At 35.3% G+C, this 144,179-nt stretch overlaps 3 protein-coding genes across 4 annotated transcripts in view; 2 read left to right on the forward strand and 1 right to left on the reverse strand.

Moving 5' to 3' along the window:
* Positions 1 to 21,827: 21,827 nt before the first annotated feature.
* LOC121410811 (U1 small nuclear ribonucleoprotein A-like) lies at positions 21,828 to 49,367 on the forward strand. 2 transcript variants are annotated; one of them, XM_041603123.1, is made up of 10 exons: positions 21,828 to 21,930; positions 26,933 to 26,986; positions 30,837 to 30,899; positions 32,400 to 32,544; positions 33,080 to 33,134; positions 38,088 to 38,205; positions 41,108 to 41,307; positions 42,535 to 42,604; positions 43,561 to 43,668; positions 45,635 to 49,367. In XM_041603123.1, exons 1-10 carry the CDS (start codon positions 21,844 to 21,846, stop codon positions 45,701 to 45,703), a joined length of 969 nt encoding a protein of 322 aa, XP_041459057.1. In that variant the 5' UTR covers positions 21,828 to 21,843; the 3' UTR covers positions 45,704 to 49,367. The 2 variants fall into 2 exon arrangements, with proteins under 2 accessions (XP_041459057.1, XP_041459056.1); XM_041603122.1 differs by having other exon boundaries at positions 43,561 to 43,663.
* On the reverse strand, positions 48,903 to 95,137 carry LOC121410810. Its single transcript, XM_041603121.1, has 42 exons — positions 94,743 to 95,137; positions 92,868 to 93,035; positions 91,715 to 91,885; positions 90,863 to 91,033; positions 89,004 to 89,168; positions 88,144 to 88,308; positions 87,147 to 87,311; positions 86,537 to 86,701; positions 85,256 to 85,420; positions 83,890 to 84,054; positions 82,818 to 83,654; positions 78,691 to 82,596; positions 77,681 to 78,118; positions 77,164 to 77,291; positions 76,672 to 76,939; positions 76,175 to 76,324; positions 75,810 to 75,965; positions 71,480 to 75,241; positions 70,076 to 70,636; positions 69,589 to 69,716; positions 69,020 to 69,287; positions 68,730 to 68,879; positions 68,122 to 68,277; positions 63,758 to 67,447; positions 62,125 to 62,400; positions 61,715 to 61,842; positions 61,335 to 61,572; positions 60,840 to 60,989; positions 59,303 to 60,487; positions 58,900 to 59,027; positions 58,436 to 58,706; positions 57,864 to 58,013; positions 57,323 to 57,553; positions 56,795 to 56,922; positions 55,997 to 56,228; positions 55,114 to 55,263; positions 54,413 to 54,562; positions 53,468 to 53,537; positions 53,137 to 53,183; positions 52,549 to 52,877; positions 51,962 to 52,075; positions 48,903 to 51,416 (listed from the first exon to the last, which is right to left on the reverse strand). The coding sequence occupies exons 1-42, from the start codon at positions 94,837 to 94,839 to the stop codon at positions 51,135 to 51,137; spliced, it is 20,454 nt and encodes a 6,817-aa protein (XP_041459055.1). The 5' UTR covers positions 94,840 to 95,137; the 3' UTR covers positions 48,903 to 51,134.
* Positions 95,138 to 131,590: 36,453 nt separating this feature from the next.
* LOC121410812 overlaps positions 131,591 to 144,179 on the forward strand; it is a 15,014-nt gene continuing 2,425 nt past the window's right edge. Inside the window, exons 1-5 of the mRNA XM_041603124.1 lie at positions 131,591 to 131,658; positions 132,719 to 132,917; positions 134,061 to 134,164; positions 135,122 to 135,278; positions 137,738 to 137,784. Coding sequence (XP_041459058.1) covers positions 134,065 to 134,164; positions 135,122 to 135,278; positions 137,738 to 137,784 — 304 coding nt within the window. The 5' untranslated portion in view covers positions 131,591 to 131,658; positions 132,719 to 132,917; positions 134,061 to 134,064. The remainder of the gene's footprint in view (positions 131,659 to 132,718; positions 132,918 to 134,060; positions 134,165 to 135,121; positions 135,279 to 137,737; positions 137,785 to 144,179) is intronic.

A 144,179-nucleotide genomic window follows, 5' to 3' on the forward strand; every position in this document is an offset into this window, starting at 1 on the left:
GATGATGATGACATATCTTGCAAGCAGAAGATTTTTGTTTATGATGAATGTTACATGGATAGAGGTGTACAACATAAGAGGGTATATACAGATGAAACATACATTGTTTGAAATGGTTTTGGGTCAATTTGAGAATGTATTTTTGACAATGAATGAATGCTGTATCAAATTACATAATTATCATCAACTCAAACTTGTTATGAAATAGCTCTCTACCTTTTCTTATTATGTACACAGCAAAAACTGTGGTGTTAACCAGTGTACATAGAGGACCACACCAGTTATTTTACACCGATGTTAAATTGGTGATTTTAGTTTTACACCTATAGGTGTTATTACAACACATGGTTGTTTCATTTCATTTTAACACCTCGGGGTGTGGTCCTCTATTAGCACCAATTGGTGTCAGTTTTAACACCACAGTTTTTACAGTGTATATTTAATTTCTCCAGCCAACTTTTTATACCATGTTCATCTTGTGTTATCCACCCTTTTCAAAATAATCAATGTTATCAATTTAATGTAGGTCTCAATTATTACCTAAGAAAACTTTTTTCAAATCATCCCTGTCTATTATTTTTCAAATATTCTTTCAATTCCTACTTCTTTTTGTACACCATTTCTTTTTGTGTGTCCCTTTTTCCTATATATTTCTGTAAGTTTTACTGGTATTTGCATATCCATTTTCAAATTTTACTCCTAATTCTAATTGCTAATATTTGTGGCTGATATTTGTCTCAATGAATACCATTTTTACATCCACTACTATGCTTTTGTAACTTCATAAGTCTGTGTATCTTGAATGAACATTCAGCCATTATGTTATGGTTTTAAGATGAAAGATATTGAGATGCTAATGGCTATAAGATGAATAGACATCAGACAGAGAGATGGTTATGGGGATAAGATGACTGGCTATTATGCAGTCTGGCTTATCGGATGACCATCGAGCCAGGTGTTGAAAGCATGCCGGCATACCGTGGGAATCAATGAACATTAGACATCGCTCTCATACCTCACGCTGCGGTATGCATGAAACTCCATGCATAACTCTTAGGGGTAGGCAGGGAGAATGGGAGGGGAGGAGGCAAGAGCCTGAATTGCATGCTGTCTCAATGAGGAACCATAGCATGATCCAGGAAACAAGAATTAACACATCACTTCAAATTGTCTCATTTATATAGGTACTCATTATGAAGTGCTTCAATACTCTTCGGACACCATTTTCCTGTTGCATATAACTTTTACATAGAAACTTTGCAATTATTGTTAAAACCAAAGTAATGGGATTAGCAGCAAATCAAAATAAAGGTTTCCAATGTAGGTACCATACTGTCAAAGTCACCACAATACATTAAAGCTTTCATGCAACATGCCTTTAAGAGGTTGATGTAATGGGCAGACTTGTCTCAGTGCTGTCTTTTTAAATTGCAAATCAGATGAGGATGAATATGTTGTGAATTTTTCCTACACTCCTACACTAGTGCATATTTATAAAGTTTATCATCATAAAGTGTATTTTTATAAAGTGTATTTTTATAGTGTACATGACGTTGAATTCCAAAGTGCAGTGACGTAAAGGGGGAATAGAGAATTGATGATTATGTATTCATATATGAGATCATGTAACTGACTTCATTGATTCCCAAGGCTATATAACTGTAATGCAGTAATCCTTGTACCAGGCCATAATTTCATTAGCTTAATGATGCTTAAAGAGCATGAAAGGCTGTTGGCATGAGATAAAATCTTACATAGTATACATAGATGAACTTCATCAGATGTGAAGAAACAATCTCTTCATTCATATCACACACCTTCAAGTTTAAGTCTCTGTATTCTCTGCCATCGTCCTTGAGATGTTACGATAATGAAAGATAGAAGATTCAAGGACTCTTGGAAGGCCATATTGTCCCCCCATGACCATTACTGGAGGAGATGACTTCCCCTTCTGGGTCATTCAGTGCTCGCATACCTGCATCAGTGGAGCCGTTTGACTGCGTTGATAACATCGTATAATCTTCCTCATCTTAGTGGGCAAACACTCGTAACCTTATCATCACCGTAGTAACGTCCCATCACTGCAAACATGCTTTCACCTTGACGGCAGGATGGAGGATGGAGGAAAGATCATGGTGAAGAAGGAGGAGGAGGTGGTGGTAGTGAAAGTCCAATCAGAGGTCAATCCTATCTCTGAATAAGCATGTAATCACAGAACTTCATCCAGGCTCTCCCCCTCCTCTCTACGTTCCAAGTCAAATCAAGTTGTCAGTTGGCACATTCGATTTGTCTGATGGTGTTTCATCCCGTCGTGTGGGATAGTGTCCCTTATCTAATCTCAAGGTGTTGGGACACTTGAAGGTGTGCAGTATGTGCATGAGTCTACTTTGCAGATTTATCAGTAAACCTATCTACAAAGAAAGGCAAAATTAAAGTATAGTGCAACCAAAATTGTGTTAACATTCCAAAATGTATCATACGCACCAATGTCTATTTACCTTGTTGTGTATAGAATTGCTGACCCATGTCCAAAGATCAGGGATAATCTAATTCCCTTTGCCATCTTGAAAGTTGGTTTGTGATGTGTGCTCTCCTGAATTCTGTCAGATTTGCATTGCTTGGCTTTGCAGATTACAAGTACAATTGTTCTTACTTGACAGGTACACAAATCTTTAAAATTCAAAAAGCCTTTGCTTAAACTGATGAAAAGCTGCCTACAGGTCACATAGATTCCATTTTTTGTTGTATAAGGCTTCGTGTCTCTGCTTTGAACCATCAAGTGTGCAGACAGCCAAGCAAGATCATATTAACCTATACTTGCTTTAACCACCATTTACATGGAAGGTTCCTGTGTGATGTCAGTTTGTTTCCACGCATGAAACCAAAGAGGGCTGCTTTTATCATTTTGTCCAGAGTCTACTCACCCTCTCGTTAGTTTTCACACATAATTTTATTGTACATCATCATTTATAATTTTATAATTAGTACCAAATACATTTATATGAAATCCTATTGTACTTGTGAAACTTAATTATTTGAATGAAACAGTTTAGCTGCATGTTTCTTCCATTGTTACAGACATCAATATGAAAACACATGAAGTTTTGATTTCATATAACTCTTGAATTAAAGATTTATCGAATCTTGAAATAATAATTTACTTCCTTTAGCCATACATAAGTGCAAAGGGCAGTCACTTTGAATGATAAAACTTGCATTTACCCTAAAAGGCAAATCCAAGGATCTCTTAAGTGCATTTGCAATTCAGTTAGAATAAAAAGAACACTTGACTTCAGATTAACCCAAGTGAAGTGGGCCATTTTTACCTTCATGTGAGAGCTGTAATTTACCCTTGACTCAATCTAGGTTGGTATTTGGTTCATTTTTGCAAAAGGGCTGGAGATTGGGGGTAGATAGATAATGTACCATTGTTTTTCTAGTGAATGGAAAGGTATTAAAGTGAAAGCATTGTGGCAGATGTATATGATGTGGAAAGACAAACACATAATTCATATTGTAGTATGTATAGATAAAAAAACAGGTTTGTGAAGCTATTTTTCTGGTGGGTTGGCACATGAAAAACATGGAAGCATGATTTAGTTTGATTACTTTTGAATTGGTTCTTAACAGAATATAGAAAATATGAGAGATAACCACACCCTGAGAATGTTTCACATCTGATAATTGAATGAAATCAATAAGGGCCTGTGTGGTATATTGTTTTTCATCAAAGATGAGTGTCCTCTGATAAAAAAAATGTTTATGTAATATTACCAAATGGTATGTTCATATCTGCAGTAGATGGTTTATTGATGAATGTCATGAAATACCTTTATTTTATATCCAAGAAAAGGGTATGCTCTATAACAAAAAATGTAATACTACATATGATTTGTTCTATGTTCATATCTGTAGTAGATTGTATATTCAGGACTGCATGAAATATGATTATTCATGTATATGAAATGTGATTTTTATATAAGGACAAGTGCATTTTCTCTCTAAAAAAAGTAAAAGCTATATGATAAAAAGGTGAGAATATTCTGCATGTCCATATCTGCAGTAAATGGTTTATTGATGAATGCCATTAAATGAGTTTAGGAAATGTGTTATACTATACATGATGAATAAACTTTATCTCGTTAGATGGGTATGTATATTGCATTTGAAACATTCCACACACCACTCCCGCTTAAATGTAACATTCTTCTCTGTTTTGTAGTGTGTTTCAATCTTCATTAGATAATAGGTACTTACATGTATAGGTGATAATCACTTCAGATATGAATGGGCCTATAATATATGTTGTTTAATGAATACATGCCAGTCTAGTAGTAATATGTAATTGTCATGATTCATGAAATTATTAGAATGTTGGCATAATCAATTATTTAGCTATGCTATATGACTACTAATCATGCAAATTGAACATCCCATTCAATTGTTGGTTGTAAATGCTTTTTGTACATAAGAAAATTTTAGTAATTTTTTTAGAGCTTCAAATGTTTGATGTTTATAGTACATCTAAATCTACTTTAGATCATCATGTAAAGATGTCAAAGAAAGATTTATAAAGTGCTAAGGATCATTTTAAGATATTTAATGTTTATTCTTAAAATAGCTCTCAGTTGCAATGATTCTGAGCTGTATGTATGATAACTTTTTATCTTCATTAGATAACATACTGAATAACTGTCATATATTTCCATGCTGTTTTCTCTTAGAGCTATAATATGGAGCATATTGTGTATTACATATACCTCCGGCAACTTTATTTTTAATGACTATAGTCTTCTAATTTGTTTTTTTTCATGAGAAGACTGTTCATGGGAGGACTAATAATGCATTTCAACTTCTTAATAAATACAAAGTCTGGCTTCATGAAAAATGTCAATCCATTTCAGGTTGTAAATTTGCTTAAAGTATTTACATATTTCTGAAGTTACTGTGGAATTAGTAATTCATAGTAACTTCAGAAAAATGAAAGGGATACGAACAATAGGAAGTCAAGATATTGTGTGGGGTAATAACTCAGAGGTTAGTGCAAGTTGATACACTTTCAAACAAAACATCACATCCTCAGTACAATTTGTGTCATTTTTATTTCATTGTAATACTTTGCTGTAGAATTAGTGAAAAAGATGCCATAGTTTGCAACGTAATTTGGTGCTGTGTTTTGTGGGTAATTAGGCCTACTTTTATTATTTTTTACATGGTTAAATCCCTTTGAAGCAGCTACATGCATTAGCTTGAAGAAATCTTTGTACATATTGACACATTCTATACCTACCCATTGGCCTTTCCATCAGTGTGGAATCGGATATTATTGACACTGAGATATCTTGACAAGAGGTTTAATTCAGCAGTATCAGTGTGCAGTGATAATCAAACTTGTCAGTATAGCTACAACACTCAGTTCATTCACATACATGTAGCAACCTCAAATCTATATTGTGCATTAATATTCATGAATATTAGAGGGGAAAATGAACTGTAGGTAAAACACATTCAACAGCTATTGATGAAAATGAGCATTGACAATAAATCAGTCTCTGAATTCTTCACTTAAAATTTCATATTGCAGAAAGATGAGATAAAAATATATTAGATGATCAATACACATTTGTGAGAAAAAAATACTTTTGGAATACAAACACATTTTCTTCATTACATGGTGTTTTTATTCAGTGACTGCTGTCATTAGTAATGATATATCATTGACATTTGAGAGAGCCAGACATTGGCACAAATCATTCATTTTACCACACCAGTCAGAAACACATGTGATCAAACTGATATAAACTTGCACTTTTTTGTATTTTGAATAAATAAATTTGTACTAGTGAAATTTCATGAGGATATAATATACTCATTTACATTTTCATGATGAATAAAAACCTCTTTGAAAAAAAGAAACCGTTTAGAATATCTTTTAGCTGGGAGGGGTGTTCAACCCATAATATAAATAGATGAAAAATAAATATACTTTTGTTCTACCCAAAAATATCTAATCGGTTTGGTGGTGCATGATCGTTAAAAAAAGATGATTGGAATAGAAAGGAATCTGACGTTGTTTGAAATCATCAATCTTGGTTGAGTTACTAATCAGTAAAGCTAGGACACCCACTCCTCCTAAAGTCACATGATCTTTGTGTGCTGTTGATTAAGTTCAGCTCACTCTGACCGATCGAAAAGAAACACCAGGCTTGTGAAAGGAGAGTGGGATGGCTGACTGATCAAGGGGACTGGCTTGCTAATTGATGAGTTTATTAATGGATGTCAACTGTAGAATGGATAGTTTCTGAATCTATATGACAATAGCTGATATGATAGGAGGTGTGGAAATGATAGCAGTATTTGGAGGAACCATGAGTAGGATAGTTTTATTTTGATTGTTTCTAAGTCTTCCACTGAATCATAGTGCACTTACTATAACGCATGAAATTGATGTATAAAGCAGTAAAATATAAATACACTTATTAAGTAAGGTATTTTCCCCCAGAGACAACCCTAGATTGAATTACCTACATAGTAAATCTTCAACCACAATTGATCCCATTCCTCAGTGATGAATAAACACCACTAGTTGCTTCTCGATATTAGTTGGGCAAAACCAATGGTCATTTTGCTTATATTTTTTTTTTTTTTCTTTCACCCTTAACAGGTGCATTTATTTTCCAACAAAAATCTCACATTCGGTTACAAAGCCATATAACATTCTACAAATACAGTTTCAACGTTTCAGGCAAATTGTACATTTTTCGTTTTCCCTTTTTCACAAGAGCATTATTGTTATCAATTCGTATTTTTAGTTCCTTCAAAAAAATAAACCACAATCTTTTCTTCCTTTGATCTGTTCCCTTTTCGTTCCTCAGAATCAACATTTTGTATATGCTCCAGAAAGCAATAGACATGATATCATCAATACTTTTTTCTTGATAATTTTTCAACAAAGTATTAATGTCAAAGCAAAGTTCTACGTTATAAACATTCTTAACCATCATAAACAGATTATCGAAAAAAGGAATGTTCATTTTGCATTTCAACAAAACATGAAGTAAGTCTTCTGTGCAATTACAAGCTTCACACTTGTCAGAATTGCTAAGCTGCCATAAAAACAACATCCTTCTAGTAGGGATCAAGTTATACAGAATTTTGAAATTAAACTGTTTCAATTTGTTTTCTTTTGTATTTTCTAGATTTCTTTGAAAGATATTTTTCCAATTTATGTAATCATCAGTTAAGTTTGTCCAGTATGATGGACCAACACTACTTCTTTCATATGTTAATAGGATATGATAAAACAATTTACTGGAACAAAACTTCATTTCTTTTTCTTTTTGACGCACTGGTATTTTTGGAATTTCTAACAAACTAGTTTCCTTTATATTATTCATCCAAACTTTCGGTACTGCCTTTTGTAATTTGGAATAATCAAATAGGACTCTCGCCTATTTTGCTTATATTTAATTAATGTCTAAGTAGCTTGTCAATAGATTAAAAGGTGAGTGTGCACTATTATCAGAAGTGACAATAAGTGTAAGATAGAACTCCACCTGGGTAATATTTTTTTTCAAAGAAATAAAACAAGGTCAAGAAAATGAGAAGTAAATGGTATTTCTGTCTTCAGATATATTTTATTTGTTACTTTGAACAAGGGAAGGAGACATTTAGCATTTTAATATTTAGCCTACTTTCTGGAAAAAGAGGAAAACAAAACGGTGAAAAAGATGTTCCCGCCCACCACATATAAACAGATTTTATTCAGTATGTTCTTTAAGCGCATCAGCACATATTGTGCAGTAAGTCATACATGTCCCTTCACATATTTTGCATGTTGAGTAAAAACCATTGCCAGTACAAATAGCAAAAGTCAACCATGTATTTTCTGCTAGACTGAGCATGTTATGAACCAGCTTCTAAAAATGTAAATTTTTGTGTTGACTTGCTGATTTTTTTCTTCACCTCTGTGTTGGCATTAAATCACAAGAGAGATGACAGACTTCTGATGTGTGAAATTTTCCTGGAGACCTGTTCTGTAGTTTGCACTTAATTACCATCCCTGACCTCAAGATGTATTTTGTTCATCCCAAGAGAAATATTGGAAATTTGCTTTCTGAAACCTGTCATTCCTTTACGCTTTTATCTGTCACTAGTCCTCTATTAATATCATTTTGAAAAGAGAGCTCTTAATTTCTTACTTCCATTATTACATTTGTATTGTACATCTTGTTCCTATGTTTTTTATTTTAGAGTAACTGATTTAAGGTTCTTTAAGGCAAGTATTTACAGGGTTGAATAGGGATGTGAAATAATATTTGCCAGTGTACTTGATGTCTTATTTCCAATCCAGCTCTTAATCTGATGAGTTCTCTTAAATTTAAGAATGTAACCATAATGATATAATGTCTGCCCGAATCTAACATTATGTGATGAGAAATTAAGTTGATTACAGTAGAAAAAGCTGCAGATTTTTCTATTGCAATTTGTGAGCTCAAATCCCACTGTTTTTACATATTTTCTCAATAAAAAAGAATAGGCGGTCACTTGGAACATAATACATTGGTTGAAGTTGTGAATTTAGATAGTTTCCTTACCTTTCGTTTCAATGCAAAATCATTTCCATTTGACCTTTATAATATCTAGTGTATACACCCAAGTTTAATGGCTTTTAAATAAATAATGTTGCAGTGTATGACTCATTTACCCCTTCACCATTACTTCAATAAATTATAATTTCAATTTATGATGTGAGCTAATTGATACTGTATGCAAAACTTAACAACTTTTACGTATATGCGATAGCTATGTAATCTTTTTTTGTACGAGGTGGAGAATGAAACAAATTCTGTGAGCAAATGCACTTCTTAACCTAAACATGGATATTACATGAATGTTATTTCAATGTCAGTTGCTTTCCAATAGCATTGCTGGAAGTCAATATGAGTATAAGGATTAGTGAAATTTCATTGTGTGCTTCTGACTCTTGAGGTGAACACAAACAGGCTGTTCTTCACACATTTTATCAAAGATGTTTTTTATTCTGAGTAAATAACTAGCTTGGCAGTTACTTTGATTTCAGATGACCCTAATTGCCCACACGATCATCGCTTCAATCCTGTCCAAGATTGCAGAAGGGATCATTAAGTGGGAAAGGAAGATGATTCTCCCGCATAATGGTAATCTCCTGAGGATTCTAAGGGAACGTATGCTATATAATCTTGCAAAGAAAACCAGTTTTGATAGAGAATTAGTGGGCTGACCTTATTCTGCTCCTGGCCGAAAAGAGAGTTTTTTGTTACCGTGGATGTAGGACATGGAGCGGAGAGTCCCTTTGGACAATCTCCAAAGAGAGTTGCAGAAAGGGATGTGTGGTGAATAAGAAACACTGCTTTCAAGTTGTCCCACTTTTTTTCCATGTTGAACATGTAGACTTACCATCCTCATTGCTTGTCATGTAAAGGACATAGTGGTTTTAGATATGGAGAAAGCTTTAGTTACAATTTTGAAAACCTTCCCCTATAGTTTATCAGTAGGTGTGGCAGTGAAGATTGAGGTCCCTTTGTTCTCCTCCTACCCCTTGGTCATATTATAGTTTAGCTAGACCAATAATATCCTGTATCTTTAGATATTTTCAAACATAAATGATTTGACTTAAATTTGAAGAATGCAAGCATCTGCCATTGTGTAAACTCTTTGGCTGTTAAACCCAAGACATGCTTGGTATTGTAGCATTTCACAATATTAATATCATTCAATTGTTTTATGTGCTGCTGCATATGAAAAAGGAATTCAGCTTGAATCAACCCACCAGTATCATTTTTATAATCAGAACTAAATGTTACATGCGAAATTTTGTGAGTGGAAACCTTATGATTGCAGACATGAATAAACTACCATAACAAGCACAAACAACAGCTTTTACCTATCCCTCCTTACTTTGGTCCAAGCTCCTTTTCTCTATACAATGCCACCAACCCCCATCCTTGCCAGACCCTATATCCCTGCTACAATATATCACATACGATATTAAATGACAGCACGCGGCACACATTAAGCAGTAGGTGTGATCCATCACCCTTTAGATTCAGGATGTCAGATCACCTGCTGACTCTCCCACCGTCATTGAGGAGCACCGGAAAAGCCCCAAAGATGCACTCTCTTCTCCCCCACCTGACCTTGTGTGCTCTGACACTTGTAATAGGAACTCTTTCATCTACTAAATACATGCAGGAAAGGAGAAGAAAAAGGGCTTTAATTATATTTCCCGATTTGTGTGTTTGAAATATAGTTGTCCCAAAGTGCACATGATTTCCAGAGAAGGCACTCAATTAATGCATTGCGTCAAGGGAACGTGTTCAGTGATATTTCTTTTTTTTTTAAATATGGCCTTGTGGATATGAAAGCTTTCAGGAAAAGATCCATCTCTTTTATAGATGTTTTTACGAGAACCAGATGAATTATTAAGCTGAGGAGAAATAAGGCATATTTTTTAATGTCATCAATTTTATGATGTTTTGAGCTGGTAATAAAAGTAAGAAGTTGAATATAATTATATTTTGTATGATTTATACTCATTAAATTATGGTGTGTCTTTCTGTTCGCATGGCAAATATCCAACTTTCAGAGAGATGATCAAATGAGTTATATATATAAAAAGGATATGTGAACTTCTGGCAGTTGGAACATCATCAATGCCATTTTTTAAAAGAGTAATTTGAGTATATATCCAACTAGAAATCCAAAGAATCTTTCACTTTCTCAGTGAAAACGGAAATCTGTCTATCAGAATCATAATTTTCATCAAATTGGTTGAAAAGTATTTTGGTAGTGACGTGACAGTCGATGTAGGTGTACATGCATGCATGATTCACACCTTACATAGTTTAGATCATAAATACATATCAAGCTTTGGGTTTGACTGTGAAAGGCTAACAGCTTTTCAATTTCACAGGAATTCAGAGCATGAAAAGAGAAAAATCATGAGCCTACCAATCGATCCAAAAGAAAAACAGATGTTTGTATCCCCTATCTTGGAGAGCGAGCTGCATTTAATGAAACACCATGGAATCAATGATACTGATATAACCATTGTTTTGAGGTATCAGTATTTGCATTTGACACCCTTCTGCTTTTGTCATGTAGTTGATGAAATCGGCTTGGCATCGGGTTTGTCACCAGCTTACTGGTGTTAACAGACTGATTATCACAGCTTCACCAGATGTCTTTCTCACCCATTAACCAGTAGGATGAAGCATCTCTCCTATACATGATTGGAAGAAACTTCATCTAAAACTCACTCTAGGCCTTTGTACTTTATATCCGTTCTTCCTTTGGCATGATATTTCTTGTCGCGTTGTTGATGTCTCAATTGCACCCATCTCTACTGCTTTGCACTCCTGTGGTTATTTGTCAGTTTCTTGCTCTCTTTCTCCCTCTTTAATCTTGTTCTTTCCCTCCCATCTTCAGATATGACTTTCTCTGCCTCCCACTGCTCTCTATCACTCACACCTCAGGCTTTTCTATTTTCTCTCCTCTTTTCTTATTCTTATTTCTGATTTCTCCTTACCCCCTTTCCTTTTTTCTGTGTTCTGGAGGATATCTTATCAGGTTACATCACTTTTCCAAGTATATTCCCTTAATTCATGTTTTTAATAGATCGTTGTATCACTTCTTCCACTCGTCATGACCCTTTCTCATATATCTTTTTTGTTTAACCTGTTTGCTACTGACTTGTCCTTTTTCCTCTTATCAATTCTGATCAGTAAGGAGTAAAAAAACATTATTAATTAAGTTTCTCTTTTTATTTTTGTATCAATGAATAAAGTTCAATTTCCTAACACTATTTTCATTTTTATGTAATCATGGGATAAAAACAAAACAAAATAATAACAATGTGGGGATTCAGGAGCTCTTTATGATTAACAACAATAGCAAAAAAAAAAAGCCTTCAGAATCCAACGATATCAATAGTCTCAAATATCATGCTATCATAAGCATGATTTTTAGGATTCATTATTGTTTTAATATTGAAATATAATTATAACAGATTACTTTTAAACTTCAATTGCTTACACTGCTTCTCAGTTTGATACTGAAACACAAATATTTATTTCTAAATTTCTTTTTGCTTCCACTTTTCACCTCGCAATTATGTCTTACCAAAACACTGATTATAAGAAAATAAATAATTCTTACTACTTTTACTGTTTTTTGTAACAAGAATCTTCATACAAGCAAGAAACAAGGTAGCTCAACTATGATCTTTAATTACTTTCTCTGCTAAATTTTTGATTACGAGAATTAAGTTATATCCAAGCACAATACTTTCCTACATCCTGTTGACCCTAACAAGAAATGAGATGAATATTGATACTCTTGGGTTAGTGCAAATTGCACATTATTTTTATCTTTACAGATTACACTAATCAGCTTAGACTTTTATGGTAGCAAAGAATAGCCCCCCTCCTAAGTATGTAGAACAGCAAGATCTTTGACCTTCTTTACTTTAAAATGAATAAAGGATCAGGAAATAAAAAAGTAAATAAGACAGCAGCTTTGGGGTAAGAGGATCAAACCATTGAAAGTGTGCAAGAAAGGTCTTGTATTTGAGCTTTTAAGGCTTGGGAAAGTGAACAGACTGACATAAAACCATGATGCATACAAGCTTCTCTATATTCTCTGTAACTTAGTCATACTATTAATAACAGTTATGCTGTCTTGAGATAAATGATGTTTATCCTGAGTGTCACAAGTTTTGAAGTCTAAATGATGGTGATACAATTATGTAAACATTATTGAAATTATTTTGAATTCAGTTTAAAACTGTAAAAGAGGGGTTAAATGCTGTTGCCAGTTTGCTTTACATGTAAACTACCATCCATGCAAATAAATGAAGTTTAAAATTTAATATCTTGAGCTGGATGTAAAAACAAAATTGGGATGAAAAGAGTAGCATGAACAATCTTTCATGGTCATTTCAATTCATTCTTGGTTACATGATATGCATATTTCATTTTTGTACTTTTGATAAGGTAAATAAAAACTTTAGGTTTAAAATTTGGACTGGAGGAACAATAACTTGAAATTTGAATGATTGATTGTGCAAGACGGGTCGATGGAAGCGTCATAAGTTGACAGTACCTGTTTGATGTTTATTCTCAAGGACCAAACAGATCTATATAAGCTCAATCTACACATTGTTCTAAAACTTTGTACATCACAACCGTTATTGATTTGTCCTTTTGTGGATTGTGTGTGCCCATCATGAGACAATGTATGAATCATTGCAATAGGCAAGAATTAAAAGTATGTTTTTGAGATGTAATTGGTCTGAGTTCCTCGCTGAATCTTGCAAGCGGGGAAACTGCGTATGTGGATTAATAAGAGTTCGATCTATGCAAGTACGACTGGTCAGTCAACCATGGTATTGATTAGTTTATATCTTATCAACTGTAGGCCCCCACTGGTCCTCTTTGGTTGCTATTGTTCCCTTTTGTCTCCAAGTTTGACCAAACGTCTCTAAGTTATTGAATTTTCCCCTTTGTGAAGCTGAGAAGCCTTTCTACTTCGGATTAAGGTTGCAATACAAAACTCGTGTCATTAAAAATGAAGTGTGTAGCTAACTAGTTTCAAGTGCTTGTATGCTGAAGTTATACTTGTTGCTATTGAGAATTGTCTTGAACAGTTACCCATAATTCCATGGGAAGTGCAGAGTTACTTCAGAAAAATGATGAATGAAAGCAAACCATATTTCATTTTGAAAATTGAATGTATCTTTCAGAAATTTATAGATTATGATAGTTATAAAGAATGTGAAAATCAGGGGAAACAAAAGATAAGAAGTGAGGGATAGATTAAGATGGGAAAGGAAAGAGAAAGGAGGAAGAGTGTATGTGTATATGAAGTGTGAAGAGTGGAATTTGGAAGAGAAAATAAGTGGATATTATGAAAGAAAAATGGCAGAAAGGGAAAAGGAAGACATGTAAGCAGAGGTAAAAAGAAGAGGAAATGGGAGGGATTTGCAAAGAAATAGTTCAAATACAGCATCAGAAGGCATAAACACAGCTGAAGCAACTTTGTGTTTGGCAAGACCAATCATCAGACCCTGACCAGCTCAAAGATTCAATTCATCCCATTGAAAGAAGAAAAACACTGCTGAAGCTGACAATTTACTAAACTCATGGGAAAAAATTCCCTGAAATAATCAGAGGAAATAATATAAAGGTACATTTGCACACTTCCTGTAGGAAACTTGGCCTAACCTATGCACATTGTAGGTCCCACTCCCTAAATTATTCCTTTTACCCTGGGGGAGAAACCTACATATAAAATCTGATTCATGGTTTGTTGGTTAACGATAAGCCAGAGTTAAACGCCGCTCCTCCATCTTTGGCCAACCTTTCATGCCTCATTTGAATTGAACTGGTGTGATGTGGAGTACTGTTGTGTCAGTTGGTGGGGTCAAACCAGGGGGAGAGTTGAGGTATTCACTCTCTACATATCTACTTTAGATAGTATACACAATGTAGAGAGGTTTGGGGAGTTTGAGGTTCAAAGTGTCATTTATTATGGAGAAGGAATTCAAGCAGAAGAAAACCAAAAGAATAGATGTTAAGTACAAAACTTTACTTTGGGGTTTTAAGATGAAAATCATATCCAAGAAGAGATGAATGGTTACTGGAATAATATCAGAATACTCTTGCATGTGTTTATGAAAACTGGTTTTAAGAACCAATTATGTGAAAGATTATGCTTGGAGAAAACTAACAAATGAATTGATTGTAAGGGAATTAATTGATTTTGAATTTGTTCAGCCTGCTAACAAAGTGTATTGATTAAGATAAGGATATTCTGCATTTTTAAGACTTTCATTCTATGTTTTGGGTGTTTTTTCTTTCTATTCAACCTACCAGTTCTCCCTGAAAACAATACCTCCAAGAGTCATTTCCCTATAGCTAAAAAGAGTGATGAGGGGCACGCATCTTCCATTAATGGAACAAAAACCATCCAGATGATTTCCAGCTGTTGTCATGGCAATGGGGAAGTCAAAAAAATAACCAAGGGCTTTGTTTCCCTTCTAGCCAATTTCATTTTGTAGCCTGCTATCTCTAATTCCCCTTCGGATTTAAGGTTTGAGGATGGTTTGGAGAGTATTGGAGTAAGTAGGTTGATGGCATGGTGCGATTTATCACGATTATGATCAATAGACTTTATACTACTAGTATTCATTGTTATATGAGAGATGTTAACAGTAATAGGTTTGTATCAGGTGACAAGAGGTATCTCTAATACTTAAATCAATGTGATCTCATGTTAATTTTAGATAATACAATTTAGTTTCTTTTGATCAATTTATTGTCATTCAGTAAGATGCGTGATTTAATGTAATGTTAAGGCTATGTTGGAATGAAATGTTTCATGATATCAGTGACCGAAGTTCATCTTCATCTATTGCAAAAAAAATTTACAGAATGAAATGTCCAGAATGGCATTGAAAATTATTGAATATCACTAGCTTATTTTCCATCTCTTGGTTTCTTTAAACTCCTAGTAATTAATTATCAACAGTGATTTAAAATGCCTCTAAAAATAGTTTTGGTTTGAAATGAGCCATATTTTTTTAAGTTCAAAATTAAACTCCAATCTTAGAGTTTTTATGATAAAATAGAAATCTGGAATGCTTCCATGACTCCCATATCCATGGAAATTGCACCTTGTCAATCTTCCGCTACGTGACTAGTACACGAGACCCCTAAGTAGCATGAAAGCAGTAAAATTAAATATTTAGGAAAATCCTTCAAGATGGTGGATATCCTGGCACCGATAGCCACAGATGAGAATACAAGAGAATAGGGTAGGTTCACCGGAGAGTACCTTGCTAGATGTATTATTCATGGTACCTCTTCTAATGCATGATTGTCATTTGATGATGGCACACATTTCTTCTCTTAAAGCTTGGTAAAGGACAGTTTATTCAGTGGTTGGTCACTGTCTTACTTTTAGCCTGACTTCCAGGCTAAGTTTATTTCCCACTCTATTTTTCTCCATTGTGATTTATTCAAAATATTTTCTAAAAATTTGCTCAATTTATTCATGTTGTTAGTCTGACTGCTGTTGGAGATTGCTATATCTTTAATATCTTTTAAGATGACATTAAACAGGCTGCATAGTCTTGTTTGATTTGGTCAATATGTTCCCAGTTGTTCTGTGTTTGTAGTGGCCATTTTCAAGGCATTGACCACATTTCGCATATATGAATACACATGCAGTGGTCCACTAGTGAAAACCTATTCCTTATAGAAAAGAATATGGGTACAAAGTAGATTGTCCTCTTCTGTAGATGCTATGATGTCTCTTTCCTTTTTTTAGCTTTTACTTTTTTTCTTTTGATTGATATCTAGAACTTACATGTATTTGAAAATGATAATGATTATGAATTATTTGTTTTAATATCAAATGTAGCTATTCAGTTAGTAGTCAGCTTTGTAATATATTGAAAACCCCCTAGTCATGTTAGTTAAGCCTGTATAAGTCTAGTTTAATTTTAAACCACAGATCCTATGTTTATTAAATTTACAGAAGATTAATTGTTATTAAACAGGCTGCATAGTCTTGTTTGATTTGGTCAATATGTTCCCAGTTATTCTGTGTTTTTAGTGGTCATTTTCAAACCCCTAGTCATGTTAGTTTAGCCTGTATAAGTCTAGTTTAATTTTAAACTATGGATCCTATATTTTTAATTAATGTATTATTATTATATCATTTCATTGTTATTGTTATTATGCAAATGCATAGTGATATGTATTTTCAATAACCCCTATAAAATCAACTTTGGATTAAGAAAGTTTAATACAAGTGCCTGTTTCAATGTGACTATAAATTTCAGTGTTATCAGTTGATGCAATTGAAAATGATTATACAATAAATCATAACTTTATGAAACTATACTTTCAGAATCTAATAAGCGTAAACATACAGTGTAAACAAAGTGTTGACAATTTTGCTACAGTATAGTGAAACTACATATTTATTCCATGATATAAAGTTGATATTGAAATTGGGGGCCATGAAGTGCTAATGTATTGCAAAATATATTGAAATACATTGATGATCAACAGTGAATAGGGTTGTTTGAATTATAGGTCATTTGACCTTCTTTTATTACTCAAAAGTGTCAAGTATGCCTTAGAGGTCATATTTGCAAGTTGTCTAGTGGCATAGTGACGTTTGTCTAGATATCAATATAGGTCATCACATGTATTGTAACTTCTTACTTTCTCTATGTTAGACTTTTCTTTCTGTTTCTAGCTTCCCTCCAAGAATATATCATTTGTTCATTTGTGACTATTTCATGACTGACAATCACATCAGCCTATAATTTCTTTGGAACAAATTTGCCAAGATGATACATAAGCAGCTTTGGAGATATATCTTGATTATGTATTCAAAATTGTAGTAAGAAGAGCATTCGCTCACACAGTTTTGCAGACAAAATTTGCAATGTTGTATCTCGTGGGGGTGGGGCCTTATGAATAATTCATAAGTCTGCTGCCTGAAAGGGTCAGGTGAATAATTGATGTGGTCAGTGAATGGCAAGGGGGGACCAAAGGAAAGCGTAGTCATCCGCACGAACCCCTTTCAAAGAGGTTCTCAGCAATTTTAGGTGAAAATCAATTTTTGTGTGTCTATGTTCTGCCTTTGTAGTATACTCTCTGTGATTGTTAGGTATGGCCCTGTGAACATAGCAGGTGGATTCAGGAGACTGCATGGTCTATACAATCACATAAGAAATCCTTTTCTCTTTTTGGTTTGTATTGATGAATGTGGTTTTCTGTTCATGAAGCTATCAACATCCTTGTTCAAATTACCTTGATCAGGTAGAGTTCATCAGCGGTTATTTGAGCTTATCAAGTTCACTCCTCAGCAATGCTAATGGCTGTTAGAGTAAATGATTAGGTATTGTCTGCAATATTGACTGGGGTCACAAAATAATACATTAAGTGATTCTGTGTAGGAACCTGTCCATTCATATGACCATTAACTGTTTTGAAATGTTTGCAGATAAGTCAGAAGGAAAGGCCAGAGTTATGGATGTTAATATTGTTTCCAGTGAAATTCCTTGCTTGGTCTTAAATTGTAATGAAGTTGTTACTTGAGTGACTTTGTCGAAAGAATGGTTAATGGGGAAAATATTGGGCCTACATCATTATCACAAATGACAAATTGTATCTAAAAGGAAATTGTAAGTTCAATTTGACAGAGTCCATCTTCTGCTAGATTACTTTCAAATCTATACACATTTCTTAAAGTATGGCAATATATGACAGATTGCATTGATGATTGTGGTAATTCTAATTCTACATTTTTAAAATAATTTTCAATTTTTGTAGTACATGCAAATAAAAAAAATATGTAAACATATGAATGCATATCTAATAACATTTGTTACATTCATATAGATGTATACAAGAAAAAATATCCAGAGTTTATCAGAGAACATTGTGCAATGCTCTTCATACAACCGCTGTATTTGTATGAAAAACATTTCATCAACTTCTCATTTTCATAAAGATCATTTGGGCTATCTGAAGGTGTGAATTATAGAAAAAGCACAACCTCTAAAAACAAGCATTTCCAAAATAACATCCCATAAAATCAATCTTTCAAAATGTCATGCCTTGCGATGTTTACCTTAAGTGTCTGGTATGACACTATTTTGATGCATTATTCAAAGGCAAGCGGTATAAGGCAGCATGCGGTGCGGGGAAGCTACAAGCCTTCCTTTCTCCCAGGAGATGGATGGATGATACTCCATTGCTATGGATACATATTTGCATTTAAGCAAAGAGATGGGGAGAAAAAGAGGATAATTTGTATGCATATAGATTACATGTGGTCAAAATTGTTTATTTTTTATATTGAAGTCTCATATCATATATTACTTTTCCATAATTTGATGCCTTGGTTAAAAAATGTATTATATTGTTGCTGCTGATAAAGATGATGACTATTACTCCTATTTTAATCCATATGGTCTATTTGCAAATGGAACATAAAAGTATTTTCTTTGAATCAATGATAAGGAAGTAATATTACATGTTTATATTGAGGGAATGTATAATTAAACAACATTGTCTGATTTAAAAAAAAATCATGAAAGGTATATATGTACAGCAATACAGCTTGTATACATAGTACATACTCAACTGATCCACATCTTGGCAAAGGATAGATGAAAAAAACCTAAATAATTAATTTTATTTGAAGGTCCAGTGTTGCTGTACACCAGCAGGTGTCAGATTGTTATGGAAACTCGTCTTAATTACCAGTTAATGATAAGATACTTCACAATGAGTATCGCCTCCAATGCAGCCTTTTACATTTATTATTGATATCTCGAGTTACTGGTCTGTGCATTTTGATTCAGCATGGCTTATAGAAAGCAGACAGATATCTTGGAAGATATAGGAGTGATGATGGGGTTTATTGATTACAACAACTACCAGATCAGATGTAACTTATGTTATTTGCCAACATCATGTATCATTCATGACACCCCACAAATAGATTTACATGGTTAAGGAATATGAAGACGTTTCCCATTCTCTTCTTCGTCTTGTCTACAAAAGAGTGGATAGATCGGTGCTCCTTGGGTAAATCTATTTTCCATATATCGACTGGGTAATTTGAATACCTCTAGGCTTTTATGTTGGCAAAGAAATCAATATTATGGAACAGGGGTGGAGAGGGTGTAGTATATATTTTTGAAGGGAGATGAATCAATCCTGAATGAATGGTGCTTTCAAAGGAGTCCTATATAGCCAAGCCTAAATTAAACTTTATCACAAGATGATGTTTTTGAGAGGCAAGAGTGGGTTAGTGCTTTGATGAATTCCCTTCTGAATTTTAAGCAACTGATAAAGGGTCTTAATTGAGTTAGAAGCAGTATATGTATATAATTTTTGTTATACATACATGTATGAAGGAATATTTTGTTTAGAGATGAGAAAGAGAGTGACAGAGGGAAGGGAGGGGGCATAAATAGTTTCAAATTAATTATATTTAAATAATATGCAGCATTCTCAATAGGGAGAGATATGTCTTTTCCTTTTTTTATATCTGTTATTTATTCTTCAAATATTCATCAAGTTTACATTCATCTTACTTCATTAGGCATCTGTCATGCATTATACCAAGGGTACTATAAAAACAAATCAATAATGATTATCATATCTTACATAAATTACCGAAATCAAATTAACAAAAGTAAAACTTATTAATATCACAAATCTATGTTGTCACATTTGATCTTATTAAAGAACCAAGTCATCCACTACAAGAAACGTGACTCAACATTAATGCTCAAAAAGAAATGAAAGCGAAGATTGTAAGACATGTCATATTACATTCAAGTAGCAAACTGATTTTAGTGTTTGACACAGAAGGATCAAATGAACTTGATATTGTGAAGATAAAATATTTGAAGCTGGAGTAGTATAGTGCTCTGTTTATCACCATTTTGGATCAGATATCAAAACTAGAATTATATCTAAACAGAAAGAGAGACAGAGAGAATCATACAGCATATTATAAATCCTATAAAAAGAAGAAATTTAGTAGATCTGCATTGTGTTCGTGTGTAATGCAATTTTCATGGGTTTGATGAGTGCAAATCAATTACCTTTATCTCATAAAGATTGTATGCTGAACCTGTATTGGTCAATATGTACTTTAAAAAAGGGCTTTCAAGTTCTCTTTGAAATTAGTCCCTCTCTTGATAAATTCCTGCTTTTTATTACAAGATGAATTCAAAAAAATGTTTGATAACATTTAGCCTTAATTAATGCAAATCATTTTAATATTTCAGCTGGTATTAAATTAATGGAATGACCACAGAAGATATAAAATGAGCTTTGCAAAAATACACTGCATTAATTTATATATGTTTTACTCTTGTTTCAACTGCTACAAAACATTTCTTTATTCACTACACAAAATGAAAAGATATCACTGTACTTATTTAAACATGGTCATTGCCATTCAGCCATACAGCAGTAATACAATATCTGTATGCATGGACGCTTGCTTGGTCCACGAGAAAGGAAAAAAGATCAACTCAAAGTGCCCTATATCATTTGATGTAGAAAATGTAATGAAATTGGAAGTGTATATGTGGAATTATATACACTCGAGGGAGAATTGAGAAATCAAATTAGTGGAAGTGTGATTTCTTTACAAATTAATAATTCAATACTCTGGGATAGTCATCTACAGATGATAAAAACAGATAGAACACAATTTTTTTAGGGGGGGGGGTAGGGGGGAGTTGAAATAGCTTTGATCCTTTTGATTTTTTCTTTATCCACACAAGGCAAGAAAATCAACAGCCTTTGCTAATGTCTTGTGATTGTCTTTGTTTTTTATACTCCTAAGAAATGATATATTAAAAATAATATTTAGAAAGGTATATTCTTATTGTCCCCTTCTTTATATTTTATTACATTCCCTCCTCTTCTCCACAAGCTATTAACAAAATAATTATTTATCCTTACTCTTTTTATTAAATTAAGCAGCATCTCCCCTGCATGTCTCTCCATTTGTTTTGTTTTTAAAATTTTCATTTTCTGTCTTCTGTTCTCACCCCTTTTTGACCTTCAAATTGTTATTCCCAAGTCAGGAATTTTAGATCCTATTGCCTGGTTAACATCATTATTATGAATATTATAGTGGACTGTGCTGTTTATATTTCTTATGTATTTGTCGATATTTCAACGTTTTATCCTAAGTGCCGTATAAATTTTTTTGGGGGGTCATATTTGTAAAATTTGACTTTTTTATTTTATGTTGCAGGTGCGAACCCTATTTGTTAGCGGCCTACCTATGGATGCCAAGCCTAGGGAACTCTACCTCTTGTTTCGAGCCTATCAGGTAATTATATATGCTCTAATTCATTCTAAAGCTTACTGCATATATGTTCAATTCTAATCGACTTGTTATCCAGATTGGACACCATATATATTTGGGAGGGGGGGGGGGCTGAACCATTTTTTCCTCTATGTTATTTATGTTGTTTATTTGACATATTTATTTGACATATACCTTGTCTTGAAAGGAACCACCCTTATTTCATAAGAAAAACAATATGTTACATTACATTTTTCACTTACAAGCTAAGGAATTAATATCTTCCTTAGATTTCATGTAGAGAGGTATGAAAAAAAACATTAAATATATGACCATGCACTTCATGCATCTTTTAAGGCTACCAAATTGAAAGAGGGAAAGCAGCAACTTTAGACAGGTGGCCCTAATAGACAGGTTCTTTTACAACATATATTCCTTGTAAATGGGAGACAATTTTGGTATCCATTAAAGTTTTGATTATAGACTGGTGGCTGCTGGGACAGGTTGACTGTAAACATATTTGTTTAAAATACAGTTTCCTGGTATGTAGCAACAATATTTGATCAGATATTTTGCAAGTGATTAAAAAACATGCTATTTATCATGTTGCTTGACTATAAGATTTATATGACATACAACATTGTTACTAGCACCACCACTCTACTACTACTGCTCTTAATTCTACTACTACTACTACTACTACTACTACTACTACTACTACTACTACTACTACTACTACTACTACTACTACTACTACTACTACTACTACTACTACTACTACTACTACTACTACTACTACTACTATTTCTACTACTACAACTGTACTTCTGCAAATTTTATTACCACAAATACTTTTAATTCTGATATTACATTTAAAATCCCCCAAAATATGTATAAAGCAAGCAGTAGGCCTACATATTTTAACACCTGTGGTAACTGCATAAATCAGAAACCAATCCTTTATAAGCAAGTTATGTCATTTCCTCATTAAGACACTACCGAATACAGAATAGGGGCGCTTTTTGGAATGTTCCCTCCTTTTCTCGTCACTCTGGAAAATTTCTCAGACATTTGGAAGCATATGTATGCAGCTCGCGAGGTAAGGAAGTAATTCAAATCTAGGTTTAATCTATTTGCTGACTGAATTTTTACTTGTGCAAACATGGGGCCCCTGTCTCATCTGAGAACAACCAGTGATGTAATGTGCTGAAACGGTTCTACAATGATAGATATGGGCTTTGAATGCACCTAAAGCTTTGCATGCCACTAAGCTTTGCAGCGCATTCCTGACAATCCTATATGGATGCGTGTTGCTCCAATGCGATGAGAACCTACAATTTTGCTTGAGTGTGATGCATGAAAGACCAAAGTGTTGATACTTTTATCCAGATTAGAAGAAGGCAGTTCTTTGCTGGCATCCCTAATGGCCAAGATGCATTAGGAGATAAAAGAGGGAGAAAACACTCTATTTTGATGTGGATCCCGTGCAACTGGACCGCATCTCTTCTCTATAGCTCCCTCGTCCATTCGCCAGATCAATCGAGAACGTTGTATTGTTGCCATTATGACAAAAGAAAGAGAAGAATAGATATGGAACTAAAGCATAAATGAAGAAAAATAAAAACATAAAGTGTATTAGAAAATGGTGAGTCAAGAGAGAGATATTGAAAGGGAACAACAATCTATATTCAGAAGCTTGAAGAACCTTAGAGGTGAATATCAAATGAAACCAATGATTTAAGATGGAGCATCATTAATGTATTTCTTATAAATTTTATGCTCTTTATAATATGAAAGAACTCATACTTTAATAACTCTATCTTTACACATTATAACACTTTGAAAGAAATTTTCTTGTTTTTCCATCTCTATAATTTTTATATTATGAAACTCATAAATGTAAATTTTTCCACTTCTTTAAGTTTTATATTATGAAACACTCCTAAATCTAATTGTACATGAAACCAATCATTGATAGTACGTCACAATGGAAATGCCATAAAAAGACAGGTTTCATTCTTTTTTCCTATAAATATTTTATTTCAAAATTAATCTGTAATGACTTTGAAAAAGTGCAGACAACTCTACCAATATTTGTAGAAGGCATAGTGTAGAGAAAACTAAAATAGATATGAGTTAGAGGGGAATAGAAAAGTATTTTGACCGTTCTTGCCACAAACAACTCATGCAAGAGAGTGATGATTATGCAAACACTTTTGTGATTGATTGAACATTTCCAACACTGCAAGGGTAAAGCTACTAGATTGCAAGTAATTCACTTGTAACCATGGTAACAATGTGTCTTGGGAGATCTGGGGTTGATGCAATCAACCAAGTTGAAGAAAACAAGACTCCTTAAGCATCATTTCTTCACTAATACCTTCAGTGTCATAGTGAAAGAAAGAGTAAAAGTCAATTTCATTAAAACCTCCCATTTGATGGTGCCCCAAGTAAAAATATTCCAATGATTGAAAAATAAAGAGTGGATTAATCTACTGAAAACATGAGTCTGCATTTCTTTTACAAAATGCATTTATTTACTCCTCATGATGATAGAGCTCACTTACATTTCATTAAATATATTGATAGTTGATAGTAGAATGTTAAATTCAAATGTTGTATTTTTGAGCTTTTTAGTGTTAAAATTTTCATAGAGTTCTTAGATGAAGTGTCTATGTGTTGACTGAATACTCAACCTCAAGTACAACTTACAAGGCGGAGTTGTTTATTTAAAAGTCATTTTGATTTTTAACTTTGCTGGAGACACAACATGGTATAGTGTTTCAAAGCATTCCTCATCGTTGTGAGATTTTCTTTTCTTTGTTATTGGTACACATTCATCAGTCATTGGCAAGAACTCCATAGATAAAATGGCAAAGACCCCTGGGAAGGGTTTTAGGTTTGAGATACGAGGTAGATCGGATTCCTCCCCAACAGCGTTTTCTCTTCAACTTCAGGAAATGAGCAAAACTAGGGAGTCGTTTTGGGTCATCAGTAGTTTTAAAAACCGGAAGAATGGGGCAGGGGGAGGAAGAGATCGATGCACCAAAATAGATTCTTTGTTTCAGTCTATTTCTTCACTGCATCACATTAAAAAGGGTTTATTCAAATAAAAAAAATCATTTGATAGAAAATTCTGCTATACTTAATTTAATCATGGACCTATCCATGATTTAATAAGGTATTACATTTGCTGTTGATATAATTTCAAAAGTAATTTTGAAAATCAAATTCCTGCTAAATTTTTGTGTATTTTGATATCATAGAAAATTGTGGATCATATTGTAGAAGTTTGTATTGTTTAATGTAGTTTGTTGTTGACAAGATGGAACAGCACAAATCTCCAGTGCATTCACACCTTCTCTATAGCAAATGATGGTGTAATGTTATGCCAATCACACTCTTATGTATGATAGCATGCTGCTTGGTTGTGATGAGGGTTAACAACATGCATCTGGTCCCAGCACATAAACATTTGGGAGAATACATACATGTGAGCAGAGATTAGTACCTCTAACTGATTTAGACAGACAGGGAAAGGATGCAGTAGCATTTACATTTTTTTTTCTCTAAACAGTCAATGCTTTCAGTATATGAGTCTGCGATAAAGTATTAATTTTTCAGTTTTTTTCTACAAACTAGTATTCAAGGTAATTTAAACAAATATAAAGCATCAAGGCCACGTTTTGTGGGCCTTGGCCTGTGTCTCGGGTCGAGTCACATGTACAAAATTAATGGGGAAATCTTTTTGATTGGCCTCTTGACTTGAACCCATGGACTAGACTCATCCCTACTTCCTTGTAAATGAAAACATTAGGGCCTTCCAAAAACTTCCTAAATGAGAACCCTTTGATTTATCCACCAAAATGTTCAGTTCTCAAGTATACCTCCGTTGCGCCATTGTGGCTAAAGTCAGTTGAGCTAGTTCATAGTCCCTTGAACACGAGACTAGTATTGACAGGATGATATGAAGTAATCCTTGCGATGATTGTGATATGGAAGCTTGCAATCATCTCTTATCTGTTGACAGTTTTGTGTCTTTGTATGACGATTGGTGGTGTAGGTATCCAATGTTAGGTTTGGTTTACAATGTCGATAACCTGTTTTGAGCTCGACCTGAACTTTGACAAGGGTAAAAGGATGATATGATATTTCAAACCAAAATAATACCTCCTAGTGCATTATTTGTAAATTTACGATTGACCTGTTACCAAATATCAGGAAGAAGTTAAAAGCTTTACCATCGATTGTGCTTTTAAATGAGGAAAATATCACAAAAAAATAACTCTTAATACTAGTACATGTATTCCCTTTTAAAGCAGGGCAGTGGCAAGCCTTGTGTCTTGAATATCAAACATTCTGTACAAGATATTTAAAGGAATACCTGAAAAATATTTTAATCAGTTGCTGTTATGGTAAATAGAATTTATCATATACATTATTTATCAATTAAACCATAATGATAGAATAAGTTGATAGAGAGCTCAGGCTATAGACACACTTTTCAGTATCTTTTGCCAAACTTCTTTATCATTTGTATCCAGAAATATGAATGACTCTTTACAATTATTTTGAAGTTACATCCTGTTGCATCTTCAAAAGATATTACCTGATAATGATGATGATTAGAAACCCTTGTGAAATAATCAAGTGGTTTATTTTAATACAAGTAAAATCAATTTGCTATGTCTGAGTGTTCTTGAAAAAAAAGCCTCATATCATGGTAAAAGCATTATAGATGAATAATTGCTTTATCTATTTTCATATTTTTCAACTTAATAGGTATATTTTCCCAAGACAATATCAAAGATAGTAAATTGTACTAGGTTTTGTTAGGTTCTGTTTCCTGATTTTATGTGAATAGACAGTTTTCAGTAATTCCCATTAAAAAAAGCAAACTTTCATGTACAAATATGGCAGATTGTCAATTTTCTGTGGTATTTAGCCATGTATATCATTAAAACAAATTATATTACCTTTGTACTTGAATTAATAATACTTTATTTCTTTTTTGTTTCCATTGCAGGGTTATGAAGGTTCATTATTGAAAGTAACCAGTAAACCTGGAAAGAATCAATCGGTAAGACACATTACCCCTTCTTATATTGGAAGTTTTATCATAGAAAATAAGGGGAAAAATATATGTTAGAACATCTGTTTGTAGGTTACTTTTATTTTACTCATGTTCTTAATCACTCTGCAAAACTACCCACAATAACCTTCTTGGTCTTTTCCACAACTTAAAAAAAGTTTGTTCTCTTGTACATTAAAAACAAGAATTTTGGGCCAGGGTCAGTTGACCATGTTTCCTACATTTGGTAATTTGATGTCAGAAGTTGGAGCAGTGTCTTTCCTGCATGATTTTCTTAGGCATCATTTCATTGCTATTCTTTGCCTTTCATTGTACTCAAACCAATGGGCTACATTCACCAAAGGCCTTTGCAGGAATTTTGCTAGAAAACTATTATGTGGCTTTCCCATCACCTGTGATGTCTCTTTTTTATGATTTAATATGAGGATAAGCAGTGAAATATGCTTGAAAGATTCCTGGATAGAAGAAGCTCAGACTTTTGTTTTAGTGCCTTATTTGCAATATATTGGGGCATGTTTGCATTAAATGTTTGATACTTTTTAATTGTTTAACTGAAGTGGCTACCCTGGGTAAATAAAACATTATTATTTATTATTATTTATTTGTCTATAACATTTGTCTATACATTATGTATTCTAGGATAAAAAAACCCCAAAAACAAAACTATCAAATCAAATACCTTCCCCAAACACTTACTTGTGCCCTATTAAGTTGTTATTGAAATGTTTATTCAGAGATGGATGCCTCTCTGAATTGAATTTTCCTAATAAGTGTTGATAGGCCAAAATGTGTTTCATACTGCCACATCATATTTGCACATCATTAGCGCCCTTATACCACGCTTCCACCATATGACATCACTCTCGGCTCATGCATACTCTGTCAGGGCACAGATTCTTTCCTATGAAAAACACATGCACCCTATTTAGAAGAGATTATCCTGACCATCCATAAAATCCCAAATGGACTAGATGTTAAAGGGCTGTATAGGAAAACATGTTGCTGTGAAGAAGGTGCATCTGTACTTTAGCCCCTTCACCGGGACTGATGGGATACCGAACATACCAACAGGGGGTAGTAAGTAGTCGTAATGTGAGTGACACAATTATTAGCCGACGTGCCTCGGATTCTTCGCAGACTGGGACAGTGTGTTTATCAAAGCTCTTCTTGTCTTGAGGGACGTCCATGGTCAGGGTTTGTAAAAGCGCTTTCCTTGCTATTTGCTTTTAGTACAGCAGATACAATCTTAATCATTCAGAGCTTTTATGTAATTTTCAGATATATAAAAAAAAAATTCAATAAATCACACTAAAAGGCATTTAACATATATTGGTGCATGAGAAGTTAAAAACATCTCGGGACAATATAAGTGGCATTGAGATTTGGTCTCGTATTAAAACTTACTTAGAAGATGTGAGTATTGCCTTACATCAGTGTTCTCAGTAATTTAAGTATGCTGGAGCAGCAAAAAATAGAATCATTAAAGGAAGAAAAAAGCAACATATCAAACATGAAATTAAAACCTTATTTGCTGCAAGCATGTCCAGTCTGTTCCACAGCATGGTATTTGAAATGGAATGTACTTATCACAAGTAAAATACAATTAAAGAAAAAGTCCAATTAATTTATGTTTGTGAACATGATGAGGATTTATTTTTGTATTGAAAAGGTCAAGTGAAGGTCATTTCACTTGCCATATGGGGTGCTGTTAGAAATATTTTGCTTTCAGACTAATGAGAAAATGAAATGTGAGTCGAGCAAACATACAGTGAAAGTACAACTGGAGAAGTGTCTATCTTTGTATGCTTGGAGCACTGGATGGGTGAGTGATGAGACTAGTGATCAAGTCTCATTCCCTTGACTACCATCCTACATCACTCATCTAGGCACTGAGAAGGGATTGACTTCTTCAGATGTGGGTTGGTCAGTCACCTTTTGAAAGTTATGGTCATTGATATTGGAAATATGACCAATAAAATAATTTCTGGTTGATATTGTTTTGAATTTGGCTACATGTATCGAGGTAAAAAATATAAACAAGTTTTTATTTAACTTTAAAAGCGTCAAATCAAATAATTCATACCTTTAACGTATAAGCATTTAAAAGATCATCGGAATCTGATTTAAAAAAAAACCCTGTTACAACAATGTACATATAAAATATGCAACTTGTTTACAGTAAACACAGAAAAAGCACTGTATGGTTAACTTGTAACTAATTCTGTACTTCCTGAATGTGCTTTGTACTGAGACAACCTGGTCCAATTATAAGCAGTGTGGTGATGTATCTATATAAATAGCCAAATTTAGTTTTGTTAATTGGCAATGAAAATTTAGCTGAATCAGCACCGTTGTTGACTGTTCTCATTGTGTAGTTCAATAATTTCTTTCCAATAAACTAATGAAAATGTTAGCATGGTTATTTTGAAATTGAATTTCATATGATTGTCAAATACATCTTGTCATCCACTGGGAGTTATTTTTAGGGAGTGTGAGATTTCAGATATAAAGATGTTTCCAATACTAAGAAATTGATATTACAGCAAAATATTGCATAATGTAATTTTTTAATATGCTGACTCACACCAGAGATGTCTCATAAAAAATAGTTTATTCTTAAATGAAACTCATTTCATGCTGTTTGTAAATGTTTTGTTGCGCATCTCCCCATCCTCTCATATCCCCATGGGTATATGGTTAATTGACATATTTTCTATTTCAGTAATGTGTTTGCCTTTAGCAACTGTCATATACCTATTAACATTTTTATGTCATGTTGGACAAACATTCACAGTGAGCGTATATACAAAGTTATAGCTGTTTTCTAGCCTTGTAAGGCAATGCACACTTTTCCTACTTTTCCTTTTTCTAAGAATTAAATAAGAATAAAATTTTGAAAAATATGTATATATGTATCTAGAGATTGCAATGTACAAAGCTGGTTCATATTTTTTTTCTTCATTATTCTATACAAGTTATAATGAGGGGAAAATTGTAGAAAAAAAATATACTGGTTGAAAATATATGCGTATTATTGACACCCCTTCTATATAATTCAATTTCCACCTATCTTGTATTTGTGCCCCCCCCCTCTCTATTGCTCTAATTGCTATTTTTTGTGGGTTTTTTTCTGTTGGAAATAATCAAATAATAATCTGAATTTACAATTTGGAAAAATTTAATCTATGAAACTTCTTCTTCATCATCATCTCCTCCTTCTCCCCTCCTCCTTCCACTTCTTCTTATTTTTCTTTTCTTTTCTTCAACCAAGTTTCTAAATTTTCATCCAAAACCTAGAGGTATATTTATTTAATCAGTAGCTTCACATCTAACTGAGATTGAAAATAATGACAAGTTTGGAGCTATCGCCAGTCTTTTCACTGTTTTTAATCTCTCCCTCTACCCCTCTCTCTCATTTCCTTCATCTCCTATCATTTCAATCACAGTTTCTACAAATGCTGTCAAATATTTGTTTTTACCCTCTTTTCACCTCTCGATCATACCCAACACATTGTCCTTTGTTCATGGATGATTATTTTTGTTCTTATTCTACTTTTCAAATTTTCGCTATTATTTCTAGTTGATTGAACAACTGTATATATTTTTTCTTTCTGACATGTTTTCCCCCTCTTTCTTGCTACTAACTCTTCTGACTTCTAACCTACATGCATTCATGGATACTTGTGAACCTCTTTGTTCCTCTCTTTCTCATCTATAATATATTTCTGCGTAATTCCATTGCAATCAATCTCCACTTCCACTCCCTCCCTTGCAATTTTTCACAGTCATTTTTATTTATCATTATACCCCTTTCTCTCCATTTATTTTCCTCCACCAGCCTGTGGGCTTCGTCACATTTGAATCGCGTGCAGGTGCAGAAGCGGCGAAACAGGCACTCCAGGTGAGTAATTGTCGCCCCCTATAGGCAACCATTTTTAATAAAAGGCTGTTGCATGACGTCCCCACATATTAATCTGAAAGAGGAGCCCTCCAACAGGCTGAGTTCCTTGCTCAGAGTAAAAGGGAAGGGAGACCTTATGTGATAGCCTTCATAATTTCTATAGCTCCATTCTGCTAGGTAAGGTTGATATTACCTACCATGCCTGGGGATGTTTCATATTTGTTTGCAGAATGGCTCTGTAGCTTCCCAGTTGAAATTGGATACAGGAGTGAGCTGGGATAATGGAGATTTTCAAAAATCTGAACTCTTGAGAGCTTTATACTTTTTTTAAAGACATCCTGCTATTAAAGAAAGAGTATGGATACAGAGAAACCTTGCTAACTATCAGACATTCAATGACTACAAAATCAAGTTTTTTTTTTGCTGTTTAGTGTTATTGACTAAGATACTTTCTTCATATTTCAAGGATTAATTGATATCCTTATTTTCTTGCATTCCCTTGAATGGTTGCTCTAGTTTGTGTTACATTTTTAGGTTATATATATTTATTCTCCCACTTTGCATTTGTCTTAACCTTGCACAAGTATGAGAGTTATTTTATGAGGAGAAAATAGTTTATGTAAGTCGAGTCTTTATTTACACAGATATATATTTAGGGCTTTTGACATGCGAATCTGACTTGTGTAAATTTGACATGTGTACCATAGGCTTTTTAGTTATTGGTTGAATTGTGTAGTTTGACTTTTCTGAATTCTACTTCGAAAGAAAAATTGGCTAATGTAAGTCTTTCTCTATAAGAGGTTTAGTTGTATATTTTACCAGACATAAGTCTGCCCCTGCCCATCTTCGCTCCTCCTGACTCGAAAGTAATTATGAAGTGGTTATAAACAAACCAGGATTCAACCCGGATATCATTATTAATTGCCTACGTGCTTCATTTTTATTATCTTTTTAAATGAAAACAAAAGTATTTTTGTGCTTCATTTTAGACTTTACATGATATAATACTAATAAACTGATTAGTTCATATACTTTTTATATACATGGGCAGTAGGGAATTGTTTTGTGGCTTACTTGATAATCCATTAAATATGTGGAAGCTGAGGGATGATTTCTTTTGAAAATGGTTGATTATCCTTTAAGGATGACAACCACATTGATTACTTGGTTGAAATGGTGAACTTGGTGAAAAGTTATGTAACCAATTGTATTGATTACACAATTAAAGAGAGGGAAGTTGGTTAATGTGAAGTAAAGTAAACATCCTTTCTAAATGTTTTGCATAGTTTGAGGGATACATAAATTATAATATGGATGACAGTGGATTGTTAAGAATTGCCATGCATAATATATAACTACGATGCCCATATCTAATGTGGGAGAAAAAGAAATCAACATTTTTAAACCTCATAACGAAGAAGTAATATTTCTTCACCACTTTGTAATGTAATAATTAGTGTTTCCTATTAAACCCAAAACTTGTTGTTGTATGAATACCAGGGAGTGCGGTTTGATCCAGAGCTGCCACAGACGATACGGCTGGAATTTGCCAAATCTAACACCAAAGTGACCAAACCTAAACAGACATCGCCTTTACCTGCCATAAACCCAGTGGTAGGACCACCTATTACCCCCAGGGATCCTTGTAAGTAATATCATTCATAATAGCACTATACTGCTGGTGCTAATGAGCACTATTACCATTTATACTTTTAGAATTTATTCTGTTTTGGCTATCCCTACTCCTCCTTTATGGCTGCTGGTGCCATTGCTAATACTAATAATGCTGCTGATGGTGCTACTACTACTGCTGCTCCTGCTACTACTACTACACTACCACTGCTACTACTACTATTACTGCTACTACTACTATTACTGCTACTACTTTATTATACTATTTCTACAACGGCATCTACTTCTACTGCACCGGTACTGCTATTGCTACTGCTACTGATTTTCCTCTGCTTCTGATGAGAATGAGAATAATGATATTTAAAGTGTTAGTGATAGTGATGATGGTTAGAACAATCTCTTCAATTATAATTTCACCACAGTTTCCTGTTGTTGAAGAGAACTTGATTATCTCTTTTCTCATTATTGAATAATGCAAATTATAAAACTGGCAAATGACGAGTCAAATAGTGATTGTGATGATCAATGTTTTTTTTTTCACTCCATAGATGATCTGGGAACAGTTTTTCTACCTGGTGCACCTGAAACATGGGCACATCATCCGTAAGTCACATTCAATTATTTATCTTCTTATTAGCAGACGGTTTAACACCTAGTCTTGTGTAGACTAGCATGTAGACATACGTAACCTGTGTCTTAGCAACACTTTTCCCCACCATGAATATTTTGGTTTACTCAAGCAACACTCTGTAACTATTTGTAGACTAGATACCATACAGCCAGTACAGGGCCTGATGGCCCTCATGCTCTTAACATGGACATTGGTGTTTATTTTTTAGATTCCATAGGTTATAGATCTTGTAATAATTTCCAAGAGAAAAGGTCTCGTGGTCATGAATTATTGTAAAATGTGATATACTGCCATATGCCATCTACATAGAAGCAGAAGGGCATTAGTTTTGTTTAAAAGACATTGGGTTTCTAGTGACCAAAATGGGAGGGGGTTAATTCTTCACACAGCCTGCTACCACAATCAAGTTAACCAAATTCGCAATCCTTATGGTATAAGACATAAGAAAAGCCACTCGGAATGGTGCATCCACTAATGTTGTGAACAGGTAAAGATGCTCACCAAAACACTTGATAATTTACAAATAACATTCTAGTGCCTTAAGCAGAACCCTTTTCACTGGTTCTTCTGGGTGTGAAAGAGCAGCAGACCATGTGGATGCCCCCTCCCCCTGTCTCCCCGGAACAGTCACCTTTTGATTCTCAGCAATCCATGCATTCATGTTTATTATAGAATACCACAGACTGTAGATCATGCAATGATCTTGACATAAATGAGTCCATAGGAATTCCCTACCTAGAGAATATCCCAATGATTTGTAATATGTACCTATGCCCTATGCCTGAAAACAAAAAGAAATCAATGTCTGAAGGAAAGAGATAATGATAATAAATATGTAGGCCTTGTAGCAATGTGTCAAAATTGTTAGATGATTCCACAGACCATAGATCATTTACTTATTGGACTACATCACAAGAAAACCCAAGCACATTCGGGTTCAGAAAGTTTACAAGCCATCACTATAGAAGCAAGACTGCATTATCTAACCAAACTATAAAATCTTACAGATACAGAACTATGTGTAAGAGATGATTGAGTTAAGACCCTTCTTGCTCTGAATTGACAGTATGTCTTTGATAAAACTGTCACTACCCAGTTCATTTAAACTACTTTAAATTACAAAATGCAATGCACACCTTCATTACTTTAGAGACATATGATCATACATATTATTTCATATGTAAAAACGATATCCCAAAATAGTTTATTCTTAGTTGTGGATTAACATGCATTAGAAATACAATATAAAAAAAAACATGTTTTTTTCTGATAGCTTCCAAAAGATAGATTATGTTCCCCTCCTGGAATTACCAAGCCTTAATTATTCCACTGTCTTTATTTTATTCATCAAAATCTTTCATTTCCTTTCATCGTTTTCTATTTTAATGAACCAGGATTCTTTATCGCACCCTAATGTATTCAAGAAAATACTTTCTTTTTGGCTGTTTTGATCCAGAGATTAGCTGTTAAATGTCAATGCACTCAATAAAGTTGGATAACATTCTGATTTCAGTTCCTGCAGTAGTTGAACTTGAAAGTGTAAATTGATTTGTATATTTACTTCTACTGCATGTAGAGCTCAATTTTAAACGAGACAGTGGTTTTGACTGGCTGCCAAGAAAAAAAAGCCCTGAATTAGAGGAATTTCTCTCTCCTCCTTGTCTTCTTGCACGCATCAAGCTCAATGAAGCTGACTGCTGAAAGGAAACCATTACACTCACTTTGTAGCATCTTGCATTTGTGTGTTTGTTCTCTCATGCGCACCCTTTCCGTTTTGGCAGTCAGAATTGAAATGTCAGCCAGGGTAGTGTCCCCCAGTCGATGCTCTTGTCTCTTGAATTTGGAATAAATGTGAATGCCATGCTGCGGTACATTGGGCAATTAAACAGTCTCATAAATCAGCATAGAGCGTAGATGCTAGAGCAGAGAGTTGGGAACCAAACATTGATGAATGTACAATTTGCCAAGTAAATGTCTGTAAAATTGCTCATATGCTTCCTATGTTTGGAATAGTGTCTAAAAATGACTAAAGCATTACTTTTACTGACTTATATATCAAAATGGATACATGAATTACATATTTTTTTACTATTTTGGATTCGAACTTTGTTGATCATGGTGCCTGTTTAGACCTGATTGCTAGGGAAGCATGAAGCAAACCGAAGGTTCTCTCCGATGGACCTGCTAATGAGGATAGATACCTCACCAAAATATGATAATGCAAAGCCTGGGTTTCATGTGGGTCACTGGATTGCAAGATTGCTGTGCCTCACATCCATTCCTGCAGTGCAAGGTGGCACATATTCGAGTGATACCTCCCCCCCCCAAAAAAAGAGGACTTCTATCAAAAGGGATGATTATCAGATTGTAGAAATAACAAAGATTAAAACAGAGTAGCCAATCCTCATGACAAAACTCTCTCACCAACTTCCATTTCCTCTTTCCTCTCTTCTTTACTCTGCTCTGCCTTTATTACCTCATCTTTTTATGGGTTTATGAGTTTGTTTTTGGTTAGATCACTAACGAAATTCTGAGCTGCTTTAAGAAACACCTTAAAGCTGGAATTCTCCAATATCTTTCCCTTCTAATTTTTACAAATACGAAGCAATGGGGACCAGTGAAGCTAGGAATATCAGCATATGTTGATTGATTGACTTGACTTTTGTTTAGATATTCAAGCATCCTGACTACCATGTATAGAATTGATGCCTTAATTCCCATTTTAAAATCTTTTTCTCTCAAACTCTCCCACAACTTCATCTTCTCATGCTCTCACTCTATGATTCCATTTTTCCCTTCTTGGTTTTTCCAAATTCTTCCCAACCGCATACATCTTCCATTTATTGTATTTTTTTTTCCATGTCTTGCCACTTTTTAAGTCCACGTACCTTAATTCCTCTCTTACACATTTACAGCATGACTCCTAGTCGTACAAATTGAAAGTGAGAGCAAGCACCCGCATTAGTGTCAAAGTGAACAGATTTTCTGACCATGATTGCTGTCAGGCGATTAGTCGAGCCCCACATATTCAAACTTGTTTATGGAAGCAGTAATGCAATCTTTGCCAGCTTGAGGGATGCGCTGTTGTAAAAGTATTCAATGCATGGCAATGAAGAGTGATAATGAGAAAGAGACACTGAGAGGCACTCAACCACTCTAAATGTTTCTTCCAAAATGACCATCAAGGGAAGAGTTTAGTTAAATTTGTTTATATGCACTAAGGTTCAAATCAACATGACCAAAAAATAAAAATACTGCACATTCCTCTCTCTCTCTCTACCACAAGATTTACAACTGAGTGTGTTTTTTTGAAATGTAAAGTATGATTGCTGATTCTGATGGTTCGAACAGCAATTAGCCATATTGAATGAAATAATTATGATGGACAGGTTGAAATTCTGTGAGGTATAATCAAATAAGATCCATGTTATAGCAAATGCACTTTGAAAGTAACCTGTCATGAACACACACTTCTACCATAGAGCTATTATGCTTCTACAAACAAATTCTTTAGGGAAACATTTAAGAACATACCATCACTTGGATTTGACATGTTCTAACATATTTTTGAATGCAAGTTAATTGATGAAGGTTAATTAGGGAGTGTTTATTAATTATAACAATTTTCTTAAGTAAGTGAAAAATATCACATAAAAAAATCCAGACACCCAGTTGACACTGAGTAATAAATATATTTTGTAGGTTCCTACAATTATTTAAACATTTCATTTTCAGTTGCTGCAATTACTGCATTAAGATATCATTAACTGGAGATGATTATACACAGGGTATCTTTGACAGGCATGATACACACAAGGTGTTGATTGAAACTTTATTTATCACAATCTTCATAAAAACATAAATTACATTATAACAAAAGTGAGTATATTTAAAAAATAGTGGAAGGATCACTGAAAAGTTACAAGGAACTTATAAGTTAATGATCCTGAAATTAACACAAAACAACACAATTATAAAACAAATGCTTTAAGGAAATACAGAACAACAAGCATAATACAGTTGTATCTATATCAGTATTACTATTAGTATTAGACTTTCTGCATGAAATGTAGTTTTAAATGACTTTTAAAGCTTTGAAGGGTTTTGCACTGCTTGATATTTTGAGGGATCTGATTCCAAATACTGGGACCCCTACATAAAATTATGTTGTTTTAGAAAGAATAATGGCCATATATTGCAAGAGTATCAGCTGAGTTTCTAGTATTATATGTATGTATATCTCTACTGGTTTGGAAAATGTCAAAATTATTAGGCAAAAGGTTGTTATAATAGGAATATATAAAAATAGATAATTAAAAATCATGTAAATAAATTGGTAGTATAATTAATTTCAAGAAAAGAGATCTGCTATGACTTAGAAAGGGTTTATGGCATATTATATGAACTGCTCTCTTTTGGAGAAGAAAGATGCGGTTCAGTAAATGTTACTTGAAGAATCCCCAAACAATATTGCAATAAGATATGTAAGGTAAAATCAATGAATTATACAATGTGAGAAAAATATTTTGTGGTAAAATGTCTTTAAGATTACTCATTATTCCTACTGTTTTGGAAACTTTCCTTAAAACCTCATAAACATGTGTCTTTCATTTCAAATCTTGTCTATTCTAATTCCTAAAAATTGTGTAGTATTTACATGTTGAATTAAATTGCCATTACTATATATATATTTACTTCTTTTGCACTATTTTTCGGAGCATTGCACAGCATTACATGGGTCTTTTCATAGTTAAGTTGTAATTTATTCACTTCAACCCATTTGCTAACCTTTAAAAGTTCAGAGTTAAAGCTTTGAGTAAGACATTCCACATCATTGTGTTTATGTGATATGCTTTCTTTGAAACTTCTGTTATCTAACTTTTTTTTTATTTGTGTAATATTTTCTGTTTTTCTCTATGTTGTAGGTTATCGTACACAGATTTAACGCCTTCAACTGGAGGTGTGCACCATCCAGTGTTAGGCCAACCAGCCATCCATGCACAGCTACCAGTTACAGATGGAGCAAGACTTGCTTATGTCTTGGTAAGAAATCATCAAAGGCTTCCACTTAACAGACCCTAAATATATCTTCCTTTCTGCCAGCTAGCTCTTATATTTTCCTGACAAGAATACGTTATAAGGCTAGGAATATTCCTAATGTTAATTGTTGATTGCTGTTTTAGTCAGCATGAAGATTGACCAGGCCCAGGTTGTTAAGCTATCGTGTTGAATTTTATTTCTCATATTAAAAGATTATTTATATTGAATAATGATCCCCAAATGTATTTGTCCAGAAGCAAAGTCTGTGTTGATTGGGGCTTATACAAATATAATTAGACAGTTCAATTATTTACTGATATTTGTCTTACATGTGTAGGTGAATCATGAATACCAATTGGAAATGAGACATTTTCACTTAAAATTTGTCTGATCCAATCTGCATTTGATCTTTCAAATTTGTCTGATATATTGAAATACCGTATTTGATTTTATTGGAAATGCATGGGACAACTGTCTTGAACCTGGTCATTCTTTAGTAAATGTTGTGTATTGCATTATCATGAGTTATTTCTATGGGTTTAATTTCATATAGTACTGAACTATTTGGAATGGTTTGTTATTGGAAAGGTAATTTTCCATTGTGAAAGTACTTAAGATAGTGTTTAGAAAAGGACATGGACATCAAACTTAAACATGAATGACAATTTCCTTTTTAAAATGAATTTTTAAAGCTTTGTTAGTTACATAAACATATTGCATTCTGGCAGTGTCAAAATGTAGCATGTATGAGGGAATATATCTATAATTAAGTTAGAGTTACATTTCAGGCCTCACAAGAACATTAATTATGCACATTGTTGGTAAACACAAATTCAACTCACACTCACCATGTGTTATCTGATATGTCACAAATTCTATACCATGTATAACAGACTTTAAAAGCTATTGACATTTTTGAAAACCTATTTTAGGGTTTTTTGCAGCTACATAACAGTGTAATCTAACATTATGATCTGCTTACAATGAAACATAAAGCTTTACTGCTACCATGAAATAATACTACCATGAAAAGTACTTAAGATAGAAATCTGTTGGTGGTAACTTATTGAAATCTGCTTTGTGTAAAATCTAAGATGTCCTACACATATTTCAATTGGAAAATATGAATGATATGAAAGTTAAGGTATGTGAAAATGTTACGTGTATTGATATTTGTAAGTTGAAATCCAATATATATTCCTTTAGTGCATTGGGAGAGTTAAATCTCTCTATGTGCTAGGTTCACTGATTTGCTGTGTTTAGACCAGTTGATTTAAAGCATCCAACTTTGCACACCATGTCATTTTGACGTTCGTAGATTGTGTGGACAAAGCATGTGATATTCTTGAAAGTGCACGACGAACCAAGCGCACTGACCTTCGATGCACTTTCAAAAAATTCAAATTTTTCAATTCTTGCATTAAAAGCTTTAAAAATTTAAAAGCACATGCAACTACCTGCAACCAACAATTCTGGCACAAAATAAGGAAAATGGCTGATAGATTTGTGAATGTTTGGATTTTTTTTTATTTCACAGATTGGTAGTTTTTCTTTCATTTTCCTGGCCTATCCACAGTACTTCAGCATCTACTTAAGATTATGAAAAAAAAATCCTTAAAAATGTATTTAGTGCTTTACTTTCAAACCCACTATAGTTGCAGCTATATCTAAAAAAAACAATATCATAACTCTCTTGGTAATTGGATTTGGAGTGTTATCTAAAGATGGATGACAAGTTGTCATGCAGTAAAACTGTAAATTTCTGCCCGATAGCTAATTTTGTTTAAAACTCCTTTTCAAACCATAAAGTACGACAAGTAATCGCAGTGAAAGTAGGTGGAGTGATGGTGGTACTACTGACAATACTTTACAATTTGAAGATGATATCAGTTGTCATATAAGGGGGTCTCGCTTGATATCATGTTGTTTAGAATATCTATTTCAAATATCACACACTTTTTTATAAAGATGGGTATAATTTGCTTGATTCAAAGAATGATTGAGAAACTAAACTAAACATGCAAACAATTCCACAAAAGAAAATATTATGTTACAGTTTGAATCAAATTTGTTATTGTTCAGTCAAACTGTTCCTTTTACAAGACTTTTTATCAATGGAAATGCGTGTATCAAATTAATTTTAATGATTAACATTTAAGACTTGACATAAATCAAATGCATTAAAGGGTGATTTTTTAGGCTAGGATGTAAAGTGTTCCTTTTAAGTAGTCGTTATGTGATAAAAAAAAATTATCTAATTCCAATCCCTAGCAATGAATTATTCAAATTATTTCTTATATCATAAAATCTAAAATTTATTTGATGAAGTACAGTCAAAAGGAAATATTTCAACAGTTTTCTTTAACTATATTAAAAGAATATTAAGAACATGTTCAAGGAATATTCCACCTAAGAGAAACAAATTTAAAAGTCCATGCAAAAATTATAAGACTCAGCATATAGAGAATTGATATTTAATGTATGTAATTAACATATTCATTGAATGTACAAAATCAGATGATTTTGTTTTCTGCTGTAAAAAGGTAATGGGTGATTTATGTTTTAAAATTTACTTATTTGAAATTTTGATGCTTCCAGTGTTAGTGTCCCCTCACATAGTTTACTCTTGATTTATGATTAGCTGAGTATTACAATTTCATAGTATTTTTTCTGTGAATTGGTTTGAAAGAAAGGAAATACACATTTGATTAAACATATTCCCACATGTAAAGCCAACAACTGAGAAATGCTACAAATACTTCAACCATTCTTGCCTCACTTTTGGAGAAAAAAAAATCCACACACTTTCAATAGGGGAAATTGATTGACTTTCTTATATTTTTTTGTTTCCTCCCTTCCATATCTCTTGGATTTCCTGTCTTGTTGAATGTAACCACCATTGCAGCCTCACCACACCCCCCAGGCTGTCGCACATACCCCCACGCCACACACCCCCCTCCCCCACCAACAAACCATCCCCATCAGTATGGCCAATGCAGCCACTATGGTAGCCATGGCCAACTCGGGGGCTGCCTGCTCAACGCTTTTTTTGGCCAACCTGGGGACTAATACATCAGAGCAGGAATTACGCGACACACTCAGGTGGTGAGTTCTCTATCTACAAAAAAAGTCACACTTACCTCTAACTTTTTTTTCTCTATTTCTCTTTCAAACTCTGCTTTTACTACATCCATGATAATAAAGTGCAAACCATGTGATATTGAAGTCAGGTGCTTTTATACAAATACTGTACATTAGAGCAAAAGCATGGTAATGAAGATATTTGTCTCTATGCAGTGTGCCCTATTTCTTTATTGATTCAGCTCCGAAAGAAGAGACTGCTCCATTATGACCAGAGACAAATTATTTTAATACCAGAAACAAAGGTTAATTATTTTCAAGAACTCTGCCTTATTTAAATAAAACAATTAATGTCACTCATGGCATTAAATGGATTTGTCTAAGTGTGAAACAGATTGATAGATGCCCTTCTCCCAAAGAACCCCCCCCCCAAAAAAAAAAATAAATAAAAATAAAAATGAGAAACTGGTGGTACAAATTGGTATTCCCGCAAAATCTTTTTAATTGGGCATGATTAGTGCAATTTTGATTAATAACTGCATCTGAATTTTCCCTTTCTTCCATCTTCATTAGCATTTGTTAGATTATACAATGTTGCTGCTTTTCTGTCATTTTACAAGTCACCTCACTCCCTTGGATTCGATCAAAGATTTTGCTTAGGTATCTTTCACAATCATTAGAATCATGGGCACCCAACCATTTTAGCAGTTTCTGCATAATTTCTAACCAATGAATGAATTTATTGTGTGCTTGGTAAGTTTAACAAGTCAAAGCCATGTTTTTTTGTCATTTTGTCATCTTTTTTGAAAAGTTTATCCACAAAGCACACAGTTCACTTGTATTTTCTCACCATAGAACCACATTTAATGCAATGATCTAAACCATCAAAGAAATTGCATTTTTGTGAAGTAAACTGAATATTTTTAACATAGATCATGTTTCTGTCTTACTTTGCACAGGATGGATGGATAAATTTCTTAATTGTCCTTTTGCAAAACAACAACAACAGGCAAGAATTAATGAGGGGAAAATAAGTTTTCTGCCAAACTATGTATATTTTTAATTTCAGTTTTGGTCTTTACTTATTGTTTAATAGAAATTCATGTCAGTTCATATTTCCTTTCAATTTAATCTTGTAAGACATGTAAACTCTTAAAATGATTGGAATGCAAATCTTAATTACATCCCAACCGAGTAGAATCAATCAGATTATTTCAATCTATTTTGAATGTTTTCTTTTCTTGTTCCTAGCCTCCCAGGTTTTAACCGACTACGCATGCATAACAAAGGAGGCGCCCCATGCTGTTTTGTGGAATTCCAGGTAAATTATCAATAGCCAACTAATTTCTACCAACTAACTAGGCTATCAAATATAACCATTGCCTCTTGAGAAAGTTTCACATAGAACTTTAGTGGATAATTCTGTAATGAATTTTAATAGTTCTGTTGAATGCGCTCATTTAGGGAGTAAATTAGCTTGTTAATGGTAGTGCAGTTTACATTATAGAGGGAAAAAATATTTTGCAATTTATTAGTATATGCATTTAGTTTCAGTCATATAGTCCGAACAAAGAAAGTGTTCTAAGTTCATTTTCTAAATGATCACTCAAGTCTGTTTGTTTAGAAATGTTTAATAACAATGTTTTTGAGCTCTTTCTGGATATTTCTGCAGTAACAGTGATTGACCATCAAATTAAAACTTGAAAAACTAGACCTGATTGACTGACATTCGCACCATGCTTGAATAAAGATCATGGGTGCATTTATCTGAAATACCAGTGATATTATCCAATAAATAGCTAGTTTGGAGACAACTTCTGATTTCTTGGAGCTATGCATAATAATTATAACTGCTCATTTGTTATATTTGTAAAATGATAGTTTTCAATTTTTTTAAGTCAAAGGCAGGAAGAAAAACTTAAGTAAATGTTGCTCAGAGTGACACATAATTAAGACCCATAGTTCGATATTATTTAATTAGTAGTAGCAGATCCGTAGATAATGATTCTCACATTTTCTTTCTTTTTACCACTTGCCACCACTCTATTATTTTCTGTGACTTTCTCTCCCCACTATTTTGATCTTTTTCCCTTTTTTCACTGTCCCCTTATATGGTTCCATTCTCATTGCCTCATTTATCATTTTACTTTCCTTCTGTCTGTCCTTCCCGTACTCCTCCTACCCCCTTCCTCTTATACCCCTTGGTGGCTTCACCCCTCTCTCCCTCCTTGTACTGGAATTCCCTTTACCCCTCTTTATTACTTTTACCTCCTATAGAATGTAGGGTTTGCTATGCAAGCCCTGGCCCACCTTCAGGGGCTGATGCTGAAGTCAAGTGACCGCGGTGGCCTTCGAGTGGAGTTTGCCAAGGCAAATATGGGTGAGGTGAGGTCTAAACTGTCACTTGCCCCCTTTTGAAAACTCCACTTAGTCATGATCCTACAAGAACACCGCAGTTTTGAAGGTTGAACTTGCTTCATTGCCAATTTCATGTAAATTCAAGAATGGAGTTATGAGTAAGATTATATAGAATGAAGTAAGGGGAGCATAATGTAAATGTTCCTGACTTGATATTTCTGTTCAGAGCTGGAGTGCATTATAATTCACATGAGGCCATCCTCTACAGTATAATGAACATTGCTATCTGCTGATTCTTAAAAATTATTTTCCAATAAGGTTTTGGGATTAGAGAAATACAATCCTGAAAGGGCTTTGGTATCTTTCATTTTTCTTCTATTAGAGCTCACTATAAAGAAATCCCGTATTTGAATCTCCATTTAAGAGTCACTCTCGTGTTGCTCCCCCAAAGAAAGACAATATAAAAACAACAATGAAAACAAAATTAAACAACTAGACAATATATATAAAGTGAATATTTGGAACAAAAGATAGCAGGTTATTTATAAATGCCATAAAACACAGTTATGCTTTATATAACCCAGTCCTTTCAGGCTTGATGATGTAATTTCCTTGTATATTTTTCCCATAGTGTACTGTGATTTTTTCATTAAACCAACGAAGATCAGGGGTCCGTAACACAAAGCTTTATCAATGATTGTAGAATATTTCCATACAATTGATTCCATTGACTACAATGTATGATCAATCATAAAAATCAAGCGTACAATTAATTGCTAACCTTTGTGTTACGGGACCCATATGATCTATTAGTCCGCAATGATTTAATGTAGTGAACCAGGGGGTTGGTCATATAAAGTTACAAATAACTAGAATATCAGTCATAATGGGGTCCTCCATCATTCATTTTTGGTCGCCATGTTTTGCTAGCCATACTAACTTTAGTTGGATATGACAATTATTGCCAGTCTTGGCGTTATTAAGGCAAAGTTCACCCTGGCAAAACGTTTGTTTTATAAAAACAGGAAAAAAAATGTATGAAATATTGGTGAAGCTTTGAGGAAAATCTATCAAAGGTTAAAAAATTATTAGAATTTTTTTAGACGTCATTTGCAAGCAGCTTTCCATGTATTGTGAATTGAAAACATCAAAAAATTGAAAATCCTATTTTTTCGTCTTTTCAGTATAGCAAAAGACAAATCAATTCACACCCACTCCTGAAAGAAAGAAAGAAAAATACACATCATCATTGACCATAAACAATTTGAAATTCATGCATTTCATATAACATAACATTTGGGCAGCTGCTCATACATAACATCACAAATCCAAAACTTCAAATTCTAACAACTTTCTTAATCTTTTATGGATTATCCCACAAACCTTCACCAATATTTTATGTTATTATTTTTACAACGAAGCTTTTGTCAACATGAACTTCCCCTCAAAGGGGAAGGGAAGATAAAAAAAATGTCCAGGTCATCATAGACATAGCATACAGATAAAAAACAACAACAACAGAAGAATTATGCGAACCAAATGCTCCGACAAAATGAAATCTGGACTACTCATATCAGATGTGTACATCTGGTGTTACTCATCAGAAAAAATGGCATGCTCATTTTTTTCATATTAATTTGAAATTACTAATAATCTACCAAAATTGTTTGACAACTATTTTTTTTGTATATTTATTTACAACTAGTGGTTATCTTGATTTTTTTTTATTCACTATGTGAACATTGCTACAAATGAAAATTATCATTTAACTTTCAACCGTAAACACCATTTATGTTATTTACTGCAGTTTAAATGATATCATTTCATAGAAAAACTGTTTGTTTTTTTCTACAAATTATTAAAAACTACATACTTTGTTCATATTTTTGTCTTTTGTAAAGTGATTTGTAACTTTACAAAATATATGTGAATCATCCTTTGCTATCACTGAATCATTTGATCAATAATATATATCTTTTTTCTTTTCAATCAGCCCAAGAGAATAGAAATGACTACCCATCAGCTGTCTCCGTCAATGCAACCCCAGTTGGTATTCCAGTGATGCAGTTGCCATGGTAACCATAATCCCTCTAAATCAAACGGTGCATGCAAGAGAGTGAGCGAGAGAGATAAAGTCATTCTAGCCTAGCAATTCTATCATTATGTGTATATTATGTTTATTTAAGGAAGAGAAAGAAGACCAATCTAATTATTGTTTATAAAATATCTTGTTTCCTTCAGATGTTTATATTTTGAAGAAAAATGGATTGTAATCATGAGTATATAATTGGTGAAAAAACAAATTTCCAGTGTTTGTGTATATCGTACTGTTATGTGATTGTAGATTTTGGATGATTATTAGAGAATTCTAGAAATTCTATTGAGTGCAGTTATTAATTTCTTTGTAGTATATATATATATTGAGTAGTTAAATTACGTTTCAATGAAATATGTTGTTTGAATTGTGTCATAAACTTGTAGTGATTTTTTTATTATTTTCATTATTCAAACGCAAAATCATGAAATCTAAAATAATGAAATTTGAAATCTTGATGAAAAATTACTTTCATATTTATTGAATATTTCTTTATTTATCCTTTTCGGTGTAATATCAGATTTTTAATGCTCCTGGATATGTTGTTTATTTTCATATATTGACCAGTACTTGCAAATCGCAGATACATTTTGAAAACTTAAGTGTGTGCTTGGGTGTAATATTTTATTAAATCTTTTAAAAGCACACAGAGACACCAATTTAGTTCTAAATTGCTCACCAATCACTTCTTTGTCAATCACTTACAATAATATATCAACCTTTACCTGCACTATTGAAATGCATTATCCCATTCCAGTTTTCTCAATATTTTGAACATTATATTGTTTACTGCTTGTACATCAGTCACCAAGAGCACAATGGTAGTATATATTTGATCCTTTACTTGCACAAGGTATTTGGCACTTAATTGACAAGGACTGAAAAGGCCAGTCAATAACACTGATTAATGTTTCAGAGAGGGTTTCTTCTGTTGAAACAATGAATTTATTTCTCTATCATTGCTGCCATCTGTTGGAAATCAATGTGAAAAGTTGAGATATGGCACCAAAGGCATTTAATCACTTTACTACTTTTTTACCTTTTTGAAGTGGGTTTTACACATTTTGATGACAATGATTCCCCATTATCACAAAAATGAAAAGATATGTGGAGAACTAGAATAATTTGTGAAGATTTCCTTTTACTGCATTGTTTGAATTACACTTAAAGCATTTTCATTAAAGCAGAGTTGATTGATACTGTGTTATTGTTTTTAAATCTAAATGTGAACATCTATTCCAAAATACATTTTTAGGCATACTTGCACATATTCACAATAGTCAATTAACTAATGCACAGGTCTTGTCAAGAGCTACACATACACACCATTTATTATGATTATTAACACCAAAACACTTGGGCACATTGAGTGGTCACGCAGATGTCTTTGTGGATGTTATGCACCAAACTGTCCTTTTTTCACAGCCAGATTAGTGTAGCCGCCAACAGACTTGCCTAGAAAAAGAAAATCTGGCTAAGTTATTATATGTAGAGATACTTTATCATTATGAAACATGGTGCAGTTTTTTGCTACGAATTGTAAAAAAAATATTTAATTTTTTTTATGTGAGCAGAGGAAGTCAAGTGACCTATATACTTTTTATTGGAAAGAAAAAGTTTTACCATCCATACTTGTAAAACCAGAAAGTGCTAGATTGTAAAGTTTTTTTTTGATGACATGAGCTGATGTAATGTTTTTGTTACATAACATAAACTGGTCTTGTTCTGTAAATATTGATCTATGAATCTTGTGTTGATATCTGAAACAGCAGGGTAAGTTTACTGAGACAAAAGTCTTAGATTTATTCATTATTTCTAGTAAATCCTTTTTTATTCTTTGCTGATAATAGCTTAGTTTCCTTTCTCAACAAACCAACCAAAGAGTTTTGTTTAAGAGTGATAGCGGCTGATATGCATATCTTTGATTGTCCTTTTTCCCAAGAAAGCCATGTTGTTTAAAATTCAAATTTTAGTACATCACTAAAGGAATTGCTAATGAAAGAAAATTCTGTTTTGAACTTCTAGGTTTTACTTAAACTGTACCAGATAGGTAAATTGTATGAAAGTTCATTTCAATAGTTTTTTTATATAAGCCATGAGAATATTACAGTAGCTCTCCCTTCTAGGCTAAATTTATTAATGATTTTTGAACAGATCTTTGTTGAAATGGTAGAAGAATGATGATGACGATGTGATGTTATTTTCTCTGTTTTTGTATGCTTTTTAAGTCCATTGTAACCTAGTATCTCACAACCATTCCTTACTCATCAGACTAGATGATGTATATTTGATGAGCACAATATCTCAAAATAATGCAAACATGCACCTTTATCCTTGATCTTTTCAAAATAGTAAAATAAGAGGAGTACCCCCCCCAAAAAAAAGATAGTAACTATGGGTTTAGAAGAGGGAAAATGGATTTACTGATAATTTCCTTGCAATCGACCTAGAAATGGGGTGATTTTCCCCCACCACATCAGGTGTCTTAGTCTAGTTTGAAAGAAACATACTGCATAACTTGAAATGTAATGGAATTGGGTACTCTCTTTCCAAAACTTTATTATCTCAGTTCAATGCTGCTGAGTCTTGCAATTCATTTTTTTTGTTGAGTAGAAAAAAAAGAGTAAACATTTTTACCTTGAGTATCAAACCAAACTCGCTTTGTTTGGTTTAAGAAGTGCCTGTTTTGGATAAAATATAGATGACAATGATGAATATTGTTTGTACATATGGTATATATAATTATCATGATAATCGTAAGTATTTAGTATATATTGTAATTTTGGTCATAATTTATACATTTTAGTGATTACCTTAAAGTGTTCAATGTGTGATAATGCTTTTGAAATCTTTATTAATTTGATACATTTTTTTTCATTATCCCATTATTTGTCCACATTTCCCTTATTTTGAAAGGCAAAGATAACAATCAGGTGGATGTGAATAATTAGAAATATTTTTTTCATATATTGATAAGTGCAGATAGATTGGATGATTACAAGAAGATAAAAAGTCACAATCTAGGGCTGTCAAAATATTGGGCTAGTTTGATTTATTTTTAGAATAAGAAATTCATTATTATTTAAAGGCTTCTCTCTTGGACTTTTTTTTGTTTGAGAACAATGGATTTGGTCCGCAAAGGTAAAGGGTATGTTTTGGTCAAGTGAAATCGTTGGGATTATGTAATTGAAATATGACTTTGAATATTTCAATCTATCAATTGATCATTGCCCATCTTTGTTGGAGATATGTATTTCAATTTTCTAAAGAAAACGTTTTCACATTGATATGAATGGATGAATTAAATCAGTAATGAATTGAAAAAAATATAAGGATGAGAAGTGGCAATGTCCCTAGGTGACCAAACCAAAACATTCAGTCATGATTTCATGTATCTTTTTTTTTTGCTCTCAAACAGAAAGTATTGTTTCCTTGAAGCCTTGGATTATCATAGTGACTTCGATGCAGAGCAGTACCACCTATGTACTATTAAAGTGAACTATTCTGTTGGTACTAGCATTTTGAATTTGAAAGTACTGTACTATTGTTTTTCCTAAGTATTTATTGTTGGTTTATACCATGTCCTAAATGAGATTTTCCATTGGAATTTCATTAAATTTTGTGAAAAATATGAATTTGTACAGGTTTGTGTGGCTTCATTTATTTGTGGATATTGTTTACCAGGTGGGAGTAGTCAGTTTACCAACTGTACAGTACAGGCTTAAAAAAGACAAAAACCCACCCCAATCTCTTCTATTTGTCAAAATCACATTTTCCCCATCATGCTTCTTGTTTAAAACCCTGTGAAACATGTGTCTATTCAAAGAATTCCAAATCCCACAAATCCTAAATATAATAAATCAACTTTGAGGAAAAGATACCAGCAATAAAGATGACTTTGCTCTTGGACCAGATACCTCACATTTGTTCAGTTTTGACGCCCAAAGAATACCATATGCATATAGTGTCTTGACAAGAAAAATTAGTTTTCTGGTTTGATCACTTGTACCCCAATATACATATAGGTTAGTGCCAGCCCCTCCCCACCCTGGTTGCATATAATGTAAATATGAGGAGAGGTAAAGAGGGTATGTGTGTGAGGGGAAGAATATAAAATGCAGATTGAGATGGAGAAAGAAAGTGACGGGGGAGAGGGAGGGGGTAGAAGACAATTTGTTGCAGTAAATTCAGTACATAACAATTATTCAATTCTGCTTGAATTTATTATTCATTATAGAAATAAAAATATTATGAACATCAGCATTTAGATAATTTGTGTTTAAACATAATGGCCTGCACTTATCAAGGATATTTTGAATGGTACCATGGTACACTACGCAGATTTCTTGTATTATTGTGCTTCATTAAGCATGGATTTAGTGCCCTATGCAAAAAGCACATATTTATAATTTGGAATTTTAAAGTGTATGTGATAAAAGCATAATGGTTTTGTTCCTTGGTACAATTGAAAAAACCTTTGTGAATTCGGGCCCTTCTGTGAAATTATGAGTACTACCAAAAATTTTAAAGGACATATTAGGACAGTTGCATATTCATTTTTTCATTGCCATTATCAATTAATTTATCAATATGAATTTTAAGATAGATATCCCACAGTCAGTTAAAGTTACTAATTTGAAATTCCAAAATTCATAAATGTGTTTCATTTAAAAGTTGCATTAATTAAAATCTCACTTTTCCTAATCGATAAGCAAGTGGAACATCAATATCTTATAAAAAAAATCTTTCAAAATATAGAATGTTAAATATTGTAAACACAACCCTTCAATAATAGAGCTGCGTATTGTGTTATATTTCTATTCTATTCTAAATTTTGAGTTGATTACAATCATTTGCTTTAAAAGAGAGAACCATTAGGATATAATAAATAAATTCTGGACTATGGTAAATGCTTTACTGCATTCCTTATAGCATTTTTATTAAAAAAAGTAAAAATAAGCAAGTACTGTACGTTTGTATTCTCACTTTATATTATCAGAAACATAAATCATAACTGTAATTTTCATTTTCTAGGTTAAAGTTACTTCCATTTCTTAAGCTTATTTATGAAAGACAAATATATCTAAAGCTGCTACATTTTAATGTGACTAGTATTGTACAAGGAATAATAACATGTGGAACTATTTAATCTTGAACAAAATAGTAGAAATCGAGATTAATAGTACTTCCAAGTTGTAATTCAAAGTAAAGTGTTTATTTCAACTGAAGCATATTTGCTGTAGTAAACTAGGTGTTTCCCTAAAAATCTGTAGATCTTGATTACACCAAAAGTTTGCAATAAATAAAAATAATTGTCTAGAATACAGAACAAATTATGATTAGTCATCACACATGAATTCAATTTGCTATAAAGAAGGTTTTGTAAGAATAAAAAATGCTAAGGAGATTCCATAGGGTCAATTATGGGAACAAGGTTAACACTAACACTTTTTCCAGCTCTCTCCTGTTTTCTTAACCGTGCTTCCACTTCTGCTGGTCCAGGCCTGGGAGGTGCAGGGGGTGGTGGTGGTGGGGCATCATTGGTACTGGATCCTTCAAAGTGTCTTGGCTTTCTTCCCCTGTCAATAGTTGGCGCTATTGCATGTGGGTTCCTTGCAACACTGGATGAAATTTGGGGTGAATGCCGACCAGGCACATAACGAGAATCCATATAGCCGACCTGAAAATTATTAATTGGTGGGTGATAAATCTTCAACATAAACTCCCTTTTTCAATTCCAAATCTACAAACGATCAGTACCTATATATTTGTGTCATTCATATATGTAGAGCTATCAATATGATTTTTTTTTCTCCAAAATTGTATGGGTGTACAAGTCAACAAAAAAAATACTGATCAATTTCTTGTGGAATATGAAATCATAAGAAGGCTTGAAATTTCTTGCACTATAAAGCGATTTTTTTAAGGATATGAAAAAAGACAAGAAACTGAACAAGTAGCAAAGAAGAGTCTTTTTTTAACCTCTATAAACAACAAAATGTTTGATAAAAAATTATCAAAATAGAATCTTCCCACCACGAGGAACTTACAGAGAAATTTCCAGAGGAAGTTACAGAGATCAATCCAATAACAAAATGAGATTTAGGAGAAGCTTCTGACATGTTATAAACAAGTTAAAAGTATGGAACAGTATATATGATTTTCTAACAATATTCATGAAAATAAGAGTGTGGACAACTCCTTAGAAAATTAGAAAAATAATACCTCATCACCAGAAGCAACGTATGGTGTTCTGAATTCAGTGGCACCCATGTCAACTAATCGAGGGTGGTGACGAGCGTAGTACACTGGCTGGTTACTGATTCGGTGGATTGAAGACTGCAGAAAATAAATGATTCAAGTATTCCATATTTAAAATAGTAGAAACTTCTATATTTTATAAAATGGACCTGAATTGGTTCGAGATATGCATATTCTATAATAGAACATGCAATCGACAAGTTTTTTAAGAAAATAAACTTGCTTCTTTTTTGACGTAATGTTTGGAGAAAAAAATATGTTTGTTTCTAAGGAGGGGGGTGTCAAGAAAAAAACACGATCATACACGTTGCTAATCATATTTCTAGATTGTAATTGGAAAAGTTGGTGGAGAGTAATTTGTGAAAATTTTTAAGTCATTCCATTCTTATTCATATCTTAACTTTATTCATTGAATTATTATTTAGTATTTAAATTCAACAACAGGAATTACAGTCAAATTACGAGTATATAGTATTCACAAAAATAGCAAAATGAAGGAGAAGAAACAAATAAAAAAAAATGATGACTTCATCAATTTCAGAATAGCTTACTTCAAATTCAGGAATTTGTTGACCCATAGCACCAACAATCCTTTGGCTTCTTTCTTCATCCTCCATCATCATTGCGCTGGTACTCGCTGCCACATCATAGGCTGCGTTCGACAGTGAATCCTCGCTTCGCTCATCTATTGGGTCCCAGTCAGGATCATGGAAGAAACGGGGTCGAGACTTGGCATGACTACTACGACGCTTTGAGGAGTCTCGGTAGCGGGATTGTTGTCTTCTGATGGCACAACAGAAGACTGTCAGGACAACCATGAGGACGATGAAGATGATGGCTCCCAGTGCGATGCCCAGGATCTCAAGTGCATGGAGGTCACCTAGACAAAATAAAAACCAGAATGTGTCGTTGTGAGCTTGATCACTGTTTTTTTTCAAAGAAATCAGTTGGATGGCCTGTCAAACTTGAATATGAGACAATGAAATATAAAACTTTTTTGCTATTTAAGATTGATGTCATAAGATGTATTTATAAAAAAAAACAAGCATAAAAGGCCTACAGGTCTACCCAAAGAACTAAAATAGACGAAAACTATCAACACAGCGGGTTTGAACAAATTGAGACAAGTGTTCACTTACCTGAAGGTCCGATTTCACACTGTGGTCCGGAGTACCCTGTTGCACAGCTGTATAAGAAAAAAAAAACATAAATATCGAGTATTGTTTATACACAAATATCAAAACAGTCATTCGTTTTAGATTCATTTATATTTCTTAATTCATCTTGTAACCAGAAGTCAAAACGCACAGAACCTAGTAAGTGATCTTGGGACTGATTTTTCTTATAGTAAACTTGATTGCATTGATTATAACATGCAATCAATTATATAAACCAGTAGTATGATCATGTTCCAGCCACAAATGAAAATCACCAATCTCAGTGCAAACCAAATGAAGATAGTGTGCTTACTTGCATTCAGATCCATTCTCTGATGATGAGCAGGTTCCTCCATTTTGGCAGTACCCATCTGGGCAATTCTCTAAAGAAGAGAAACAAGATCAAGAGGCTGAATAGAGCAATATTAAGATTTTCAATGTTAGTTGATACTAAGAATGGATGGTGTAATATGGCTTAAAGCGGCGATGTCTACGTACAGAGATCACAAACATACTGTGTGATAATTGTTTTTGTTGCTAAATAAAAAGGTAGAAGTGGAGTTATCGTTATAGTTAGCATGACAATTATAGAGTAGATGAGAATGATAATGATGATCGTAGAAAATATTGATACCTTTTTTTCATAGCGACTTGACCAAGGCCCAGTTCTCTTTGTTTGTTATAATCTTATTTTTTTCATTAACTTCTTCTTTTTTTCTTCATCTTTTCCCTTCTACTGCTTGAAATCATAAGGGAGGCCATCACCCCCTACCCCTTGTAGCCCCGCCCCTCTTAAAAATGATGTGACTGCATGTTGTATGTGGTAGTGACAATGATGAAAAAGATGATGTCCATGAAGAAATTGAATTAAAGTGAATATGGTAATGATTAGGATGATGAAGATGATGATGATGTTGATGATGATGATGATGATGATGATGATGATAATGATGATGTTGATGATGGTAATGATGATGTTGATGGTGATGCTAACGATGGTAGTGATGCTAATGATGATGGTGATTATTATGACTGATTGTGATGATGGTGATGATGATAATGATGATAATAATGAAGCAGGTAATTGTGGTGGCATTGATGAAAAAGATTGTGCAAATGATGAAAATACATTCATGACGATGAAGATGAAAGTGATTATGGTTATAAACAAAGATTATAATTAATGCATACATGAAAATAAGATAAGTAATGCTGGAACTAATGATTAGATTTTACAGGTGATGATACAACTGCATACCTTGGCAGATTCTTCCTGGCAGTGAAGGGAACGGCGAGACATCTACGTATCCATTCATACATTGGCACACATACCCCTCGATAGCATGTTCCATGCAGACTGCTCCAGTTGAACAGGTATTAGGAAGGTCTGTCGGACAAGGACCAGGCTCTGAGGAAAGAAAATAATTACATCAGCCAAAAAAAATAGACATGTGATCTGTTTACATCTCTTAACCAGCAATCTCGACTTAACCTGTTGATTATTAATTAGTTCTAATTTTTAGAAGTACGTGTGAGCTTACTTTCTCATTAGTAGTTGTGTATGTGAAAGACCTGCATTTGACAAAGATTTGGGATAATTTGACTTCATTGATGGGTATGGATCCGTGGGCGAGGCAGCAACTGCGAAACGATTAGGATGGATATACTATGTGGTATTACCATGGTGGAATATCCATAAAATTTTGATTGACTTCCGAACAGGGGTTTTAGACTAGACAATAGCAGCGTCAAAGGAATGCAATCTCCAGATCATTTACCTTAAATGCCATTTAACCTTGGAGAAGTAGCTTGGTTTTCATTCCCCCATGTGGTATCCAATAACCAGCTCATCTAAGTTCAATGTGACGGAAAAGACAAGAACCAAAACGATATGGGGATATTTCATGAAAAACAAATGATCTATAGATTTTTCTTTTCTGAAAATATCCCAATGCTCACCTCTGCAGCTTCTTCCAGGTTCTCTGGTGGGATCTGGTGACGTATCAATGAACTCATCATTACAACGACATGTGAATGATCCTTCTGTATTGATACATTCAGCATTAGTTGAACAATCATTGTCATCGGATGAAAGACATTCGTTGTAATCTGTATAAAAGGTAGATCAATACATTAATAGTTAAATTCAGATTCTCCATTGTGTTAAAAATTAAAATAATACATAGCATTGACATCACCCTCCCCTCCCCCATAAAAAAATTTCAAAATCATTTGAAGGACCCCTACATTATAATTGTAATTCCCAAACTATGTGCCATGAATGGGGCAGGCAAAATAAATCCTCCATATTTCATCACAATTACATTTGAACGATCAAAATATGTTCTTTATAGACAAATCACAAACATAACCTTGAAGGAAACCAGGGCCCTGTCCATGGTGGATTATTCTATTGTTACTGGGGGTGCTGAGCATTGTGACAGTATCCCCTGCAACAATAGATAATCCTCCGTGGTCAGGTCCATGTATGAAACTAACTGAACCAAGTCCTGTTTTAACCAACAATTACCATAGAACTTGTGCTTCTTAGCCAATCAGAATCCAGGAAAGTTGTCGGATCTGACAACATGTCAGATAAATAGATCCATGAAATGATCCCCTGGGGGCCTGTTGCAGAATGAGTTGCGTTTGAACCCAAGTAAAAATATCAAGCGTAAGTCCAGAATGCGTGGTTTTATAGTTAAAGAATAAGTTGTATCTTATATATCCCACTTGTGAAAAAAGTAACTTTAAGAACAGTTACACTAAACTGTTTCAAACTTATACAGAAAATACAGGATAATTAGAATAGATTTGCGAACAAGAGATATTTGATACGAACCATTGACGATGATAGAATCCTCATCGATCTCGATATCTACAATTCCGTTCTGTACTGACTCTCCAAGTGATTGGGTGAATGCTGCCGAAACCCTTGACGAGTTCGCCAACGTGGTGTTATCATTCTCCAATTCAACCCGGTAATCGACCACAATAGATCCATTATGAAATGCATCAACCACGATGTTAATGTACCGACTAGCAACTGCACTGCGCTCATAGATAAGCCTCAGCTATTTCAAATAAAGACAATATGAATTAAAAGAATCTATGCATTAGTTGATTTAATCAACATTTCGATATATTACATAGGTGGGAACTAATATTTTTTAAACCATTGTGCATGAAATTAACAGAAATCATGATATAAACAAACCACTTTAATGTAATTCTCTTATTGCAAGTATACTTTACTAAGTAGAGACATTCTTTATAAAAGACTATCATCCCACTTAAAAGCAAATTATCTTATATTGCTGTTTCTGCTAAATTTTATGGCCATTGATTTTTAGACTCGTAATTTGCTTAATGATTGCTTAAATTTTATATAGTACTTACATTGTATATCTGCCATGATGAACTTCAAGTATATTCATTAAGTGTTAATGTGGAATTTTAAGAATGCTAATATACTGCAAATGGTATAAACATTTTGATATCCACCTTCAGTAAGTCTGTTCTAGAGGGGCCATAAACATTTTTATATCCTGCTTAAGCACACACAGTTGTCCTTTGCAACCGAAGTGCTACAAACCATGTTGATAATTATGTACCATAATTCTACTTAAGATTTGATTACCGTTTCCTTAATGTCTGCTGCAAGAGCTACAAACTCCTGGGTACTGCTACTGGATAAAGATAGGGTGAAGGCTGCCTTAACTCCTCGGAATCGAGTAATTCTACAGCTACCAAAGAACTGGTTGACAGCTATTTGTAGATCAAAAAAGAAATATGAAGATTATGACTTGTGTCTTTGAAAGGTTTAATTACAGCAATAGTTACTGTGAAACGATTGTTTTGGTTTTATAAAACGCCATCATTATGACTGATTCATTGAGATTCAATAACATTTAAAATAATTGACTTTTGTAATATACCGTGTATTGATTTGGTAAAATAAAGCGTTGATGTGATTTTCTATATCATACAAAACTCCAACAATATTTCAGTTTAGGAAGGCAGACATATCAGAGCTCCAACATGAACTTGCGCCATGAGGTAATTTCTTCGTTTAAGTTTGGGATTCATCCAATCAAATTATATTTAATCATGGATCCGACAAGAACTATAGTATGATCCATGATGTAAAGGAGAGATCATAACTCACGTCTACATCGGCCTTGGTTATTGAGAGCAAATCCAGGACGACAGATGCATCTGTAACTTGTACCAACTACCACACAGATTGAATGGGACACGCTGGCACATGGATCCGATGAACATGGATCACCAAGAGTGGTAGATGGACGCGGAGTTGTGGGAGTGGTGGTAGGAAGGCGTGGTGTTGTGGACGTAGTCATATTGCGGTTTGCTGTAGTAACGCTAGGCGTTGTCGGTGCTAGAATTCGATGAACACAAAATAAAAAAGCTATGTTTACAAATCTTAAAATTACCACATTGAATTGGAAATGAGAATTAACACAATTAGGGATCACAATATATCTTCTAAATACATGTATAAGATTTGCGCTTGATATTTTGATGTTTAATTACATATGCCTTTCCTTCTGATACAAAACGTTATTTCATTAAAATTTCTGCCATCGTGTGATGTTTTTGATGGCTGTCGAACAACTCTTTAATTTATATTCAACAGATGAAATGTATCCATCACAATTATAATCCATAAAGTATGCTTAACTACTAACCAACACATAATCTGCCAGGTTTGTCAGGTAGGGCTGGAGACTGATCGATAAATCCAACATTACATTCGCAGGTGAATGATCCCTCTGTGTTGATGCATGACGCATCATTATCACAATTGTTGTCCGTTGAAGATACACACTCATCAAAATCTATGGCGAGATTGGATATATAAATAGATAAAGATATAAATGAGGCAATGAACGAAAACATAAATGAATAAGTACACGAATTCATCAAAGCAAATTCCCATCCAGATGAGAAATCATACCTCCATCAACATAAATATACTAATGGTTGCTGGAGTTATCAAGAAACGCACAGGCTTGGTAAGTTTTCGGTCGGGTTGAAATCATTTCATTGGTGTGAATGCGAGTTAGTATAATTAAAATAAATCTCTTTGAAAAGTTCAGTTTGCATTTAATGTGTTTCATGAATGATTTGACAGATCAGTTTCATTTTTACACAAAAGTATTGTGTCAGAACATATCTGCAAATTCAAAAGTTGAACCATATCTAATTATGTTTAGATAATAAAAGTGTTTCTGATAAAAAATGAAGCATCCTATCTCACCTGTTACCATAATTGATGCTTCATCAATTGTCACATCGATGTTTCCCATCTCCATTGCCATCGACAACGAGTCCATAAAGGCAGTCATAACCAAGGTGGAGTTGATGAAGGTAGATGACGGAGATGTTGAATTATTGGTCACGTTCATGACAGGGTCTTCAGTCTTGAAGTTTACAGTGTAGTCAACTATGATGGAACCTTCACTAAATCCGTTAATGGTAACACCAAGATAGGTATCAGACAGTGTGCTCATCATGTAGATCATATCCAACTGTACATTTTACAATTAAAGAAAGAAGGTATTCATGTTTTAATTTAAGATTAAGGATAACATTTGGATTGTGTGATTAATGGAAGGTAGTTTTAAAATAAATGAAACTGAATTAATTAACTTGGGTAGAAAACGCATGAGGTAATATTTCTGAAGTCGATGACATGTATAATACATTCTTATATAACCCTACCGTGTTTTCAATGTCAGCAGCTAGAGTCTGGAAAGCAAGGGATGTTGTATTCTGCAGATCTTCTGTGAAATTAGCCGTTCCGCCATTTACCTCAGTGATTCGAATCATTGCTGTGAACTGCTGGATGGCTATTAGAAAAATAAGAAACATGTCATCATTGGTTTAGACAAAAAGACAATCTATTACGACCAGTTCATTTACATGATAACAATCCAGGAAGGGTGATTTATGGTAGACAATGAAAGCAACCAATCTCCAAGTACAAAATTAAAATATAGCCTACTAACAAGTGCAATTTGATACTTTGACAATCTTTCGATATTGGTGCATAAATAGAATCTGAGAGTATTCTGTAATATAAAATATTAGTATACCTTGAAATATGAACGATACTTTAACTTACATATGCAAGTGTTGTTAACATCCCTAGTGTATCCAGCTTGACATTCACAAATGAATGAATCTCCTGATGTGATGCAATCAGTATTAACATCTGATACACATGGGTTCAAAGAACATGGATCTACTGGAGTTGTGAATTCCTTCGTCTGAGCTTCTGTTGTGACAAGTATTGTGGTGGTAATTCTTGTCGTTCCATCAGTCAACTTTGAATCGGTTATTACATCTGCTGTAGTTTCAACTGAAGTTTTAGTTGTGGATGCAGAGAGAGTAGTTGCTACTTTTGTTGTTCCAGAGAGAGTAGTTGCTGCCTTCGTTGTTTCAGAGAGAGTAGTTGCTGCCTTCATTGTTTCAGAGAGAGTAGTTGCTGCCTTCGTTGTTTCAGAAAGAGTAGTTGCTACCTTCGTTGTTTCAGAGAGTGTGGTTGGCACCTTCGTTGTGTCCACAAAAGATGTTGACATTTGGCTCTCTGTTGTTGCAGATTGACGTGAAGTCTGAACATTTTCAGTTGAGACAATTTGTGTTGTGACCTGTGGCAAAAGTGACACTTCTTGCGTGGTTCGAGTTTGTGTAGTGGCAGAGTCTGTCGTCTTGAGAAGACCGTCTGTTGTTTGCCTCTCCATTCCCTCTTCAGTTGTCGATTTGGCAGTGGGGGTAGCTTGTGTTGTAGACTTTTGAGTAGTTCCTAGGTCTTCCTCAATTGTAGTAAGTTCTGTTGTGGTCTCCGGTCTAGTTGTGACCACGTCTCTCTCAGTTGTCGGTTTTCCTTTTTGTGGCGTTGTAAATGAAACGGTTGTCATCTTTCCTTCAGTCGTCATTTCTGGTGTTTGCGAAGGTTGAGTAGTAGCTTCAAAATCTGTTAAATCAGTTGTTTCAACATTGAAAGTTGTTTCCATTTGTGTGACCTCTTTTGTTGTTGCTTTTGTAGTCTGGATTGTACTTTGTTTGGGTCGAAGAGTTGTCTGGATGGTTGTCACTGGCGATTTTTGTGTAGTGAAAATATCAATCCCATCTGTTGTAATCTCATTTGGCCGCTCTGTATCAGTTGGCTGTGGCTTCCTTGTTGTCAAATCTGGTATCGTTGTATATTCTGAGTCTAGAGTTGTCACTTCTGCAGAAATGGTTGTTTCCTCAAAGAAGTCTGTTGTTGGTCTGTAAGTTACTGTAGGACTTGGTGACATCATATCCCCTGTATCAATGAAACATACGCACATACATGTTATTACATTTCTATCACACTGAAAACAAATTATTCCCACATGTGTTGAATATTCTATCAAGCATTATATCCAAATAGTAAATACTCAGGTTGTGTAGATATACATATAGATCATGAAATGTGTTGTGTGGTGGTATCCTCCACTGTAAATAGTGATGACAGAAATATTGAATCAAAAGGCAGTAGTAACCAGATAGAGGGCTTAATCATGAACATGCAAACATGGTCACAACAATGATCAGCAGCCCCGCATTCTCTATATCAACAGTTCAGTAAATTTCCTATCATTCATTTATATGATGTCACATCATATCCCACTCACGATAGCATTCTCTGCCAGGTCGATCACGGACATTTGACGACAAATCGACGAAACCTTCAAGACATCGGCAGGTAAATGATCCCTCAGTGTTGATGCAGAAAGCATTGTCATCACAGTCATTGTCACGGCGTGACTCGCATTCATCAAAATCTGCAAAGGAAAAGAGAGATGAATCACTGGTCATGTACGGCATTAATTGAACACTTCTAGGTAAAATTACGACTTCAATATTTACACTGAAAGGGTATGACCATAATTTGTATTATTATATCCTTCAGTTTCTCCCATCCTATTCCACCTTCTGTATTTTACTATCCCTCTGTACTATGACTTAATGTTCTTCAATGGGACTTGGAAGACCTTAACTAAGAATCTAGCTTCCATATGTAGTGTCTGTGTATTAAATTTGTCAAATGTTGTCAAAGGTTGTGTGTGATTCATAACAAGTATATTTCATCTTAACTGTCTAAAAATAATCTTAATGGCTATCATTACCAATGACAGTGATAGAAGATTCATCGATGGTGATGTTGAGAGTCCCCATCTCCATTGCACTTCTAAGTGATTCCATGAATGCACTGGCAATAATGGATGGATCAATCCTGGGTGTCGGATCATTTGGAATCCTGAATATGACGTCATACTCTGCGATGATAGAACCGTTGGCAAAGCTGTTGATTTCAGATCCTACATACAAACTGGCAATCGAGCTCGTCTTGTATACCAGATTCAACTGCAAGTTAGAACATCACGGGAGGAAGTAGTTACCAACAAAACCTATCTGATGAGAACAGTATAGCCCACATAAAATCACCTCTCTACATAATGTTTAGAACTATAATCGGATGTCTTTGAGGCTGATGATAGTTACTTACCGAGTTTTCTACGTCCATAGCTAGAGCCCGGAACGCAAATGATTCTCTATCCTGTAGATCATCTGTAAATAATACTGGTTTCCCTTTCATGTCAGTGATGCGAATCATCCCAACATATTGCTGGATTACTGTATGAAAATAATTAAAGCACATCTAGAAAGTAAATTCTAAGATACAGACAATTTAATTCTAACCATGACCTATACCATAAACACAGTACAGTTTATACTCGGAATAGTAGTTTCCGAGGATTTTGATTCAAATGATTTTAATTGATTTTGATTGTGATTAGAATTACTTTACAATATACTTTACTTCGAATTGATGGAAGATTATTCATAAGTTGTACCTATTGTGCCCTAACCAACATTGGAACTTTCAATAAGCACGAAACTATTCTGGAAACTTACATATGCAGATGTCATCGGAGTTCCTGGCATATCCCGCCTGACATAGGCACAAGAAACTGTCATCCTTCGTGACGCAGATGGTGTTGGGGTCCAAGGCGCAGGGGCGGGAAGCACAAGGATCTCCTGGCGTTCTTGGCTCCTCAGTGGTAGATATCATCATATCAAATGTAGTTAAATCAATTCCAGTTGTCAGTTCTAATGTTGGAAGGGTGGGCCATGGTCTAATAGTAGGACGTGGTGGACGAGTTGGACGAGGAGGCCTTGTTGGCATTATTTCTAGTTTGATAGAATTAAAAAAATACACAGAATAGATACAACAATATTATATTCACCAAATTTTGAAATGCTTCACAAACTTTTTCTCTTTAGACCTCCTTCGAGTCGAAGCAATTTCGTGACAATCCCATTTGCATCGAGATATCAAACGGTTAAATCATCTAGCACCTGATCGTATATTCTCCAGGTTATGTACAAAATTAAAATAGTTTATACTCATTAAGAAATAGGGAAACAACCTTAGTTTTAGGTAAACCCAATACAAATATTTTGATATCAAGCAATCTTTAAAACGCATCACAGATTTTTACTGAATTTCCACAACTGATTCGGAATGAAGTAAATCAGAAATATGTTATTGGAGGCATATCAAACGTCCTTTCCATGGTGTTTTAAGCAAATTGAGATGCTGTATCTATGTGTGTATTGCGTGGGTGTTGTTATGTATATATGTACATGTAATGAAATATTATTAATGCTATTATTAAACAAGTGGGGCGCCTCTGGCAGTCTCGCCTGCATTACGCGATTCCATATAGCAGCAGTGCTGACTTTGAAAGCGACTATATAATAATCATTCACAGAATATGATGATAAAATACTACATTCATTGACCCTAAATGACATTTGACATTAATCGTGGGACCGAAGACTTATCAATGATACAATGATACTTGATACCCTTATGTCCACATTTCATGAATTAGTTCCATACACTTTTAAAGATATGATGGCAATGAAAATGATACACCCAACATGGCCAAAGTTCATTGATCCTAAATGACCGTTGACCTTGGTCATGTGACAAAAAAATCAGGCAAAATGTTTAGTAATATTTGATTACTCTTATCTTCAAGTTTCATGATGTTGACGACGCGTCGCGATGCCGCCATCGGAAAAGCGCCTCCTATAGTCTCGCTCTGCTATTACATGCGAGACAAAAATGTATAAATTTGTTTTGCTGATTTTACATATTTTGTAACTTGTTTTATGGACTTGCAGAAAAAAAGTCTTGTCGTATTGAAATAAGTAAACAAACATTTAAAAAGTCTACACAATGTCATGTGGTTCATCTGCAAACAAATTATTTGTTGTGAGGAAGTTCTCCTATATACAACGGTCTTGAGATGTAAAGGCGAATGCTGTTTCGTTTGTAAAAAATACCAAGGTTTTCATGTTTCATTGAAAATAATCAAGACAAACTTAGTTGATCACATTAAACATTAAGAAATATTAAAATATATGTCTGAAAGATAAATTGCAAAGAATCGAGAAATGAAGAAACTGAGATGTGATTTACTTTATAAAGTAAAAAAGCAACAAACGAACACCTAATTCACCCAAGTTATATACTTACTTAAACATATTGGTCGCATTCCACTGAATGACCCGTCAGCTGTGCATCTCAAGATATCTATTCCAATCAGTTTAAAGCCATCCTTACATACATACTTCACCGTGTCTCCTACAAAAGCAAGAGGTCTGCGTTGCGGTAATTCTCGAAGGAACGGCAAGTCGAGCCACTCCAAGAAGCTGATGAGCTTCCAGAACGATTCACGGTAGATTTCGTTTATCAATGCATCAATTGCATGGGAAAATCCACTCAATCTATCCATCAGAGTCTTAATTGCTTGTGGGATAGGAAGATTAGAAAAGTCTAAGCTACTGCTCCAATCAAAGTTTGACCAATCCATACTATTAATTAGTTTGTTGAAATCCATAATCTGCTGTAATATTGGCAAACCTGACATATCCATGTCCATCCAATCGGCGTTTCCCCAGTCCATTCTCATCATCCATTGGATGGCAAGCTTCATTTGATCAGAGATGGGTAGGCCAGATAGGTCAATAATTTGAGACCATTCAACGTTATTCCAATCCATGGTCATCATCAAATGAAGAATACTTATTATTTCTTCAGGCAAAGGTAATCTCGAGAAGTCTATTTCACTCCAGTTAGGGTTTTCCCAATCCATTCTCATCAGCTCATCCATGAACATTTTAGTTTGGTCTGAAATCGGAAGACCTGTCAGGTCGATTATTTGAGTCCAGTCAGTGGTTTGCCAGTCAAGGTCCATCACCAAATTGAGAAACTCTGTTACTTCATCAGTCATAGGTACCATTGATAGATCCACTTGTTCCCAACTCATGTTACCCCAGTCAATATTCATGAGCATTTGAAGGAACAATTTCATTTGATCTGGGATAGGAAGTCCAGACAAGTCGATAACCTGGGTCCAGTCAAAATTCTCCCAATCGATTTGGGTAATCATGGTGATGTACTCTCTTAACTGGTATGGCATAGGGACATCAGTCATATCCATGTTCTCCCAATCCATGCTCATCATTCTTTGTAACAATGATCTAATAGGTTCTGGAAGACCTGAGAGGTCAATGACATCAGTCCATTCAACATTTCCCCAGTCCATTGACATCATCATTTCCAGATACATTCGCAATTGATCAGATATCTGCAAACCAGAAAGATCTATGACATCAGACCATTCAATATTTTCCATACCCATCAATCCTCCTAGAAGCTCTCTTATTACTGTAAAGTCCATGTTCATCCAGTCAAAGCTCTCCCAGTCAATCTGTTCCATCGACAAGAGTATGCTTCTGATCTGATCAGTTAAGGGAAAGTTCATGAGGTCAATCGCTTGCATGAATTCGAAGTTTTCCCAATCTATACTTTCAAGGAAGTAAATGAATTCAGAGAGTTGACTGGGTAACATAGTTGTATCCCAGTTCTCTCTGTTAGAGGTCAACATCAACAATAAAAGACTCTGTGATTCCTCTGAAATTGGTAGATTTAGAAACTCTATCATCATCTCCCAGTTCAGTTCTCGGATTTCCATATTAGTCAAAGCACTAATACAATTAAAATTCTCCCAGTCCATTATCATCATTAATTTGTTAAACATCTCGAAGACTTGTTCTCTTGTTTGGGCACCCATCAGCATAAGAATAAAATCCTTGTTACTTTGAGGAATAGGAAAGGTTTCCACCATGCCAGTCCAATTGACAGCATCCCATCGCATGTTCACCATGGTAAATAAGGCATCCCTGATGTCTTCTGGGACTGAGAGAGCAGATAGATCAATTTGATCCCAGCTTATATTATCCCAGTCTGTTCCCATCATCACCATAAGAAATTGCTGGGCAGGAGAAGGAATTGGAAGATTAGTAATGTTCTCGTTCGTCCAGGAAAAGTTGTCCCAGTCAATGTGCATTAGAGTTTGGAATATTTCACTGCCACTTTGCAGCACGGACAGATCCAAAGTATCTGGAAGGCCCCAATCTATATTCATTATCAACGAGAATATTCTCTCAATATCCAATTTCGACCAATCTTCTATATTCAAGAAAAGAAGGAACTCACGAATCTCTGAAGGAATGATAAAATCTGTGATATTTCTCAAACGGATTCTTTCCAGATCCATATTCATCAGCATCATCATGTATTCCCTCCATTCCTCCGGAAGAAGAGCTGTCATATTAATCCGGGTTACATCGAGCTCTTGCATGTCGAAGTTAATTGCCATCTCTATCCAGTTCTTCAAGTAATCTGGTATTGGTAACAGAGGCAGCATAAACTCAATCATTTCCATTTCAGACATGTCTAGGTGTCTTGCAATAGTTAGAAAGGTTTGGATTGATGCTGGCATCATGCTTTCTAGAACTGTTGTATCAAAGTTTTCCCAGTCAGTTGAAATGAATAATTCTAATATTCTGAAAGAAGAAGGCAGAGTCATGTTTCTCAAATTGATGTTATTCAAATCAAAGCTCTCCCAATCCATATTCATAATTAAGTTGAGATAGGGTCGGAGGACCTGAACATAATAATTCCCAGACATATTAAGGTTTCTCCAGTCTGAGAGGAAATAATGCAATCCGTTTGGTATTGTCATATTCGTATTGTACATGTCCATCAGGTCCAGACCAGTATAGTTACGGAAGATATTCCAGTCTATTGGATTCTGATGCAAAATGCGCGTGAACATTACGATCAGTTCAGAAGCCGAGGAAGGTACAGGCATATCATTTATTCCTGTCATATTAAGCCGGTCCAAATCAAAACTCATTACCATTGTGATCATGTCTCTTATTTCATCTGGAATGGGAGTAACGCGCAGTAAATCATCGACTCCTATATCTTCAATTTCAGTTGTTGTGAGAAGAAGAATCAAATCCCTGAGGACGTCTGGCATCATAGTAATGCCATCCCAGTTAGTATTTTGCCAATCTATGACCATTGCGATAGTCTGTCTAAAGTTATTGGGAAGAGGCAGTATTGTCATATCAAATGTACTCCAATCAAGCATGATGTAGGAACTTCTATTCTCGTTGAATGACAACCGGAATTTTGGCAGACCTTGGGGCAGAAATGAATTCAACATATCAATTGATGATTCCAAGTTCACATCTGACTGGTTCGTACTAGATAGGAATCGTCTCCCGATGGAAGTAATAAGATTGGCTGTTTGATTATCAATATTTGGTATAATAGCTGTGAAATTGGTTATATTCATATTCCAATCTATGTTCGAGAAATCACCATTCTCTAGGTTTCTCATTAGTTCAAGAGCTGCCTCGAATACCCTGTGAATTACTGAATCCTTGGATCCTAGACCATAGTCCTGCCAATCTATGTTCACTAATATGTCGATGACATACTGAGCAACATTTGTTGCTCTTGAGATCGGAACATCAACAGTTGGTATAACATAACCATCATTTTCCCAATCTGCAGTCACACCCTTAAATGGGTTTCCAACTCCAAGGTTTGGAAAATTTAGACTTTCAATACGTGATGCCGCATCGCCAATGTTAGCAGCATCCTCAAATTCACCCCTCCAGAGGTTTGAAACAGTTGTAAAGTCATCTTCGAATAGATCTCTGGTGACGGACCAATCCCAACCTGGAGTGGACTCGTTTCTAGTACTTCCACCAGAGGGAGGAGTCAGAGGCCTAACGCCAGGCGGGCGATTGTCCTCAATGATTGCGTAGCCATGCCGAGGTGGATGAGGAAAGGGACCACATGTCACTATGAAAAGATAGAATATGAAAATGTCAAGTCACTAGCACGTTCTCTCCCATTCTATTTCTTTTTTATTTAACCCAGATCTTTTTCATATTTTGCTTTCATTGTATAACGTTTTCATCGATCACAAAATTACAAACATTTTATAAACTTATCGTTGCAAAAGTGCAAAACATGCCATAGTATGTTCAAGGTCTTCGCCCGATAGACCGCAATGTGTGTAACACAAACATGTTAGACCAATAAATCAGATATAATTATACTAAAAATACATTGCATCTTAAGAGTCACTTAAATTATCATCTATCGTGATCATCTTATTTTTACCCCTTTGTTTTACAATGATATACATTATTCCATTTAAAGGGAAGATATGAATAACAAGATATGATTGTATTTGACCTATTTGTCAGCTACTTTCGCTTTTTAGTGAATGTATGTCTGATTTACTAGTGTGTGCTTTAAACAGATAGTAAACTGGATAGATCAATGCACACAGCACCATTTATAACTCTGTTGAATCATAATGAGTTTCCAATTATTGTATTTATTTGCTCAAATTACATTAAAAAGAGTTTTTGAAGTTCAGCACTATGTACTACTGACAGTTAATAACAAAATGCATTGTCCTACGATTACTAAGTGTTTGGCGTACGTATCGAGGATGTTTAACTTACAATCACAAACTCCTTCGGGATTGAACACAAATCCTGGTCGACATACACACTTGAAAGATCTACCAACGACGACGCATTCAGCCCGGGCATTAGCACATGGATTTCTTGAACAAGGGTTAGGCGGAGTAGGAGGCATTGTTGGTGTTGTGATGGGAACTGTGCGATGAAGGAAAAGGAAGTTACTTGATTGACTAAAAGCAGAAATCATCTTAACTGTGCACAGAGAGTCAAGTTCATTACGTTAATTCCAAGGTACTCAAGAAAAACTCCGACATTGCTATATTTATCATATTGTATTATGAAATTTCTTTAATGAGTATAGTGCTGAGACTTTTTTTTTTACAGGCAACAGCTGCCAGTCCGTTATTATCGTATTCTCTACCAGATCAGAAACTGTATCTGTCTACTTTTTCATAAATTATTTAGTGATTGTCCAAATAATAATTTCATATCTTAACAACAAAACAAAATCTTGACTCAAGCACCGTAACTTTCATGATCAAGAGGCCCTGGATTATCAAAGTAAAATGACCTTTTCTTCCCCGAATGTACATAAAAACAGCTACATTTGATCTATCGGTTGCTTGACTTGGAAAATCATTACTCACGAGCACATCTTCTGCCAGGTCGATTACGGATGTTAAGTGATATATCGATGAAACCTTCAAGGCACTGACAAGTGAACGATCCCTCGGTGTTGATGCAGTAAGCATTGTCATCACAGTCATTGTCTTCGCGTGAAACACATTCATTGAAATCTGAGGAGGAAAGAAAAAAAAATCTTGAACATAAAGAGAAGTACGACATCTCAGGACCTATGTATTCCATCTGGTTCTAACACCTTCATATTCATTCAGATTGATGATAATATTTGTATCAGATTCTACGTTGCACTTACCAATAACCGTAACAGATGACTCATCGATGCTGACATTGACAGTACCCATTTCCATAGCCATCTTCAACGATTCTGTGAATGCTGCGACAACTGATGTTGAATCTATCGTCGGCCTTGTTGTATTGGCGGTTGTATTCGTTGGGTCTGTTCTTTCCTCTTCCCTGAATTTAACTGTGTAATCCACAACAATGGAGCCATTGGAGAAGCCATTGACAGTTGCTCCAAGATACGAATCCGCAAGTGAGCTCATCAGATATATCATGTTGAGCTTTTAAGAAGTTAAAAAAGGAAATTCTTGTAATTTGATCGAGTTGAATATACTCTTTATTCTCTGAAACTCGGACAAAGAACATCAGGAAAAAAAATGATATTTCGTTTCAATACAGTACAGCTATTAGTTGCTACGAATTTGATATTACCTGAAATAATTAGGGTTTATCTTTTTGGTCCAGTAATGATACATGAGATCACATTAAAGGATACTTGAGGGATACTTGGTTTTTCAACCTAATTTTCGAATTCTGCCCATTGATTGAAAGAAACTGTTACAGTAGGGTTTCCCTACTTACTGTGCTTTCTACGTCAGCAGCTAGAACCTGGAAGGCGGGTGACGTTGTGTCCTCCAAATCCTCTGTAAATGAAGCAGTTCCACCATTAACCTCGGTGATTCGGATGATAGCTGCAAACTGCTGGGTTGCTGCAACATTTTGGAATGAATGGGACATTCTTTTTATCTATAGGCTGTCTTGTGAAACTCTTCTTGATTTATAAGGGTTTGTGCGTCACAAGGACAAAATGCTATCTGGGGAATGTCTCTCTTACTCTATACGAAACCATGCCATCATTATATTCACCTATAAAAATCAAATTACAAGATGCATAAGATTGCTCCTACCCACCACAACTTGTATCAAAGAGTTATAAACTTGACCATAGTAATTTATTATTGATTGTCATAACAGGTTATCATGCACAGCGTTAGAAAAGAATACAAAAATTATTTACTGACATATTTATTTATTCACAGTGCAGAAAAAAAGTGATCATAAAACTTACAGGTACAAGTATTGTTCGCATCTCTGGTGTATCCTGCCTGGCATTGACATCCATATGTATCACCCACAGACACACAGTTTGTGTTTACATCCGCCAAGCAAGGATTCGAGGAACATGGATTAGAGGATGTCGTTGGAGCAGGCGAAGCTTCATCTGTTGTAACCAACATGGTTGCTCCATCTAAAGTTGTCTGGAAATCTATCCTTGGAGTGGTCACTTCGTCACCAATGGTAGTCCCTTCCTCACTTTCTGTAGTGGATTCTTCGGTTGTTTGGGAAGGCAAAGATGTAGCTCTCTGAGTTGCTTCTTTTGCTTCTGTTGTTGCTCCAAAGGGAGTTGACTCCGGAGTTTCTGATGGAGTCGGACTTTCCGATGGATAGAGCGGTTTTGTGGGTGTTGCAGTTTCAGATGTAGCTCTGTAAATTTGGGTTGTACTTTCGTCTATTGTTGATAATTCGAAAGAAGTAGTTCTAGAAGATTCAGAAGGCATTGGTCTATCAGTTGGACGAGGTCGTTCGGTTGGCCTTTCTGTCGGACGAGGGGACTTGGTTGGCCTTATACCTAAAAATATAAATGTCAAATTGTAGTCAAGAATAGGAGATAAATAATTCTTAACGATATTTTCAAAATGAAATGATGATGAGGATTTAAAGGACAAGTCCACCCAAACAAAAACTTGATTTGAATAAAAAGAAAAAATTCAACGAGCTTAACACTGAAAATTCCACCAAAATCGGATCAGGCAAGGAGGTTCTAATCGTCAAATTCGTAAAAATTGAAATATTGTATAATTCAAACAATAAAAACAAAAGAAATAGTGAGTGACATCATCGACTCTCTCATTTGGATGCAACTGGCTCGTTCATATAACTATTTTGTTAAAAATAAGAAATGTCATAACCTTCTCATTTTACGATTTTGATGAAATTTTCATAATTGTGCTTGTCCGATTTTTCTCCATTGATTCAAATCAACTTGACTTTTAAAGAAAATGAAAAGAAATACAAAGTACACATCCGAGTTGATTTAACTGACAGAGGGCGTATAACAAATTATGAATGGAAGAATAGAAAAAAGAAGCAAAGGAAACGTCTATTACATTTGCTTTTTATATATTCGTTTGATAAACGCAAAAATATCCTTAGAAAGTAGACATGAATCTGATATAACTGTAATATAAGTTTTCCTGAATCTATGGATGTAATTACGACTGTCAACCATAAGGTACAGTGTCAACAGGTAAATATCTTTTGCAAAAAATATTCCGAATTGATGCAAATTTTGTCCAATGGGGACAAGCCTTTGGTACGAGTAAAGAAAAAGTGAATACAACTAATTCTGTTTACAAAAAATCTACTAAAGGTAGGGCAGGGAACCTTGTTTTTTACTTTTACTTAAACTTACTGATACACATTGGTCTCATGCCACTGAAGGATCCGTCAGCTCTGCATCTCAAGACATGCATTCCAACCAGTTGAAAGCCATCTTTACATACGTACTTGGCGGTGTCTTCTACGAATGCCAGAGGAGTCTTTCCTGGTAATTCTGGGAGAAACGGCCAATCTAGCCACTGCAGGAAGCCAACGATTTTCCAGTGGACATCATGTAACGCTTCATGAATTAACGCATCAACTGCATGAGAAAATCCTCTCAATTTATCCATCAGAGTCTCAAATGCGTGTGGGACAGGGAGATTAGAGAAGTCTAAACCGCTGCTCCAATCAAAGTTTGACCAATCCATACTATTAATTAGTTTGTTGAAATCCATAATCTGCTGTAATATTGGCAACCCTGACATATCCATGTCCATCCAATCGGCGTTTCCCCAGTCCATTCTCATCATCCATTGGATGGCAAGCTTCATTTGATCAGAGATGGGTAGGCCAGATAGGTCAATAATTTGAGACCATTCAACGTTATTCCAATCCATGGTCATCATCAAATGAAGAATACTTATTATTTCTTCAGGCAAAGGTAATCTCGAGAAGTCTATTTCACTCCAGTTAGGGTTTTCCCAATCCATTCTCATCAGCTCCTGGATGAACATTTTAGTTTGGTCTGGAATCGGAAGACCTGTCAGGTCGATTATTTGAGTCCAGTCAGTGGTTTGCCAGTCAAGGTCCATCACCAAATTGAGAAACTCTCTTACTTGATCAGTCATAGGTACCATTGATAGATCCACTTGTTCCCAACTCATGTTACCCCAGTCAATATTCATGAGCATTTGAAGGAACAATTTCATTTGATCTGGAATAGGAAGTCCAGACAAGTCAATAACCTGGGTCCAGTCAAAATTCTCCCAATCGATTTGGGTCATTATCATGATGTACTCTCTTAACTGGTCTGGCATAGGGACATCAGTCATATCCATGTTCTCCCAATCCATGCTCATCATTCTTTGCAATAATGATCTAATAGGTTCTGGAAGACCTGAGAGGTCAATGACATCAGTCCATTCAACATTTTCCCAGGCCAGTGACATCAGCATCTCCAGATACATTCGCAATTGATCAGATATTGGCAAACCAGAAAGATCTATAACATCGGACCATTCAATATTTTCCATACCCATGAGTCCTCCAACAAGCTCTCTTATTACTGTAAAGTCCATGTTCATCCAGTCAAAGCTCTCCCAGTCAATCTGTTCCATCACCATGAGCATGCTTCTGATCTGATCAGGTAAGGGAAAGTTCATGAGGTCAATCGCTTGCATGAATTCGAAGTTTTCCCAATCTATACTTTCAAGGAAGTAAATGAACTCAGAGAGTTGATTGGGTAACATAGTTGTATCCCAGTTCTCCCTGCTAGAGGTCAAGATCAACAATAAAAGACTCTGTGATTCCTCTGAAATTGGTAGATTTAGAAACTCTATCATCATCTCCCAGTTCAGTTCTCGGATTTCCTTATTAGTCAAAGCACTAATCCAATCAAAATTCTCCCAGTCCATCATCATCATTAATTTGTTAAACATCTCTAAGACTTGTTCCCTTGTTTGGGCTCCCATCAGCATAAGAATAAAATCCTTGTTACTTTGAGGAATAGGAAAGGTTTCCACCATGCCAGTCCAATTGACAGCATCCCATCGCATGTTCATCAAGGTAAATAAGGCATCCCTGATGTCTTCTGGGACTGTGAGAGCAGATAGATCAATTTGATCCCAGCTTATATTATCCCAGTCTGTTCCCATCATCACCATAAGAAATTGCTGGGCAGGAGCAGGAATTGGAAGATTAGTAATGTTCTCATTCGTCCAGGAAAAGTTGTCCCAGTCAGTGTGCATCAAAGTTTTGAACATTTCATGGGCATTTTGTAGCACTGACAGATCCAACGTATCTGGAAGGCCCCAATCTATATTCATTATCAACGAGAATACTCTATCCATATCCATTGTCGACCAATCTTCTATATTCAAGAAAAGAAGGAACTCACGAATCTCTGAAGGAATGATAAAATCTGTGATATTTCTCAAACGGATTCTTTCCAGATCCATATTCATCAGCATCATCATGTATTCCCTCCATTCCTCCGGAAGAAGAGCTGTCATATTCATCCGGGTTACATCGAGCTCTTGCATGTCGAAGTTAATTGCCATCTCTATCCAGTTATTCAAGTAATCTGGTATTGGTAACAGAGGCAGCATAAACTCAATCATTTCCATTTCAGACATGTCTAGGTGTCTTGCAATAGTTAGAAATGTTTGGATTGATGCTGGCATCATGCTTTCTAGAACTGTTGTATCAAAGTTTTCCCAGTCAGTTGAAATGAATAATTCTAATATTCTGAAAGAAGAAGGCAGAGTCATGTTTCTCAAATCGATGTTATTCAAATCAAAGCTCTCCCAATCCATATTCATAATTAAGTTGAGATAGGGTCGGAGGACCTGAACATAATAATTCCCAGACATATTAAGGTTTCTCCAGTCTGAGAGGAAATAATGCAATCCGTTTGGTATGGTCATATTCGTATAGTACATGTCCATCAGGTCCAGACCGGTATAGTTACGGAAGATATTCCAGTCTATTGGATTCCGACGCAAAATTCGCGTGAACATTACGATCAATTCAGAAGCCGAGGAAGGTACAGGCATATCACTTATTCCTGTCATATTAAGCCGGTCCAAATCAAAACTCATTACCATTGTGATCATGTCTCTTATCTCATCTGGGAAGGGAGTAACACGCAGTATATCACTGACTTCTATATCTTCAATTTGTGTGGTTGTGAAGAGATGAATCAGATCTCTGATGAATTCTGGAGTTGCAGTTATTTCACCCCAATTAATATTCTGCCAGTCCATTCCCATGGTGATAGCCTGCATGAAGTTATCGGGCAACGGTACTGATGCCATATCAAAAGTACTCCAGTCAAATACGAAATCAGGTCTCCCATTCGCTGACATTCGGATTCTGGGGAAACCTTGAGGTAAAAACAGATTGAATGCATCAACTACTTCTTCCCAATTTACATTCGACCGGTTTGCACTTGAAAGAGATTCCCTTATGATGATTGTTAAAAGGTTAGTTGTTCGATTATCAATAGATGGAATCATATCAGGTATCACAGATAAATTCATATTTATCCAATCTATGTCCGAAATATCACTGCTAGCTAGATCTATATTTTTGATGAGTTCAAGAACAGCTTCGAATATCCTACGAAGTACTTGGATAGTTTCCACAGACCACAGATCAATGTTCTGCCAATCCATGACCAGGACGATGTCGATTAATTGTTGTATAACCTGTGATGCTCCAGAGTTTAGGTTACCTACATCGGGTAGGTCAGGTATGTCCACATTAGGAATCTCGATATTTGGAAGGCCACCAAATAAACCATCATTTCCCGAATCCACCGGCTCTCTATTCGAGGTGGTGGTTTCTTCAAATGGATTTCCGACCCCAAGGTTAGGAAAATTCAGGCTTTCAATACGCGACGCTGCATCGCCAAAGTTTCCGGAATTATCGATGTCCTCCCTCCATAAAATATCAGAAGCTGTGGTGAATTCATCACCGAAAGTGTCTCTCGTGGTAGGCCATTCCCAGGCAGATGTAGAGCCGCTTCCTTCCATTCCACCAGGCGTCATTTGAGTTCCCATTGCTGGGGGGTCATTATCGTCAAAGATGACGTACCCATTCCGTGGTGGATATGGAAAAGGGCCACATGTTACTGTAACAAATCAACAAAGGGTATAAAAGCATTACATAGTTTCTTAATCATCATATTGTCATAACGTAAGCACATTCCTTAACTTGATGTATTTTGCACACTTAAAAAAGAAGATATATGATTCAACATGCACTAAATTCACAAACACAAAAAAGGAGATGGGCATATAGTAAGATATTGATAAATTACGTAGTTTTGACAGAATGGAGATAATGTCATTCACTGAGGTAATGAGACATTCATTTTGAGGGGCCAACCATGGCATATGAGGCAAATAGTACGAACGTTGGAAGTGACTGAGCAAATTTGTTTACCTGTTTTATACAAAATCTAACCTTTTTATATATTCTAACATACTATTCAGAACATGAATTCATATCATAAATATGCTTTTAATTTCTGTTTTTTCCTTTTTCTCATAACTCCTTTCTGTTTTTCCTGGTCGTGAAACCGATGGGGTCGACCAAGCTCCCCATCTGTACTTCATTGGTTTTAACTTAAATCATAATGTTTAAAAATACCTGAGACTTAATGATTTGGACTTCGAAATAATTCTTGTAAAACTTACATTCGCAGATACCATCCGGATTGAATGCTGATCCGTGTCGGCACACACATTTGAAAGATCTACCAACAACGATGCAGTCAGCCCGTGCATATGCACATGGATTTCTTGAACATGGGTTTGGTGGTTGTGGGGGCATTGTTGGTGTTGTCATTGGTACTGGAACAAAGAGAAACACATATCTTAATAGTGAAATAAAATGCAGATCACCCGTACTGTTAGGTTTTGGTATTCCCACTAAAAATCTCTGACAGGCATAATAGCCCCAAATATGAATGAATGTAAAATGTATCATTATTGATGATGATTTTAAGAACTTATTCTTTTTTGGACAATATTCCTTCAGTGTATTTTGAAAAGCTACTCACGAGCACATCTTCTACCAGGTCGATCAAGGATGTTTAATGATATATCGATGAATCCTTCACGGCACCGACAAGTGAACGATCCCTCGGTGTTGATGCAGAAAGCGTTGTCATCACAGTCATTGTCCTCGCTTGATATACATTCATCCAGATCTAACATGAAATTATATAGATCCAAATCAAATCCATTTTAAAAAAAAGAGAATGTAAACAAACTACCATTTCCAGATCAATACTTGATACTTTGTGTGAAGAATAGCATTGCATAAGTGAGTCCATCCTTTGAACTCCATGTTATCATCTTTAGTGTACTGACCTGTAAGATGTCACAGTTTATTTGATTGAGAATACAAACAGTACAGCGAATAGTTCCGAAGTCAATAAATTGCAAAAATTGTGCATTTTTGACAGTCGATGCGTCGATTTTAAAGCCCAATACCCTTAGAAAATAGATGAGGGTAAAGAACGTTTGTAACACACTCTAAACCCAGTGAACATACCGGTAATCATGATAGATGACTCATCGATGCTGACATTGACAGTACCCATTTCCACAGCCGTCTCCAAAGATTCTGTGAATGCTGCGACAACGGATGTTGAATCTATCGTCGGCCTCGTTGTATTGGCGGTTGAATTTGTTGGTTCGGTTCTTTCCTCTTCCCTGAATTTAACTGTGTAATCCACAACAATGGAGCCATTGGAGAAACCATTGACAGTTGCTCCAAGATACGAATCCGCGAGTGAGCTCATCAGATATATCATGTCGAGCTTTAAAGAGAATAATAATTATGATGAAATTAATTTTCAGTAACTCAACAACAGAACATGCACTACATGTGGGTGAAGAGCCTGTGCAAAATGCCCCCAAAATAATAATAAAAAAATGAAAACAGGGAGAGATAATTTCCAAACTTAACCGTCTTTTTTTAATCTGTAGACCACCTCGTCTTCAGCCATAACATCAACTAGAAGATCGATTCTTCTTCACCTACCGTATTTTCTACATCAGCAGCCAGAGTCTGGAATGCTGAGGATGTTTCGTCCTGCAGATCCTCTGTAAATGAAGCAGTTCCACCATTTACCTCAGTGATTCGAATCACAGCTGCAAACTGCTGAGTTGCTGAAATATGAATTGAAAAAAGTGGAGTAAGTACATTCAGTGTGTTTGCAATTAACATGTTTGACAGAGGAAATACCTTCAATGCAGTATACTTGGTAAACTTGAAAAAAGTAAAACATTTTCACTTCTGAAATTCAAAGCAGTTGAATTGTCTAGCTAAAATCAAATACCAGTGATTGCAAATGTGCGCAAAATCTACATTCTTCATAGTTATCTATAACTATAAGTCCATGAATACATCATAAGATAGTGAAAATGTCAAATGAAATCATTGGTATCATCGTAAATTATCTACGGTTTTTATGGCCAACCTTTACGGCAGTCCGATTTGTTGTAATCTTAAAGAAGATGAAGATGTATTAACAACTTAAAGTAACTATCATGCTTACATGTGCAAGTATTGTTTGAATCCCTCGTGTATCCTGCTTGGCACTGACATTGATATGCATTACCAAAAGAAATACAATCTGTGTTGACATCTGAAAGACAAGGATTCAACAGACACGGATCCGAAGGTGTTGTTGGGAAAGGCGAAGGTTCTTCAGTTGTAAACATCATGCTTGTTAATGCCTCTGATGTCTGTAGATCCGATCTTGGGGTAGTCATTTCATCGACACTGGTAGTTCCTTGATATCTCTCTGTTGTGGATTCCTCAGTTGTTTGAGACTGTAGAGATGTTGTATCTTTCTGAGTCGTTTCTTCAGACTCTGTCGTGGTTTCAAGCGTGGTTCTTGCAGGTTCCGAAGGCTGAGGTGTTACAGTTGGACTAGGCCCATCGGTTGATTTTTGCGGTTCGGTGGAACGAGGGGGTTCTGTTGGTCTTATTCCTTAATTATTAATGAAAAATACATTTTTGAAAATTCCAATTAGAAACTATTACACACACTACCAGGGGATTACATGATATTAAGTAAAGCCGTTTTAACAGTTTGTAATGATGACTCTGGAGTTAGTCCCTGAAAGACATTTGACACATTTTTTAAGGTTGATGTATACTCTGATTTCATTTTTTTTTTATAAATAACATATATTTTAATTCTGGCAAAAAGGAACAATAATACAATGAAAATGGAAACACTTGTGTGAGGTACAGCCAAGAGGACACCGGTCCCTATACTCCCATCACCTTTCGAATGCTTACACACATACATTGATACATACACACATATTCAAGTGTCATCAAAACTCATGTATATATATTTTTAAATAAATATATATAATAATGATGTATTACGATAAGGAATGTAATGGTATCCCCGGGGATGAGTGGGTGGTTGAATTATCTTGTCATCCATATCCACGTTATTTTTCCATTAATTTCAGTTCAATCTTGACGACATATCAAATACCATAATTTGGTTTCCTGGAATCTCTTACAATTTGGAAACATTTCACTTACTTTGGCACTGAGGAGGCAAACTATTCCATGAACCATCACTCCTACAGGTAAGAGTCGATGTTCCAATCAGCTCAAAGCCTCTCTTGCAGACGTACGTAATGCTATCACCAGCAAGTGAAGGAGACCAGGGGCGTGGTAAGTCAGGTAAAAAGGGTAAGTCGAACCGAACAAAAAATTCCAATATCTTGTTATACATCTCATAAAATGGACGAGGAAGTAAGTCAGAAATAATGAATTCTACTCGGTGTACGAAAGCCATGAAATGCTCCATCATACTTTCGACGTTCATCCCATTGGTGTTTCCCCAGTCCATTCTCATCATCCATTGGATGGCAAGCTTCATTTGATCGGAGATGGGCAGGCCAGAAAGGTCAATAATTTGGGACCATTCAACGTTATTCCAATCCATGGTCATCATCAAATGAAGAATACTTATTATTTCTTCAGGCAAAGGTAATCTCGAGAAGTCCATTTCACTCCAGTTAGGGTTTTCCCAATCCATTCTCATCAGCACCTCGATGAACATTTTAGTTTGGTCTGAAATCGGAAGACCTGTCAGGTCGATTATTTGAGTCCAGTCAGTGGTTTGCCAGTCAAGGTCCATCACCAAATTGAGAAACTCTCTTACTTGATCAGCCATAGGTACCATTGATAGATCCACTTGTTCCCAACTCATGTTACCCCAGTCAATATTCATGAGCATTTGAAGGAACAATTTCATTTGATCTGGGATAGGAAGTCCAGACAAGTCGATAACCTGGGTCCAGTCAAAATTCTCCCAATCGATTTGGGTCATTATCATGATGTACTCTCTTAACTGGTCTGGCATAGGGAAATCAGTCATATCCATGTTCTCCCAATCCATGCTCATCATTCTTTGTAACAATGATCTAATAGGTTCTGGAAGACCTGAGAGGTCAATGACATCAGTCCATTCAACATTTCCCCAGTCCAGTGACATCATCATCTCCAGATACATTCCCAATTGATCAGATATCGGCAAACCAGAAAGATCTATGACATCAGACCATTCAATATTTTCCATACCCATCAATCCTCCTAGAAGCTCTCTTATTACTGTAAAGTTCATGTTCATCCAGTCAAATGTCTCCCAGTCAATCTCTTCCATCATCATGAGCATGTTTCTGATCTGATCAGGTAAGGGAAAGTTCATGAGGTCAATCGCTTGCATGAAGTTGAAGTTTTCCCAATCAATACTTTCAAGGAAGTACATAAATTCGTAAAGTTGATCAGATAATGTAGATGCATCCCAATTCTCTCTGTTCGAGGTCAATATGAGTAACAACAAGTTGTGCACATCCTCTGAAATTGGCAGATTTAGAACATCGAGTATCATTGCCCAGTCTATATTTTGCATTTTGATGTCAGGCATAGGATTTATCCATTCAACCATCGCAAGTTGACTTAAAAAATCGAAGATAATTTTTTGTACTTCGGCATCCATTAACATCAGAATGAAGTCCTTGTTACCTTGAGGAATAGGTAAATTGTTCAACATTCGAGTCCAATCAACAACATCCCATGGCGTGTTAGTTATAGCGAATATTAAACTTTTGACTTCATATGGGATTGAAAGAGAAGTTAGGTCAATCTGATCCCAGTTGAAATTCTCCCAGTCTGTTTGCATTAGTATAATGAGAAATCGACTGACGGTATCAGGGATTGGAAGTTTTGTTATGTTCTCGATAGTCCAATCGAAGCTCTCCCAATCAACGTGTCCGAACATTAAAAACATTTCTTGAATATTTTGCAGCATCGACTGATTAAAAGTATCAGGAAGCTCCCAATCCATGTTCGTCACCAACGAAACTATATTGTCCATATCCATAGTTGACCAATCTGTGGCATTTAAAAAGCGGAGAAACTCTCGGACTTCTGAAGGGAGAAGCAAATCAGTAACACTGCTGTAGCAGATGCTTTCGAAGTCTGTATTCATAAGAATTATCATGTATTCCCTCCATTCGTCCGGGAGAAGGGAGGTCATATTAATTCCTTTAATATCGAGGCCTTGCATGTTGAAGTGAATTGCAATCTCCATCCAGTCCTTCACATAGTCTGGAAATGGCAATAGAGGTACCACAAGTTCAATTATTTCTATATTTGTCATGCCTAACTGTCTTGAAATCAAAAGAATGTGTTGAATAGATGCTGGCATCATACTTTCAAGAACCGTTGTGTTAACGTTATCCCAATTTACTGAAAGTATATACTCTAGAGCGTTTAGAATGGTATCGGGCAATCTCATATCAGTGTTATTCCTGTCAAAGCTACTCCAGTCCGTGTTAAGCAGAATGTTTAAATAGGGGCGAAGAAACTCGACATTAGTAATATTAGTAAGTTTAACATCGCCTAAGCTTGACAAGAATGGACGCAGAGCATTTATTACGGGCACATCTGTCAAATTCATGTTGTTCATGTATGCCAAGTCCATACCGATGTAGTTTCGGAGAAGATTCAATTCGATTAGATTTTGACGCAAAAGACGAGTTACCAGAGTAATCATTTGATATGCTGATGAGGGTACGGGCATGTCATTTAATCCGGTCAGGTTTAGCCGGTTCCAGTTGAAATTCATCATAACTGTGATCATTTCTCTTATATTAAGCGGAATGGGTAACATAGCTAAAATGTGGTCCGCTGTTACATCTTCCATATCTGTTGTTAATAAGAGAACGGAGAGGTCCCTGATGAATCTAGGAATCGATGACACGTTGAACCAGTTCATATTATTTAAGTTAATAGCAGCAGTGTTCATTGTACTCCAATCTATATATGGTACGGGACTTTCTCTTAACTCCAATCGTAATAATGGAAATCCTGTGGGAAGATTCGAGTTTATACTTGCAACTATGGCTCCCCAGTCAGCAGCTGACAGGTTCCCACCATTCAGAAACTCGTTACCTAGGAGCCGAAGAACCTCTACATTTATTGAAAGGCGTGTTGTATTGATACGAGAGAGGTTAATACCAGATAAATCACCCATATCAAAGTCTGGACGTTGAATAGACGCGATAACGCCTGGGATATCTGCAACCATGGACCAATCAGTGTCTTTTATGACATACATGATTTCTTTCATGAAGTCAAGGAAAGCAAGTTCAGTGAAATCAAGTGATGTCCAATCATAGTTCTGCCAATCGGTTGAGAGTATCAAACTTAAACCGTCTCGTAACATGGGCGGTAAAGGCAAGGTCGATACGTTCATGTTCTGCCATTTGATAGTCGATAGATCACCATTTTCCCAGTCAGTTGTCAATATTAAGTCATTGAATATCTTGAACAATTCACGTAAAATACGGATGACAAAAGATTCAGAATTAATAACCTGCCAATCTACATCCATTGCAATATCAATTATTTGTTGGATAACCTGAGTAGCCTGGAAATTTCCGAAATTTGGGAACATGTTCGATGAATCACCTGGGAAAGCACCTTCCCAGGTAACGGTGGGTAAGGTAAATCCTGGAGAAATAGTCACCATATCGCCAGGGATATCTCTACCGCCGATGAATGGTATTTCTGCATCAGGCAAATCAATTCCTTCGATTGGTATCCCCCAGCCTCCATTACCAGAATTTCTCGTTGCACCTGGAGAGGCTGAGGCCGATTCTTCATCGTCACCTGCAAATGGGTTTCCGATTCCAATGTTTGGAAAGTTTAAGGCTCCAAGGCGACCCGGTACATCATCGACTTCTCCGGTTTCATCGAATAGATCTCCTAGCGTTTCGTTTCTTCCCATACCGCCAGGCAACATAGCTCTTGTGACAGACACCATTTCTTCGAATCCTGGTCGAGGTGTCCAGTATGAAGGGAGGGATGAACTGTGTATATCAGGGGGAAGGACATAGCCATGCCTTGGGGGAGGCGGATACCGTCCACATGTAACTGTTTGATAAAAAGGTGAAAGGATGTCTTAAACATAGCATGGGAATGGAGACTGAAATATCAATATACCTTATTATTAGTATTCTTTAATACATTAAGAATTAATGCTACAAATGATCCGTCAGTAAATTAAAAAGCTTTAAACAACATGAATAGTGTTTTTGTAATCAATCTAAATGCATCGGCAAGTGTGTTATGTATATACGTGAACATTTACTCACTTTTACATTCAGGTACAGGGCCACTCCATTCTCCATCAACGCAGATGATCCATTTTGGACCGACTAATGCGTAGTTTGGATTACACATGAACAAAACCTTCTCTCCGTGGTGATACCAATCATATCGTCTGTAAGATCCATGATTTGGGGCCAAGATTACTGGACAAATAGGACGTGGCCTTGTCGGTGGTTCTGGAGATGACTCATCAGTAGTTATCAACTGGGACGATGTTAAAATGTTTATTGTAGTGTAGTCGCGAGTAGTTCCGTCAGGCAGAGGTCTAGTAGAAGCTCTTGGATTGGTTGTTCGAGGTGGCTTGGTGGATGTTTCTGGTGTAGTGGTTTCAGTGTCGATTAATGCCGTCGTTTCACTCTCTGTTCTTGCAGTGTAAGTCGTTGAAGCAACATATGTCGTTACTTTGTTCTCCTTTGTTGTAATAACCCCAGCTTCTGTCGTTGGAGCTCCTGCAAGGGTTGTTTTGGGGACAGACGTCGATTCCAAAGGTTGCCTTGAGGAAGAAAACGCTGTTGGCCTTGTCGACGAATCGGGTCTTGTAGTGTCGACGTTCACACCTAGTGTTGTTTCCCTTAATTCCGTCGTCATTTGCTTTGCTGTTGCAGGACTATCTTTCATTGTGGTTCCTTTACTGGTCACAATCGCTTCATTAGTTGTAGCTGCACCACGAGTTATTTCATCTGTAGTTCCTTTGGCACTTGTCATTTTGCTAGTTGGTTCAGTGGTTATCGCAGCTTCTCCAGTTGTAAATGCAGCAACGGTTGTTTCTTTTGCTCCTTGTGTTGTGCCAGCGGGAGAATCAGTTGAAATAGAGGCATCACCTGAATATGGAAAATGGATAATACATTTAAGATTTACTGATGAGCCATATCAAGAATGGTTATCTAATAAAATGGTTTGCTTGTTTGAACAATTATAGAATTAAAACTTTTGTTTTGTGTGAAATTTAGAAAAAAAGGATGGATAAGAAGAATACGAAGAATAGAATAAAAAGAAACCTAAATAGTACAAAAATAGGGTTTAAAAGTAAACGAAGATGAGGAATATAATACTAACCTTCACATTCAGGAATGTTTGCATTGTATGATCCATCATCACAAGTAATCTGAGATGCGCCGATCAATGTATAACCCTGGTTGCATTCGAAGGTTACAACGTCGCCATGGTCAAAGGTTCCAGATTGACTCCCAAATTGTGGAGTACCAGGGTCTTCACAATTACCTTTCAGAAAAAAGCATGGACAATGTAAATTACTGAAATCGTTTACCTATGAATCTGCATTAACGGCAAAACAGTAAACAAAACAAAAACCGTTTTTGTTTTGATATCGATACCCCTTGGCATAAAAAAGTACAACAAACCAAATAACTGATAAACGGAAAGATTATATTGGATGACATAAAACTTAGATCGTTAACATAATGCTTCCGTTACACAGGGGCGTCGATCCATTTTTCAGATGGGGGGAGTCAATGTTCCAAAGGCGCTCGATCATACAACCCCCCACACAGAGGCTTATATATATATATAAATATGACTCATGAGATACAGACACGTATCTCACCAACAACTGACCTTAAAACAGGAAAAGCGTACCTGTTTAGGACAGTTTAGGACCTGTTTGTAGTAACTCATGAGGAGGATACATATATCACTAAACAGATACGAGTGAAATTTCTTTATATTCTGACCTGACAGTTTGATATTGCAAGCATTTTTGGTAGCATTGATAAAGATTGGTATCTAAAAGAACAATAGATGCGAGCGTGAAGCACGAGCTGAAAATATTGATATTTCGATCTGAAAAAAAAAGTTTAATAGACGTTTTTGATGAAAAACAAGATGTATTTCCAACAAAAGATTATTGAAAATCGAAGCGGGAGATCTTTTGAGGCTTAGAACTGAAAAAGTGACATTCTATTCACCTATTTAATCATGAAAAGTAAGGGGTTTTGCTACAGAAATGATGCGAGCGCAAAGCGCGAGCTGAAAATTTTCACATTCCAATCTGAAAAGAGGACATTTTGAGCACGATTTGAAATAAAGAACGATTTGTGTATCTCAATCTCGCATGCTGAACATTACAATCTTATTTTATTTTTGCACATCCGGAATTATGGGGGGGGGGGCAAAACAATGTTTGCCACCCAAATATTTTCATTGGTGGGGCGATCGCCCTCCCTGCCCCCCAGGAATGACGCCTCTGCCGTTACAGAACGGATATTCGGAGATCGGAAGTTATTCAAAAGAGCAATTCGTATCTACACGAACTAACTCTCAAAGCAAAATTGGGTAAAAACGTATCAAACTGTGTGCATCTCTTGGGTGTTATTGTTCAAATAGTGTGTACAGCATCAAGTTAGATAAGCCTAATATTTTTCAAATTTAATGGCGTGGTGTATGTTATCATCTCAAAGCTTACTGTAACAGACTGGTGGTTCGGCATCCCATCCATTGCTTGTACATGTTAACTCAGAAGCTCCTACCAGGGTGAATCCATCATTGCAAAGATAGATGAGTGTGTCGCCATACTCCACTCCACCTGACTTAGTCCCGTCATCGATGGTCCCAGGGTCGCCACAAGACGCTGTCGAGTGTATTATGTAAATCACTTATATTCGTTATATATCAATTCATGTTTACGATATGTTTGATAGCGTTGGAATAAGTACAGTTGGTTCAGTACAATTCCATCCTTATCAAGGTGAGGTAATCTATCTTTGTTTGTGTTGGAGATATCGGAACCTATTTGAAAAGTTTTTTATTATTATGCATCGCAGCTTATTTTTAGCAATGCCCATGATGATGAGTTTACGGAAAGAATTATAATTCTTTCCGTAAACTCACCCTCTAAACTTCATGTTTTATGTTTTCATATTACATGTATAAGTTGCCTGAAACATTTGACGGGTATTTTACAACAAATCGAAGAATAAACAAACATAATGTAAGAATTTTCCTTTTACTGTCATAATTTCTTTGTTTATTTATTCATTTATTCACGTCCATTGAAATACATTGAGCATGTAAAAAAAACATTAAAAATGCATTAAAAAAACAAGAAAACAAAGACAAATAGCAAGATGCCAGTAAGATTTAAAAAAGGGCTAAGATTGTATAAGGATAATTACAGTACATGTATAAAAAATGAACATGAAATGGGAAGCTGCAAAAGAACAAAGCAAATGTTCTGTCGAGGCAGAACAGCCATAAGTTATAGTGGACCACTCGTATGGAATAATTTGCCCCCTGAAATGAAACAATGTCCTTCTTTAAACCCGTTTAAAAGAAAATGTAAATCTTACCTGCTAAATAAGTGTATTACTCAATGAATAACATTGCCTGATATGTTATATGTTTTTGTTACTTTTTATTTTTACTTTTAATTGCTGTAGTTTTGTTTTACCAGTCTACTGATTTGGTTTGATTTTGAGATCTTTGTTTTTCAATATCAAAAGTTGATTTGAAGATATTGTACTGTTTTATTGTCAGTAATGAATGTAAAAAGGGAGTAGCCTAGATAGGCCAATGGCTTTTTTTACCATCACTTCCCATTCATTACTTCTTGGGTTTTTTTTGGTCTAAATTGTACAACTGTTATTGTTGTTTTTACTCTATTGCATTAGATCATTATGTATTGTAACCTGTCATTTAAGAGATTTGAAATAAATTAATTTGAAGTAAATTTGAATTATAAACATACCAATGCATTCTGGTACGTTATTACTCCAAGGACCTCCGAGACAAGTGATGATACTGGCTCCTACGAGTGTATAGGAGGCGTCACACGTGAAAGTCACTATATCGCCGTTGCCGTAGGTACCTGATTGAGCTCCGTTTTCAGGGGTTCCCGGGTCCGTACAGTCGGCTGATGAAATTAATGAGAGAGTGAATGGAGGATACATGTATAACTTCAGTTTGTGTAATTGTTTCGTTTTAATTTTGTTAACTTTGAAGAATGTGACACCATGATATGGTGTCTTAGTCGTTCTGTCACAACTTTTAAACAAGAATTGCCTTTGGAAATTATCATGAATTCAAATATAAAAGAACATATACGTGTTTTATTTCTTGTCCAATAACGGTCCGAAGATTCAACCACATTTAAAAAAAAAAGTATGTCAAATTTAAAGATAATACAGGAAATGATTTCTTTCCATAGGTCTACATGATTTCAAATTTGCTTTACAAGTCATGTACTCCCATTTTTGATAACTCATTCAATAATATTTAGTATGAATACACTTGTCCAATATTAAAAAAAAATTATAATGCACAAAACCAAAATACATCTTGAGGTTGCTGTGGTCTACCTTGGCAGTTTGGAGCTTCTGCTGAAAATATTCCATCTTCACACGTAATCTGTGATGCACCAATGAGGGTATATCCACTATCACATGCGAACTCCACCACATCACCATGTTCATACGTCCCTGACTGACTGCCAAACAAAGGAGTCCCGGGATCTGTGCAGCTTTCTAAAGAAATCAAAATAAATACCATTAAATTACAAGTCGTGGATCCCGAAAAGATATATCCGATACATTGTTGTGAAAGTAAACACCAAAAATATCATAATCACCAATGTTTTAGAGTTTTAGGATTCACGCGACTGAAAATGTGTTTTAATTCTTATATAGGCCTTAGCTCCTTAAAAATGACTTGCTGTATCATGGGGGGGGGGGGGTTACATGAAAGTTGTCAGCGCTGACAATTTTAGTGAAATCCTTGTTATTTTTTTTCATTGGCTCAGAAGCTCTGACCTTTGACAGTTACTATGGTAACTGTCAAAAAAGGCAACCCAGATGTGCACTCCTTCTGAGCGCCCTGAACAGCTTGAAGCATTTCATTGGTACTTTTACACCACATCGTCATTAACTTCATCCTCATAACCATGGAAATTATTGTTGTTGATCATAATTATTATGTTTATCATTCAATTCATTATTGAAAGAGCCATTAACGTTGTTGAGCTTGATGACGATATATTAATTTTCAAAATTATAAATTTTCCATCATTAGTATTACCATTATAATTACTATCGTGATTACTATTATTATTATTATCATCATTATAATTATTATCATTGTTATTGTTATTATCATTATCATTACCATTATTAGTATTACTAATGCTGATGCCTTTATCATTATTATCTTAACTGAATAGATACATGTCATTTCTTTTTTTTTGGGGGGGGGGGGGTAATTACTATCACCATTCATGTAATTTTGAAGAGAGTTATATTTATCTTGTATTGTATTCATCCATGTTATTGGTATTGTTTTTGTCTGTGGATATTTCCTTACGATAACAGATGGGTGCCTCTGTGTCCCAGCCACTATCTGTACATGTTAATTCCGACGCTCCAACCAGTGTATATCCTTCGTCGCAAGTATAGGTGAGTGTGTCTCCATACTCCACACCTCCCGACTTGAGTCCATTCTCGAATGCTCCAGGATCTCCACATTGAGCTGGATCAATGATTTGTGATATAAACTAACTTATCAGACTCAAGAAACAATGAAGTGAAATTCTTAAATATATGGTTAAAATGGCAGCATGTTTTTTTATTTTCGTCCTCTGTAAGTCCAAACAAAGGTAGATTTTAACAAAGCATAAGAACTATAGAGTAAATGCCTGTTCAAAATCTTGTGAAATACTGGAAAACCCTTTTTACGTACTACAGCTTTGAAATTATAACATATTATAAACATAATATCAGTATCAGATTCATTCATAGGCAAACAAGATAGGGATATGGTTTGCAATTTCAACATTTGACGAATAAATAAATTTGGCGAATAAATATAAATCATTTAGAAACAAAGAGCAGGTATCCATCCGGAATAATGAGAATAGACAGATGTAAGTGAATGTGTGCCTGTTTGCTTAAAGGGTACTTCCTCCCTCAAAAAGTTCCATGACCAAGAATAAAATAAGAAGGATAACAAGAAAGAAATAGAAGTAAAAAGGGTGAAATATGACATCATAAAAATAAGGATTTTTATTTCGAAAAGGTCAAATATATCCTCCACCCTTTATTGATGGCTATTAGGCTAGTGCTAATTCATAACAGATTCTACACCAGATGACATTGATATGATGAAGAAATTGAAAATAATTATAGGATTCGCTGAGCAAAGTGAATTAGAAAGGGTGCACTCACCGTAACAAAGGGGCACTTCGTCACTCCAGACTCCTTCCACACAACTGATGATACGTGCTCCTACCAGGGTGAATGTATCATCGCAGGTGAACGTTACCGTATCTCCATTACCATAGGAACCAGATTGGTTTCCATCAGCAGGAGTACCAGGATCAGAACAGTCGGCTGAAAGATGATTATTTGGGTGACACAATTAATTTCATGACTGTGACATTGAGCAGCGTCATATTTCTTGTGTTTATTTTGCTCTCTTAGCATAATGAGACATTGGCTTTACAAGAGTAATACTACACATTGACTTTACAAATATAAAATTACATTTTTCATCTTTTTAAATTTTCAGATATCTGACTGCATGTTATTTTATACGGGGTGTTGCAAGAAAATATTTGCAATCAATCGCAAATATTCTGTTGCAATTTTACAATTGATTGATCACATTTAACTACACAATTCAAATTACACTCATTGTTTCATGGCGCAGATTAGCAATCAATCACAAATTTGCAATTAATTGCATGGCATATGCTTGATTTCGGGAACAAAAATTGACTTGCAATTGATCACAAGTTTCTTGCAACGCCCCAGTAGAGGACAAACAGAAAACCTCTTGCAAAGGCTTGTGTATCAATCTTCAAGCAGGTTATAGGTCAGCAAGAACATGGCTAATGCATGTTCGGGGACCCTCTCTCAACATACACTCAAGGCAGTGGCGTACCGTGGGTCACGGCATTGGGGGGGCACCAGCAAAAATTTTGTGTCACTTCGTGAACGCGCGAAGCGCGCCCAGTTGCCAGGTATACTGACCTAACAGAGACATTTTAAGGACAGTGCCATTAAACGGATATGTATCTCACTGGTCAAATAATGCGAGCGCGAAGCGCGAGCTTAAAATTTTTGATATTCAGACCTAAATAGGGACATTATAATCAGTCTTTTGGAATCATGATACGTACCTGTCTCGCTAAATAATGCGAGCGCGAAGCGCGAGCTGAAATATTTTTAGATATTGACTCTCCAAACAGGAGATTTTAAGGACTATATTTTAGGAATCCATTAAGAGTATACACATCTCACCATAGTCATCTAATGCGAGTGCCCATAAGCGCTTGCTTATTTTGTTAGAATTACATCTAAACATGCACATAAAGCACTTGTAATCATGATTAACATACCCATCTCACTAATCAAATCTTGCGAGCGCGAAGCGCGAGCTGAAAATTTAGGAAATTCAGACCTGAAGGGGGGCATTTTAAGGCTTATTTGTAGGAATACACGAAGACCATACGTAGTTCACTAACCAAATGATGCGAGTGCGAAGCGCGAGCTGAAAATTTTTGATATTCAGATCAGAAAAAGGGACATTTTAAGGACTGATTCTACGAATTCATATAGAGCAGACATATTACACAAAGCCACTACTGCGAACGTAAGCACGGACAGGAAATGATTTATATTAAGACCTTAAATGGGGCCATCACTTTTAAGTAGTCATGAAAAATAAGCACACTATTAATACATAAAACAATAATAACTCGAAGTGCGAGGAAATACATTTGGCAGTAATGAACAATAATGTCTTCTTTTCCACTACGTTTCTCTTCCTTTCTTCCTCTTTTTCTCCTTTTCCCCGTTTTTTTTTTTTTTTTGGTCAGCCGATTGGGGGGGCACGTGCCCCCCCATGCCCCCCCGTAGTTACGCCACTGACTCAAGGATTTGGTTGTCAAGTGAACTTGACATACAGACTTGTGAAAATATTTGTTCATATGTTTTTGTCTTAATCTTTTTAAAATCTTTTTATTCAATTCTTGTTGGTTATCGATGTGCCTGCGAAAAAAAAGTGATCAAGACGGACATACCTGCACATATTGGAGTTTCTCGATCCCATTGGCCATCCTCACAGGAGATAACAGAAGCACCAATCAGAGTAAAACCCTCTTCACACTCAAATGATACAGTGGTACCTTGGAGATAAGTTGGATTCCCTACCTGTCTACCTGAAGGTGGTACCCCCGGGTCAGCACAGTTGGCTAGAAGATGGATAATTACCAACAAATTATCATTATTCACTGTTGGGGCAGGAAACACTATTTTGCAATTTGATATTTACAAAGTTGGTAGTTAAACGTACCGTATTGAGCGCCTGTTTACACAGTTCTTTTTCGAATGGATAATACATTGCAATTCTCCCAATTATCATGGTATATTTTTTCTTTATTCCTTTATTTTTCAAGTATTTATCATGATCAGTTTTATAATTTTCTAATTTGGGGTCTCCTATAACACATATTTGTTTTTTCTGACTCCACGCAAAGTATTACAATTTTTGACTTAATAAAAAATTACTCCGGACAATGGAGGCCCACTTATGAAGTGCCCCCTTTACAGTAGGATATTCGTTAAAACAAGAGATGACGATAGCCCATTTCAAGTACTTTGTTGCCGTATCATCGAAATCAATTCATTTGTCCTGAATCAATTTCAAATTCAAATTCAAACTTTTGCGAACGACTGCAGAAGTCTTTTCCGAACCTTAATGTAATTCGATGCCCATCTCCTAAACCCTCAATACAATGCAATAACTTCCCTTCAAACAGAAATGGCTCCACAGATCATATCTGGAATATCAAAATATTAATTATGTTTACCAATGGAACGATTCAAAATGGCACCATCAGGTAATGAATTATTTTGACCAAGAAATTACTCACCAACACATTCCGGCACTGGTAGAGTCCAAGTCCCGCCATCGCATGTTATAGTAGGTGCCCCTACCAGCCCAAACCCGGTATCACAAACGAAAGAAACCGTTGTATAAGCCTGGTATGTCGGAGTCCCTTCTTGGGACCCGTCCATAGGAGATCCGGGGTCACTACAATCAACTGGGATAAAGCATTGGTAGAATAGTCTGCTAATATCACGTTGCGTTAATGTCTAAATAAAAGCTAACTAATAGAGCATATAAAAGTGATATGGACAACGATTTCTTGAAACACAACTTAAAACAAATAAGTCAAAACTGTTAAATACCTAGTAATATGCAAATTAATTACTTATACATACGATCGATATGATTAATCTTAATCTGGAATACAAGTTATAAATTCTTATTGTGAATAAAATAAAACAGTTAAGGAAAGTTTCGAAGAGTGATAAAATTTTTCGACGGCACAAAAATGTATTTTGTTAATGAAATTTGTATATTAACAAATGATATCTTGAAATTTGATTGTAAAAACACACTTAAGCTTGGGCTTGGAAGTTGGTTCCTGTGTCCATATCTCTCACGTTTAACATGCTAAGAATATTTATGCTCTAATGAAACAAATTCCAAACAAAATTATTCCCTTAAATCCTGTATTAATTTTCGTAAAACTAAGATGAATTCATTGTCAAATGATATAAAATAATTCCATTACAAAACACAGTGTTAATGGGTACCATAGAAACATTTATGGCTAAAACGTGAAATGTCAAAGTTGAAAATTAGAATCCTCGAACTGTGGGACCACATTTACGGAATACAATACTTTGTATAGGCTTGTTGTTACATCTTTCTTATATCTTTATTCATAATAGAGGCCTCTCACTATAATATTTCCAGGAGGGGTGTTAAATTGATTTAATTGTCAAATTCATATTTATCAGTTAAAATCAAAAGGGAGCTCAATTCATTATGCAATAGAACAGAGGTTAGCCCAGTATACATCAGAGGCGGTGACTGTGTGTTTTGATGGGGGAGGGGCAGATGACTTAAAAGGGGTGTTATTTAAAAGAAAATAGTGAGCGGTCCCCCTTGCTCAGCATTATCGAACTATTACCAAAAGACAGGTTCTGTAAATGTTACAGTTCTCTCATACTTACGAACACATGATGGAACGGGTCTGGAATACTCATCGTTGTTACACGTAGTAGACGGTGACCCAATCAGACTGTAACCTTCGTTACAACTAAACGTTACAGTAGCCCCTTCTCCGAATCCTTCATCAGCAGAAAGAGAGCCATTATCAGGTGCTAGCAGGACTTCACATGCTGTAAAAAAAAACAATAAGAGTGTTTTCAGAACAAGAAATCATCATAGAAAGAACCCTCTGGTATCACCTACATGTGACAGAGACCGAGAATTATGCTTACTATGAAGTTGGTAAACTAACTTCACAAATGATGTGCATTAGCCTACGTTTCTTTGTTATTGAATATAGTTATTTTGAATAGACATTTTTAGACAACTTCTTGATGATTGATGAAATCAAGTTTACTTTTCTTGACTGACTGACCGACTAACTGTATCAGTTACCTTTCAATGTGAATAAGAAATGAATAGAGCGTATTTATGCAACTCCCTTGGTTAAACATCAGCACAGTGATCCACCTAAACCGATACCACTTCGACATAAATTGGAATTCATCGTGAAAGAACAACTGTTGCTATGTAGGATTATTTGCGCGATTAGTATGTTTTATATGCCAGAACAGGTCTGGCGACGTTCCGATGAATTTCAAATGCCCGTCAGATGACAAAGGAGTCCTACGAAATATTTGTTGAAAATTAATGAACCGAAAGAAAAGTTTTGTGTGAATCAGGATCCATTAATTGCATAAATTTAACTGTAATAACTCTTTCATAAAATTGTATGATAAAATGGTAATAATGTTCAACATCCAATCAAAATCAAGTATTTCACTGAAGTAACATTTGGATGGAAAAGTAACTGTTACTGGTAACTGTTTTTTAAACGAGCCCCCAGCTTTTTGTCCCTGACGTCACATTCATATCCAAAGTGTAGTATTTTGAAATATGTGACTTTTCTCAATCCAGACGAAGACGTCTTTGGACAGCTGGGTTGCTTTCAAGGTATTCTTTGCCCTGGGGAGTGTTTCATGAAAGGACTTGTCAGACGTTTTATCCGACAAGTCCGATGTTATCCGATAGTTACGATAGTAACAGTGCTTCTCAACCAATCAGAATCCAGGAAAGTTGTCAGATCTGACAACTTGTCGGACGAAAATGTTGATGAAACGCCCCTCCCCCCATCATCTATTACATTTCAGCAAGTTTTGTTTAAATGTGCATACACATGCCTCAATAATTAACAGCTGGATTGCAAACATTAATCAATGTGGCGCATCGAATCCATAAACCCCAATTAAATGTACATCAATTGCCAAGTGAAAATAAAGGTTGCATTGAGATTCCATACTCTGAACCTTGGTGACGGTATCATTAGACTACGACCAAAAACTTCTGATGACTGATCTAATCTTCTAATTGGTGTACTTAAGACAATACTGGTAATTTAAGAATACCAGTCCATGTGACGTAAAAGTATACAGTCTTGTAAAATGTGAATTGTCTGACAAACCACGTAAGAAAAAGTACAATCGATTGTGTTGATTGCATTTGTTTAAGTAAAGTTTTCATATCATGTAATGATGCATTTTCGAAATTAAAATCAACTCATCAAGTTTTTTTTACCAAGTTTTGATAAATTAGTTCAATTGACACTTGCGTAATTCATAATTATACACATTCAAATTGAAGAGAGTGAATCTCGTCGAATAAATTCTGGATTAATTACTCCAAGTAAGAAAACCCAATCGAGGTTACAATTATAAAGGAAATATAAAAAAAGTACTCGTTAATAACGTGGAATATATTCACCGATTGACACACAATAAATATAGACATTTAAAGATGAGATGTGGTATTAGAATTAACTTAAACAATTGTATAATTACCCTGTGAAATCCTTTGAACTGAAAATATAGTGAGTATGATGTAACTTAAATGAATCCATTGGCAAGATTGCCTCCTATGTGAGTTGGTGGTCTGCATGGTCTGGGGAAAACTTTGCCTTTTCCACAAAAATAAGAAACCGACTATTAAAATTCATGCAACATGTTAGAGATATTAACACATTGCTCCTATAAACGACATAAATGTTGAGATGTAATTGTTGAACAGAGAAAAATGAACTGAGCTGATCCTCTTCTCTCGGGCGGTTTCCAGTTCATCTAATGCGAAGGAAACCTTATTCAATCAAGAATCCCCGTAGAAGTTTCTGCTCTTGGGGAACCAGGCAGTACCAAGTAACTTGTGCAAACATTTAGAGAGCCTCCGCCCTTTTGGACCACTTTTCGGCTCTCTCCGAACTTTCATCTATTCTTTCCCCCTCCCTTGACCAAACATAAATTGCGCAATGACGTACACATAAGCGTCTGTGAATTATAATGGCTATTATTATACCATATTCATTAGTATTCAGCTGTCTCTAAACAGGGGCACATGTTCACTTTCAGAAGAAAGTGACTGTAAACATAATAAGCAATATGAAGGCATTTACCGATTCTAATGGAATGAAATAACCGTAGAGAGACAGAAATTATTCTCTCTATGGTTATTTCATTTACTTCAAATTTTCATAAGGGTGTATAGGTCTCATTGTGTTCTTTACTATTCTTTCCTGACTAATTGTGACGCAAAGGCCTACGTGTACTGGTTTGAGACTCATTTGGAATCAACCGTATTTCTGCCAGATCAGGCACATCATTTAGATTCCAAGCACTCTCCTCATGATTCTGATAGTACCAGTTACAGACTGTGTCAGAATATTAAAATTGACATACCGTACTCCTGTAATTGTACAACTTTAAGAAGGGTGTTAAAGATTTATTAAGCATTTCCTCCTTCTTACATAATCAATTATTTGCTTAACTGTTCAGTGAATTGCGTGTACAATATAGTCCATCGATTTTTTTTCAATAAAAGAGCGGTGGGTATATTATCATCATTATAGTTCAATAGGCCTGTTTTGGGATGGAAAATGTAAAATTCCTCACGTGTCGCCCAGTCTGCATTATGTTATTAAAGAACATACTCCCATTGCATTCACACATGAAGGGGGTGGGGGAATCCCGTAGTTCTTCTTTAATTGAAATTGGTGTTTGGAATACAAGCGTGTTGAAAACAACCCGAAATATATTCAGAATTCTGGTGTTTTGATCGGAAGAAAACTATATAGTTGGAGACTATAATTAGCCATGCTTTGTGATATATTTGGTATTTTCTACTGGAAAGGAAATATGAATTTGAATTTGATTTAGAAAGTGAATAATGAAAATTGGGATCGGTTGGAAAGTGCCCAAAACTATGTTTACAAATTAATTATCTTTTAAAAAATTAATGTTATCTTTCTTAAAAAATGTTTGTTGTTTATTTTCTATTCTATTTTAGGGGGTATATTTGCGTGGGGTGGGGGTTCGCCGATTCTATAGTCTCTAAGCATATAATTCAATCAATGAAGACGTACTTGTACTTGTTAGGTAAGAGAGTGGAGGTTGTTAAGACCACCAGAGGCCACAGTAATATGTAAATCAGTCCATGCAACGTCATACTTTACTGCAAGACATTTCACAAAGCAGGCAGCCAGCGCTCTTGACATAACGGTCAACAACAATAGGAGTAATGGCACTGGGCAGATAAGCCATCCCAAACTAAACATCTTATTACAAAACTTGTACAGGTACTTCAGTATTCATGCATTTAGGCGAAGGATCTTTGACAAGATTTTTATGCAAATTGATCAACTTACATCAACGCACCAGTTCACAATGATTTCAGAAGCTAGGTCAGAATTGAATTGGATGGGAAGAGAGAGTAGAGAGATAGAAATAGAGAGAAGGGGAAAGAGAGAGAGAGAGTGTGTGTGTGTGTGTGAGGGGGAGAGATGGAGAGATGAACAAAGGGCGAGGGGTTTAATAGGGAAAATAAACCAAGGGCATTTTTTTTAAAAATCAATCAAATTCGTATTTATTCATTCTAACAGACAAAAACAAAGTCATTGCATAACGCAGTTACATAAATTAAGGTTATAGGCATGCTGGTACAAACATTGACCCTGCGTCAATAGAGTCGGAAATTGTGCCAAAAGAAAGATCGATGCGGTATAGCCCTAAAAACAGAAAAAAACCCTATTCAATCGTGGCAATCGTTAAAGTAACTTTCAAATGTGAAATGGTGCAAAGTCAACAGAAAGTTTTTCATCCTAATCTTTAGAGCAAGCGGGTGTGGTGTGCATACAAGAATCTGCCAAGGGGAAACAGTCATGTTAAATGTATTGCTCACTGTTTGCCAAAGACAAATGACGTATAAAATGACTTGAAGAACCTGTATGTCGCAGTTGTATGACATTCAAGTGAAGGTAAAACTTTCCTGGTACAATTCTTTGTCTATAATGTGAAATGAAATATATTTGATGTTTGGTTTTAGATTCGACATGTAAACGAGTCTTATGTAATTAAGTTGGCTCCTGTTCTAATGCCTCTGGGTTTAGGAAGTGATGGCGAGATTGCGATTACGAACACAACTTCATTTCACATATTCTGTAACTCTCGCTCTGTTTTCACTCCGTACAAATAGATATTTAAAGACCTGTTTTTGTATTGCAATCATTGAGGATATCAAACCAAAGGTGTGAATTACATCATACAAAGAAATAATTAAATGAATTCGTTCCAAGAATTTTTTTTAACCATTAAGTTTACTGTTACACTGGCCCATCCTTTTATCATCCCCTTTCGCTTTTTTGCCTCTTCTCGTTTTAACACGCCATAAATCTATTCAATTAGTATTCTAGACTTCATTATTCATCGTTCTCATGATCAACAAACAATGGTTGAAACGTTGTATGAGAGTGGTTTCCTTAGCTGGGGGGAGACTCCCTGCCTTAGCCGCAATGCAACTTTGGAAGATGTCTGGCGTATACAATTTGGAAAGATTGAAGAGCGCCATCAAAATTATTCAGCTACTATTTCAACTAATAAGATCACGTAGGTACGGATCTCCTTCTTCTGAGAGTGAATCAAAACGCTATTAATTTGGTTAACGCATTGAATTAATCACATATTCAGAAATCTAACACAAGTGAAGTAGTTGAACGCAGTATATTCTTTGATAATGGGTAAGGGGAATAGTAAATTGTCGAGGAACTCTTGCTTCGTCTATACCTTTTCTACGTATGATGTTCAGTGCGTCAAAAAGAAAAAAAAATCAAGAATATCGATGATTAATCATAAGCATGATAAACAAAATGACCTCTCGTTGTAAAGATCAAAGTCTCTTCTTTCATCTGGTGGAAAACATATGATTGTTAATTCATGTATGAATGATAGAAAAAAAACCCCGCAAAGATGGGACACTTAAAAGCTATTTTGCGGATGGTACTGCATTTCTGAATCAGATAAAAAGAGTAATGACCATTGGTTAATATACACTCTAAAACTCAACATTCACATTTGAAAAGATACTTTCAAAGGTAGTCACTTTCATAGTGTTTATTTCAAAAGTGAAGAAGATTACCGTCATATTTGTACATAATATAGCGATACACATACACAACTGAAACATGACCTCAAGGCACCTAACCAGAGGTGATATTTATATACTTAGAAAATTTTCAATCCAAACAGATGTATGCATGCATACATGCTGCCGTATGCCATTCAAATATGCATGTCTGTAGTGTACTTTACATGGCTAAACGTATAGAAACAGAATTCTGTTAATTCGATAGTCACTAATTATTCTTTAAATTTTAGATTTTTCTTGTTCTTCTATGTTTGAAACAGTGGATTTAAAAGGTACGAGAATTGGTGAACAACTTTTAAAAAAATAAATTGAATATGAGTGAACATTCACTGATAACTCATGGTCAAATTTTTCACAATGACCTAAGTTCAGGTCAAGTTATATCCAGACTTTCCATTACATCTATTACTCTTGTCACAATACTCTAGTCGTAATATTTACCGATCGTTTCAGTTCTTTGGAAAGATATGCAATGTATGCCCCTCTACCCCATGAAAAAAGAAAAATTAATGAAGGGTTTTAAGAATTTATATCATACCTTCAAGTCCGATCTTCTCTTCCAGTGGTGACTCCAAGTTAACTATTTTGACAATATCAATAACCCTAGGTCAAGTAGCTTGTTGATTATGTCAAAAATTCCAAATCTGCACCGTTCTTAACATATATATTCCTTTTTTTGTATTTTAAGTATTCATACATTTTGTGTAATATGGATTAATGGTTTTATTTGAATTCAATCACAAGAAAATAACACAGGAAGAACACAGGAAAATCATTTGCAGAACATGTTCGATAACCTCAAGTCAACAACTGCCATTCTCTAATGACTCCAAGTCAACTATTTGGCAATAACTACAGCTCCAGGTCAAGTTGACACTAGAATTTCCATGATATCAATGACTCATCAAAGCCCTGTCAATCTTTTTATGTGTATATAATTACATCAAATGCCTATTCTCGAACAAGTATGAAAATATCACCTCAGGTTAGGTGACTTGATGTGTTTTAGGTGTGCATTCCATCGCTGCATTTATATGCATATACAATAAAAATTTTATTTGCAAAAATGTGGCAAATTGCCTCTCGAATATAAAAACTACTTAAATTTGAATAATTTTTTTTTCGAGTGATAATTAGTCTTAGAATGTAGACAAAATGAAAAAAAATGAACACCATTTGTAAATAATACCAAGAGGTTTTTGACCAAGCGTGCATAAACCTTCTCCGTCATTGTTACTGTATTACCGAGCTGTTTGAAATCTCACGAAGATATGAATGTCATGAAGCAAAATCAAGGAACTTTGTATAAATCCTTTTTTTCGGTGAATTGGTGAATTATATAATACACTTAAAATTATGTTTGACATTAAAGTGTGTTAAAAATAGCGAAAATAAAAGGTATGTGAGATTAAACTCAACAAGAATCAAGGGTCCAAACTGAAAGAGTATGAGAAAAAAAAACAATTAGAAATAAATAATAATTAGAAATAGCTCATGCAGACAAATTGTAACTCCTGATATGTTGAATGATGCATTAAGTGGAAGAACTTGGAGGATAAGACATGAAAGAGGGCGAGAAAAGAAATAAAAAAAAACAGGAGGAAGGAAAAAAGAAAGAGAGCAGTGGGTAGAGAGGCAGACAAAGCGAGGGGAAAGGGGAAAAATAGAAAGGACAAGAATGGAGATGGCTAAGAAAGGTCCACTGCTAATAATATGCGAAAAGAAAACATCTTTGTGTAGTACAGATTTATAAACATTACGAATATGCATATAATATATATATATATATATATATATATATATATATATATATATATGGTGTGTTATGGGTCAGATATCTTACCAATGACTAAGTTATTTCAGAATTCATGCAATTGGCTAGAAATCATCATTAATGGGGAGTATTTCATAATTTGATTCAATAAACTATTCTGAATTGAACGTTCCTCTTATACCGCTAGATATAAATCATTTAGCTCTTATTGGCATGTAAGTTCTATCGGAATTATGGAAAACCCTTTTTTGTCTAGTTAATATTATTATTTCATATAATTAAATTGCATGGGTACATAGCTATTTGCATTTAAATGATTACAAAATAAGCCACTGAACATAAATACCTCAATCTCTCAAAGGAAACTATACTTTAGCTTTGGGTCATAATGTGCTCTAGAGTGTATTTCCTTTGGAATTCGCTATATCCATATCTCCGTTTATTTTCGATACGGTCACGAGTTATGACATCGTCATTCATATCAGTTGACGGCTCCTGACCAACTGTCATGTTAGAGTGTTATCTCACTCATCGGGGATCCTCCTCATCATACAGTCTTCTATTGGTGAAGAAACCCCTCTGTTTCGAGGGCACCACTGCCGCCCGCTGCTGCTCCAAATATTTATGAGACAGCCGATACCAGACCCCGCACTTGAGCTGCGAGTGATACTCGAAGATGATGCGGATGATGGGATGAAGAGTGAAAGCATAAACGAGTCATCAGTAGAAGATTCACTCTCATCATGAGCGGACCATTTTGAGAGTCATTCTCTTACTATTACCTTCGCTTCATGGTCGATCGCCAACATTGTTATTATCGGGAGTTGATGTTAGTCTGCCTGATTAATTAAAAAAAGAGTATTCCACGCTCCGTATCGAGTTAAATGTGATAATTATTATCCCGACCTTGATGTGATGACGATTATGTTCTTGGAATACCATGTGTCAGTGTTACCCCGCATCTATTAATTTCTGTTATATCACGATTCCATTGACTGTAAGCATGGTAAGAGTACGAGAACCCCGCTATTATACTCTTCACCTGATTCATATAATATCGAGAACGCATCTCGACTCTTGACTTTTGTTATATAGGTACTTTATCAGATGCCTTCCTTGTCAGTATGCCAATATATTTGTCGGGTAATAGTGGATGCACGCAGAACTTCGCACAATTTGATGATCCGAGGAAAGATCGATCTCTAAGCTTTTTCCTCTAATGCATTTATTTCCAGTCGACAATGAGGCTGATTTGCAAAGTCGCCGAACGTAATAGCACGCCGCCGCTTGTATTACGGGGGAAAACACCAAAGTATTGTGTACTAGGCATACCGTCCGCCGCCAAAAGGAGGCACATTCACCAAGGAAGAGGACTCGTAATGCCTCATTTTTATTTGCTTTCCTGCTCCATTGCAAGTGAATATCTGGAATAGTTAGTGTCTAGCTTCCCTTGATGGTTCAACCAACATGGATCTTTATTATACGGTATTCATGGCTTTGGTGAAAGTAAATTTCAGCCTCCTTCTTGTTCTACTGTCACCAGGCGAGATGCTTAAAGATGGCATCATCGGTATAGAAGCCCAAAACAGATCAAATAGTATTGACAATTGCTCGTAAGTATGATCAATCTATTGTTGTATTTGTATCAATGATAACTATCAAAGTTCATCACAACGTGTGAATTCAAGTTCGATAATAAGTGGATTTTTTTTTCTTTAAAATGTCTTTAGCGAATGTTTTTTCCATATTACTCTCTTTTTATCAATGCTAAAAAAAGAGTCTGAATTTTGTAAAACAAACTGACACTAACCATTCTGTAGAGATACAAACTTTACATTCTATAGAGTAATGGAGGCTTTGTTTACTGATTCTTTCTTGACTTCAAAATCCAGAGGAATTATTTCTTTAAGTAGAGAATGGTAGTCAGTTCTATAATTAATTGAATAGGTAAAGTTGATATAACAGGACAAAAGTACTTTATCGAGTCTCAATTTTTTCGATTCTTTAATACTAGAAATGAAATAGATTTAGTATTTAAGGTTTCTTTTAGCAGCAGCCTTTCCATCATTAATTATCACATTTCATTCGAGATTCTGAGAATTCTGCTGATCATATAGCCTACTTTCTAGTGATATTCTCCTATATTTCTATTAATAAATATTATTTTAATATGCTACATTATGCATAAAACAAATGCCTACCTTAAGACAGAACTGTGTTTAATAAGAAAATTGTTGATTGATATAAAGACAATCCCACACATTGTATATACAGATGTAACTGTAAATCTGACCTTTCTGTATAAAGCAATCAAGAGGGAATGCAAAAAGTGCACCATGTAGCAATACCTCTAACCTAGCCATGTACCTCCTCTCGTCAAGAATACATCATCACCTCATCTCAACACTTTCCTTATCTTTCTCTTCCTACCTCATGATCTCCCTATACCACCCAATTTATCTTGAAATATCTAATGAGGAAGAAATCGATAATTCAATTTGATTCCTTCTCCAAACTTCGAAGCCCTAATCAGTATGTTAATCATTCCCTTCGTCATTAAAGTTGCATTTAATTTAGCAAAGTGGTAATAAATGCGCTATCTCGGGTGCATTCATTGTTTAATGTACTTTTCACTATTCTCACCACCCCAACCTCTGACGCATACCCAACGAACACCAGACTCTCTTTGACATGTTTGATAAAAAATGCGTGCTCAGAAAGACTGTGCTCCTTAATCCAAGCACGTCCTCTTTTGAATGGGAATCCCACCCCTCATCCTACTTAGATCGCCCCTTCCAATAAAGTTTCAATTCTTCTACAAGGGTTTGGAAGGGTAGGTTCTCTTCATCAGTAGACGTAATTAAAAAGCTAAAAAAGAAGATCGCCTTCCAGTGATGGAGTGAATTTTTAATGGTTTTATACTTACAGTTTTGAATTAGAGTAATTTCGTGAAATCGTGGATGGGGTATATAAGCACATTAATTACAATGCGGTACCGGACCGTTATCAGTGTAGACATTGTGTCTTTATTGAGTTGAATGAAAGAACATCATTCTGAAAAGTATTAAATCATTTCCTGAAGTCAATGAGTTAAACTGAATTAGATTAAATAAGTTGAATTCAATCGAGATGAAATTCATCTCACATCTGGTGAAATAAAAACTAGTATACACAAAATACTTACCTCATTAGTGGGACATGAATTATGGGTGTGTGGAGGGGGAGGGGGTGTACAGGGAGAAGTTGGATCTCTATGTGAACGTACTATAAAAAAAATGAAAAAAGGATAGCGCTCAAACAGTATAGGCATACTGACATAGACATGATTGGTATTGTTACTATAGTGAAAGTTTTAAACATTGTTTGAGAAGCAAGAGTTCCTTTAACGATTATGTTGTGTTGTTACCATGGTTTGGTGTCCTTCTATCGGCCCTGAAACATCACAGGGGCATGAGCATTCTACAATGAAGCCCACTTCACTCCACATCTCGCTAATTAAGTAGCATGATACATGTTTAGAGAAAGCGATATGACTTCATGACCGTACGCGCACTTGAGTCTTAGGAAACACCCGATACTTTCTAAAGGGTACAATGTAATTTTATTATCATGATCAAGACTTCTTGGCGAGATCTAGGGTCACATGGGGTGAGAGGAATGTCCAGGGTTACTCTCTAACAAGCGTCTGGAGTTAATTCATTCTATCGAATCGGTCATTCCTTATGATTATATCGTTATGCCAGGGAGTCTATAACACTTCCCTGGTTATGCCCTGCTCGAATTGAAATATTATGAGCAAGCGGACTATAAACTGCAATCATAAGATCAGTATGATTTGACTCAATATACCGGTTCATATATACGTAAATATTTGATGAAATTGACCCGCGAAAAACTTATCTTGTGGAATTTAGTGTTTTCTATCGTAGAACCTATCGTGTTCATTGTTTACAAAATTGGCGTGGCGATGTATATGTTTCACATACTATATACCATATTCTTCATACTTGATTGTGCACCCAAGGCTAATTTTTTAATGCTAGAATAACTGGTGTGTTATGCATAATGTAGCTTTAATCAATATATTGTCCTTTACTTTAATCATTATTTTTGTTAAACAATGCTGCACCCAGTGCAAATTAGATTTATACATCTCAAATTTGGTACTGATTGTTAATATAATATTTAATATTAATAAGCATTACTGATGACGTGAATATATATACGCAGAAAGCTCATGTAACATTCTCTATCTTTATTATGGCGTTTTCAGTATGACTATAACTCCACTTTAATACTTTGCTCTAAGTTATGGGATCAGTTTTGATCATTCCTCGCTCCTTATATTATTTCACACATCGACTGATTTATCTGATGTTTATTTGGGTTAAAATAATTCTTCTTTTACCTTATTCATTCTTTTGGTATTAACTTCATGTGACAGAAAATGAATACACAAATAATATAAAACATATTTTCCATCAATAGAGCAAATAAAGACCAAAAATAAAGACTCAATAAAGACCAAAATATTGGGTAAAAATGCTTCATGAGGGTAATTATGTGTCCAACCAATATTGGGCATTTCTTTTTGGGCATTTATATTTATCCAGTGTGATGAGAATTTTGCCCATTCTAAAGTAATTGCTGCATATTTTTTAACCTTACTAGACAATACGCTTCCCGCATTAGTTAAAATACTGCCCAAAATTGGTTGGACTCATGGTTACCCTCATGCTGGTTAAAATGTTACCCATTATTTTTAACAGTGTTGAATCCCGGTACCTTATTTACATGGTATGTGATAATGGGAATCCTATTTTTGCAGCCCTAATCTATAACTACTCGAATATAGACTTAAAGTTATGGGTTTCTTAAGGTTCTTCCTCAAGAATTTCTATGCATACTTTACATTCGAAAAGAAATGATCAAATGATATAGTATAAACAAAACATGTTTACCTCATTTACAATAAGAGTTGTAAGTTTAGTTTGAATGGTTCAGTTGAACTATAAAAGTACACAATTGCATGAGCTGAAAACATCAAGCTTTGATGAGTAAGTGATAATACGCAAGAAGCCTAGTAGATGGACAGATACGATGGAAAATAAATGTAATGGGACTGTTTAGAGATAAAAAAAAAGATGGGGATGGATATGAATAATGATATAGATAGATAGGGAGAGAGAGAGACAGAGAAAGAAATGGGGTGGATGAAGAGATAAAAAAATATTACAAGATTTGGAGGAAAGGGATGGAGAAGAAATAACGACGAAGAACGAAAGGTCACGACGCTTATACGTGAGCAGTTTGACATAGCGAGGAATAGTATTTGTTGATAGATTGCTGATCAATTTGTATGCAGATAGATAGAAGGATATATAGATGGATAATAGATAGAAAGGACTATATAGATATGCAGGTGTATATGGGCATGTATAGGCCTAGAAAAAAACATGAGTCATACTTAAATGCATATGAAATATGCGAATCTATATGTGCGTGAGGTATCATGGGGTCAATTGTGCCCTTCATTTTGGACATATCCAGGACAGACTTGACCAGTACATCAAGGGTTCAGCATCCAACGAATCAAAGGAAAGTCCATGAATATTTTGTTGTGTCTAAATGGATGCAAGATCACACTCGAGGTTATTGCTCTGACTCAGACTCATGACTTCTCCAACATACTCTATACAAAACTTCATAAATAAACATCATTACAAACAGGGGCCTCCAATCTCATGCATTGCATAAAATAATGCAACCGGAGGCTCAGAAATATCGGAGCAATTATCTGAATCGAGAACTTGACATCCCCATCCCATGTTAAAGTAAGTTGTCATCCTCCTGATTCAATGTGCAGCTTTAAGAACTTGGTTACGAGAGGAAACTCTTTCCTATTCTCCCTTCATCCGAGCCTCTTTTACCTCATTCATCAACTCCCGATTTAATAGCTATTCTACATAATGGATGGTAACTATCAGCCCGATCCCACTCCCTTTTCTCTTATATTCTTCATTTCCTTTAACTGTATATCTCTTCCTCTCCTGAGTGTAGTCCTTAATAAGGAATCATTCTCATGATATTCCCCAGTTTCCCCTCTTTTGATACACGTATTCTCATGTCTTCTCCGTGACAAAAGCATGCATATATTCCCTTGTCTATTTTTACGCTTTATTTCAGTATTTTCTTCTGCCTCCATCTCTCCCTCTCACTTCTTTCTTTCTTTTTCTATCTTATTTTACCCCAAGTCTTCGAATCTTTCACGAGATATACCTACCCCTCTCAATGCGCACCAGCCAAAATGTAAATAAAGCCTTATAAGGAGAGTGCTATGTCAACCCCTCAACGGATTGCTCATCCCTCGGGTAGCTCCGGGGATGATGTTGGGTACACCACTCATACCAAATTTATTCCCGACCTGAATTTTTTTACCCCATTATTTTGTTATCGTCTTACCAGGAGGAATCCCGACCTACCCCACCCCTATTAATTTTTGTCTCCAAGTTTATGCCTGATCATACTCTCCCAGTCCTCATTTTCCCTCTTCCCCACACGCGGGTCTCCGTTTTCGTGTCTTTATTCATTTCTTGCCTCTTTCTCCGTCCTTCTTTCATCTTCTTCTCATGTCATGTCACTTTATTTCATGTATGCCCGCTTCTTGATACTTCACTTCTCCACTCCGCTCTCGATATCTTTTATTCCCTGGCTTATGCCACACTCCATAATTCTTTCTCTCTTTACCATTAATAATTATCTTTATCAACCGACTATGCCATACATCTACCCAATAATCTTATGTCTATATCCATCCATCTACACCCTGAAAAATTATGGACATACATGGATCTTGAAACAAACAAGTTACCCCCACACACATCCACAGTTACGGACATATTCACCCTTACACACACCTACACACACACACACACACCCTTACCCACACACACACACCCACTCACACCCTCACACACATTCACCAACCCTTTCGTACACCCTATACACGAACACCCACGCGCTTCCACATCCGCACATACACACCCATAAAAATTAATACATATCTATGTACCGTTTTCCCTCTAAAAATATCTTGCCGTCGAACTATCTATCCTTTGTTTAGCTAATTACATGTTATTATGTTTTTCTCAATGTAAAACAACTCCATGATACAGGCATATTGATACGTATAACAGTTCAATGAAATAGCGGTAGAGAAACCGGTTTAAATTATTTTGGTGGTCGTGTGGTCCAGTGGTTAGAGCATTGGACTCATAATCGTAAGGTTGTGAGTTCGAATCCCAACTCTGCCATTGTCTCCACTTAGATAAAAAGGCCCGAGAGTGATATCTGTCGTCTATAACGTCAGCCACTATGACTGATTAACCTAGACGTAAAATGTTTCATAGGTAATTGGTTATATACCAGCTTGGCGTTTACCAGCAAAAATGCTGTCCTGCCGAGTTCCTACGGGAGTTACCACAAACAGATACAGAAACCGAATATTTGGCTCTTTGCCCATGAGATGTGGGGACGTGATATCATGGCATTAAACATGAACATTGGTGTGCAGACATCCAAACAAGACGATACAATATATCATAGAAGAAAATCGATATCAGAGTATATCATCTCTGTACTCGAAGAAGTCATTTAATGTCCTCTCATTAAATCCCGACATAGCTGCTCATCCATGGAATTTAAGAGCGTGATGTATACTCGCATAATATAGATAACGAGTTGTATGTCATCATGTCACGATGGTTTGTTATGTTAACACGGTGAGGGCATGCTTTCTTTGTCCGGGTTACTCCTTTGGCTTTGGTTGAAGAGAGCAGCTGCCTTTAGTTACCGCCATACTCCGGTTGGCCATAAAGTATGCCACAGTCACAACATCATCAGTCCATGAAAAATCACCCCTTCCCCCAAACAACCCCACAAGAGCTACATTTTGTATTACATGACACTGGGCGTTTTTTTTCACTAGTTTCAGTTTTGGCAAGTTAATTTAAAGGGGCGACCTGACCCTGGTGCCAAGCTGGTTTCAATGAATAAAATGACTTAAACCCTCCGAGATAAATGCAACAATGAAAATTTGATGAAATTCCATTGTTCAAAATACCGAGTTTTGTGCAAAATGCCCCTCTGTAGTGTCGTTCATAAATTTGTAATGTTCAGAAGTTGTGATGAATCAAGGAAAACATCTACTAGAACTGCTTCTCCATTATATGTGTCAGGAATCATACATGATGCAAAAGATGAAAAAAGGCAATTTGTAGAATTCAAATAGGTGACTTTAATTGCAATCAAACTTAAACGATCCTTGTTAGATTTTGGTCGAGGGTTTATTTCACTTTAAGAATATTGAGAGTAAGCTCAAACAATCTCCGGTATATGTCGGCATATTCGAAAGCAGTGACAATTTTCAACCATGGCAGTCACATTCTTCGAAAAAAAACCCAAGAGCTTTCCGCCTCACTTTCCCGCGTCAGATCTGATATATCATCACGTTACGCAGCTGGTTTGTTTCCAGAGTCTAATAACACTCTCTAACATCCAGATCAATCAATGTTTTATCTCAGTCCGACCAAGAAACCGACTCCAATATGCCGAGTAACCGATTCACCAAGTCGACTACACATCAGCAAATGATTCTTAACAATTAACTGATTAAAGCCATTTGCTAACCGATACTCACAATACAAACCCTCACTCCGAGCATCCAAAAGCGGGTGTGCATACTCGTCATTTATTCATTGTATCATTGAACATGTTGAAAGATAATGTACGGTATACAGTGAACAGGAATAGAGGTATAATACTGTTGCTATATTATCGGTACGCATTTGAAATCTGAGTATACACTGTAATACGAATGATAAATGTCTCTGAGACAGATTTGAACATGGGACCAATCGTCAGTAGACATGGACCACTGTTAACCAGTGTATCAGTCAAACCGGAAACGCTACGAAGTTAACCGATCTGGGGCCCGTTGCGGATCAAACGCAACTCTAAAAATCATGCGCAACTTGATTTCTCAACCAATCAACAGCGCACATTTTTGACTTTTGACTAAACGTAACTCTTTCTGCAACAGGCCCCAGGAACAGAAATCTTCTAAGTGGTTTTGTTCGTAAACTGGACTCTTTTATTTTGGCCTTTATAATGTATGACTTCGGGTAGGTAAGTAGCATGGACCTACAGTACTACACATGGCACAAGCTACATGTACCTTTACATAAATCCTATATTATTTATTTATTATTAAAATATCTACCGGTTGATATAAAATGACAAAAAGATTGTAACTAAACACTTTAGCTTACAATGTTAACTAGTCTGATCAAAATGTTATGTAACCATTCAGATTAGGATCTGACGAAGTCACGAGATAACAAGGTTGAATGTATAAGGTGTGTTTATGTCCCTTCACACAAATGGCAATATGACATTCGTTCAAAGGATGGATTATTCTTTGAAAGTTTTTAGTATATTCGTGTTTTTGTGATCTGTATCAGTAGTCAAATTAGCTTGAGTCCCTAATTATGATCGAGTCATAAAAAATAATACGCCAATGTTGCGAAATATGATGCTAAATGACTGTGTGAAATTTTGGCAATGTTCATACCGAGTTTCTTTTTAAAGCTTGTTAGTACTACGGTCAGGACTGGTATGCGAGCAAGAAAGACCACGCACAATAGACTGCACGCTCCATTTACACGATTGTAATATTTTCGCACCACGGAAACCCACTTTAGTCAAATTTGATTGTTTTAATGCAAGGTTCAGATTCCTTCGGACTACTGACATGACAAGGGTCTATTACTGTCTTCAAAACAATGCATATTAATATTAGCGTACATAGTTCCTGGATACCGAAGTACATTTATCTGGGGAGCGTTTCATCAAAGGACTTGTCGGACGTTCATCCGACAAATCCTGATTTATCCGACAGTTACCATAGTAACAGTGCTTCTCAGCCAATCAAAATCTAGGAAAGTTGTCAGACAAAAATGTTGATGAAATGCTCACCGGGTGTGGTGTACGCCGGAAGGTTTCATCCCGCCATATTGGAAATGGTTTTCTGAGACAGCGGTTTCGAGTTCGATTCTTGATAGTTGATACGCGTGGTATGTTGTGACATTTTCCCAAGTGTATTTGAATGTGAAGCAAATTGGTTCCACAGTAAACATCAGTGAGTACGCTATTGTTTCATCAAAACCAACAAAACTCAAAAGCGACTGACAAACTGATGCAAACGTCTGACTTGGTAGGCCCAGCTAATTCGCACACCCGTTTCAGATTATTAGTAGTTACCGCCTAATTTTCATTATTCGTGTGGTAGTAGACAATTTAATTGACTTTTTTAATAAAAAACATAGCTTGCTTAATTTGACTAAATAATTTTACAACGAAGATTTATCGTTTTTGTTAAATCAAACATCTAATATTTTATAAACCATGGTTTGATATGTTTAAATAGAAACCCATTGAACATGTTGAACGGGAGGTCCGTGGAACAACTGGAGAACATCTTTAATGTAACAAAACCAACATATCGACAGAGAATGATCCTTCTGGCGAAGCGCCAGGGACAGGATGTGACTCAAAGGGGGCCTTGCATTTGAAATGGAATGAAAGAAATGCTGAAATAAAACCCATACAGTCATTGATTTGCTGTCTGACTATACCGCCTGTGTACCTTACCTGCGTACGACGAGACTGATGCAGATACAATTGGCAACAGTTCGTAAGGCTGGTTTTATCATTTAAATTTATTATGTTTAATCACTGAGAGTAAATGATCTTCAAAAATCACGAGTTTTGCATGGAGTCATCTGAAGTAATATCTAAGAACAGTAAAAATGCTATTTACGATTTTTATCCAACACTTTTATAATTTGCCCTTTACAGCATTTGATTAACAAGTGTTACAATCTTACATGAAAACAAAAACAACAACAACAAAGTTTAATATTCATTATTTTTTAACCTTCTATATTGAATTAAAATGTATTTAAACTGTTTTACAAAAGCTGTAAAGTTAATACAGTAAAAGATTCTGTGCAAAAATTGACAGCGTTTTTTTTTCTTCGCTGTTAAAATATAAGGGCTAACAATCATAATGATATTAACCACATAATCAATACAAGAACAAGAATTCAAATCGATGCCTAAGTAATTATGTAGGACTCACGAAGGCTTTACCTCCCTAGCATACAATCTTTTTGTTGCGGTTGGTCAATATCATTATTATTTTTTTTGTAATTGAGCATCAACCATGACATCATGTTGTTAGTGCATCAATACTATTGTCTGATTTTTTTTCAAGGGGAAGTCCCACTTTGACTTGAAATTGGTTTTAATACGAACATGTGATCCGAGATGCTTGCTGACCATGTATGGGCCGTACACGTACCTCTTATTTCGGGGGGGGGGGGGGGTACGTAATACATTCGAAAACATAATGTCAGAGAGTAATCGAAGCGACCGAGTTTACATGCAGTTTGAATTTGAAAAAAAAAACATGATCGGATACATACTTTCCATGAATGTGAATTTTTGAAAATGAGGGGGGGGGGTGGGGTTTCAACTTCGCAATGACATGGAAATTGACGATTCGCGCTGGGTTTATTAAAAAAATATTAATCTACTCCATTTCACATTCCAAATAGCGTGCATAATTTTAATGATTGTAATAATGTGTATGCAGGTACAGTATGAAGCATAATGATGTATTCGATCCTCTCAATTTAATGATATACGTCAATGCAAATCCTACATCATACCATTTCTTATTTACCCTTATGTACCATGCACAGTCAATAAAGCAATGAAAATTTCTGTAATGCATCGAGGTATACATTTAATATCTCAGTTTGCATCATAATGCGAATCGAACGTGACTTCACCGCTCATTTTTATTATTTTTCGAGCACTTGGCATAACTTGAATAGGCACTGAGCTGTTGAGATACAAGTTCGTTGACTTCTATATTTTTATATGAATAGAAATGTCAATTCAACGTAATGATCAGGGCTTCGAATGCAGATATGTTTTAGTTATATAATCCTGATGACTGAATTTTCGCGGATTGTGTTTAATTTGTATCTGTACGGTATTTTCCCAATGTTCCAAACTTTATCTCTTAATGATTAAGTGTTTCTGTATTTACAAATGATTCACGTCTACTAATGCTAAAGAAGTTAATTGATTAATTCCCTTTTTGCAAATTTGTAGAAAACGCGCTCCATCTGCTTTCTAAGAAATTTCATTATTTTTGGTGCATTAATACAGGTAACTAATTATAATCAATTGTACATTCTAGTGTAAGCACCTGGTTCCTGCGTTCATTTTTTATTTTATAATTGATGTAATTAAACATTGGTTTTTAATATGCTTGATCATTAATTTGTATGGTATTATTCATTGGATTGTATGTTCAGTCGCTGGGACTTTTCCGGGGGGGGGGGGGGCGGTGGAGGCCCTGATTACCGACAAATATCGGTACCGATTACAGGCGTCTGGAGACCTTGTGTCGTGTTAAAGTTCCTCATCCTCCTTAGTCACATTTTTCTTCATCACACACAGGGGCAGATCCAGCTTTAATTAAAAGGGGAGGGGCGAAACATATTTTCATTCAAATTTTCCCCGTTGCGGCCGCCTAAATCTGTTTTTTTTTTATTCTACTTTTTTTAGGGATAGTCTAAATGTTAACAAAATGTTCATGCTTAGAAACAACATACGAAGCGCAAGCTAAAATTTTGGATATTTTATATATTTATACCTTGAAATTAGCAGCTTTTGTAACCATGAACTTCATGCGTATCTAATTAGAGGATCCGTGCGAGCTGGAAGCGCGAGCTGTAAATTTTCATATACTGGCATGTAAACAGACATGTTTAAGACAGTTTGCAGTGACCCATGAACAGAATACATATCTCACCAATCGAAGAATGCGAGCGCGAAAACTCGATTGTTGCCACGAAGAGGATAAAACTTCATGCGAGCGCGAAGCGCGTGATAAAAATGTTTTATTTCGAAATGAAAACTCGTTTGCAACCATGAAAAGGATGGATGTATTCACCAATCAACTGATTGGTGCGAAGTACGAAGCCAGAACTGAATGTTTTGATATACTGACCAGAACGGGAAATACTGAGCACTGTGAAATATATATCCTGTTTAGGTGGTCTGTCATTTATGACAGATCACCTCTTAATTTCGTCAGATTTTTCTTATTTTTATTTATTTATTTTTAACGATTTTTTTGTCGCCAAGTTATCTCAAAATCGACTTGATCAATTTCATTGAATTTCATGTCAATTATAGGATCTGTCGTGGACACGTGCAGTGAAGCTTTTCAAGGTCATCAGGTCATGATGACGTCATCTAGGCGCCATTTTGTAAAATCACATTATCAATCATATCTCCATTATCAATTATTAAAAATCAATCAAATTAACATCACACTAAGTTCAGGTCAAGGGTCATCAAATCATGTCATCAAAGGTCACCTGAAGGTCACGACGCGTGCGTCAAAATTTAAAAATGCTCAAAATCACTTTTTGACCAAACGAGAGTATGTTTCAGGTCATTCTAAGCATTTCAAAATTTTGCGCGCGCGCACGGATGCGCGCGCGTTTCCGCGCGTAATGCCTTAACGCAGTGCAAAAACATTGCATCGCTAATATAATTTTGAACAATTTGATACCCAATTTAGCTCTCTCTGACAAATAATAACGAAATTAACACCCGTTAAAGTTTGCAGCACGTGTGCGCGCGAGCTCTCACTATAGGCCATATATGGGCAAAAACATGCCTATTGAAAATTCACTGTAGCTCTTTAAATGATGAAAAACTACTACTGAATGAAATTCACGATAGGAAATCTAACTTGCTCATTTATGGAGTTCAACAGAGAAATGAGAAGGAAAACACCTACGATGTGGTGCATGAAGTGTTTGTTCATTTTATGGGAATATCAAAGGAAGAAGCGTCCCGGATCCCTCTTGTTAATGCGCACAGGCTACCCTCTTCCACCCGTGGAGTTGCAGAACCTCAACGTCAACCCCCAGCAATCATTGTCAGATTCGTCAGGATGATTGACCGTGATCGTTTGTTGTATGGATTTGAGCGACGACCACGTCAACACTCACCGACATCTACCCAGCAGCCTATCCCACAGCTTCAATCTTCCCCTTACAGTAAAGTTACCATACGCACCGATTTGCCCCCGAAAATGAAAAGGGAGAGGGGTAGATTGGCCTCAATCGCGTATTCACTAAGAAAGAAGGATCAAATGGCTACGAGAATCAAAATTGTTGGATCGAAAGTAATTCTACAAACACGCAAATTCTCGAGGAGTGCTGGAGCAACCCCTGAGAGCTGGTCTGTTTGGTCCGATCCCGGTAGCGAAAAGTAGTGATGTTTACAAATGTCAAAGAAATGTTTCAGAAGCAAATGTAAAGAAATCAGCTAACTCCTTAAAAAAAAATCAATGAAATAATGCTTAAATGAAATATGTACTTGAAGAACAATGAAGAGTGTATTCACGCTGAATAACATCGATACATGAGATAAAATGGTCAGGCGGTGGAATTATGCATTTTTTGTTTTAAATGATATGTATCCTTTGGGGCATTTTTTTCTTTCTTTTAAAGTTGCTACATGATCAAAATGGTGTGTTAAATGGATAACTAAGACGGCAAAATTTTGCAGATTATAAAACATGAAATTAGTATTTATTGAAAGAAAGTGATGGAAGATAGGTAAAGCTGCTTGTCACTTTTCCTTTTCTTTATATTCATATAAACAACTTTAAGGTTTGTGAAATCCCCCCCCCCCAGAATTGGCTGTAACTAAAGTTGTAACATATAATCATTACCTTTAAAACGGCAAGTAATTAGAGAGAAATGAGAAACGAAGGGTTTTTTTGCTTTCTTTTAAAGTTGCTACATGATCAAAATGGAGTTTTAAATGGATAACTAAGACGGCAAAACTTTGCTGATTATAAAAATATGAAATTAGTATTTATTGAGAGAAACTGATGGAAGATAAGGTGAAGCTGCTTGTCACTTTTCCTTTTCCTTATATTTATAAACAACTTTAAGGTTTGTGAAATCCCTAAACAGGTTGTAACTAAAGTTGAAACATGTAATCATTGGATTTAAAACGGAGAAATGAGGGGTTTTGATGTCCTTCTGGTTTTTTTTGTCCCCCTTATTTTATTTAATGATCAAATACTATGAAAAATATTTAACATCGTTTGACTTGTGTATGTATAATGAGAACAAATGCTAATAAGCATCTAACAACAAGCCATTAAATAGGAATGTTGAACAACGATGAAATTATAGAATACAATGTAACAGAATGATGAATATTTTTTTATTCAATTTGAAAATGCCTTTCACTTTTTTTCTCTATTTTTTACGGAAGTAGGGTGAACAAAAAATAATTATAAAGTGAAAAATTGGCATCAAAATTAGTTTTGAATCAAATAATTGAATTTGGCAGCATGTCCTTAAAAAAAAAGAAGCAATAGACAGGTTACGAAGGATTGAATAAGTTGAAATAGAATTCAAAAAAACACATTTTTTTTTAAACTGAATGTCCTTTACCTTATGTCACGAACATTTTAATGAATATTATATAATGTGGTTCCAGTGTACATATATCGTTGCTGCAAATCACCGTTGGATAGGAAATGTTTAAAAGGAAGTGATTGAAAGATTTAAATGAAGAAAGGGCAGAATGAAATGAAACAGAATGAGAATACTTTTAGATTCTCCAAATGGAAAGTCCTTCACGTTTCTTCTTTTCTTTATTATTAAATATCATCATTAAATCATTACCGTATGTGTAGTAAAATGGTTGCATTGGTATAGTTATTTTTCTTTCTTTTTTTTGAGCAAATAATCAATAGTATTCAACCGAAAGATCATGTTATAAAGAAATGATAGAAAGATGACGGAGTGAGAAGAAGGTCTTTTATTTGTTTGTTGTCCTTGTTTTTGTTTTTTCGATTTAAAGACCTTCAATTTCTTGTAGGTTTTCTTTCCTCTTTTTCTTTTGTAAAAGAGGGAAAGAAAATGTTAAAAGACGTTTACAATGACTGATTAGAATACTCAAAGCTGAACCAAAGTATTATAAAAGTATGACAGCAAGTCTTGGATGGAATGAAATTAAAAAAAAAAATTATGACAAAAAATGCTTAATTACAGCTGTTTTGATATTAAGTCATCTTTAGAAAGAAGTGTTGAAAAGATAGAGAAAGGATTTTATTGACTGAAGAAAAAAAAAATCACTTCACATAATCTCCTTGCATATAAATATAAAATTACAAAAGAATTATTTAGGTCTTAATTCCTATACTTGTATTTGTATAGATAATGTGGTATGATTTCGTCTAACAGCTTCAAACGCATGCATAAATAATCTCTTTTCTTCTCTTAATGCAACTAATAATTTCAAATAAGGAATACTCACTTGTTAAATGTATCTGATAAATGTACATGCATAACATCTTGCGTGTCAATTTTTTGGTCTTCTATTTCCATGAAAGGTTGTTGAGGTCAACTGTAAATAAATTATTTTTTATGTTGGAGTGCCTTTCCTCAAATGGAAAAAAATTGAAAAAGCTGGAGCTGTTATTTGTGTATTGCGTTCCTCTTGCATTTGTAACAAAAAATATAGACATTTTAAACGATTCTACAAAATCTGATGTAGAAGTTTAAGGTCTCGGACACGAGTCCATTATTGTTTGTTATTCCATCAACAAGGATATGCTTGACGTATATAGAAAATGCATTTAAAAAATGTTAATGACGGTATCGAGAGAGTTGAGATACATAGATTTCATTCAATTCTTTTTTTCATATTATATAATTTTGTTTACATCAGATATAAAATTATTTTAAAAAAAATATATGTAAGGCACACTCATTTGTATATATGTGTATATATACAGGTTTATAATGTATTCGCATGACACTTGCATGTCTATTTTTCAAGTCCTTGAAAGGTTTGCGAGGCCAAGTGTAAAGGATTTTTTTTTTTTTCGTTTACCTATGTTTCAGTGTCTTTCCTCTGATTAAAAACAAGGTCTAGTGGCATGAATAACGGTTTTCAATGGCTTTCAATAACTTGGAGTAGCTTGACCTTTATTTAAACTGCTCAGTTCATCATTGACCTGCTCTAATATGCAATGTTCTTTGTCACAAATATCTATGAATAATTATGATAATGATAATGACAAATTGCAGTTTAGAGGATAATGGAAAATAAAACCATAAATTCTTAGATGTTTTATTATCAAGGCTTGTTTAAATAATTTTATCAATCAATGAAAAAAAAGGTTAATCAGCAGGAGTTTTTGTAAATCACATCCTTAGACATGTTAGAGGGGGAAAAAGAAGCTAATTCAATGTTAAATTGAGTTTGAATAAATTATTTTTCATATAAGTTTGCATATGTCATAAACCTGTAAAGCATTTTTATTCATAGTGTTCCTAATTTAAGCAAGATGAATAATTTGTACATACACGTACAAATGCAAAATTACGTAGACCATGTACCAGTTTGATTTTAGATTAAGAATATTGTTGCAAAATTCGAACATTGACTCTTTTCACCTCCATTCACTTTACTGGAAAGTCTGCCCTGAATTGTTTGTATCAATGACTATGCCACTTTAAGTATTGTTATAGGGAGGCTTCCCATCTTCGTTATTATCTATGGGAGCTCACCCATGTTCGTTATGCATCTGTTCAGAACGCAAAGGTTAACATTTAGTAGACATTGTATATATGTAAATGTTAACCTGTTGAATCTTTGTTTGTTTGTAGATTTTTTCGTGTTCTCTATGTGCGTAACCAGTTTTTCTTCATCGAATTCTTCTTCTCTCCAGGTCTTTGCCTCGTCCACACTCACGTGCAAGCGGTATCCATGGTCTCCACAGGAAGCGCTGTTTTTCATTTCGTGTTATTCTCACAAAATTCCCGGTCATTGAAAATCAACCTTTTGCAATGTTGAATGATGATGAGTTATACCATTTGTTTAGGCCGAATACTGAAACCCAACAGAAAAATTGCAACCTGCCGTATTTTGAAAACCTTGTATCCAAGGAAATGAATTTAGCTGTAGACTTAAACGATAATAATGACAATAATTATCACAGTTCAAATTACTTTACCATAAATCAATTTAAATCTCCGGAAAAGTCAGCAAATACATTTTCAATCATGCACATGAACATAAGGAGCCTGAGCTGCAACTTCGATAATTTACGTCTTTTAACGGATACATCTCCACAAACGAATTTGTCTGTAATCGCGTTAACCGAGACATGGTTATCTCAGGAATCTAATACTTTATACTCACTTCCTGGTTATACCTTTGTAGAAAATAATAGAGCTAATAGGAGAGGAGGAGGGGTGGGTCTCTATATTAATGAAAAAATAGAATATTTCATACATACAGATCTTAATTGTATGAATGAATTTGCTGAATCTATCGTTATTGAAATTCAAATCCAAAAATCTAAAAACATTATTATAGCGGTATTTTATAGACCTCCCAACTCCAACTCACATATTTTTTTAGAATACTTACAAGATTTTCTACGAAATCCAGTTTTTATAAATAAAGATTGTTATATAGCAGGAGATTTCAACATAGACATATCTAATACTAACCATAATGCCTCACAAGAATTTTTGGACATAATGATATCCTCATCATTGTTACCATTAATTACAAAACCAACCCGGGTTACTAACCAATCTGCAACCCTTATTGATAATATTTTTTGTAATGTTACTCCTTTACCCGAGTCGGGAATTATTTTATCTGATATCTCAGACCATTTTCCGATATTTTCAAGAGTCCCGTTTAGGTTAACAAAAAATCATTCCCCGCAGCATAAGTTCCGAAAAGTAACGCCAAATAATATAGCGAGGTTGAAAGAAGGTCTAGAAGACACCGACTGGTCTGAGGTGTTCGGTTCGCAAGATACCAATACAGCATATAATATATTCATTAAAAATTTAACCACACACTTAGATAGACACGTACCACTAGTCAATAAATGCTACAATTATAAAAAGAGTCCAAGACTTCCTTGGATATCGAAATCAATATTACGGTCAATAAATCGTAAAAACAACTTATACTATGCCGACAAAATAAATCGTTCAGAGAAGTCGCATCGCAAATACACCATGTATAAAAATACCCTCACAAAAATTTTGCGCAGCGAAAAACGAAAATACTTCACAAACCAATTAATTCATTTCAAGCATGATATAAGAAAAACATGGCAAACTATAAACAATGCCTTGAATAAGTATAGCGTAAAATCGAACATAAAAACAATAAAACACAATGATATCGAAATTCATGATTCTGCTCGGATAGCTGACATATTCAATCAATATTTTTCACAGATCGGAAAAAATCTAGCCAACAATATACCATTAACACAAAAAAAATTTACCGATTTCACTCACCGACCAAATCCTAATTCTCTTTTTCTATTACCAGTACATAGGAATGAAATAATAGATACAGTGAATAACTTAAAAAACAAAAAGAGTTGTGGTCATGATGGTATTGATAATATTTTATTAAAAAATGTCATTGAATATATTGTTGATCCTTTAGTACACATATTTAATCTATCCTTAATTAATGGCGTCGTGCCCGACAATATGAAAATATCTAAGGTAATACCAGTGTACAAAAAAGGAGATAAGAATAATGTATGTAACTATAGACCGATATCTTTATTGCCTACTCTATCAAAGATTCTAGAAAGAGTGATATATACAAGACTATTAGAATTTTTGAATAAATATAACATAATTTCTGATTTTCAATTTGGATTCCGCCAAAAGCATAGTACTTCTCATGCCACTCTTTCATTTGTTGAAAAAATCACAAAAGCTATTGATAACTTTGAACATACAGTAGGTGTTTTTCTGGACCTCTCCAGGGCCTTTGACACTATAAATCATGAAATACTACTATACAAACTTGAAAATTACGGAATCAGAGGAAAGGCCTTGGAGTGGTTCAGGAATTACCTAATAAACCGTAAACAGTTTGTTAACATAAACGAACAAAATTCTTCTCCACTAAAGGTTAATTGGGGTGTTCCTCAAGGCAGCATACTGGGCCCACTTTTATTTTCGATCTATATAAATGACATTCACAATTCTTCGACAATGTTATCTTATATTCTTTTTGCAGATGATTCAAATGTACTTTATTCTCATCCTAATCCCGATATTTTAGTCAATATATTGAACATTGAACTGGAGAAGCTAGTACAATGGATAAGATCTAATAAATTGTCAATCAATGTAAAAAAAACGAAATGTATGCTTTTCAGCAATTCTTTAGATAAATTACCATACGATATTAAATTGGACAACGCTGACATTGAAGTGGTCACTACAACAAAATTTTTAGGTCTGATAGTAGACAACAATTTATCTTGGAAAACACACATTGATTTTATATGCCGTACAATTTCACGCAATATTGGTGTTATAAATAAGGTCAAGTTTTTTCTTCCAACTTCCTCCCTAAAAATGCTTTATTCAACATTAATTTTACCCTATCTAAACTACGGGATAATTGTCTGGGGGAACACACATACATCTTATCTAGAACGAATATTACTTTTACAGAAAAAGGCATTGCGCGTTATTTTTAATATGTCCTGGAGATCCCACACAGACCAATTGTTTATTGACAATAAAATCTTAAAAGTAAAAACATTATATCAATATAACTTGGGTCAATTTATGTATCAATTAAATAATAATATGCTACCATCAATCTTTGATTCTTCATTTAATAAAAACAAAACTATTCATAAATATCCTACACGTCAATCCGAGGAATTTCATTTTCCTCTACCCCGGACAATTCTTGCCAAATCCATCTTCACTTTCGAAGGCCCTCGACTTTGGGGCACTCTTGATAATACTATCAAAGATTCCCCAAGCCTAAATTCTTTTAAATTAAAGTTGAAAAAGTTTCTCCAAGATACTCGTTAGTTTTTTTAACTCTTCATCACTCATACATTATACTTTTCATATATACTCAGCACTACGAGCTGTGAAATATGATATTTTTCGTTTTCCTGTTGATCCGTAAATTCGCTGTGAGTGTTGGGGCAAGAATCTGGAGACCACTGATCTTGCTATTTTCTCTCATTTCTATTTCTTTCTTTTTATTCTTTTAAACTATTCATTCAGATAGTTTTACGTTCAAATTTCTACCATGTTGTGTTTGTGTTTTGTTTATATTCTTCATACGTATGTTATAGGAGGCTGCATCCTACAAGCTTCGCTTTTTAGCAGCCTCCTCCGTTTCCGACCTGTTATCTTGAGTATTATACATAATAAGTTTCTTTGTTTTATTGATTATAATTATATCAAGATGTATGTAACAAAACTATTGTAAATGTAAATGATTGTTGGAAATGGAAAAAATAAATGAAATGAAATGAAATGAAATAATCCGTTGACCCCCAATTTTTTTTCATATATCGATAGAGTATGAGTTGTAGATTTGATGTCATGTCACCATTGTCCGTAAATTATATCGTGACGTCATCAAAATGGCGCCTAAACTAAAAATTTCATTTTTTCAAAAATGACGTCATCAAATTTATGCAAATTTGGTTGTAACTTCTCGAATATAGATCGTTTTACGCCCAGATTTCGATATGTTGTAGTTTAGAATGTACTCTTTCTCCTTAGTTGTCATGAATTTTCGTTTTGAGAAACGCATCATTGCGTAAAACAGCGATAAAAAGAGGCATGTCATTTTTCCTCATTTTGCGTGTAATCTCTATGGGACATGACTTTTTCTCAAAACTAGATTCGACATTCCGCTATTTCGTAAGCCATATTTCCATTTTTTCTTGTCAGTTTTCCTTAAGCTTGTAGTATGTTGTAGCTGAGATTCTAAGCTTTCGCACGTGTGGCCTTCATTTTTTGATCAGATGCCGGGATCATGCCCGTATTTCACTTGCAAAATTGGACTTGTAATTCTCAAAATTGCTTACGTGTATTCTCTATGGGGAATATCGTGGCTTTGACTGCTTTCTAAAGGGCGCGGGTTCGAGTCCTGGGGTGAACAAGATGATTTTTTTTTCACTTTTTTTTCTTTTTGCCACTTCTTACATCATCTTTTATGATAATTAAAAGGTATAAAAGTTGAAATTTAGCAAGATAAAACAGATTATAATTGCTTTTTTCATATCACATGTGTTTTGCGTGTAATCTCTATGGGACATGACTTTTTCTCAAAACTAGATTCGACATTCCTCTATTTCGTGAGCCATATCTCCATTGTTTCTTGTCAGTTTTCACTGAGCTTTTAGTATGTTGTAGCTGAGATTCTAAGCTTTCGGAATGTGCCCTCCATTTTTTGATCAGATACCGGGATCATGCCCGTATTTCGCTTGCAAAATTTGAATTGTAATTCTCAAACTTGCTTACGTGTAATCTCTATTGGGGAATATGCTAGCTCAATGGATAACGCATTTGACGTGTTCGTCCGTATTGCTGACGTGTAGGTGACCAGCAACACGGACCAGGTCCGTGTTGCTGACGTGGTGGTCCGTGTTGCTGACGTATTGGTCCGTGTTGACGACGTGCTCTGCCGGCATGATCCGTGTAGATCCGTGTGAAGCTGCCGTGTTGATGCCGTGTTCACAGTCATCTGGGGCAAAACTATCCCGGACCTCCCCGGATCATGCCGGCATTGCCGGGTTGATCCGTGAGGTTTAATCATCTATCTTGTATGTATCTGTTTGAAGATGTATGTCTGACGATTGTCATCACCACATCAATAATCACAATTAGTAATGGTCAAAACTTATTCTTAGGATGTCTACGATCAAGATTATCAATATCTAAATGATTTATTTCATACATCAGCCGACACTGAATGACAAATCATGACAGACCACCTAATTCGTCCGCATGACGAATTAAATTCTAGTTTTTTTTTAGATTTTGAATTTTTTAGATTTAGACCTATAACCAGGACATTCTAATCACTGTCGGTAGAGAAGCTGACAACTTTTAATATTCTAATCAATGTCGGAACAGAGAGCTCCCCATTTTTACACGCGTTTTTTTTTTTTTTTTTTTTTTAAAGATCAAACTCAGATTCTGCATATGTAGGTCTAATGATATTCATAAACACAATGCGAGAGGGAAGTGCGAGCTAAAATTTTTGAAATACTGAACAGAAAGGGAAATATTGCTCACTGTCCAATATGAAGGAAAACTGTGGATAGGATATCGATGTCACTATAAATATACGATGCGAGCCCAGAGCGCGAGCTGTAATTTTTTTTTGAGATGTAGACCTTTTTTTTTATTCAGAGAGGAAAGTGCAAGCTTGACAGGGATCACTCCAACAACCCTGCGCTTGCGCAACAGACAGTTTATCATTTTCCAACATCTCAGACTCATCTGTACGCATCTTTAATAACCTAATTGAATCCTCGTCTACCCTGCCCGCTTCTCTCTCTCTGATTATTCTTCTTCCTTTTGTTTTCCTCTTCCTCTTTTCTTTCTTTGTCTCTTTCACTCTTTCCTCTTTCTCCCTTCCTATTCCCTCTCTCACCCCTTTTCTTTATCGTTTTTTTCCCTAAGGCAGCGCAGATTTAACCCAATGCACTGACGTAAATAAGGCTTGGTCAATATTTCAAAATACTTTTATTTCAACGTTGAATATGATAGCGCCTCAAAAACGGATTAGAATTAAACAGAGATCAGAAAACTGGATGACTAAAGATATTATTTCTCTTATTCGAGAAAGAAATGTGGCGTATAGAAAAATGAAGAAAAATCTAAGCGATCAGGATTATGACACGCTTTCCAAAAGATACAAGAAATTAAGAAATATGGTTCAAAGAGAGGTGAAAAAGGCCAAATTAGAATACCTACAAAATAAAATAGAAGAAAATAAAAATGATTCTAAAAGACTTTGGCAGAATCTAAAAAGTTTGGGATTAAAAAAGAAAAATGGAAAGGACCAAGAATTAGTCGTTTCAATTGACGGAGAATTATGTCATGATAAGATAATTATTTCCAATGAATTCAATTCCTATTTTACAAATGTCGCAGCTACGTTGGTAGATAAACTTCCATCTTGCAAAGACATTTTCAGTGCAGACAGTGAAAAGATTCGTGAATTTTATGAAAAAAAAGTATAAGCCAAGATAAATTTGAATTATTACCTGTTAGTGATCAATTTATTTTTAATGAGTTGCGTAAATTAAATGTATCAAAAAGCACTGGTTTAGATTTGATACCTGCTAAATTTCTAAAAGAAGGAGCAAAGAGTTTGTACAAACCATTAAATTTCTTGATAAATCTATCTATCTTTACTAGCACTTTCCCAGAGGATATGAAAATTGCAAAAGTAACTCCTATTCATAAGAAGAAAGATAAAACTGCTGTTGAAAACTATAGACCTATCAGTGTTTTAAGCATAGTATCCAAAATTCTTGAAAAGGCGGTATGTGTTCAGATCGAAAAATATTTTAAAGAAACTGACATGATTTACGAATATCAGTCAGGTTTTCGACATGACTATTCGACTGAGACATGCCTTATTCACTTGACTGATTATCTGAGAACAAATATTTCTAAGGGACAATTCGTTGGGATGGTACTTCTAGATCTTCAAAAAGCATTTGATACAGTTAATCACGGCATCTTATTGAAAAATTACAAGTAATGGGTTTTAACCAGGCTACTGTAGCATGGTTCAAATCCTACTTGTCGAATCGACATCAAGTAGTGGCTATTCGCGATATTCGTTCCAAAATTATGCCTATAACGTGTGGAGTTCCACAGGGAAGTATTTTAGGCCCAATCCTATTTTCAACTTATATCAATGACATGTCTATTTGTATAAAAGCTGGCTGTAAATTATTATTGTATACAGATGATAGCGTACTACTTTGTTCAAATTCCAACCCAAAATTTGTTGAGGAAAAACTTAGCGAACAGCTGTCTACATGTGTCGATTGGATGACTGATAATAGATTATCGTTACACTTAGGCAAAACCGAAAGCATTCTGTTTTCTTCTAAAAGTAATCATAAAACTTCATTTGAATTTGAAGTATCATACAATAATAAAATAATTCAGAGGAAAGAATCTGTAAAGTATTTAGGCATTAAGTTGACTAGCTCCCTTTCATTTTCATCTTTAGTAGAATCAATCGTAAAAAAGGCGAATGCCCGTTTGAAATTTTTGTACAGGTATCAAAGTTGTATGGATCAAAAAGCAAGGCGTATTCTCTGTTTTGCACTTATTCAGAGTTTATTTGACTATGCTAACCCTGCTTGGTTTAGTGGCATAAGCGAACTCGATAAAAAGAAGTTGAAAATTATACAGAATAAAATGGTTAGATTCATTAACTGTTCTGGTCCCAGAACCCATGTTGGCTATACCGAACTCTCTGGAGCAGGTTTTCTTGAAGTCAACAAAAGATCAAAGCAGCTTATTTTGCACCACGTGCATAAAATCTATCACAATAGATCGAATCATTACATTGGATCAAATTTTAATCTCGTTACCGAAATACATAACTATAATACAAGAAACAGCCATTTCAACTTTTGCTTACCAGAAAGGATAGGGAGTATTGGTAACTCCTTTTATTACAATGCTATAAAACATTGGAATTCCCTTCCCAATTATATAAAGGAAATAGGAAACTTTTTGCATTTTAAGAGGAAATTGAAAGAATATCTTTCACTTGAGAGCCAAAAAAGAAGATGCAAATGATATGTTATACGGTTGATTTAGCCTGAATACTGACCTAGGTCTTTTCTCTTCTCTACCAGGTATTATTATGTACATAGTGTGGTTGAAGCTTCGATATGTCCTTTCTTCTATTCTTTCTATTTCTTTTATCTCTTCCTATTCTCCTCTTCGTGTTGTTATTGTCGTCACCGTTTTTGCTGCTGTTCTTCTCCTTATTTATTTTCCTTCGTTATCAGTTTCTTCCGTCTCCTTCTACTCCTCGTCCCCACTATTCTTCTGTTGCTCCTCTTCCTTCTCCTTCTCCTTCTTTTCTTCTTCATTATATTCTTGTATATATCTTATTTATTGTCTATATATCTTATTTATTGGTAATACTAAATTCTGATTTTTTTCTTCATTTTTAATATGTAAATAGTATAATTGTACCATTTTATTATATTAATTCAGGACCCCACTGGAAATAAGCTTTCGAGCTTTCGTGGGTCATCCTGTGCAAGCCTGTTGTTTAAATGCTACTGTATAATATGTTATGGTGACTTGCCAAATAAATCAATCAATCAACGATATCCAGAGAAGTGGGGGTGTCGCACCCTCGCCCCCCCCCCCTTTAGCGACGGCCCTTGTCGCATGGCTTCCAACTACCTCTGTCTAAATGTTTTCAATAACAAATAATAAAATTGATAACAGTGATTTGGTCGAGTTATGTCTAACGTTATACCTACATGCGATTGTATGATGTAAAATATAAATGGAGTAATCATGACCAGTCTGCTAGATTAACTACCGCAAAGAAAATACACTCACTAACATCAACGCACCTTACCCACTCACACCAGTGACCAGCGCACTTCCTAACGCGCGCGCACACACCCACAGCCACCCTTCCTTCTATCAATCCCATAACGAGGACTGGGAATAAAGATGGTGTGCAGGCCTACAGTGCCAACGACCCGTATCAGTCTGCATTAACCCTTACCTCAGGTTATCTACCCGCACGCTCGTCTTCAATAATACATGACCTTAATCACTAATGGAAAAACCGTCTAAATCGGGACACTATTTGGAAAGCAAAATTTGTACAATTTGAAAAAAAAAAATAAAAATCAAAACAAACACCCAACGTGAAACGGCAATGAGAAAAGGGACTATAAAGAGAGTGAGTGAGAGATAGAAAGAGAGAGGGGGGGGGGGGGGGCTTTCTCAATGATTCGGTCAAATTTATTGGAGGCTATTCTGAGATGGGGTAAGTGTTTATTGGGTTTCCTGCGATTGTATCGATTAATTTATTATCAACTGATCAATTAAGGTATGTGTGCGTGTGTGTGTGTGGGGGGGGCGTACGTGTGTGCATTCGTCATTGAAAATAATGTAGGCCTATTATTCAGACTATTAAGCGTTAATGCGTATGATTTAAAAATATTTGTATGGAGTAAACAAAGCAATTATTATATTGAATTCGTCGTTATTAAAGATCAATGAATCGATTATTCTTGGGTTATCAAATCAGACTACAGTATAACTATTTCGATAAGACCTTAATGTCTTTTTTAGAATGATACATAATTTACGAAATTGGAAAGTCAAAGCGTTTCGATGATATTTACCATGAAAGTAAAAGAAACTAATTACAGTATAGAGTAAAAAAGAAAGAAGATAATTCCTACATAAATTTTTCTGTTATTCCTTACATTATATGCAGTACTGATGCCCCTTTAGATAACGTAATTATTGTCTATTATCTATTAAGCACATTTTACATTCTTAATCCTTGAGATTAATTTCCCTCACAGGGAAGATAAATTCTAGAGTATAGGTAAAAAATATTGTTTTCGAATTTCTATTTGAGCTGCGGAATTGAAGCTGTCACAATTCACAAATACCCACATCTGATCGACAGAAGAAAAATTTCAGATACTTAATCTAGAGTGTCAATGAATATTGAAATCAATAATTTTGCTGCCGTATATCAAGTTGATAATTCATAGTTGCATTGCGTCCACATTCTCCATAAATAAATATATACACAAAGACAGCTTAGTTCTATCAGGGAGTTGCGAGTCCCTTGTTCTATCGGAGCCATGATTTTCATTTAATTCATTTTGAAAATTTATTTATTTATTTATTTCACATCTTTATACAGGGTGACCAATTCAGCTATATACACGATAAAAAACATTAACAAAGATAAAAAGCTGGTGTTTCTGCTTGCATACATAGGAAGTTTGTCGTTTGTTGGCGATTTTCATCTACATTTCATTTAGATTTGGTTATTCTTAGAGTAATTTTCCCTTGACCTCTTTCAAGCAGTGCATCTATGTCATAATAGCGGTAAAAAGAGAAATTTCCACCGCTCGTCTAATTGTGCGAGATGCGCTTATTGAGTCGACTCCGTTAGAAATCAACGAGGCCTAGAATTTTCGATTGGCGCCATAATGAGGAGACGGTTTCCTTGCTTGTTTTATCAAGCATCTTCACTCGAATAGGGTCATATGCAATGATGACTTGACTTAGAACGGTCATTTAGTCAGGAACAGGGATATTATAAGATCAACATGCAATAAGTATAATAAAGCAAGATTGTGAGGAGCCAGACGGCGAGCACATTTTATACAACAGATATATTATGCATTTTATTCAAGCTTTAACAAACAAGAGTATTCACTGTGATACCGTTACTCATTTCACGTATCAGCTCAGACATTCATGGAAAATATGATAAATGATAATTTACCAATATCCAAAAATATCTCTGCATGGCCCTGGGAACTATTCCATTTTTTATGGGGGAGCTGAAGTAAATTTGACAAGCGAAAAAAAGGTTCCCCTTCGAAATGTAGGTCAATTTTGTTACATTGGTCTATTTTTCACTCCTACCAGAATTCCAGGGGGCGCTGCCTAATACACACAGCACCCATCCCCCATGAGCACCCAACTTCCCAGTGCCATCCCTGGAGCTGAAAATTGCAAATACGACCCCCGTATTATTCGTGACATTGTATTTTATTCCTTATCGTAGATGTACTTTTTTCTCAGACTTACAAAAATAAGATATGTCAAACAATGTAAGGTTCCATCACCGTGTAGGGAAAATATATAAGTATGTGTACACATAATATTTACAATAAATTAAGGAGGGGGAGGGCAATTGATTAAGGGGTAGATAGAGAGGGAGAGAGAGAGAGAGAGAGAGACGGAGAGAGAGAGACAGAAGAGGGGGCACGTACACACAACACAGACGGAGAGAAAGGGTATTAGGGGTAAGGCTATAGTAAAAGCCACCTACGATTTGAGGCAGAATGTGATAGATGGTGATCGTTTAATGTAATGATTGGGAAAAGAATGAAATGAGAGACGCAAATAGAAAAACTAAACAATTTAGAGAGGGAATGAATAAAAAATGGAGTGAATATATTATTTAGGTGATTCTGAAATGTGAGAAAATAAGTAAGCGTTATACCGTAAACGAAGGACTAAATAGGTGGAATAGAGCTTCATGAGCGTCGTGAATGATTAGATGTGTGAATTTCAAAGGCAAATTCTTAGAGAAATTACATTAAGATCGAGTGCTTTATAATTTGCCACATTGGCGTTCCTATTTTAGTCGGTCATGTATAAAAATGAAATAAGATATTTACTATATATCCATGGAGAGTGTTCAATGATACATTCAAATGGGTTGAAATATGAGTAGAAAGCAAGATAATTCTTTAATGTTGAATGATGTGGTAATAGGGGCTATGAAATATTGATCTGTATAGATGACACCTTCACGCAGTCTTAGGACTACTTGGATCTTGGCATTTCGATAGTGAACATCTCAATCATGGAGTTAAGATCAAATCCGTCTTTCAGTTTATATATACATAAGCTTGGCTAAAATCGTCTCATCGGGATCAGGTTGATATATAAATTGGCATAATTCGGCATGAATACACCCCCCAAAAAAATAATACAACTGTGTCATACCGCAAATATAATTGCTAGCTCATAAAAATGGAAGTGTATATGCAATGTCAAGGGATAAATACAATATTATAACACATAATTCATGTAATAGACTAGAATCGATAATCTCATACTAATAAAATGATAAAGGTATATGTATCTGATTATATGTTTCATAATATTTCAGAATAAATCACTGTCTCAAATAACTATGCTTTTTAGTTGATTGTAATTGCCGCAATGGGCATTTATTGAACTCCTCAGCAAATTCAAAAATTGATTCGTACTATGACATAAGGTTCCGGAGCAGGGGTTGACGCCCACTTTACGGCATTAATTGATTTTGTAGATTCTCAGTATAATTAATCCCAAAACCCTAATTAGAGCTCATGTTACAGTCACACCAACCAAACCGACTCCAAACCAAACAATTTTCATGTCACTGAAAATAACCCAAATTACTTTGGTCGGTTTGAAATCAGTTTCGACGGTGTGACGACACTGCGCTACGCATTGACACACCTTCCTGTTAAACATTGGCTTATCTTTTAAAGGTCAAGTCCACCTCAGAAAAATTTTGATTTGAATCAATAGAGATTAATCAGACAAGCTAATGCTGAAAATTTCATCAAAATCGGATGTAAAATAAGAAAGTTATGACATTTAGAAGTTTCGCTTATTTTCAACAAAACAGTTATACGAACGAGCCAGTTACATCCAAATGAGAGAGTCGATGATGTCACTCACTCACTATTTCTTTTGTTTTTTATTGTTTGAATTATACAATATTTCAATTTTTACGAATTTGACGATTAGGACCTCCTTGCCTGAAGCACAAAATGTTAAAATGATGGAATTCCACGTGTTCAGGAAGGAATGAAACTTCATTTCACATGACAATGACGAGAAAAGAAAAAAAATTAATTTGCATATAATAAAATACAAAAGAAATAGTGAGTGAGTGATGTCATCAACTCTCTCATTTGGATGTAACAGGCTCGTTCATATAACTATTTTGTCAAAAATAAGCGAAACTTTCAAATGCTATAACTTTCTCATTTTACATCCGATTTTGATGTAATTTTCAGTGTTATACTTGTTGAATTTTTTTCTTTTTATTAAAATCAAGTTTTTGTTGGGGTGGACTTGTCCTTTAACGAAGGTTCATAATTTTTCGATAAGAATGAAATAGAAACGTCACTGCGGGATCCCCTTCCTATTGCAATGAAAAATAAAATAAATTAAAATGAAATTAAATATATATTTCCTTCATCTGTTTATCAATTTAGGAGCACTCGAAGGATCTACTTTTTTATTTCCTAATATTTATTTTAGGTTATTTAGATACTTGTTTTTTAAATGAATTTATTAACTTCTGTACTAAATTTTCAATTGGATTTTCTCCAGCTAATACCATGGTCACATTTGCTCTACGGCGGCCGTACGGCGAGTCGAAAAGAGCCGTTTTATTCTTTTTTTTACTAAAACCACCTATATGTAGCTGGTACAAACAAATGTTAAAACGGCTGTTTTCGACTCGCCGTAGAACAAATGTGACCAAGGTATAAAACATGCATTGTATTTTTGCGTTTCGTATGGCTTTTTATATTATTTTGTCACGAGCATTTGGTCTGTTTGTGCACCGCAATTTCATTGCTTTTCATACTTTTTTCTACAGACCGCTTCCTTTAGATTTGACAAGATTTTTCGACTGCTGCCCTCTCAAAGCCGACCTTTCAAATTGTGTAAAAGGTACGTTTCCTTCTCGAATCTTTCTTATAAATGATATATTTTTAATTTTTTTAAAACCGAATCTGTCACTAGTTATCATTATTATCGTCTTCATTACTTTAATCATTTCCATTATTATCATTATTATTATTATAATTAGCATTGTCATGTTTTTATCAGGGTTACTGTTATCATTTCTTCCACTACCATAATAAAAAAAAGCTGCCTTGACTTGTCATACTAAATTTTCTCTTGTCGATAACTCGATATATAAAGTAAGCATAATAACATGGTGATGATGTATGTATGAATAACATACACATGTACTTCATTTTATACGGTATATGTAGAGACATAATACAGTTCTCGTAAATTTAAACAACTGATTAATATTTGATTCATAATATAATCATTTTCAACCTTTCTGCAGATGTCTGCAATATGTAATCAAAGCCAAAACTGAAATGATTCAGATAATGATGTAATATTAAGTATCTTCGGCCCTTTCAAGTTTACAAAGTATGAATGTAATTGTTTTGACGTTTGGACAAACTATAGTATATGATCAATATTATGAAGGTCACTTGTAACTATAGAACGATGCAATTTATAGAAAGTTCATTGTCTTACTTAAAGGCGTGGGGAGGAGCACATGGCGCCGGCCTGTACCCCCTTTTATCATAATTTTATACACATACAATACCCTATAGTTTGCTTGAAAAGAAGAAGAATAGGAAGAGGAAATTTGTAACTGTTAGTTATATAAATATATATATATATATAAGATACAAATTATAAATAGTGTCGAAAATGTTTTTTGTGTTTTTTTCCAAATAATTCGTTTCTTGTTTAAAAAAACCCGCCAAAATTGGAATATTGTTATGTGTCCTGCTGGACACCACCATATGGCTTATCATGGGAAGGGGGTTGGGGGTTGGCTGTACTGGAATAGCAGTCCATTCTCTGTTTCCCAACTTTTTTCTTTGTGAATTTCATTAGCGTCTTTTAAAAGCTCCGCATACTTAAATAACAAGAAATTAAGGTTTAATAAAGGTTATCCTACCTTTCTGTGTTAATTTAGAATGCCCGTGCCAGTTTGGCGGTTACTGTGACTTCACCGAACACACCTGCCGCTGTCCGTCGGGGCGATCCGGGTTGCTTTGTGAAGAAACATGCCCCTTTGGGACGTATGGAGTTGAATGCGTGCAGAGATGTACATGCGGTGATGGGGCCTTGTGTGATCCATACAGTGGATTATGTAGCTGCCAACCTAATCATAGGTGAAAGTAATATCATTTTCTTTTAAAATGTCTTCTGGTATATCTTTGCTGTGAAGTGTAAAAAGAATGAGAGAAGAATAATTATCAATGAAAGTTTCGTGAAAACCCATCAAATAATAACGGAGAGGATTTTTCCCCCGGTTTTAATTTCATATTGAATTGAAAATGTCACCTGTTTATTTGAAATGTATATGCATAATCATGTCAGAAAAAGCTCGCATGTGACATCCCAAAAGAAGTCCTATATATATATATAGATAAACCAGAAAAAATCATAACCATATTCTATTCCTTTTTATATAAAATTCCATTAGAATTTTCTCTAATTCCTGTTTCCCCTGCATGAACTTCAACTTCTTCTTTCGATAAAGATATTACGATGATAATGTAAGAAAATGCTTGAATAGCAGCACGACACCAACGTCTGTGATTGTTAAGGTTATTCGGGGGTTTACTTAAAATGATTTGCTCATAAATATCTCGTTACTTTGTCAAACTTCTTAAACTGTCAATTTAAAATTGTAAGATATTCCCAAATTTGCAGAAAGACAACCGTTGAGACGATACCTTGATATAGTCGTAAGCTGAATAATTTGAACGTTGGTTGAATTAATCACACAAGGTGTGGTATAATGAAACCTTTTAGTATCACCTGAAGCAACATCAATCACATGTAACATTCCATTCTACCAATCTAATTTGGAATTGGTGTAATCAGAGTAGGGGAAACCTCCCTCTAGTGCCACTCTTAACTGTTGAATAGAAAAAAAAAAACACAATGTCGTTGCCCCTGTTTAATATCAAATATTAAACAGGGGCAACGACATTGTGTTTGGATGGGGGAGGGGCTAAAATTTCTAAAATGTGAGTTTATTATTTTTTTTAGAGTTGTCCATGTATATAACATGGTAAATGAAATCTCATTTCCATATTTTGTATTTCTCCCTCCCTCTCAATAGACATAAGTAACTGGGTCGGTGAGTGTGGGGGGGGGGGGGCTAGTAGCCCTGCTGCCCTTACTACTACAAGCCCCTGTCAATTATAGTATTCGGAGGTGTACTGCTGACAGTCAGGTTGGCTAAACGTACGATGTAATCGTATAATCTAATCGATTGTAGTAATTGTATCATCTTCTTATCTCAGCTGCATGATATGCCGAGAGGGGTTCTACGGTCCCACGTGCAAGTTGACCTGCCCATGTGACGTAGGAGTGTCATGTGACTCATTTACTGGACGTTGCTTGCAAGGTAAGAACGATGCATGAAAGACACCCCGGGGGGGGGGGGTGGCTGTTTACCGTATTTACCTTTTATCTTACCTTTTATGTGATAAAGTTATGTTATATGGCTAATTCATCGTATATTTCCATGGAAATGAGAAACTATTAAGACGAATTCGAAAAAAAAATATACAAAAGATGTTTTTTCTTCGGGGGCAACAGCAGTTTATATCAACACATAATTATGCAAACGTAGGAGCGAACCAAAATAATAGTTAATCTCGATGATCGTTTTTGGAAAATTGAAATGAATTGATTTGGTGCACATTGTGGGTGGAGTTTGATGAATAGGTTTGCATATTGTCAGGGGTCTGGGAATGAATTTAAAGATGGGGTGCTGGTTGGGATGGGGCGGGAGGTTTTCACTCCCAAATGAAGGTGATTTCGGTCAAATTCTTACATTTTAACGTACCAACCGACATTCCAGGGGTGCTGCCTGTATATGATGTATATCTTACGCAGCACCCTCGCTTCCTATAGAGCCATGCATACGGTAATTTATTGCAGTTTCTGGGGCATTTTACCATTAAGCACGAAGGGCCACGAAAAGAACACAAAATATGGCAGTCGGACATTCCCAACGAACGCTTCGCGTGACTTCATGTTTTATAAACGCAAGTGATATGCACATACATCGTACCTCCTCTAAGTACTTCTTACGGCCAAACGCACAACTTGGTAGGCTTATGTATCTTTGTCACATGCATTAATGCTGATGAAACCGACTCCAGACAAACCGAAGTTATTTTCAATGACATATCATGGGTCGGTTTGGAGCTATTATACCAGACAACAACATTTCACTTAAACATGAGTAATAACATTTGTTTCAAATAATTTTCCAAAGTAGCCTTGATCAGATATCACCACCATCGTTCCTTTTCACTTTAAATTTTATTTATTCATTTATGCATTTTTGTGGCAGGTCCGCAAGCAAGTGGAGGAAATTTCTGGACAGATTTCTCCATCAGCGAAATGGCTGCCATTGCACTTGGAGCTGCACTTCTCGTTGTCATAGTGATAGGTGGCGCACTTCTCATCAGATCATGCTGCAAACATCGATCTTCACGGATGCTAACATTGTACGTGATGTCTTTCAAAAGGAAGTTCATAGTCACTTTACTAAATCGGACAGGAAATTGAATATTTTTTAAAGAACGTACTAAAACACACAAGGCATGGTATAAATCGGGTGATAAATTTTATTGGTCCTTATCATGCTTATAATTTCTGGATTCTGGTGGTACTGAATGGGGACACTCCATTGATATCAATTAAGACTGATTGTATCTATAATAACAGAGGAACCTAGTTTCATGCTTTAATGGTCGAGGATATCGATGTGCTTATCAATCCCAAATAGTTTTACATTCTAAATTCAAACCGGTTCAAAACTTTTTTTTGGAAAATACTTAATCTTCAGAATTTCAGAAATTCACAATAATCGAAATTCAATGTTATTGAATTTAATGTCTGTCAGATGTCAATCCTCTCGTATGATCAAAGAGCTCTGAAAATGGCAATGTGTATATATCCGAACTGCAAACCTTTATACTTAAAACAGTACACAGTCATTGTATATTTGTTACTTTATACCAAAACAAACCAAGCCAGTTATTTTCCTTCCCTTTTTATTCTGTGATTTTAATGTTTAACAGTAGATAGGGGGAGGGTGGGGCTTGTCGACACGCATGGTGAATCTTGTTATCTTTGGCTGTCCAGTAACCAAGGACGCTAAAATCATATGTTGTTGATAATAATAGGAAATAAGGCTCATCTGAAATGGGCCCAAGGTGATAATGAGTCACGCTTTATTTTATTTTCACCGATATTTCCTTTCCAACAATCAGATCAACATATCAAATTGTGACGTAGCCATAATATTGAAGCCATTTCCACGAAGAAAGTTTATTTTCGTTCATCCTCTAACCATGAAGTTAGTTTTTCATGAATCATCAAGGATAATCATGAAAATCAGATTTGTGTTGAATGTTGTTGTTATCATGTCTTTCAAATGAAATTATCAACATCGACATGATATCACAAAATTACCTCTTTGGGCCGTTTTCGACGAATTCCCCATTTACACGACAATGAACTCGTGATACCTGACAAACAGGACATTGTTTTGCCTCTTTTGTTTAGCATATCATTTAAGAGAAGAGAGGGTAAATAATATATTAAGAGATGTTTTGAGATACAGCATGTAGATTATCAGGGAAAGACAACATGGATGAGTTTGACTGTGTGACTATTTTCTAATGAAATATTGCACTTTACCATCAATATCTGGAAGGACAAGGCATCGGGCAACGTCATTACATAATTTGCAATGAGCGGATAAAAAGATAAAGACTAAGATGGCGAATATGATGAGACAACGGGCCGCAGAACAGGGGGGATGGGGGGGGGGTGAATGGGCTTCAGCACCCACTTTTATCAGTACAAAAGTCAAACATAAAACCGTAACGAATATGACCATCATATTGGGATTAAAAAAAAAAAGTTTTAATATGAGTTTATTCTTAACACCCTTTTTAGCACTGTTTTAAACAAATCTGTTGGTTTCTCGTGGAATAGATAAAGGTCAGTTTTGATAATAATTTTACGGTATTCTGTTGCTTATCAGTTTGATCTTCCGGTGAAAAATAGAAACATTATTAAGCAATAAATGAAGAGGAAATGAAATAACATGACAAAATTTTATTATTGGAAATCGATTGCTTCACATAAAATAACTGTGATAGCGAACTGAATATCGAATACAGGATAAGTCTATGTAACGCAGATGATGTGTTTAAAGGTGGTTTACGATACTTTAATGTTGAACAATTGAATTCGACTGATTTTACATTTCTAGCAAGAATATGTCAAAATAATCATTTGTATTTGTGGTCGGGCACGTATTCAGCAAGATATTGGTTACTTCGAATAAATTATCAATCACAATAATAGCCGTGCACGGGCCTTTTCTAACATGAGCGTATGGGTTAACGTAAGAGATATTTGTTTAAATTAAGCTTAGGGTAATAGGGTTCGGAGATGACGTAAGATTACGATTAAGGAGAAACGATTTTGGTTCATCAAGAAATTGTTAGTATACAGACCATCTTTAGTGAGAGCATAGCAGACATCTGATTTTTCGGCCATGACTTTTATGCACCCATGCGAGTACAGTTTATATTTACATGTACGTCTACTCATTATGTTTTACTGTTTTTAATGAAAATTTGGTTTCATAGACAGTTCATCTAACCATATTTTCATAGACTAAATTGTGTTAGACCAAGTGGTTATTAGATGAAATGGGTAAAGCCTAAAATGAAATCAAACAAATTGTTATGGGCTAGTAATTAGACGAATTGGTTATAGACGAAGTAAAATTAAATCACGTGGGATGAGACCAAAGTAATGAAAGAATAGACGAGACGGGTGTAGACCAATCGGCAATTTCCCGTTCGGGCTATAGTGTAGAATAAATTTATAGTAAAATCGATGTCATGACCTTATATATCTTTCCTTCACCTTTCCTCTCACACAGGACCCGCCTTCCGTCTGATGAACCGTGTAGATACACTGTTGATTCCGGTAAGATTACTGTCTATAAAAGGGCACATGGGTTCAACTTGTTCAAGCTCTTGCTGTAGCCATGGTTGGGTTTAGGGTGCGTTTATTCGACACTTTTTTACCCTAGAATCATGATTAGAATCATGATTCAAATCACGATTCTGCAGAGTCGAAGGGTGCGTTTATTCGACACTTTTTTACCCTAGAATCATGATTAGAATCATGATTCAAATCACGATTCTGCAGAATCACGATTGCGTTTAGTCGAAATTGAATATAATCATGATTAGAATCACAAACATGAAACACGAAAAAAGGGGCGTTTGGAAAGACGTTTCTGTAGAATCACGAACGAAAAAGGTCGTATGAACGATATCGTGATTTGAATCATGATTCTATGACGTCATTGTGTCGTGCTTCTTCCGGGTTCGACTCCAAGGCGCGCGCTGTGTTTCGTGCAGGTCAATTTTCGTGTAGCAGTATTGCCAGCTTTTAGGAATTATCATTCTGTGTATTGTACCCCCGGGGTTGTACTGTAGCGTCATTTGTATATTTCATTGTCTTCATCCATCATTTCCTCAAGTTCCAAAGGCACAAATTGGACTGACGATGAACTCAGGGCTCTGCTTGTGCTTTGGGCTCAGCCTGAAGCACAAGCATCCCTCACCGGGATTCACAGAAATAAGACGAGCCCTTTCAGCGGCGCTTGCGAGGGAGGGATTTCAACGGAGATGTGGCACCGCCTGTCGAGACAAAATTAACAGAATTCGTGCCCGGGATTCGTGCCCAGTACAGGACCATCATAGACAAGAAAAATCGATCGGGAGGTGGGAGGGAGGATGATGACCCCTTCTGGTTCCCGATCAAAAACAATACGAGGTACAATACACGGAATTCTTGAAGTAAAAGATTTATTTTTCGGAAGCCGAGTAAGGGTTGCACTTGCACAAAGTCACGATCTCGCGCTAGCTCAGCTCCGGCGGCAGCAAAAAGCTAGCAGCCGACGTGAAGTTAGAAACACGTGCGAAAATGTTGACCTATACTTCCTGGGTCAAACTGCGCACTGTGATGCGCACTGGATCGGCCCGAATTCAGGGAGAAACAGCGTTAGAAAGATGGTCGTATAAACGCTGATTCTGTCGGATCGTGATTCATGCTGCTGTTTTGAATCATGATTCAAATGGTGATTCAAATCATGATTCTGGGTCGAGGTCGCATAAACGCAGCCGAAATTGAATATAATCATGATTAGAATCACAAACATGAAACACGAAAAAAGGGGCGTTTGGAAAGACGTTTCTGTAGAATCACGAACGAAAAAGGTCGTATGAACGATATCGTGATTTGAATCATGATTCTATGACGTCATTGTGTCGTGCTTCTTCCGGGTTCGACTCAAAGGCGCGCTGTTTCGTGCAGGTTAATTTTCGTGTAGCAATATTGCCAGCATTTACGAATTATCATTCTGTGTATTGTACCCCCGGGGTTGTACTGTAGCGTCATTTGTATATTTCATTGTTTTCATCCATCATTTCTTCAAGTTCCAAAGGCACAAATTGGACTGACGATGAACTCAGGGCTCTGCTTGTGCTTTGGGCTCAGCCTGAAGCACAAGCATCCCTTACCGGGATTCACAGAAATAAGACGATCCCTTTCAGCGGCGCTTGCGAGGGAGGGATTTCAACGGAGATGTGGCACCGCCTGTCGAGACAAAATTAACAGAATTCGTGCCCAGTACAGGACCATCATAGACAAGAAAAATCGATCGGGAGGTGGGAGGGAGGATGATGACCCCTTCTGGTTCCCGATCAAAAACAATACGAGGTACAATACACGGAATTCTGGAAGTAAAAGATTTATTTTTCGGAAGCCGAGTAAGCGTTGCACTTGCACAAACGATCGCGCGTTAGCTCCGGCGGCAGCAAAAATCTAGCAGCCGACGTGAAGTTAGAAACACGTGCGAAAATGTTGACCTATACTTCCTGGGTCAAACTGCGCACTGTGATGCGCACTGGATTGGCCCGAATTCAGGGAGAAACAGCGTTAGAAAGATGGTCGTATAAACGCTGATTCTGTCGGATCGTGATTCATGCTGCTGTTTTGAATCATGATTCAAATGGTGATTCAAATCATGATTCTGGGTCGAGGTCGCATAAACGCAGCCTAATTAGTAAAATATATGTAAAGGAAAATCACCTACCCATACTATCATGACTATACGTACTTCGACAAACGAGTCGATTGATCATTGAAGTCTTAACTTTATTAATTTTTAAACTTCAGGTTTATTCAAATGTCCCTCCAATGACAGATATGGCGCTATCAAAAGGAGAGCATTAGGCTAGACATATTGTCAGAAAATTAAATGTGATTGGCTGTAGTGTGAATAAAAGTGGGCAATCGCGAACGCATGCAGGCAGGGTAGAGGAAGAGTGAACGTTCCATCTAAAAAAAGGTGTATATAGGGAAGGATCCTATATACGACGCGATATTCTAGAGCTCAATCGAGAGTTGCACACACCATTATATCTCTTCACTGAATCCAAAGAGAAGCACTACCAAATTACCAGGACAATGGATAACTCAAAACTGCCACAACCAACTTTGGACACCTCATTCTCCCTATAGACATGGTTACATATCTAACCGTTCATGTTGCTTTGTTTGTTTATCATACATAGTAATGAAAAATACCGCTTAAAAATGAGATTAGGATAAGATACCCCGTAAGAAAATGTCTCCTTGGGTAACAGACTAACATTGATATTCAACTACTTTGTCGTTTCTTCCAAATAGGTCATAAAGCAACATTGAAAATAATGAAATAAAAGTTAAACTCATTATTTGGTGAATAAGTTAGAAATCCTGTTTTAATATTTCAAACTTTTGTTTTCAAGAAAGTGCTTTCAAAAGATGAATATTTGTCTTTTTTAAATAAAATACATTCTGATGATCCTAAGACTTTGGCAAAGTAAGAAGTAATTTCAAAAAGGTTTGATTAATAAAGCGATATGTTTATATGTTAATTGTTTAAAAGATAGCAAATGAAACGGATATCGAAGTGTTTTATTTAGGGCATAAGGTTCACTATTTCAAACGAAAACATTTCAAATTAAACGCTTTTAAAAGTGCAGTCTTGCGTGTTTTAACGATCTACTTCCGCGATGATTCGTTTGTTATTTTTTCGTAATAAAACGGTTACGAATAAACTTGAAGTGGTCAAGGCTATCCCGATTAAACTAGTCTCCAAACCATGCAGTTCATATATTTAAGGGCTTTCTAAATCAAACACGAACCCCCATAACCGTGCCACGTGGAATCTCTGCACGAAGTTTTGCCCCTCGCTGACACACCTTCTCGATACCTTATTCACATCAACAATTGTATTTCACTGGTTTTTGTAGGTACTATGCATTTTCTTTTTCATTATCTGTTTTAAGACCCCCCCCCCGTGCATGCCATGCCACCAGTGTAAAGTATATGCAACCGCAAATCTTATACAATGAATTCATTATGACAAAATATAAATTCCCATTTTCGGATTTAGTATTCATCACATGAGCCTTGGTATAAGAGTACATTCAATACTCGACAACTGACAAGTACGTTGATCAATGCATTTTTACAATGATAAATTAACTAAATACATAAACAGGAAAAAATCAAAACGAAACTGAAACAGATTTTAACGACATGTACCATGGCAACATCGCATTATGATAATTTATGCATTTTGCCTGTATATGAATGGAAGGTACTTCGAAAATTTCTGAAGATTGGACAGACGATGATGGATTTTGCATGGCATTTCCATGATGTATACTGGAGAATAGATGAGGGAGGGGCTTGCCCCTCCCATTTTGAGTGGCGATTAGTCATATTTGACTACTGTCGCCATTAACTTAATCTTTTGACATTATAACTGTAGGGTTTAAAACTAAACACCTACTTGATGAGAATGAAGTAATCAGTTTTAAAACAGAATAACTCGGGAACTTAACAGCAAACATAATATATCAGGAACAGAAGAAAGAGAATAACTAAACGAAGAGACTGGATATGTCATGTCTGTTGTGTCATATCTGTGCATCTGTGTCTGTGCATTTATCAAAACACTCTCTATTTATACCTTTGGCCTTCCTCGGCACACATCAAAATTGTTCCTACAGTAACATAACATTATTTGAATCATCTTAAGGCTAACCAATTTAATTAAAGAAAATAGAAGAACCGTACTAAAATGTAGTAATCCAATTCATAATAATATAAACCAATGAGGAATAAGATGAAGGTGGTAAAAGATTTCTGGGTGATTATGTAATAATGGCATTAGAAACTAAGGAGTCAGGTGAGGGATTGAATGAGTGGAATACCTGAATAAAGAAGGAATGAAGATGTCAACAGAGAATCAGAGGAAACGAATCCAATGTGGAGAATGATGAATGAAAACTGAATATAATCAAACTCAAATAACCTAAGTTCAGACTCCAAGGGCAGTGCTGAAAAGCAATGCAAATGAACTCTAGTCTAGACGGAACAGAAATGTAAAACAGCTGAAGAAAGCACAAGTTAAAGAAAATGAACAAAATAGGAAAATTACAAAAATAAATAACCATCCTACATTACCAATATAGCTAAATGTTTTTTGTTGTCTCATGTATCCTTCCAATATGAAAAGGAAATTAACGTCACAATGATATTCATTGTTGTAATTATTAATTTTGTGTGTGTCTAAATTGGCATTAATAAATTCACACATACACAAAAAACAAGACCAATATCTTCAGCCCAGTTCCAACTCGTTGCGCTTGCCCTGCCCTTTCAAGATGCAATCATCGGACATGCCAGGTCACCCATGCATGGACGAGCGCTTGCTAGTTTACATGTGCTTACAGATAGGTTAAACATTATATTTTTTCTTATATTTATAACAATAAAACACAAATGGGCTTGGTTAGCTATGTGCTGGATATATACATATCCCATAATAAACTTACATCTTAGCATTATATAGACTTCTTACACAATAATAAATAATATGATACTAGTATATATATCACCGATAACTACTCCCTATCAAAACATTTCGTTCGTAAAACGAAACGTAGAAAAGCTATTTGTATCCCTGGATCATTGGCCATTGGCGGCGGAAGCCAAAAATTTTAGGAGAGGACAAAAAAAAAAAAAAAATTGACAAGCAAAAAAAAAAAAAAATTGACAAGCAAAAAAAAAAAAAAAAGTTCTCAACCTAAAAATTTTAGGGGGGATGCGTAGGAAAATAAATTGACAAGCAAAAAAAAAAAAAAAAGGTCATCAACTACCAATTTAGGGGGGGGGGGACCGTCCCCCCTCCTCAAATTTAGGGGGGGGGACACGTCCCCCCCGCTTCCGCCGCCTATGCCCTGGATCATCTTTCTTTAAATACTCCATTGGTTGTCCTGGATGTGATTCATATCTCTCAATTATGTATTTTGGACATTGTAAAAAAGTTTCACGGCAAACTGGAAAAAGGATAAAACGAATAAAAATGAAAAGAAAAATCTTGAAAAATGCATTTTTTTTTTCATTGAAAATCTATTACAAAATTAGATTTTCATGAAAAAGTCAAAATTTGCTCGCTCGTGACTTTTTATAAATTTTATATCAAATGCCATGTCTTGCCCATCAAATATTCTGGCATATTGCCCCACTATTGATATCTCCCCGGCTACTGGTGTAAAAAATATGAAAAAATGGCTGTTCGCTAGAGTTAAGAATTTATCCTCTTACAATGTATAAATAATTTAAAATGCAGAAAAGGCCTGGTCACACCGCCCGAGCGTGGTTGGAGTGGTCCTGGAGCGGGGGAAATTGGGGAATTGGGGGAAAAATGGAAAACAAAAATCGAAAACATAAAAAAAAAACAATCAAAATCGAAAATGGTGAACGGGAGCGAGCGGTGATGATTTTTTTTCTCTCCGCTCCACCAACGCTCGGGCGGTGTGACCGCCCGAGCGTTGTTGGATATTTGGATTATTATATATACATACAAATATACATATATATATATATATATATATATATATATACCGCCCGAGCGTTGTTGGAGCGGTCGTGGAGCGGAGAGAAAAAAAATCATCACCGCTCGCTTTCGTTTTCCCCAATTTTGTGAGCAAAATTCGACCCCCTGTCACTCCGCTCCACGACCGCTCCAACAACGCTCGGGCGGTGTGACCAGGCCTTTAGGTTGGTTTAGATGCTGGCCCATTTCAGAGATTCCAACTGAAAATCTGGTTATTTTTCGGCCTGACTATTTTTGGATAAGTTCAAAATATTCGTTACCAGGGGGATTTCGATCAAAATAGATTTACCCCAATTATCTAGCGGAGACCGTCCTTGTTGGCTTGAGCGACTATAATCATGGCAAAAGAAATTGA

This window comes from Lytechinus variegatus, chromosome 3 (genome assembly GCF_018143015.1).
Source record: "Lytechinus variegatus isolate NC3 chromosome 3, Lvar_3.0, whole genome shotgun sequence".
NCBI lineage: Eukaryota > Metazoa > Echinodermata > Echinoidea > Temnopleuroida > Toxopneustidae > Lytechinus > Lytechinus variegatus.

Bases quoted from the DNA above. Each gene is read 5' to 3' on its own strand.
- LOC121410811 (XM_041603122.1), top strand. From the start codon at position 21,844: ATGTTGCAGGTGCGAACCCTATTTGTTAGCGGCCTACCTATGGATGCC. The intron at 26,987-30,836 runs GTAAGACACATT...TTCCTCCACCAG, and splicing joins AACCTGGAAAGAATCAATCG to CCTGTGGGCTTCGTCACATT. The intron at 41,308-42,534 runs GTGAGTTCTCTA...TCTTGTTCCTAG, and splicing joins TTACGCGACACACTCAGGTG to CCTCCCAGGTTTTAACCGAC.
- LOC121410810 (XM_041603121.1), bottom strand. From the start codon at position 94,839: ATGCAGACCACCAACTCACATAGGAGGCAATCTTGCCAATGGATTCAT. The intron at 78,119-78,690 runs GTAAGTGAAATG...TTAATAATTAAG, and splicing joins TTTGCCTCCTCAGTGCCAAA to GAATAAGACCAACAGAACCC. The intron at 67,448-68,121 runs GTAAGTTAAACA...ATCTTTTCATAG, and splicing joins TCCCGAAGGAGTTTGTGATT to TGACATGTGGTCCCTTTCCT.